We start from the raw sequence: 144,179 nt of genomic DNA on the forward strand, positions 1-144,179 counted from the left end.
GTGTAGCTTGCTTACCTCTAGATAGGCTGATTACATGTAAAGTACACTCACTCACACAAGAAAAAGATGAACAAATGAAAAGCCTAAGGTCTCTCAAGGATAATCTAAGGTAAAGGCACATGAGAGAGAGGGAGAGTGAAAATCTTAAGGAGAATGAGAATAAATGCCTTTGAAATGCACTTTGAATGTTAGGTGAACTCCCTAAGTTGTTTTCCAAGAGTCTCAAGGTTCATATATATATAGGGGAGTAACAAATATGCCTTTTTTAAGCTCCCCAACGGTCTTTTCGGAGTCCGGGCTCGGAACTCCGAGCGGACCGTAGTCCCTTATTTTTTTGAACCTGGAACGATTCTCGAAGCTCCGAGAATTTTCTCAGAGTTCCGAGCTCGGAGCTCCGAGATAATCTAGGAGTTCCGAGAAGCCTAAAAACAGCATATAAAAAGTGTTTTTGTTGCTGTTTTGGTTTGAGCTTTAGGAACTCAATTCTATCATGTTAAATGGAATGTCATGAGGGTCCAAACATGTCTGGACACCACTATGAACATTCACTATCCATTTAAGATCGATTTAGGTTGATTTTAACTCTCTTTTGTGCCTTTGACCTAGACTATACATGACAAACCAAATACATTCTAAAATTGCTTGGTCTTCAATCTTTTTGGCACTTTGTAGAGGCTTTGACATGTTTTGAATCAACTCCTTTGATGCCTGAGCAAAGCTTGAGCCTTTGAGTTGATTTGCATCCTTGTTGAGCTTGACTTCAACCTTGACTTTGAATGATCTTGACTTGCCTTTGTGTTAGTCTTGTCTTGCTTGATTCGCCATTGTGTTAATGATGCCTTCTCCAAGTATTTGATCTCACTTTGAGCTTGAATGATTGGGCCATTTGTTATGCAATCTTAAAGGTGCTAAAGGTATGAACATAATCACTTAGTCAATGGAAATCATTAGTATATAAAACCTTTTTATGTCAGATTGAGTTTGTTAATCATCAAAACATTTCAATGGGAGTACTTGTTGAACCCTTGGGCTAACAGTGACCTTGGGAGTTATCCATGTTTTCCAATTATACACAATGTAAGCTATTGGAATGTTGAATGTATTATTTCACAGCCATGCAATACATGTAGCCATAACTAAGGTTGAATTGAAGGTCCTATTCTCTCATTCAAGCCTTGAAAAAATCAACAGCAAATACATTTTCTTTTTTAATGTTTTTTTGACAAAAGTTTACACTAATCAATGATTTAGCATGCATTTATGCTGTATTTTAGGATGATGGTGTCTTGTGTGGCCTTATGTAGGCATTGCAACTCTAATCGATTGGAGGGAGATGGATGCTGGCATAGTCCCGAATACAAAATCAAACACTGGCAAAAGCCGCATGTTTGAGCGCATGAGGCAACACATCTGGGAATGTCTAAGAGATCCAAATGTTTCGAGGATGGGTATTGGTAGAGGAGATAGGCTTAGTTGGTTTGACAACGGAGCAAGTCATAAGAAGTGTGATTGAGGAAGTGAATGAATCCCATCACTCTGACTAAACGGTCCCGGTAAATGTTGGTCAAGTATTAGGGAGTGTAAAAAAATTGCAGGCGATAATAGGGGTGTGGTTGGGGATCCATGTGCATGGAGGTTATAGAGAGATGGACGAAAAGAAAAGAATAAGTGAATCCTTGGAGAATCGAAGGATCTAGATGATTTTAGATGAAGTTTTGGAACCCTTCGATCTAAAGGAATTGGGAATAGATGAAGATAGCAATAGCAAGTTTGTGATAGTGACTCCATTGCAACATGTCTGTGATAAAATGGGAACCCAAATAATTATCAAGGAGGAAGCATGGTAGCATTTCTCGGAGGAGGATGCTTGGGATTTATTGTGCCATGAGGCTACTGATGTGGCTGCTAACCTCCTTGGATATGAAAATGTCTTTACTACAGAAATGGTTATGGAATGTTGGGTCTACTGTTTGTTATTCCCACTTCCTGTGTATGATCATGATTTGATCTATTATTGGTTCTCTGAGGGCTTTATGGATGGATTTGAATGGATGGTGGATGCTCATTTTGGGGCTATTAATCTTTTATATGAGCTCAAGCAAAGATTTATGTTAAAAGACGCAGATAGTAATAGTGTAAGAATTCCCAATCGCATCATTTCTAAGTTATTTCCAGCTAATGAGCTAAGTAGAGGAGGAATTTATCATCATAAAATTTTGGTCAAGCATGGTTTGGGACTAAGAAAACCTCCCATGATCAAGGAGTGGACAGGTACGCAGGCGATCCCCTTATCCTCTAACCAAATAAGATCTTATGTTCTCCCATCATCCCCTGGTCCTCGTCCTAGATTCTCCAGTCACAACTTTGCTACTCAATTACAATCCATTGCAGGTGATTCCTGATTCATTTTTTTAGCAGATGAATAGCCTTCGAGTTCTTGACCTCTCAAATACAAATATCTCATCATTGCCTTCCTCTCTATCTTGTTTGCACAACCTTCACCTTCTCTCATTGCAGTATTGTCCTTTGTTGCATGCTCTTCCCATGCCCATAATACAAGCTCTTCCAAAGCTAGAGATTCTCACTCTTGAAGGAACTCCATCCACAAGTTTGGTTCCAAAGGCATCCTTCGAGTTTATGGCTACTCTTTGTTTTCTCAACATTTCAAGAACCACTCGTGATATCACTCAACTCTTGTTAAGGGGTTGTCGGTCCATCGAACGTGTCAATGGATTAATAGAACTTGTAAAACTTGAGGTGCTGGATCTTTCGAGTACCAAAATAAGAGAGTTCCCCATTGAGATTACGTACCTTAATTTCTTAATGCGTCTAGACTTGCTAGACACAAAATACCTCACAACTGTTGATTGGAAATCGATAAGGCGACTCTCGAAAGAGTTGAACTGGGACCAATGCTGTTTTGATTTACCAAAGGAATCTCAGTTTCAAGGTAGCAATGAATATTGCATCTCTGTAACTGATGCAAATATTTCTCGAACATTGGATGCACATTCTCCCTTGTGGGAAAAATACTTCCACAAGTTTCATTTCTATGTGTGTACATGTGAAGAGCTAGGTGAAGGCAAAGATGATCCTTTCGAAGGAAAACAACTTTACTATGGTGATATTTATGCCCAAAGCGAACCTAAACGTTATCATCTTTCTAGAAGTTATAACAAATGTTTGGAAATTCACTCTAGCTAAGGTGTTATCAATGGTATTAAAAGAGTTCTCTACAACACAGAATATTTTTTCCTTCACAATAACCAATCTATAATCACACTATCTGATTTAGGTGTCGAAAATACAGAAAAAATTTTAGAGTGTCGAATTGAGAGATGTCATTAAAATGGGAAGTGTGATTGCAGAAAAAAAATACCATTGTAGATGTGTTCAAATGCCTTGAGAGGCTATGGGTTTCTCATCTTGCGAGCGTAACTACCGTGTTTATGGGATTATTTGGGAGAAAAAGCTTTGCAATGCTAAATCACATCTATTTGGAGGATTGTCCAATACTTGTGAATGTCTTCTCTTCGGGTATATCCTTTGAAAAGCTAAAAATACTCGAAATTAAATACTGTGGAAAATTGAAAACAGTGTTACAAGAAGATCAAGGAGGTATAAATGCATTTCCATCATTGCTACTTTATATCTTTGGGAGCTACCAAAACTAAATACTATTTGCAAATGGTATTTGCTGGCATTAAAAAAGTTAGAAGTCAAAGGATGTCCAAAGCTAATGAAACTCCCACTTCATATTGAAGATTCGGACATAGGACCAAAAATTTCAGGAGAGGCGCTGACTGGTGGAACAATCTTGTATGGGAAGACATGGGCATTAAGAATCGTATCTATTTCGAAAGACGCCCTTTTACTTGAGATCCTCCTTTCACTTCTCATTTTGGGTGCCTGAAGATCTAGATGATGTTTGTGTTATGTTTGTAAAAAAAATTTATTTGGGTTTTTAATTTCAATAAGCTCAGGATTAGTGGTAAAATTGTAATTTTCTTTAGCTTTGTTATATTTCAAGGAGATTAATGGTATTGTAATTTTCTTTAGCTTTGTTATATTTCAAGAAAAAGCATGCTATGGACAAACAGTATTCCTATAAAAATATGTCCTTTCATGGCTGAATTTTAATGAGATAAGTGTAGTGAATTAGGGTATGATGAATGTATCAATGAAATCTTATAAAGGTTTATTGAAAAGATAACCAAGAATAGATTTCCGGAAGAAATTAAGCATAGAATTTGGAAAAGGGAAGTGATATATTCGCCAACTTCTTTTCTTCTGGCCATCCCCCAAGTGTGTTTATGACTACTCTTTTTACACCACAAGAGGGTTGCCCGGGTAAGAAAAGGGGGCGAATATATTATTTCCCTTTGGAAAAATGCAAACTGTCACTAATATAGACAATGACAAGGTGAAAAAACGCATGGATGGCAATTATCAACTTTGATGTCACCAGCATGGTCTTGGTCCCATGCATAAGAAAAATGACTACAGTGATCATTAGTTTCGCTTCATTTTAGCATATTTCAAATAATAATTGTCAAAGGAATACCATAGGACTTCAAGAAATGACATAAAAACAGCAGTCTTGCTCAATCATAAACTCGTAGAAACCAAAAGTTTTGTTTTGTTTCTCTTGTAATAGAGAGCAAATGGTGGTGCCTTCATTCTTGGACCATTTTAATTCAACAGTAGAACGGAAGAAATTGCTGTCACATATTGTAAATGGAGCAAGAAACTTGCCAAAAATTGGAACTGTTCTTTTCATTCAAGGGACAAATCGTTGCTTCGGATGTCGCGTTGCTGATCAGCAATTCCTTTACCTAAACTTTTCTGTGATGAACCCAAATCTGCCTGTTTGCCGCTGAAAGGGGAGGCTAATTTAGGCTGAAACCACCGCTTTAGGGCAAGCCCACTGACTCTGACTTTCCCTATTGATTCTTTACCTTGATAAGATAGTCCTAACCTCCTTAGCAAGGCACTGATTGCTTGGCCAGTCCTGTTTGACAAAGATGTTGTGCATAGTTGATATGTTAAGACCATTCCAAAAAAAAAATTGATATGTTAAGCATGAATGCTTGAAGAATAAGAAAAATTAATGATAAAGATGAATTTTGAACAAGAGAAACTGATCTTATTTCTGTGATTGGTTATTTTTTGTCATTTTTTTTTTGTATCTGTGGGCTCATCATGAACATCAAACATGCATTTGGAGCACCAGGTGATATGGGGATGTCTGGTTCCAACTGATCAAGGGTTCCAATTGCTGATGGTAAAATATTTTTTGGCAAATTCCTGAAATATCCCTTTCTGATTGAAATGCTAGGAACAGTGATTCAGCGAGGAACCAGGCAATCTTGTATTGTGTTTATGATGGCACATTAGATCAATTGCCGTAATCACGAAATGTCCCATGAGCAGTAGATCGACAGAATAACTTTTTTTCTTATTCATTCCATAGCATCCCTCTAATGTCTGAATGAGTGACTTCATCTATATAATGTGCACAGGTGGCTTCTATAGAGAGCAAGGATAAAATAAAAATAAGCAAATAAAAGGGAAATTATCAAGTGGAAAATTTTGAAAACTAATGGGAAGCTTTATAGCATTCATGAAGTTTTTCCCCTAACTAAAATGGTTTCTGATATCCGCACTCTATTTATATGATTTCATCAATGTATGTGAACAGTTAGCTTCTAGAGACAGAGTGGATAAATATATATAAAGGAAAATTATCAAGTATAATTTTCTGAAGACTAATGAGAAGCATTATAGAAATTATGAAATTTCTCCCAACTACAATGGTTTCCAACATCTTCCCTCTATTTAGTTCCTATAGACAAAAGAAACCATTGTGTTGTACTTTGTATCTCAGCGGTTAGTTTCACATCTAGAAGCCAAAGGCGAGAGAAATAGCCCAGAACCACTGTTGCCATCTAAATGAGCATATTGGGAATGTCCATACAAAAATATAAATAATAATAAATATTTTATATATGCTGGGTATAGCGAAATATAAATACACCGGCAATATGTATATGGAAAAATCTTTTGGGATGAGCATCGTCCTTATTAATGGGAATGATGATGCAGTGCAACATCCTACTATTCCTGAAAGACTAGTAGTCACCAACTTTTACAACAGAAGAGGAGTTGGGATAGTTCGCGAGACAAGTTTTGACACAGATGGGGCTCATTCTTAGTGCTAAAGTGACTTTCTCTTTTAGTTATTGGGTTTTAAATGGATTATAAAAGGTATTATGTCATAGGTTCATAATAGGTTTTTTTTTAAAATTTCATCTATTTATATAAATATAATAAAAGCAGCCACTCCACTCTCAGGACTTTTTTCTTCTTTTTTTTGAAAGCAACCGAGTTGGTCAAAGTACAAAGCAAATTACAGAGAGAAGAAAAACAAGAAACATTGAGATGACAGAATACACAACACTATTTACACGGTTTTATAAGTAGTTTTTAAGTGAGGATATTTTTGTTAAATGTGGAGAGAGTTTAAGGTTGTAAATACCCAAAATACCCTTACTTAAAATTTTGTTCCCCTCTACCAAAAGGGGGCGTTTTTGTCCGTTTGAATTTGACTCTAATTAGGGCTTCTTAAGAAAGCTTATAAATTCATCGCTTTGTGGCTAAAACAAACCCTAAACGTTTTGTTCAGCCCTGGAGAGAGAAATCAGAGAAAGAGAAGAAGAAAATCAAGAAGATCGCGATTTCAGAGTCGAAGCCGTGAATCAAGGTGAGATTTATGTTGGTTTTGCGTAAAAATTGTATAAGAATTTAGGGATGAATTTAAAGATCCCTAATAAACTAAGAATTTAATTCTGGAACTTTAAAAATCGAGGGTTGGTTTATGCCCTAAAAGCTTAGATTAATTATGATAAATAAATCTGAGATTTCTGGAGCGTGAAATTTGATTAGATGAATTCCTTTCGTCGATACGAGTCCAACGAATCCAACCACGCGCGAATCGGAGCTAAAACGAAGAAGTTATAGACTTTTGAAGTTTTCGGGACGAATCTGGAATTTTCCCGGAAAAAAAAAACCCAGTCTGAGGCCTTCCGACTTCCGAAGGGAGGCCAGTAGAATCGGTCCGAGGCCTTCGGACTTCCAAACCGTGAAATTTGCAAAACTTTGAAAAATCATAACTTCTTCATCTCTTATTCGTTTTCGATGCTTTTGTACTCTATGGACTCGGCAGAAGACGTACTTTATGATAAAAATAGATTCAGAAATGTTTGAAGACTCCATAATAATGTTAATTCTAAAGACACTATAAAGAACTCTGAAAATTTTGAAAATCTAGGTGAACATTTAAATATTAGATTTTTGGCTTTAAGTTTACCTTCTGGAACCCTTATTTGTTATCTATGCCCTGTTCAGATCGGGACATGGAAACATAAATGGATTTAAGAGAAGGACGAACGACAATGAGGCACGTAATAATGTACTACTTTGGGTATTTCATAAACCCTATGCACTTGAATTGATATTGACTTTGGAACCCTGTGATTGATATCTTTGAACCTCTGAAATAGCCTTAGGTCTAGCATGCCTATTTCTGTTTCACCTATTTAGTATGATACCGTTACTACCCTGAACCTTTGAAATAACTGTTCTGAACCCTGAAGCTTTGAAATAATTGCTCTGAACTCTGAACCTTTGAAACTATCAGTTTGAACTTTGAACATTTAGAATTATTTGAACATGAACTCTGGACACCTTCTGAACACTTCTGTGGAAGCTTGGGTATTTCTGAAACCCTGCCATTTGGGGGTAGTACAATTGGCAAATTCTGAAACCCACCGTGGGGGTAGTACACTGGAATTTCTGGCCCGTCAGTGGGATAAAATGTTGGCCCTGTCAACTTGTATCTGAACTTGAGGAACTAGTTCCAACACCGTGGACTGTCGGTGTATAAGCAATAACATGTCTTCTGGACCATGCCGATGACTCCGAAGTGTATTTGAATTCTGAAAAACCTATTGGCTTTGACCATAATTAGATATTGAATTGCTTTATTGCACCTTTAATTCAGAACGTTATTTGATATGCACTTGTATCTACTTTGTGCCTATTATTTAGTTGAGACTTTAATATTAAGCTTTGATTCTGTTTATCTGACCCTATTGAGCCTTGGCACGCTTAGACTGTACTTAGAGTAGTATTTTATTATGTACTGAGCTATTTAGCTGACTGTGGTTATACAACATTTTTCAGGTCTTGACCCTCGTGAGGTTAATAAGGAACAGGATGCTTAGCTTTGGAATTGGACTTTGGCTCGGAGATTAGATTAGTTATTTTCAGTTCATTAGGAAGTGAGTACTTTGAATAAAGATGTAAAGACTTTATTTTATTATTTTGTTTTGACCCAGGGTAGACCTGAGATTTGACTTGATTGTTATGGGTCCGCAATTAATTGAGACTTTGATATTTTAGTTATGAAGTTATTTCTGTTATTGCTATGTAGCCTTGTACATTTGTGGGACTTGTCTTGCAGGTGTACATCGCTGTCATGTCCTACGCCCAAGGTGGGGTTTGGGGGCGTGACAAAGGTTTTAGAGTTTTCTAGGTTAATTTCTTTTCGGGTGATTGAGTTTAGCTTTTGAGATGAATCTTTTGGAATACGAAATGAGTTAGGATTTTGCTACAAATTTCGTGTTCGTGGGATTTCTTGGAGAAGAAAAATCCAAAATTGCAAATATAAATACACTAGCAATGTGCACAAGGAAAAATCATCGTCACTATTAATGGTAATGATGATGCCGTGGAACAACCTGCTACTCCTGAAAGAATAGTAGTCACCAAGTTTTGTGAAAGAAGATAGGAGTTGGGACTATTCATGAGACAACTTTTGACGTAGATTGGGGCATTGGGCATATCCCTAGTACTAAAAGGACTTTTAATTTTATTTATAGGGTTTTGAATGAGTCTTTGACAAGGGTTTTTAATTCATAGGAGTAATAGTAGGTAATTTCTTTCAGTTTCACGTAGTTACATAAGTGAAAACAGAATAAAAGAGGTCTCCTAATCCCACGATGTTATTCATATCATTGCTCACAACAATATATATATAGGGTTCTGTAGCGAGCTTTTAAGTGGGTATTTTGGTCAAAAGTGAGGAGTTTTTTGCTTCGGGTTTTAGAGCTTTATACGTTCTTTTCTTTTCTCCCATTCTCTCTCTAAATGTGTGTGTGTATTATAGGTCTGCAACAAATGATAACAATTGATTGTGCAAAGAAGATGAATAAGCATACTGTGAGGATTTAGAGTCTCATGAGGTATGTGAATCTTTTCTAATACCATAAACTAATCTAGGAGAAGATTAGTTCAATACCACGCCGGCAGAATTAGTGGTGAGAAAATTTTGTTAGAGGGATCCCCATCAAAAGAAATTGTGGCAAAAATTTAATGTATGATCAAGCAATATTTGAGTGGATCGATCGGCAGATATATGGTTGATCGAAGGAGGTGAAGGTTGATCGATTGGACGAGATGAATATTGAAGATTCATTAGTCGTTCAATAAATACTCCCAAGATTACTACCGGATTATTCCTCGTAAAAATATCTTGTTTGGAAAAGCAACGGAATCCTAAGATTCGTAGATTGGTACTGCAGTATTTTCATTGACAAGCGATTATCTTTAGAAGAGGACAACTAACTCGAGGTCGAGTTATTTACAAGAGAGGGTGACTGATATAGTACAACATCATGTTGTTCCTGAAAGATCGACGGTCACCAAGTTTTATGAAAGAAGATAGGAGCTGAGAGACGTTGAGTGAACATCGAAATAGCATTTAAGGTGTTAGCCCAAGGTTCCCCATAGGTTCAACTAATCACCTTTACCTTGTTGTTTTGATGCTAGCAAACCAAATTAATTAGTTTTTATGGACTAATGTGTTGCTTTGTAGTATTGTGCCTTAGACAGGAAACTCAAATATCAAACCAAAGTTAGCACATCTAGCACAATACAACTCAACACATGGCTTGCGGATCAACATGTACAATGAACCAAACAAGCTTATACATACATTGAAGACATCATCCTTGGAAGATATTCAAGTCAAGAGCTCAAGTCAAAGATCCTACAACCATGCCTTGCAAAGTGCCAAAAGGAGCTTGAAGTTGAACTAGCATTGGTGACCTCCTCATGTACCATTGAAGATGTTCAAAGAAAGGAGGAAGTCACAAGACCAAAGAAAGTTGAAGAGTTTACTCACAAGTTGAAGATGTCCAAGAAAGTGCTAAGGAGCCAAGACAATCCAAGAAGACTCAAGATTCTACCTTTTATAGATTGTATTGGAGTCCTCTTGTCAAATGTATTTGCACTTTCAAAAGGTTTTCAAATGATTTTTATAACAAAATTGACATCTTTGAAAACCATCCACACCCAAAAATGTGTTTGAAAACATTAGACAAAAGACTAAAGCCCAAAGCCCAAAGCCCAAAGCCTTAAAGTTTAAACAGGTAAAAACAAGTTTTCAAAACAGGGACGGTCGACCGAGTCATCCCAGGCAACCGCAGGATGGATGCTGGAACTCTAGCATCTACCCGATAAAGGAGGGCCGATCGACCGAGGCAACCCCGGTTGACCGCGGATATGCACCTAGAAATTTAGGAGCAATTCAGAAAGGTCTCGGAGGTCGACCACCATTGGTTCGGCCAACCGCGGATAGGATTTAGACAAAAAATAAAAAGTCCAGAAAGCCCTTGGCGGGCGACCGCGACGCCCCCAGTCGACCGCGATGATCTTGAAATTCAAAATAAAAAAGGAGCGCCCGATAAGGGCAGGCGACCACGACACTACGGTTGACCGCCCCCCGTCTGGCAAAGCAGCCGTTGGGGCTTGCGCGCTTGATGTTTCTTGGCCAGTTATTTACGGTTTTGCCCCCAAACGGTCATATTACTACTTTGGCTATTTATACCCTATCCATGACCTTCTAAATTACCTTTTGCAAGATTATTTCACATCTTTTTTAGCTTACACTTTCAAATCTAAGGTTTTTTGATTTATCCTCTTCAATGCTTTGATTTGTTTATTTTACATTCAACAAGAGGATCTCCATAGGGCTTTATTGGTGTAATATTTTGGAGAGATTGTCAGCTATTGATTGTTTGTATTAGCCTATCAAGAGGCATTGAGTGAGCTTTCATCTTCTTCCTTTTCATTGTAATTGGGGTCTACGATTCGGCCCAACAACAAAGGTGAATTCGACGCAAAGAGTGATTCACTTGAAGGCGGTATGCGAAGAGGGTTAATCTCCTAGGAGGCGGTTTGCGAAGAGAAGTGATTCCCTTTGAGGCGATGTGCGAAGATGGTTGATCTTCTTGGAGGCGGTTGCGAAGAGGGTTTGTTCCGTTGGAGGCGGTATACTTTGTGAAGCTTGAGACTCGGCATTTGTAGAGGTTCAATATAGAGAAGGAAAATCCCAAGGAAAGACCAAGTACTTTGGTAGTGGAGTAGGTCCGTTTGTGACCGAATCACTATAAATCTTTGTGTGGTCTCCTTGCTCTCCTTCTTGCCTTCTTTGGGTGTTTGGTAACATCTAACCTTTATTTATAATTATGCTTAATTTAACAAGGGTTAGATCTAAACTTGTAATGTTTTCAAAATCCTATTAAATTTGATTGAAAATTTTAATTACCCAATTCACCCCTACTCCTGGGTTGCCGATTGAGATTTCATAAGGTTTGGGGTTTGGGGGTTTAGGGTTTAGGTCATAGGGTCTAGGGTCCAAGGTTTTAAATTTCAGTTTGGGTTTCGGTTTCGATTGTCATGAAAATGGAAATGTTTCGGTTTCAATTGGAAATTTTGATGGAAAACCTAGAAAATCACGGAATTGTATGGAAACATATGCAAATGATAGAATTTTGAGATGAAACTTTAAAAAATGTTAGAATAAGCACAAATACACACTTAGAAACCATCAAATTAGCAAGACAACCATCCATAATAGTTTCATACCATCGAACATCAAGTGACATGCACTGTTGTTCATGTTTGATAATTCTATACATACCACAATTCACATGTAATTCATATAAATCCTTATTTATAATACATACACCACATTTCACATGCAATTAATATAAATATAATTGTGTAATACATACTGATATAATATAGTATACCAGTAATGCCCTTATGATTTTGGTTTTGATATGCGCTTCGGCTTCAATATCGTTTCAATAGGGATGGAAACAAAAACATTTTCATTATTTCGTGTTAAGTTTCAGCGGAGATTTAAAACCATGCTAGGTTCTAGGTTCTAGGGTTTATGATTTAGGGTTTAAGGTTTAGGATATAGTTGCCGGAAACTCCTTGCGTGGGTGGGAAACCCGTTTCCCATAAAATACGTTTCTCGCGTCAGGACCTTTGCTCTGATACCATGTGAAACTACCAATTACTCCAAAAGCTTACGTTGTTGGAGAAAGGCATTTTTAATCTTTTTATACTATAACGGGCATGATATTCCTACAATTGCCTAGGAATAAACATGAGTTCGAATAAAATATCACATAACACATTCCTTAATTACCCAGTAAAATCATGAAGTGCTTAAAATATATAAAATCCATGTATTGATACCGGCTTTTACGACATATACACTATAAGTTAAGTGGAATTTCTAGTGGCCTATTGGTGAGAAAGACTCTAATGAGGGATTGAGTTTCAGGTGCTCCTTGATAGAATTTCTCATTGATCATTCCCAGTTGGATCCAAGAAAACAGGATTCGTACCTAAAGGTGGGGATTCGCGATTCCCCGAATCGCGAATCGGAATCGTGATTAGATTCCCCAGAATCGGGGAATCCCGAATCGATTGCATCGGAATCGCGATCTGTTTCCACCGGAATCGCGATTCTTAAATTTGGGATACGCGTTCTATTATAATAAAATTCGCGGTTTTACGTAATTAGGATTCGGGAATCTCAAAAATTAAAACCGCGATTCCCATTACATAAAATCCGTTCTTTGAGTGATGGGAATCACGAATCCCAACTTTTTGACATTAAATTACTGTTCTGACCATCTTTTTTGTATTAATGGTGGTATTTTCAGTGGGGTTTATTTGTAATTTCATTTTAATACCTTAAATGCTTATAAAACGAGGGTTTTGAGTCAAACCCTAAAAAACCGAAGTCTTTATCTCTTCTCCTCTCTTTCTTTCACCGCCGCCCCTCTCACTCCCCCTTCTCCTCGCCGTCCGACCGTCCACCAGAAAGAAGAAGAAGAAGAAGAAGGAGAAGAAGAAGAAGAAGAAAGAAGGAGAACTTTGCAGGTTTTTTTTTTCATAAAAAAGCTTTATCCCCCCCTCACACGGTTTATGTGGACGGTTTCTGATGGTTTCTCTCAGAAACCATTCTCACACAGAAACCATTCTCAGTTTTTGTGAAAATGACCCCCCCCCCTTAAACGGTTTGGCAGTGGCTTTTGGCTAATGATGTTAGCGCTACCATGTTTTAATTATTGCACAATTTTACTCCATTTAAATTGTCTTTTGACTCTTTTCTAATGTCGTTAAATAATAAAAGCCAAGATGAGTTAGTGCAATTATCAGAACATGGTAGCTCCAATCCAACGTCAGTAGCTTTTGGTTTTTGGGAATTATTAATTTTCTGGAATTTTTATATCAAGCCCAGCATTTTTCAAAAGTACAGTGGAGCCCACTTGATAGGATGATCGAAACCATTCATTTGTCGGGCCAAAACGTGTTGTACCCCGATCATCTCTCGATAGGATGACCTAACCCTCTGATCTATAAACTTTTTTATCTACAAATGGTAGGATCATTCTGTGAAAATGATCAATGGGGTACACATTCAGTTGGCCAACAAATGGTTTGGAACTTTGGATCATCCTAAGAAGTTAGCCCCACTGTCCTTTTTGAAAAAAACTATACTTGACACACACTACATGAGATGTAAATTTTGATTCCAAAAGTGTTTACTGATTCAAAATTACATTTAGGCCCAATTAATTTTAGAATTTGAGAATTGAATTTGAGTTCAAAATTGAATATTATTAGATTGAATGTGCTCATTGTTGTGCAAATAAATTTTTATGAAATATTGTTTATGATTGAATGTGCTGATTTTTTATCAAAAATAATATTTTTATGATTGTGATTGTGCAAATAAAGTATAAACAGTAGATGGGTTTGATATTATCTGGGAATGATAAGTCTTTGTTTACTTTTTAGTATTTAATGGGCTGTGACTGAAAAGGTTCCAACTTCCAACAACCCCTCTCACAAGCCCATTATAAGAAGACAAGCTAGGAGAGCATCAGTGTACAAACTCAATTTGTCTCTGACTTAATGAGATAAAAAAGATTGCAGTGATAATATCACTTCCCTAGATATGTGTTGGAAATTATTAAAGGGAAATGATTTTAGCCTAGCCATATTTTGATATTCAATGCTATCCTAGCTTGTCTTTTGAGCTAATAAGATATTGTTTATCATTTGTCATTCGATATTAGTACGAGACTACATACGAGCCTACGTGGGGCCTTTACGAGTGATGGCGAGCAGAATGGCTGAAGTCTCCAACAATGGTTTACTGGCATGGATCAATGGGTTGCGACAAGTGGAAGGCATTAATCTTGGCACGGTGGGCCTATGCAACTTACGCAATCTTGCCACTGTCTGTGTTGATTGGGGTTTGATTCGTACCGCAATCAGTTGTTGGGATCCAGATTTGCATGTGTTTCGTTTTGGAATGCAAGAGCTTTGTCCAACTCATGAAGATATTTGCATGATGCTCTATATTTCTTCTGATCGTCCCTTGTTCAAGCCTTTCTTTAAGGAGGGCCATGATAAGGCATTGAGCCGTCTGATTGGCGTGCCACAGAAGTCCCTAGCTCACTACTGTCAGGCGAGTAGTATCTTCGTGCACAAGCTAGTACAAGTCTTTTCACCAAGTAGAGAACTGGATAAGGAGTATCGTCGTTGCCATGAAAATGCCTTAGCACTATGTGCTTATCCAATGTTTCTCTTTCCGGGCCGATCAGAGTCATCGGACTTGATCCCGCTATATTTTGTAGACTTGGTTGATCAAGTTCGCAAATGTGCAAATCTAGCTCCTACTGTCTTAGCCGAACTTTTTGATAGCCTAGATAGTGCTCGCCGATCTACTGGATCTGAATTCTCGAGAAGTTCTGTCATTCTTTATGTAAGTATTATTAGATGGTTTATTAAAAATGCTTGAATGATGTGCTTGGTTATGGATGGATAATTATTATTCATAACTTTTTTTTTATTTAGGTTTGGTTAGTGAAGAGATTACGAATTTTGGCTCCACCACCTTTGCCAATACGAGCTTGGACGAGGAGTTTTAATACTCGGGAGGTGTTGGTTTCATTCGATGATCGCGACAGTTGGGCTATATGGCTTGAGGGTTGCGAAAGTAAGGACATTGAGTGGACTCTCCCATGGTTGCCCATTTCCTCTGCAGTCTTTGAAACTTCTGGTCAAAAGTGCGTTCGGATAATGGGTTTCCATACTATGGAGCCCAACATCACATAGCGATGATGGATGTTTCGGTACCGAACTCCTTTCGCCCTCAACCCTTGAAGATGAAGACAGTGAATGCGATTGATAGAGACTGGGATCGGCGAACCATCGTTGTCGTTCAGAACAACCCCACCCCTGCAGAGGTGAACGACTATTTTTGGGAATGGTATGGGATTGGTGAGGCAAGTGGTGCTCCTGAGGCAAGTGCTGCTTCTGGGAGCGGTGCAAGAGGGTGATTTATTCGTATTTTGATGATGTATTTTGTTGGACGGGAATCAGATCTATGTAATAGTTAATTAGTTTATTACTATTTTGTACTCTCAAATAGTGCTTATGTAATGGGTAGTTAACTTTATTGTGCAATTATTGCTTCATGTTATTTCTTATCTTTGTAATGTTTCATGTAGTTTTATATTTTGATGAAAAATGTTATACAATCTCTCAAGTACAACATACCTGCAAAATAGTGAATACCCCCGGGAATTCCCACGTAAGATGGTTTGTTGGATAAATCCAATGGATTCGACACTGCGCCACGGGAAACCCAACCCTGACCCTACCCTCTACCCCTGCAAAATAGTGAATACCCTCGGGAATTCCCACGTAAGACGGTCTGTTGGATAAATCCAATGGATTCGACACTGTGCCACGGGAAACCCAAGCCTGAGCCTACCCCTGCATACCCTTGCATGCATGCATGTAAGACACTTACAGTAGAAAATATCTATCATACTTAGCCAAATATTTTACAATTTGATTTTCTCAGAGGCAATTGAGAGAAGATGGACGAGACTGTCGACTAAGAATTTCAAGGCCAAGGAGGTGTTGGTGATGATGACGTGGTTTTTGCAAGGTTGCCAGAGCGGGAATCGAAAGTGGGAATCGAAGGCTCCCAGGGAAGAATCCTACTAAAGGTTGCTAGAGTGGGAATCGAAAGCGGGAATCGAAACGGGAATCGAAGCGGGAAAATCTAAGGCTCCCAGGGAAGAATCCTGCTTCCTTGGGTTTTTGAAGGGGACCTAGAATACCACTATGATGAAGAATATGTGGAAGAAGATTATGATGAGGACATAGTGATGCAAGCCTCTCCAAGGCTTCTTGGACTAAGGATCGGGAGAGTGACAGACACACACTCAAATGCTCAAGAATTCGGATTCAAGAAAAACAGATTTGCGCAAGTTCGGTAAAATGAGCGTATCTCCCTCGATATAGGTCGGAATGACTTGATTCAAAAGCCAAAATTTTAAGGACTCAAAGATCTACAACTTTGCTGACAAAAGTTTGCTCAGAAAAATACTGAAAAGGGCTTGAAATGGTGATGGAAGTGGATGAATGCGAATGGACAGGTTTCTGGAAATAGAGCGGGGCAAAATAGAGAAAGATAACTTCAATGGCTACTCTTCTAGGTTGCCAAGGAAGATAGGTAACATCAATTCTTCTAGATTGATGGTTGCAACTCTTCAAGGATGCAAACAATAGGGGAAAGCTCCTACTCTTCAAGGAAGGAGTGAAACTCTTCTAGGTTTCAAGGAAGAACTCTTCAAGGTTCAAGGGAAAATGCACTAAGCAAATTTTCATTCAAATATTCAACTAACTCCATTACATATGTTTGATACTCTTTAAATAGAGAAATACATGAGAAAATTCGTTCAAACTAGTCCACTAACTAGTTTAGGGACTCACATACCTCAATAATAGTTTAGGAACTCTAAACACATTAACTAGTCAAAGTTAGCAAACACAGTTTACCAAAATAGCCGTAACTCTTCAACCACTGAGCCAAATTAGGACCATGAATATCTGTTGGAAAGATAATTCAAAGACCTACAACTTCCTAGTTAAGCATTTTCTCTGATTCGTCCATCTAGAGGTCCAAAAACGGACTCCAAAAAGTGGTCAGACTCATTAATGCGGGAGTCCAGCTCGATCAGCGTGTCCATGGTGGTCTTTATGCTTAATGGATTCAAGTTGGACATGGGCCTTGTGTTGGGCTTGGATGCGGGCTGACCTTCTCACTTGCTTAGGATGGTTCATCTGGGCTTCAAACTTGTCAACCTCATGGGTGTGGGCTGCATCATTCCCCCATTGTTTGAAAGAATTCGTCTCTGAATTCGAGGTATCATCATCAGTGGAATCTCCCGTATAAGGTGTCAAATGGCGGACGTTAAACTCATCATGTATCTTCATATGGGAAGGAAGCTTGAGACGATACGCATTAGGATTGATGCGTTCAAGTACTTCAAGTGGACCAAGCTTTCTATCACTAAGCTTGTTGTAGCTTCCAACGGGGTGACGTTCTGGTGGCAAGTAAGCCCAAACAAAATCTCCGGGTTCAAATATGACTTCACGACGCCTCTTATCAACAGCCTTCTTTTAGGTCTCAGATTTACTTTCTAGCTTATGATGAACATCTTCATGTATAAGCTTCATTTGAGATACAAAATCTTCAACTTGGGCAATGGGCTTTTCAGGAAATGGAATAGGTGCAAGATCTAGTGCTGACTTGGGGTTGTCGCCCATAGATAACCAAGAAAGGGCTGCAACCTGTAGAACGGTTCACCGAACTGTTGTAAGCAAATTCTCCAAGTGATAGGCGGTCTTCCCCAGAGCGGGGATTGTCATCAATCAAGGTTCTCAACAAATTTCCCAATGATCGGTTTACAACTTCGGTTTGCCCATCAGTTTGAGGGTGGAACACAGTGCTATACTGCAGTGTGGTCCCAATACTCTTCCATAATTGACGCCAAAAGTGACTAAGGAACTTCGTGTCTCGGTCTGAAGAGATGGTATTTGGTACTCCATGCATTCTGAAGATTTCTTTGAAAAATAAGCTAGCAATGCGTGAGGCATCCATAGTCTTTCAGCAAGGTATGAAATGTGCCATTTTGGAAAATCTATCAACGACCACAAATATGGAATCCATTCCTCGATGTGTCCGTGGCAATCCAAGGACAAAATCCATGGATATATCCTCCCATGGTGCATGTGGTATAGGCAAAGGCAAATAGAGACCGGCATTTGTAGTTTGTCCCTTACCAATTTGGCAATTTCAGCATCTCATAACATAACGAAGTACATCCCGTTTCTGATGTGGCCAAAAGTACTTTGCTGAAACAAGCTGGAGAGTTTTCTCACGACCGAAATGACCTTCATTATGTATCTCACCAATCACCTTTTGCCGAAGAGAGCAATCCGGTACACATAAGCGATTTCCTTTGAAGAGAAAACCATCACATAAGGTGAAATCAGCAAGCTTCTCATCTTGAGCATATGATATGAGTTTGGAGAAGTATTCATCCTCCATGTATAGCTGTTGGAATGAGTCAAAGCCGAGCACACTAGTGCGCATGGTATTGAGCAAGCTTTTCTTTCGGCTGAGAGCATCGGCAACCTGATTTTGTACACCTGCCTTGTGCTTGATGTTGAAGGTGAAATCTTGAAGATATTCCGCCCCTTTTGCACGCCGAGAATTTAGCTTTTGTTGACCTGAAATATACTTCAATGCTTCACGGTCAGTGTACAAAATAAATTCTCTATGGATTAGGTATTGCCTCCAATGCTCAAGTGTGCGAAACAAGGCATGAAACTCCAAATCATAGGTACTATATTTGAGTTTGGCACCATTCAACTTCTCACTGAAGAATGCAATGGGACGTCCTCCTTGACTTAGAACTCCTTCTATGCCGGTTCCGGATGCATCACAATGAACCTCAAAAATGAGATCAAAGTTGGGAAGCGCAAGGACCGGGTCTGTACATAACTTTTCCTTAAGTTGTTCAAAGCTTCTTTGGGCTTCAATGGTCCACTCAAAAACACCTTTCTTCATACAAGAAGTGAGTGGGGCAGCAATAGAACTGAAGTGTGCAATGAATCGTCGGTAGAAGGAAGCTAGGCCATGGAAACTTCGAACTTCATGCACGTTTATTGGGATTGGCCATTCTTGGATCACCTTGATCTTGGCATCATCAACTGAAATCCCTTCACTTGAAATGTTAAATCCAAGGAATAGGATTTGTGGCACCATGAAGTAACACTTTTCAGGGGCTACAAATAAGCGTGCTTGCCTTAGCAAGCGTAACACATCTTGAAGGTGCTGCAAGTGCTCATTAGTAGTCTTACTAAAAATCAAAATATCATCAAAATAAACAACCACAAAACGTCCAAGATACGGCTTTAGAACCTGTGTCATGAACCTCATGAAGGTGGAAGGTGCATTAGACAATCCAAATGGCATGACTAGCCACTCAAATAGTCCATCTTTGGTCTTGAACGCCGTCTTCCATTCATCTCCGGGCTTGATTCGGATTTGATGATTTCCACTCTTTAAGTCTAACTTTGAGAAGATGGTGGCACCGGAAAGTTGGTCCAAGAGATCATCAAGACGAGGGATCGGAAAGCGGTATTTGATGGTGATTTTGTTGATGGCTCTACTATCAACACACATTTTCCAAGTGCCATTTTTCTTCGGCACCAAAAGGGCTGGAACGACACATGGGCTGAGGCTCTCCCTTATGAAATCTTTTGTTCAATAGTTCCATGACTTGCCGTTGTAGTTCTTCATGCTCCACTGGACTCATTCGATAGTGAGCTAGGTTGGGTAAAGATGCACCAGGCAGCAAGTCAATTTGGTGCTGAATGTCTCTCATGGGGGGAAGGCCAGAGGGAAGGTCTAATGGAAATATATCTTTAAATTCTTCCAAAAGAGGCTTGACTTGGTTCAGAATGATTGGTGCAACCACATCTCCAATATCGGACTTGTTAAGTAAGATGTATATAACACTAACCCCTTCCATAGCACTCTTTACATCTTTCATCACAAGAAAATTAGAGGATGGGGAGTTTTCAACCAAAGGAGTTTGAATTGGTTCTTCACTAGGTGCTAAAGTAATCTTCTTTCCTCCATAGTCAAAAGAGTAAGTGTTGCGATACCCGTCATGGATTGTTTTCTTATCAAATTGCCATGGACGGCCAAGGATGATATGACTACAATCCATAGGTATAACATCACACCATATCTTGTCAAAGTAGATGGAAGCAATAGAAAGATTGACAAGACAACGTTTGGAAACGGTTACCTCCATACCTCGCTTTAACCAAGACATCTTGTAAGGGGTTGGATGTTCTTTCAACTCCAATTTCAGCTTGCTTGCCGCCGTCTTAGAAATTACATTTTCACAACATCCGGAATCAATGATTAATCGACATACCTTTCCAGAAACGGTGCATGCCGAGTGGAAAATGTTGTTTCGCAACCAACGATTTACAGCTTCTTGTTTTGGAGTTAGAAAATTTTTCCGCATCATAAGGAACTCACCGGTATCGGCATTAAGCACTTGCTCATCCTCCAAGTTACTCTCATCATCCTTTGGGTCAATATCAGTTTCTTCCTCATCCGAATCATCAGATTCATTTTCCACAAGTAATGCTTTACCTGCTTGTCGCTTCCAACAATTGCTAGCACGATGTCCTATCTCACCACATGAATAACAACGCATACCGGTTGTAGAGCTTTGACCGGTATGAGGGGGCTGATTAGAACCCTTGGGCGGGGCAGAGGCTTTGTTGATCCTATTGGTGTGTGAACTTGTGTTTCCGGCTTTGGTGGTGCCAACCGAATCTTGAACTGCTCGATTTGTGAAGGATGTGGCTTGTTGCTTTCGAGAGCGCGAATGCTCCACCTTGAGAGCTCTTTGGTGTGCATCTCCCAAATCCCAGATGTCAAGAACATCAAGGGTATCTTGAATATGAAGTTGAAGGCCTCCCAAATACTTGTTCACGAGCATCTCCTCCGGATCTTGAATATTGTTGCGAATTACCAACTCATTGAATTCATTGGTGTATTGTTCCACCGATCGCGTACCTTGCCTCAAATTTTGGTACCGTTGGTACAAATCCCTCTTATAACCTTCGGGAAGGAAGTACTTGCGGATCTTGTCCTCCATCTTTCTCCATCGAGTGATAGGATCCTTACCGGCGGAGTGGCGGGTTTGCTTCTCATGTCTCCACCAAGCTATGGCCTTGCCTCGGAATCGCATGGCAATGATGCCAACACGACGCTCTTCCGGGACATTTCTATGATCAAAAACTTCATTCACAAGTGTTAACCAATCAATGATTTCATCAGGGGAATTAGTTCCTAGAAATTCTGGAATGTCTCTCTTGATTGCCTTTTCCCAATCCGGTTCTCGAACACCTTGTGTGTGGGGTTGAGGGTGCGTACCTTGTCGCAAAGATTGAACACTTTCTGAAGAAGAAGAATCATCATTGGTTCTTCCGGATCTGGAATGGGGTGGAGGATTGTTTGCTTCAGCACGAAGACGTTCAACTTCTTGAGTCAAATCATTGATTTGTTGTTGCATATGCTGCTGCAAGTTTTCAGCAAGTGTGTGTACTTCATCCAAGGGGATTGTTCTACCACCTTGACGTCGGGCTTGTCTTGGAGGCATTGTCCTCTCCTCCAAAGCTCTGATACCAAAATGATGCAAGTTTCTCCAAGGCTTCTTGGACTAAGGATTGGGAGAGTGACAGACACACACTCAAATGCTCAAGAATTCGGATTCAAGAAAAACAGATTTGCGCAAGTTCGGTAAAATGAGCGTATCTCCCTCTATATAGGTCGGAATGACTTGATTCAAAAGCCAAAATTTTAAGGACTCAAAGATCTACAACTTTGCTGACAAAAGTTTGCTCAGAAAAATACTAGAAAGGGCTTGAAATGGTGATGGAAGTGGATGAATGCGAATGGACAGGTTTCTGGAAATAGAGCGGGGCAAAATAGAGAAAGATAACTTCAATGGCTGCTCTTCTAGGTTGCCAAGGAAGATAGGTAACATCAATTCTTCTAGATTGATGGTTGCAACTCTTCGATGATGCAAACAATAGGGGAAAGCTCCTACTCTTCAAGGAAGGAGTGAAACTCTTCTAGGTTTCATGGAAGAACTCTTCAAGGTTCAAAGGAAAATGCACTAAGCAAATTTTCATTCAAATATTCAACTAACTCCGTTACATATGTTTGATACTCTTTAAATAGAGAAATACATGAGAAAATTGGTTCAAACTAATCCACTAACTAGTTTAGGGACTCACATACCTCATTAATAGTTTAGGAATTCTAAACACATTAACTAGTCAAAGCTAGCAAACACAGTCTACCAAAATAGCTATAACTCTTCAACCACTAAGCCAAATTAGGACCATGAATATCTGTTGGAAAGATAATTCAAAGACCTACAACTTCCTAGTTAAGCATTTTCTCTGATTCGTCCATCTAGAGGTCCAAAAACGGACTCCAAAAAGTAGTCAGACTCATTAATGCGGGACTCCAGCTCGATCAGTGTGTCCATGGTGGTCTTTATGCTTAATGGATTCAAGTTGGACATGGGCCTTGTGTTGGGCTTGGATGCGGACTGACCTTCTCACTTGCTTAGGATGGTTCATCTGGGCTTCAAACTTGTCAACCTCATGGGTGTGGGCTGCATCACATAGTGTTGAGACCGAACGCAACGTCAGCGACAGTTTTATGGTCACACGTAGTCAAAGGAACGAAAGCTGGCGAAGGACATGAGGGAACCAAAAAGTGGAAATGTAAGCACTGTAAGAAGGTTTACACTGGGAGTTATACAAGGGTGCACACACACCTTGTAAAAGCACCAAGAGGTCAAGGTCAAGGAATAGCATATTGCAATGTAGTTGCAAAAGACAGAGAATTACAAGAGCATATCAAAAGCCAAGTCCAACGAGCAGAGAATTTACCCGGGAGAGTGCCACTGAAGAAATCACGGTTAGACATGCTTGGCAAGTCTTCCAGCTCTAATGCGACTTCTTCAAGTAAGGTTGTTGAATCACCAATTGGCATGTCTTTTAGAGCAAATGATAGAGACGATGTTGATCATAAAGTGCTGCGATTCTTTGCCGCCAATGGGATTCCCTTTAACGTCCTCCGATCTCCATGTTTTCAAGAGATGATAAATGCTGCCAATTCTGTGCCTGGATACAAGTTGCCTTCTTATGAGAAAGCAAGAACAACTTTATTGGACCATGAGAAAGAGAATGTAACAAGAGATCTAGGTGTTCTAAGAGAAAAATGGGCTGAACATGGGCTTTATATTGTCTCTGATGGATGGACAAACGTGAAGAACAAAGCCCTAATTAATGTACTGACATCGAATATATTTGGTTCGATGTTTCTCTATGCGCACGACTTCTCTGCCGTGGAGAAATCAGGGAAAAACATTGCAAACTTTTTGTTGGATGCCATTCAAGAAGTAGGGCCTTTGAATGTTTTGCAAGTGGTGACAGATAATGCAGCCAATTGCAAGCTTGCTGGGACAGAGGTTAATAAAGTTTATCCCCACATATTTTGGTCTCCTTGTGTGGTTCACACTTTAAATCTGATATTCAAAGACTTGACCAAGCATAAGCACCTAGGTTGGATTGGAGAGACTTACCGTTCCTGCAAGGATGTCGTCAAATATATTACCAATCATTCGCAGGCTCTTGCTATATTTAGAAGCAATTCGAAGTTTGAGTTGCTGAAAGTTGCGAAGACTAGATTTGCAACTCATTATACTACACTTAAGAGACTTCTTGATGTAAGGGAGGCCTTGCAAATGACAGTATTGCCAGATGCTTTGAAAGATTGGTTGAATGCTTGCACCGACAAAGTGATGATAGAGAGGGGCGAGATGACAACTACTTGTATAGTCTCTGATGAATTTTGGACGAACATAAGATTGGCATTATTAATTACGAAGCCCATCTATAAAATGATTAAGTTCACTGATCAGGAAGGCTGTCTAATATCAGAAGTGTACGAAGGCATGGACAATATGTTAGGACAAATAAAAGATAACTTGAAAGATGTGCCTGACATGTACAATCATATTCATGGTATTGTGGTGGAACGATGGGGGAAGATGGATGTTCGAATGCATGCCTTGGCTCATGTACTCACTCCAAAATATTATGACCCTGCATATCTCAATATTCCAGCACCAGGCGATGGTAAACGAGTCACCCCAGGTATGTAATTGTTTCTCGTATTGTGAATTTTCATAATGTAATTGTATTTATCTTCATTTATGTTGCCGACTGATTAATTATTCAATTTTATTTTTAGATAGACCCTGAAATCATGGATGATGTTTATGAGGCAATTAAGGATCTCTCCCCTGATGATGAGATGAGTGGTACGATTAGACCTCAATTATATGATTTCATAGGAAGGGTTGGAAGGTTTTCTAGTAAATTTTCCAGGGAGGATGCGAAAGATCCCATGGTGTCTGTGACCAAATGGTGGAACTTTCATGGAAGTCATGTATCATAGTTATAGTCAGTGGCCATCAAAATTCTCTCACAGCCTATCAGCACATCTTCTGCAGAGAGAGTGTGGAGCATGTATAGCTTCATTCACATCGTGCTGATACCCTTGTGTACATCCACTCAAATCTTCGACTCCTATCTAAGTTTAAGTTCTTTGTTTCGTTTTTGCATGTAATAATTGTTTTTCATTACTTGTCAGATTATTTATTTAATTTGGAATCTATTATTTAGATATAATGCGGCTGCATACAAAGAAGGACCAAATCGGAAATGGGACATCAACCCAGAGCTCCCAGTTATGGATGACTCCTCAATCAGAATGGAGGATATGAGATGGAAGGATCTTCGATGATGATTTCCTTAAACCTTCTACATTTCATGCGTCATCTCAGGCATTACCTTCAAGTCCTTCACTCACTATTCGTAACTTAGACGACAATGACAAAACTGCAGGATCTGGGACTCCAAGAGTGGTCAACAGCTCGGAACATGAAATTAGACGACCATTCAACACTCAAGGTCGTATTACTAGTTTCCTGGGGCGTGGAGAACGTACAGGGGGAGGTACAATTTCATACTTGAAAAGAAATATTTAAAATTTTTAACACTTTCAATTTCCCAGTGAAGATATTAGTCTTATAAATATTAATTCATTTATTTAAACTTTTCCTTTACAGAAAATGTAGAAGGAAGAGGACGAACTGATCTTGTTTATTCGAAGGGAAAGAGAAAAGCCTAACTTTATTTCTTTTTATTTGAAAATACTGGAGAAATTCTGTAATAATTTTGATATTAGGCTTTTTGGAAACCGAATTTTTTGTTTAATGGTGGAGTCCTGGGCCTCCTGGCTCCTGAATGATATAATTTCGGTATTTGGATAATCATGTTTATGTTTAATGGTGTACAGTTGGATGCTTAGATTTTGATTTTCAGGTATTTTTCCTTAAATTTTATAATTTATTAATTTTTTATCGTTCTCCGGCGACTCCCTGGCGAAAAATCAAATCTCACTCCCAACCATCCCCGGAACCTTTAAATCCCGCCCTGGCAACCTTGGTTGGATCACATTATCATTGAGGGCATCTCTCTCAGACTCTCAGTATTGTTAGATCATTAATAACTCAAATATTTTGTCCATTCAGCTGGTTGGGGCACCAGAAGTCCTGTTTGGGATAACCTTGATACAAACAAATTGTTGTTACGGGGGTGGGGCTTTTCTCCAATTACCATCACCATTATCCAATTCCGATAGCAAAACCAGAGATGCATTGGTCTGATACCTAGAAGTTGCAAGAGATGGTGAGTTTTTAGGCGACGTCGATGAAGCATCAGAATGTCGACAAACATCCGACTGAGAAATAAAATGCTTACACATGAAGATTGACATTCGAGAGAGCATCAATAATGAATTTATGTCAGTGATCCACTGGAAAACACGAATAATAAAGGGAGGAAGTCAGAAAGTTTTACTAAAGAGAAACACCAATTGGCTGCCTCCGGTATCGGTTTTGCGTCATTTAAAATGTCCAGATGCAGTGATTTTTATGACGCTCGTTCCCATTGACAGGAATAAGCTCGTCATGATAGTCGGACTCTGAATAAATATGCAATGCTGAAATCATCAGTGTCTCATAAAACCTATGATTTGTGGACACGGGCACAAGTGTCGCGTGTCGACACGGACACGGAGTGTCGGACACGGCAAACCCCCAAACTTTAGAAACAGGGACATGGCTTAAGTAGAAAGTATATGTAATCATGATTTGTGGATATGGATTCGTGTGTCCAGTTTCGACACATATACGAGTTGTCTAAATGAGGTAAACACAATATTCAATAAAAAAACAGAATATCACACTTGACACCGTACAAAAACATGTCCACATACCCACATTAAGTCTAACACTTCCAGCAATACAAGAAAAAGTGTCCAAAGTAGTATCGACGCGTGTGGACACACGTGTCGTGTTGGATACAGCAGGACACGTGAGTTGGCAATAAATTTGAAGTGTCGGCCAAATCATAGCATAAGACATTTCAAGTAATATACTGTTAAAGTATACAAGATAAATAACACCTTTCTCCAACAGCTTAAGCTTTTGGAGAAGTTGGTAAATTAACATGGTATCGGAGCAAAATGGTTCAAGCTAGATTCAGAGTGTGCTTTGATAGTTGGTATGAGATTGGTATCAAGTGGCAGATCAGAGTAGGTTGTGAATGCAAGAACTTGTCAAGAAGCTATGATACAGTTGGTGTCTGTGGCATAGTTGCAGCAAATTGCAGTGTTTGTGGCTATGGTTAGTGCATCTCAAGTGCATTTGGCAGTGCACAAAAGAACGGGAAGCGCTTTCAGTTGTGGTAGAGTTGGAAGGAACGCGAATGTTCGCCAAGTCATGGCACTCTCTGATTGTTTGTAGGTATCGACACAAAACCTTCCGCAGCATTTGTAGGCCCCGTCAGAAAACCATCGCCTAGTTTGGTGGAGTCCGAGAAAACCATCAACGTTCAAGATAACTCCTGGAGATTTATAAAGCAGTGGTTGGCAGAACTTGAGGCAGTGTGGTATGCAGTAGAAGTCAGAATGGACTAATTGTCAAAGTACCAATGGCAGCTGTTTTGAAGATTGTGAAGTCATTGCCATTGTGGAACTGAGCTTCGCAGAGTGCTCAGTGTCGACGAAAACATCGACGTAATCAGGTGGGAGAGTGTCACGGGGAAACAGTTCGGGGACGCAATCGGTATTAAAATCCAAACTCGCCTCTTCTCGTTGGGTCTCGCAAAGTTGTCGCTAAGAGAACGTTTGGTGGGCACTCCTGGTTAAGCTGGTTGGTTGGCTAATCCCTTATAGGGGAGTTGGCCCCGTGACATGCTGACCCCTCTCCCGATAGGCCTAGCAGGTGTAGGCCGGAACCTTGGTGGTTTGCTTGTGAGTTGCAAGAGGACTTGCTTGTGCATGTCAGACACACAGCAGGAAATCATACTACAGCTCATGTGCGTGCCCTAAGGGAGCTTTAGGTGCGGACTGCGAGTTATCCACAGGGATGCTCTAGTTTCTTTGGTCGAGGATGGGGGCTAAAGACAGTGCATGTTGGGTTGGGTTCCCACATGCATTGCACGTACGTACCGGTGCAGGGGGCTCGCTATACTATTTGCCTTCTGCACCGCGGTGTGTCTTGTGGGTAGCCCAATCTTTAGGTCTTCCATGAGTTCATGCTGGGGAGACCTCGGTTGCCCTCCCGAGGTGTACATCTTGAGGATCAATCCACGGGGTATCTTGCTCCTTGGATGACCAAGCCTTTGTGCTTGGCGGATTAGTGTGTTGCATCGTCATGCCTCGTACTCGATGGACTTTGCATTGGGCTCTAAGGCCTGATGTTCGATGTACTCGTGATGTTGGCTGATCACGAGTGGGCTCAGAGTTGGTCTCGGCATGTCTAAGCTCAATAGCTTGATGAAAGGTTTGGTTGCCATGAACAAAATATCTAGAAGTGCATATCAAGATCTTGGCCAAGTAGCCTGTTGAACGGCTCAAAGGCTGTGTGCACATTCGAAACATCAAGGGGTGTTGGGCATGTAGGGCCTTCAGAGCCTTGCACAGTTGAAGGCTTGCCCTAGCATACGCACATGTTTGGGCTATTCCGCTGCTAAAACATTAGGCCCGTGAGCTTTTCGAGAAGTTGGTAAGTTAACATGGTATCAGAGCCAAAGGTCTCGAGTTCAAACCTCCCGGATAGCAAAAAATCTACATGCGATGGTCGGCCCAAAGTGGGACCACATGTGCCACGTGTTTGCCAAGTGGGCCACACCTGCGAGGGAGTGTTAATGTATACAAGATAAATAACGCCTTTCTCCAACAGTTTAAGCTTTTGGAGAAGTTGGTAAGTTAACATAGACCATGAATTTAGTATATGGATCATAAACTCGCTTATGTAAGAACGGTAACAGAATGAAACAGGTTATTATGTTTTGATATTAATTTTATTTTGAATTATTATTTTCAATAGTAACAAATACTGGTTATGTGACAGTTTTTTGTATGCCATAAAATGGTAACCTGATGCCTTTATATAATGCTTGCTCCAATTATTATCCACAACGTTAATATCTGCTTTGACTACAAACCTGATTTGACTCCAAAAGATAAAATATGATTGCACCGTCATTATACAAGAAAAAGATCAGTAAAATAGTTGAGCATAAGCTTCAAAACTCAAAACTATCTCCATTTCAGAAAATAAAATTGTCGAGAATTGTTGATAATTTAAAACATAAATCGCCTGCTCTGATTGATTTTCTATAATAGACATTTATAAATGGGAGAAACCTTTTCTTACCTTCCAGCGAGGTTAACTGTTTTGTCTCCTTTAGGGGACATAACATGGGTCTTTTCTACAGGCAGCAAAATGGTTATATTGGGCAACCTTGCTCCTGTGCAAACATAAGGGAAGGCATCAATGGAGAAAAGTAGTCAACCAAGAAACTATATGCAGTATAATTTATCTCCAAAACAACATTTTTTTCTTATATCCAATCATGGTTTTAAATTTTGGTTTCGGTACCGGTTTCGCCCACCGAAATTGAAATTTTGACAGAAATTTCAAAATTTCGGCCGAAATCCAGCAAAATAATAAAAACATTATTTTATTTGATACCAAATTTCGGCCGAAATTTAGGTAATTTCGGTCGAAATTTCAGTAAAATAGTAAATTAATTTTGAAAAACAGTTTTTTGGGTGAAATTTTGGGGAAAAACGAAATTTCGACTGAAATCCGAAATTTTGGACGAAATAAAATACCATTTCAGGTATTAGTGATTTCGGTGTCAGTCTCCACCGAAATCTGAAATTTTGGTGGTAGAAATTTAAAACCATGTATCCAATTAAGAAAGACTTAATGTTGCTTATTAGCGGAAAGAGAAATAATGAGACTTGAGAGTGAACTGCAAAGGCATACACAAAATCATGGTAGTTAGAACTTAACCAAGTGGATAATTTTGGTAACGAATTGAATATTGGCATTGGTAAAAGATTGTTGAGCCCAACAAGAAAACTACCAATTTAATCATGCACGCAGGTTTTCTGTTAAATTGGCGAAATGATGATCGGCAGGAACCAAAAGTTAATTCCTTGTTTCAATAGATTATGGAATTATTATTATTATTATTGTTAATACTATTGGGTCGAGTGATTTTATTTCTGTAAATTTAGAATAAAGCATAAATTCTCAACTCCAAACTTATAAGGTTACCTTGCATCAAAGTATCTTCATTAATTTTTTGTTTCAATAGTTTATGGAATTATTATTAGTAGTATTAGTATTAATACTATTTGGTTGAGTGATTTTATTTTTCTTTTAATTTAGAATAAAACATTAAGTCTCAACTCCGAACTTTTAAGATTACCTTGTATGAGTATATCTAACTGTCTTCTCTCAACTCTAAAACCATTACCTTTCCGTGTTTCCCAAATCTATCTCATTCATACACACATAATATTTTCCTTTCTTCGAATTTTCATTTATTTTACTTCTATTTTTCCATCACTTTTGATTATTTTCGATTAAATTCTTTGGATGTCCCAAGACAACTGAGTTAGGCTTTCCTGTTTTTTCCATGTTGATGGAGTAGTTTTAAACAGTTAAAGCAAACCATCTTAACACAAAAAAGTGAGGAGGTCATGCATTTCTGGAGGCAGGGTTACCAGCAGCAAGTCGATGTTTGAGACCTTTCAAAACTGTTAGGAGGTACACCTGACAAGTTTTTATATATAGGGTCAGTAACTTGCAATTTCCAAGTAAAGAAAGTAAAATTCCTCTTTAAACACTAAATGTGAATAAATAAGCTTGCAAAATTTTCAAAGTAAAGAAATGGGGAGAAAAATACACTGATTCTTAGTCATGTTTCATGCTAATTGATTGCAGAACTTTATTAGAAGGGGTAGGCGACAGTTTTATAAAATACCTTAAAAATTAACTATATAAATTAGCTATATTGTAATTGCAAATATGTGACAGTGACAAGCACAAAGCATGACAATTAATTCAAATAGAGTAATATTTGTTTGAAACATGATAGTCATTTCGACTAATAGAAGTATCCAGGAAATATACTGTATGAGTTTCAGTATTGTTCATGTCAGATATGAAACACTGAGTTTCCAAAAATATCAGGGTATCAAAGGGGCAGCACTATGGCAAAAAAAATGGTTCAATTATAACAGTATGACACTACATAAATCAATCGCTCCACATCAAGTTGTGAATGGGACATGGAAAACTTTCACAAATGTAAACATGTCAATCCCTACAAAGAGATTTTATATGGAAATGTCAACAAGTATTGTTTCCTTCATATACAACCTTTTCGCTCTTACGAACTGTGTAGTCAACATCAAAATTGTAAGCCCAAGGGTCCACTCTCATATCTTGTTTTGATGATTCTACACATAATTGATTGTGTTTTTGAATACTAATCAATTTGCTTTGAAGTGTTGTGTTTAAGATAGGATTGATCATTGAAGAAACCAACACACAACATGGTCATGCTTGAAGATGTACCCAACAAAAGAGTCAAAGGAGCTAAGTGGAGCTCACATCATCTCTCAAGCAAGCATACAAAGATGGAAGATCAACTTGAAGACCAAAGCTAAAGAGAAATTGAAGGTTGCATAGGTATCATTGTACATCTCCTCTCTGTAGATTTTCAAGTCAAGGCAAAGTATTTTCAAAATGTTTTTCAAAGAACACTTAAAGAACTTTAAAGGTTTAGTGAATGATTATGTGGTGGACCAACATGTTGGGACCCTCATAAACATTCCATAATTATCATAGGAGTTGAGTTCCAAAAGCCAAAAAATCAAATAAGCAAAAAATACAAAAACTGCTGATTTTTTAGGCTTCTCGGAACTCCGAGATTTTTCTCGGCGAGATTTTTCTCGGAGCTCCGAGCTCGGAACTCCGAGAAATGGTCCAGTAGCTTCTGGCCATTTTCTCGGAACTCCGAGAAATGGTCCAGTAGAATATTTTGTTCTTCTGGCCGTTCTCTCGGAATTCCGAGAATATTTCTCGGAACTCCGAGAATGGTCTTCGAAACTCCGAGAACCTCGCGACAGGTGAGAATATAGCCGTTGGGATTTGAATAAATTTGTGATTTTTGTTATTGCCACCCCCAAACGGTCATATTCTATAGAGAGGCTATATATACAACATCTAGAGGATTCATTTCCTCTCTCTTGATGATTTGAAAACCTCCTTGAGCATTAAAGAAAACTTGCAATCCATTTTTGCTTAAGATTTTGTTTTTCTTCCCACACTTGCCTTGCACTTGCATATTTCTTGAGTTGGGATATTTAGAGCTTTCACTTGCAACTACCATCATTGAAGAGCAATCAAGGGTCTACAAAGAGCATCAAGCTTTCAAGAAGAAGCCAAGCTATTCAATCTTCATTTCTTGCAAAGGTGGCTAGGGCATCCTACCTTAATACCCTAGGGAGCACCGCTTAGAACTCGGCGGAGAAGGAGAGTCTTTTGTAAAGGTGTAAGGGCATCCTTATTTAATATCTCTTGGAAGTGTAACCGCCTCGGAGCCGGGCATCGTGGAGGTCTCCAATAGTAGAAATCCTTAAGGACGATCTTAAGAAGAGTGGAGTAGGGCTTTGCCCGAACCACTATATATCGGTGTGTCATCTCTCATTTTTGTATTTTCAATTCTTGTTTTTGGTTTGGTATATCTTTTGTTTTCAATCTTACTTGCACTAACCAAAAACCTAATTTAAAGAAGAAAAATTCTAACTAGGTTCACAAGTAATTTTCAAAAGGGATAATTTAGTGTTAAAATTCAATTCACCCCCCCTCTTGTTTATTTCAAAAATTCTATGAGTAAGGAAGATGGAATCAAAGGAGAGATATAAGCAAATTGATTGCCATATTGTAAGATAACATATCCTGGTTACATAGTGAGATTATTACTAACTTCTTTCATCCATGAAATTTCTACTACAGCTACAGGTTTTTCAATATACCCGTACTTAACATCAACAATACTCCTAGTTACTGTCTTTTGCTTATTTGCTACCTGATTTAACAGGATTCCTTCCAATGAATAGGAAATACCTAGACGAAGATCTCTTTCTAACAGGATTCCCCAACCAAATATTTTCAATTAGCTGATAATGGAAGTCACTGCTCTTTACACATTTCCACCTCTACTATACTGAAGGAATCATTTTCAAAGCTAAAAAAGGACCCCGATTGGGGTTTATGCATCAAGTAACACACTCGATTCACAGGATTAGTGTCGAGACAGGATAAAACTAGGTAATGGAGACCTAAAATAGGACTTCGATAATCAACTAACTCATTATTGATTTTTTAAAGAACTGATATTTTAGTGGAAGTGTGGGATGACGCTTAGCTAAGTTGTCGATTTTGTTTTGTCTGGTGTTAAGTTTTGGTCAGTGAAATGGAACGTTCCGGTGTTTTGGCTATTTCTGCGTTTCCTTTCGGAAAAGACACTATGACCAGAGATATTTTTTTAATAGTTGGAAAGTTCTAAAAAATCTTAAAATCAAAATTGCTAGAACAACAATTATATGAACTAGATGTTAAAAAACACATTTTATGATTTAAAACATTAAATGTATTACAACACATCAAAAAAATTACAAATTACATTTCATTGCTCAAATGCCAAACGTACTTATGTCTCCTAAATCCTTGTAAGGGCTGTCATAAGAAGGATCATCATACTCAATGAAGTGGTACCCCTCGTCATCACCACCAACATCTCTAGAACATTATCAAAATTGACGTCCCCATCTTCGTCGTCCACAGCAACTTCAGTAGGATCTTCAACATTTTGCCAACAAAAATCATCTAATGTGAAAACAACACAGTAGGATCTTCAACATTTTGCCAACAAAAATCATCTAATGTGAAAACAACACTGTCATCCTCTGCGATCCAATCCATCAAAATCAAGGTGACCGAGACTAATTGGGTCGCTAGCGGTTGATGATTTTCTCTGTAAATTCATGAAAACAAATTCACCACCTCAAATGTGTTTAAACTTAAATATAAATTATGAATATTAAGAGGTGAGAACATTAATTAAAAATATTATATCATTCTAGAAACATTTGATTGTAATGGACAAACAATAGGTCTTCCAATCTCTGATGCCCTAACTTGTTGCTCCTTGCAGAGTAGATGTGTTCGAAAGTACTCCAGTTACTTTCACATCCTGTCGCGCCACATGTTTGATTTAAAATTCTGGTGGCAAAGCTCTGTAGTTCCATGAGACATCTTGTTCTTATACCTCCCAGCAAAAAAGGGTGGCTGAAAGAAATCTTCACTTTCTTCTTGATATGGCTCGCTCCCTTATGTTTCATATGAAGGTTCCTAAATTTTATTGAAGTGATATTGTACTCACAGCTTGCTTTGTAAGTAATCGACCACCTTCTTCTGTGCTAGATAATCAAACTCCATTCTCTAGTGCTACATCCTTCTGGAAATCCATTTTGTTTGATCCCACGAATCTTTAGTTGTGTGTGTTGTTCAGAAATTATCCTCTAGCTATAAGTAAGATCCTCGTGCTGAAAAATGCATTTTTCTTAATTACTCGCGTACTCAAAAGGGGTATAAGTGTTACAGTCCCACCTCACGCAGGGTCTTTGTTTCTGCGGGTGTTACCTTCTTTGAGACTTCTTACTTTTCTGACTCGACTCAGAGGCTGACTTCGACACCAGTCTGCCTCTTCGCATAATTTCTTCCTCTTTGGATGTTTCCCCTTTTAAATTGCAGGTTTATACTCGCGGCCCTTGAAGGATTTGGTAGACTCATCAAGTTGCACCTACCTCCGATCATCCTCCACCTGCTCAATCGCCTCCCCAGTCTAACGGTTCTACGTGAGATAATTTGTCATATATTTTTCCTTTTGAATTAGTTGTTGATGATTCTCCCATTACTTCTAGGACTCGTTCCCGCACTGTTGAACATCCTTGTATCATATGATCATATTTCTCCTTCATATCACACTTTTCTATCCACCTTGTATTATGTTGTTGTGCCTAAATCTGTTGCAGAAGCTCTAACACATCTTGGTTGGCGTGCCTCCATGGATGATGAGATGAATGCTCTTCATTCAAATGGCACTTGGCAGTCGGTCTCGCTTCCGTCCGATGCTCAACTGTTGGTTGTCGATGGGTGTTTTCTATTAAGTATTTGCTGGATGGTATAGTTGAGCGTTTGAAAGCCCTCTTGGTTGCAAAGGGTTACACTTATACATTTGATGTGGATTATACTGAGAGGTTTTCTCCTCTTCTTAAAATTCGAATCTGTTCAAGTTCTTATTTCATTGGTTGTAAACTGTGGTTGGCCACTATGTTCGCAACAAATTTCACATGCATGAAAAAGATAATCACACACAAAATAAATTGGGATCAAATTTCACTCTTGTCAAAAGAGGTTTTATTAATTTTGGTAGGGATCATACACTTCCGGCTCTATTGGCCGTTAATTACATTTCTTGAAGAAGAAAACACCTCTGATTATCCATCAAGAGGTTCCCTATCAAAATACAACTTTTGTTAATTATCTGCTAGAAAGTTCTGATTTTTTGTTAACAGCGCCTTTCTGGTGGAATTTCTTTGTTCTGGTAACTTTCTTCAATTCCCCAAACTTTCTTCATCTTTCCTTCGAGGAGCCGTCATCTTTATCATCCTTCTTCTGGAGGAGAAAGGTCTTCTCCCTTTAGGGAGTCTCTGGGAAGAGATCCTAAAGGGACCTTTAGAGAGTCTCTGGAAAGAGATTCTAAAGGGATTTTCTTCTTTCTCCCGAAGGAGAAAGGTCTTCTTTCTTTTGGGGGGACTACCGTCTTTATCTTTTGGAGGGAAACCGCTGTCTTTATCATCTTTCTCTTAGAAAAAAAGGTCTTCTCCCTTTAGGGAGTCTCTAAGAAGAGATCCTAAAGGGACCTTTAGAGAATCTTTGGAAAGAGATTCTAAAGGGATATTCTTCTTTCTCCCGAACAAGAAAGGTCTTCTTTCTTCTGGGGGGGAACCGCCGTCTTTATCTCTTGGAGAAACCGCCGTCTTTATCATCTTTCTCCCGGAGTCTCTAAGAAGATATTCTAAAGGGACCTTTAGAGAGTCTCTGGAAAGAGATTCTAAAAGGATTTTCTTCTTTCTCCCGAAGTAGAAAAAGGTCTTCTTTCTTCTGGGGGAACTGCCGTCTTTATCTTTTGGGGGAAACCACCATCTTTATCATCTTTCTCCCGAAAGAGAAAGGTCTTCTCAGGGAGTCTCTGGAAAGAGATCCTAAAGGGACCTTTAGAGAGAGATTCTCTAAAGAGATTTTCTTTTTTCTCCCGAAGGAGAAAGGTTTTCTTCTTGGTCTCTTTTCTGGAATTTTTTGGGAGAAGCCTGCAAAGAAAGACAGAAAAAAAAAGAAAGAAAATCCCGTTAGACAGTTATCTCTTCTCACATTTCTTTCTTCTCCTTCTCCTTTTCTTCACATTGCTTTTCTTTCGCAAAGATTTGATCCTCTTTGCTTGGCTTTTTCTGGCCAGGATTGGATCCGTCCCCTTTGCATAGTTTTTTTCTCGCCAGGATTGGATCCGTCTCCGGATACTTTCTCAAAGGGACTTTTCTTCTATTTATAGAGATTACTTAGACTAGTTGGTTACTGCCAACTCATCCCTTATCTTTAATTTCACGATTTTCACTTTCTTTCTTTTTAGAGCCATTGTGGGTGCCACCTCATCCCTTATCCGAGATTCCACTATCATTTCCTCTTTTGTGGGGAGTTACGTAACCTTTTTTTTAAAGTGGGTGAGTCTTGCGAAAGTTTAAACTTTAGTAGATTTAAGAATTTTCTCCTTTTCATAGTGTTTTTTTTTTGTATATCCCTTTATTTTAGGGATAGCATAACGTAATGTGTAACCACTCTTTTCTTTTTTATCTTCTTTTTTAATAAGGAATTTTACTATTATGCCCTTTTTGTAAAATTACGGGTCCAACACACTATATCAGTTGGATGTGTGGAATTCTTTTCTGTATGGTGACCTAACCGAACCTCCTGGGTATGCTGCTCAGGGGGGAGATGAGATCGGTATATTGTCTTCGTAAAGCTCTTTATGGTCTGGGTGATTTAGTGAGGCTGTTAAGTGTTTTGGTATGAAGCAATGTATTGTTGATCAGTCAATGTTTAATTCTCACTCGAATGCTGATGGATATATTTTCTTCATATTCTATGTGGATGATAATGTTATTACTGGAAATAACAGGACATGCATACAAGACAAGCATACAAAAGCTAAAATAATTTCTTCAAACAGAGTTCTACACCAAGGATATGGGTCATCTCATGTCTTTTTCGGGAGTTGAGGTGGCCTATTCTTTTCATGGTCTTTCCTTATCTTAGAGTTGGTATGTGATGGATATCTTAGAGGAGATAGGATCCTTGGGACCGAAACTTGCTGAGGTACCAGTGGATCCTAATGTGAAGCTCTATCCAGATTAGGGGAAGTAGTTGGAAGATCCAGGGACCCATTCTAACATCTCCTTTGTGGTAGGTGTGGTTACCAAGTTTATGAGTTCTAAGCGAACCTCTCGCGAACCTCTCACTGGGTGCAGCTCTTCAAATAGCTAAATACTTGAAGAGTGCTCCCACAAAAGGCTTATTCTATAGAAGACATAATCATATGATGTTGGAAGAATACACAAACGCAGACTGGAAAGGATCTACAGTAGATAGAAGGTCAGCTACAGGAAATTGTACCTTTGTTGGAGGGAATTTAGTATTGTGGCAGAGTAAGAAAAAAGAAGTGGTTGCTAGATCTAGTGTGGAGGCAGAATATCGATATACGTCTCACACATATGGGGAGTTGACTTGGTTGAGAACTCTTTTTCTGAGATTGGTGTTTCTTCCTCATCTCCTGCGTCATTGTACTGTGATAATAGGGAAACTATTCATATCGCCTCAAATCCAGCCTTTCATCAAGACTACGCATACTGAAGTGGATTGTCATTTCATTTGTGAGAAACTCCAAAAGGGATAAATATGTACCGTGCTTACCTGATCTCTGGAGATCAATTAACATATATTTTTACCAAACCATTGGTAAAGTCTAAGTTCAGTGATATTTGTAACAAGATCGTGTTGTATGACATATACAGTCCAGCTTGATAAGTGTTAGAAGGGTTAAGTAATACCCATTTAAGGGTATTTTAGTCTTTCTGCTTGTACAACCTAATATATATATATATATATATATATAGAAAATGGTTTCTGCACTCGAGCGCAGATGGGTTATCTACGCTCGAGCACAAAAGTCTCTCCTCATTCGCTGTTTAATGTAGGGCCCATAGCTTTTACAAAGGAGAAATCATATTTTATAACAGACAGTTGAGCCCTCCGTCATATTAATTGAAAAATGACAGTCGAGTCCCTCCTCAAAGAACAAATACGATTCTCTAAAATCTAGGGTTTTTTTGTTCTCTTCTCTTCTCTCTCTCTCTCTCTCTCTCTCTCTCTCTCTCTGGTTTCTCTGGTTCGAGCTCTCTCTGGTTCTCGCAATTCGATCCTCGCTCAATCGACATCGAGATTCGATCTCCGTCGTTGATTTAAGGTTTGTTTTTCTTGCTTTAGGGTTCTCTGCAAATCTCTATGGTATTATCTTTCTATTTCTTTGGTTAGGATTTGTTTTCTTGCTTTAGGGTTCTCTGCAAGTCCCTATGGTATTATCTTTCTATTTCTTTGTCAGTGTTTCTTTTTTTGCTTTAGGGTTAGGGTTAGGGTTAGGGTTAGTTTGTTTGCACTAAAATGGTATAAGCAAGGAGATAAAAGGGCTCGTATAACTTGGGACTCGACAGTCATTTCCTATTTAATACAAAAAAATCTGAGGGTTCGACTGTAATTTCCAAATTTTTTATTCTCTTTTGTAATACTGAGGGGACCCACGTTGTGGACGAATGAAATCTGTTTTCTCGCTCGTGCGCAAATAACCTATCTGCGCTCGAGCGCATAAACCCTTTTCTCATATATATATATATATATATATATATATGTGTGTGTGTGTGTGTGTGTGTGTGTGTGTGTGTGTGTGTGTGTGTGTGTGTGTTATTTTTGTGAGAGGTCAGATCATCGACTCTCTTCTCAGCCGTCATACTCTCTCTTCCGCTCTGTCCATTGTTAATGGGAACATTGCTTGCTGCTACTAGATCACCCTAACTCCTCCTTAACAAAGTATTCAGGGATAATCTGAGTGGATAAGATTTATGAGAAGTATAGGAAAGGTGAAGAACAAAGGGAAAATATACGGATAACTGTACAGAATCTAATAAACAAGACGATTACCCTAAATTACTTATTTAACTCAAGCTCATAAACGAGATGACGCCTCAATTACATATTTACCTGTTATAGTCAAGAAACTCATCAGAATAAAAGTATCGAGTCTAAATAGCTCCACATTCACCAAAAAGTTACCTCGATGCTTCAAAATAGAAGTTCTATAAACAAATTTTAAAAGAGAGCAACAGATAGCAGGGCAAAGTTCATAGAGTCCATGAACAAGAAATACGGAAGATGAATAAATCGAAGGTTTATAAGGTGAAAATTCTATAAAACTTAGAACTAGAACATTAAATATCGACACAGAAGTAATATCTTTGTCATTCAAAAAAAAAAAAACTTTATGCTAGTTTTTTATTTATACAGGCTCACCTCAGCAGTACGAATCTCTAACTTTCTAGAATCAACAATTATAGGACTTCCTTTCAAGGACACGCATGGAACAATTCCGTGTGAAGCAGCAGCCTCCTGAAATTCAGTGACAGTTTTAATTGGCATTTATGGTAATACCATAATGTCGAAAAGAACTAATTAGCTTAAGAAAGTAAAATATATCTTTTCTTAGTTGCTCAGGACCTCGAGTAAATAGAAAGAACGTGGGTCATATTCTCCAAAACCATCCAGTAATGAACACAAGTTGGATCTTCTTGAAGCATCCACACTGACTCCCAGATTCTCAAGAAGTCTATTTCTCAAAGAAGTATCACGTGGGAACTTGAGGCATCCCAAGACTTGCGAAAAAACTTCCACCGATGGTACAAAACCCGCTGCAATTGTTTCGCGATAAACCATTAATGCCCATGATGTCCTGCAGATAAACAGGGTTTGGATGTCACTGAGAACAGAAAGTTTCATCTATGACTTCAGCCAAGCTTCTAATAAGATAGAATGGTAATGGGAATAAGAGATGAATGATTGAACTACAATTAAAAATATCCAAAATGGACTACAGAACAAAAGTTAGCAAGAATTTCAACCTTTGAGAACCAAGTTAAGCAAATTTCCAAAATTTGAAGGACTATCCTTTTCTCCAATGCAAATCAGTCCATTATTGGGTGTATGTTCTTAAGTGCCTTGGAATCGCTTTGGTATTCCCAGACTCATTTACAAAGCTTGACAGCCCAAAGGCCTGTGTGGGGATAAAGAGACAATCCTTCAATGAATAAATCTGGGTTTCGGTTTCGGGCGAAACTGAAACATTTCAGTTTCGAATGAAATTTTGGGACGAAATCTTGTAAAAATTTCACCAAAATTTCCGATATTTCACTGAAATTTCCAAAACTTTTCACCGAAATTTCCTAAATTGTGGGTGAAATTTTGTACTTCACCAAAACGTTTCACCGAAATTTCCGAAACGTTTTGGCCGAAATTTTGTACTTTTCCAAAACTATGTGCATTTCGTTTCATTTTCTGCCGAAACGGAAATATTTCTGCCGAAACGTGACTATGCCATTTTATTGAGTGTATAAAATGAAAACAAAAGGATTTTATGGTACGAGTAAGCTGATCAGTTTTTTGGCTGGGTAGTGTTAACTAATGACTTTTGGGGGAGACTGGAAGACAATGTTTAAGACATGAGGGGGGCTATATGAGTGGCTTGACATGCATTTGGTTATCTAATGCCCCTAGAATGTTCATGTGACTGATGAACCAAATCTTCAGGTTCTTCATTGGGTGTGTACTTCAATGACATACTAATTTACTGTCATTGTACCACCTTATGAATTTACCAAACATCAAGGAAGTCTTGGAGGTAGATTGTGATGCATCTCACGTGGACATTGGAGCAGTATTGAGCCAGGGATTTTCTATAGCTGTCCTCATTGAAAATCTAAATGACACCAGACCTCTATACTCTGCATATAATATTGAATTATATGCCATTATTCAAGCTCTTCCAATAGAAACATTTGTGGCGGGAGGTCCTGTCTTAATTTCTGCCCCTTTGGAGGGTTATCTCATTGTTGAGGCATTCAAAGTATTGTTTAGGGTTTTTCCTTTGTTAAGTAATTTATAAGTGTTGTTTAGGGTTTTTCCATTGTTACGTATTTATTTTCCATGTGCCAGGACGGGGTCTGAGCCATTAGCATGTCCTCCAAAGCACGTACTATCTCTATAAAGAAGGAATTTTACTTTCTAAGGCATGGCACTTTAGAAGGTTACGCTGCTCTCTCTGGAATGAGGGGGTGTACCCTTTTTTTATTTTAAGACTCGCCACCTAGGAATCACGGGTCCTAGCTTTCGAAACTGAAATGTTTCCGTTTCCATGATGACCGAAATTGAAACCGAAAACAAAATTTAAAACCTTGGTTACAAAGCCAAAAATTGTTAGGCATCAGCCCAGCCCGATCAGGGGATCGGTCTTTACTGGAGAAGGGTTCCGCTCACTATTGATTTATATCATGATTCCATGGTTTATTGCAAAGATGGAGTGGAAAGGAGAGAAATTAAATCGAATGTAGTGAGTCCCACATGGACACTTGTGAGTGTCAAACTCTAATGCTAGCGGCCATTTGATATTCAAGATCTGATCGTCCCAGCTTCCGAAGAAGCTGGTCCGAATGGACCAAAGTTCTCTAATCCGAGGGTTGAGCCTCTACCTGCATGCAAGCGGGGGCTCAACTCTCTTCGGGTACTCTTCTAAAGGCCAGTAACCATTTTCCTTACGACGATTGATTCCCTCTTTAAAGTAAAATGACTGATTCGCTATTCAAGTCTAAATAATTGACTATCTTTTCAAGAAAAACTAACAAAAGGAAACTATTATTAAGGACCAAGGTCAGGCATTAGAGGAAGCTCCGCAATAGACTGATATGATTCTTGTAAATGTTCTATAACATGACCGGCTACCGGATATGGAAGTTGTTACGCTATTGAGGTTTCAAGGTCAGGCATCCGTATCTTGTGTCATGCACAAAATGGAGACTCCACAATAGACTGATATGATTCATGATTTCGTATAAACTCACTGGACCAGAACCCTTATAAGGCCAATGCCCGAAGGGAGTAACTCTTTCCAATCCCACTCAAAAGTTGACAAAACGGGAAATCACGGCTACATAACGAATATAAACAAAAGAAAGGTAGATGTTATAGCTGCAGGACGAATACTAGGGGGAGTTGTTTTGTTGGAGTCGCACTCCTCAACAAAGATGATCCGAGCTAGCTAGCTGACCGGGATCCTTGGCTTCTTGCTGTGTTTCTCGTTCTTGTCCTCTTTCCATTGAAGACTTTTTCTTGTTTCTGTACTGTCTTTTTTTTTTTTTTTTTAAATGGTAGCCAAATTTATTGCAGATGAAAAGACCGAGATGGTCGGAGTACAACTTAGAAAGAAAAAAGAATACAAGAAGCTACAAGATATGGCTAAATAATAACGGAGGAATAGAGTCAAAAAGGGCCAAAGACTCCTTATAGACACCTTCCCAAGCTAACCCACCCGGCACCGAATTTGCGGATCGCAACACATGATGGAAGATCATAGAAGACGATCTCACCCAATCAAACATCTCATCAAAAAACCTGTCAAATCTCCACGGATGTTTCTCCATTTTGCTTAACCAACGGATCACATTCATGGAGACCCCTTCTACCACCACATTCTCTATACCATCACTAGACAATATTTTTAATCCTTGGTGAACTGCGCGCACCTCTGCTTCTGAGGCATCCGCCTCACCAATGGGACCGGCGAAAGCCCAAATTACCTCCCCTATTTCATTTCTCAATACTCCTCCAATCCCGGCTGGGCCAGGATTGCCCAAGCTAGATTCATCAAAGTTTAGTTTGAGAAAGCCTCTGGGAGGAGGGGTCCATTATGGAACTATCTTTTCCTTCTTTTCCTTGTTATTGCACAATCCTTTCTAATCTTCCCATAGGGCATAGGCAGAAACAAATTTGAAACTTGGAAGAATTTTAACCCATGTTACATGGATTCTTCTAAATGGGTGAAGAATCCATGTCAGACAAGTCTCGGATTCCAATACTTCAGGATTCTCTAAGACACTTGTAGATCTCCTTTATCTTTATTTTACTAAATGTGACCACAACTTTACAACTACCATATGTTTTGAGTTTTACCCATCCCAATAGCAAGTTTCTTAAATGGAAATAAAATATTATATCTACTTAACCTATTAAAATGTTCAACATATTACTTCTTACATTCATATTATTATCAAAAAGAAAATTTGAAAATCGATTAATAATATTTTGGCAAATCCACAACTAGTCCTTTTTTTGGTTTTCTGAATCTGACACTTGATACCCTTGTCGGATTCCAACACTCGTATCTGTACTGATGCAACATAGATTTTAACCCATGATACCGTCAAGGCAATTACTTTTAAGGAAGAGGAAATCCGAGCTTTTAGAGGATCCATCAGAAACCCTTGTGTTTCTTTCTTTCCAAATAACCCATAATATGGCTAGGAAGAAAATATTCCATAATAGTTTGCCTCTTTTATTCCAAGGAGTTATCGACCAACCTTCTAATAGATCTATGAGCTTTGCAGGAAAGACCCATTGTATAACAAATCTGCAAAGAAGTTTGTTCCATAATATCTCACGACCTTGCAGTGTAAGAAGATATGATCCACGGTTTCCCCAGCTTCTATACAAAATGAAAAATGATCGACAATAAGGATCTTCCTTTTACGCAGAAAATCCACCGTTTGAATCCGTTCAAGAGAAGCTGCCCACGCAAAAGTGCACACTCTTGGAGGAGCAAGGAATGACCACACTCTAGCAACCATTGAGGATACATGGTTAGCCACTAATAGGTGATAAAATGATTTGACTGTGAAATCCTCAGAGGTATTCCAGATCCAAATCTGTTTGTCTTCACCATCCTGTTTTATGTAACCCTCTTCTAAATTCAGGTTTCCATATAGCAGCCGCATTCCTTCTTTCCATGTTGTGTATAACAAACCCATCTTTTAGGCATGGTTTGAAATTTTGGTTTCGGCATATATTTTGGTCCTAGCCGAAACCGAAATTTCAGCTGAAATCCCGAATTTAGGTGAAGACGCTCGAAATGTCGTTTTTTTGGGCCGAGATTTCGGCTAAATTTTGTAACGGAATAAAAAATTAATATTTTTTTATGAAATTTCGCCAAAATTACCGAAATTTCCGAAATTTCGGTCCATTTCGGATTTCGGTCGTTTCGGTGTCGGTGTTAACCGAAATCCGAAATTTCGCCATGCTTTTAGGGCAGCATTAGCGATCAACACCGGGAACATATCTTTTAATCTCCGATCTGAGCACCATTTGTCTAGCCAAAAACGAATCCTATCCCCTGAGTAGACTCTCAATCTGACACCTACATCAAATCTGTGAACAAATCGCATAATATCCCCCGAGTATACTGTATATTTTGTCATTAATTACTTCACCCCAAAGGGCTTTCTTTATTTTTTTTTTGGGACTATGTTGTCTCTCTTTAATGCTTAGAATGTCCTCTCAGAGTGTCTTTTCTTGTCCTCCTTAAATGTTGGAGTTAATGCCCTATTTATATAAATGAGAGGAAAAAGACAAATACTTCCTTTTAGTCGGTCCAATCGGACAAGCCGAAGGCAGATCGAACGCCCACAATTTCAGTTAGCTTTTTGAATGAAGAGAGAGAGTGAAAACGATTTTCCAAGGAGAGGAGTTGCTGACGAATTTTGGAGATGGAATACTTCCAAAATTCGTTCAGCCCTCTCTTTAATAATAAAAGTTTGGTTTGATCTTCCCCTTGTTTATCTCTCCCAATTCCTATCTAATATGAAGACTAGTTGCATTAAGACTCCTTGACGAATTGGGATTCTTCCCAAACGTCCATGGCATTGTGGGGACGCTCAAGAAACCTTGGGCAACGTCTATTGAAGTCTCTCTCCAGCCGTTGTAGCCTTATCTCATAAGACTTGGTGTTGGAAACAAATTGCTTGCTTTGTAGATCCTACATTTTAGCAATTCTCATCCAAAGAGGGGTTTTAGTGCAACTCAAAGTCCTTGAGCAATTGAGAATGTTTTTCCCAGCTCTCCAACTGTTTTAGGCATGTGGTGGGCTCCACCAACCTTATCCAAATGTGTAGTCCTATCTCGATTCCCAATTCCATTCCAATTTTGCAACTTTTGCAAAACCGGTTTGGAATAACTATCCTCATTTGGATTTCATATTATTATACATATTATTAATCATACTAATAATGTATAGTAGAGTATAATAAATGAATAATTAATTAATAATTAATTATCCATTTAATTAATTACTAAATGGCATCCAATGGGAGTTATTTTGGCTCCAATTTGTCTTCGAAAAATTCTCTCATTGTCTTTTGTTAACTATTAACAAAAACATGTGTATATATACATATATCAACATACATATAAATTTATTTAATTAATATCCACATTGATCTAAGGAATCGTATCTGTCCATGCAATTACATAAAATGAGGAACCCTGGTCTGTTTGGATGTTATTGGGTCATTCGAGTTATGAGTGGCATCGTTGCAGGGATCCGATGGTCGATCCTGCAGAACCCTATGGTGGGCCCCACTGCGATCTCGCTCTATAGTTAAACTACACTCGCATTAGGTCAGTAGCCTCCATCGAGACGTAACCCTGAAGATGATCGTCCGATTATCTTACCCCTAATCACATCTTGTGTGCAAGTCCTTTCTTCTTAACTACATCTACTGAGTTGAGTCATACGAGGGGTGGACACCTCTTACCCTCTTGGCCCACTCATGATATACCATTTTGGTCAAGCGGTGTTCGACCTCCAAATGCATTTGTAAGATCCATTGAAAACTTTTCAATATTTCATAAAGCATTCCGAAAAACTTTTTATCAAATCGGCCTTGCCAGGCTATTTAATAGACCTACCGCTCTGACAAAATTATAGATGTCAATCCCTAAATTTTAGGGTGAAGAATCCCTTGCTGAGTATCACTATTGGTCTCGAGGGTTTGCTCTAGGATATAGCTCTATCTGAATGTGACTCTAAACTAGAATCACCATGTGAGATAGACTAAGACCCTAGAATGGCCCGACAGACCAATAAGATCCCTCAGGTCTAAGGACATGTGAAGGGTCATGTCTGAAAGAACAACTTTATACTCTCTTGTCCAAAAGTTGTTCTTTATTTGATCCATTTCGGTTGCGCGATCCAATCGTCGCACCCACTCGGTCCACTACCCAGATGACCGAGATAAGTCACCACACGACACGTGCATGCAGGCAAGACTGGTGCTAGTTGTATACAGAAAGAGATATCCAGTCTCTTTCTCAACTAGGAACTATTAAGGCTTGCATAGAACCGAGATGCCATATCTTCATGCTCCCTTATATCTGTGAATCCTTTGATCATGGCATTTATACCACGCTACCTAAGGACGAACATGTGTCATAAAATAAGCACGACGAACATGTGTCATAAAATAAGCACATCAAACATGTGTCATAAAATAAGCACATCACACACATTCATTAATATAATACCCATTTATGTCATGAAATAAATCTTTATTGATTAATAAATGTCATTCTACTAGCTTTTCAAGGCATATACTCTTAACACTTTTAACGTCCAGCAGCGGTAGTTAGTCAGTTAATTGCCGCCACAATCTAAAAGTAAAGATACTTTGTGGATGTCATCCATGGTCAACAGTATCCGATCGAATACTTTGACCATGGTCAATGATCGATTGAACACCTGGTGGTTGGTATGCCATCTGGTCGGACCCCCAAGGCATTTAAAAAATCAGTCTGTCAGTTGAAATCATTTGAGAGGCACACGTGCGTGGACAGATTTTTGGCTGCGCTGCACATGGTGGGTGGCATCTGATCGGACAAGGGCACGTCCGGTCGGACACATCTGGGGCCTTTTGGTCTTTTTGGAAAGTTGTTTGACTTAGACCTGTTTTGTTCCAGCTTGGAAAACATTCTCTTGGAGGAACTTTTAGCGGACCAGATGTTATCTCCTTTCAAGTCCGAGAAACACAGCTGATCATCGGAGTGCCAGATTGTATTCAATCGCACAGTCGCAGTCCGTACAAAATGAGGTGTCAACAACATTACTTGAGTCAGCCGGATTTCATTCAATTTCAAATCACGAAGCCGACATCAGCTGTATAACATAAGTTAGTGATTGACATGCCAAATGTGTGGCTTACTTGCAAGAGTTTACATTCGTCATAAGGTGGGAAGCAAGAAAAAGCAGGTGATGTGTTGAGGTGAAGAACCATGCTATTGAGCTCTATGTTTGCTAAAGTTTTCAGGTTTGACATGATGACAAAATTATATGCGAAGGATGTGGAATTTTCTACTGTGTGTGTAGTGTCAGCATGGGGTAGTTGACGACTATCTGTTGCATGATGGGTACTTCTTCAAATGAATTAGGTTAACCACTCCGACTAGTTCTTTGGAGATCATTATGTTCGAGTTATGTGGAGAGGGCCTAGTTGGGCACTTTGATAGGGACAAAATGACTGCATTGTTTGAAGAGAGGTATTATTGGATAAAAATGTTCAGGAACATCTGAGTCGTGGAATGGTGTCATATATGCTAAGGGTCAGAGCCATAATACAGGGTTCTACACTCCATTTGTCAGTTCCACAAGCTCCCTGGGAAGACGTTAGCATGGACTTCGTTTTGGTACTGACTCTTTGTTATTGTTGATTGGTTCTCTAAAAGGGCTCATTTTTTATTTTTTTTGCACGTAAGAAGACAATGGATCTTTAACAAGAGGCCAACCTATACTACGTACCAAAAAAACCACTATAGTCAAAGAAGTGGTGAAGTGACTTGGGTTGCATTGGATGATCACGTCAAATATGGACTCAAAATTTCTTAGTTGCCTTTGGAGAATTTTGTACAGAATGGATCGGCAAGTAGTTGTACATAGTAGCATATCACCCTTAGACATATTGAGAGATCAAGGTTGAAAAGCTTCTTTTTTTTTTTTTTTGAAAAATATCAAGGTTGTGAATCGTAGGCTCGGAAATATTCCTAGAAGCATCATTAGCACTCAAAAGACAGTGGGATCTAGCACTAGCTCACAAAGAGTTTGCATATAACATTTCACGCAAAATATCGATGACAAGGAGTCCATTCGAAGTAATCTATGTTTAGAATCCCAACACCCTTCTTGATCTTGAGTCATTGCCTTTAGCAAGGATTGAAATTTTGGATTCGGTTTCAGTTATGTCCTCAGCTGAAAACAAGATTTCGGTAGAAATTTCAACGGCAATTTCAGTCTCAGTTTCGGTGAAAATCTTATAATTTCGGCCGAAATTTTTAAATTTCAATTTCGGTTTTAAATTTTGGTCTCGGCAGAAATCTAAAATTTCGGTATTCTGGCTGAAATTTAAAACCATGGCCTATAGTAGGAAAGATTAGTGATAATGCAAAAGAGATGGTAATGCACATCAGGGAAATACATGAGCAGGGCACAAGGAGCTAGAACTAAGCAATTCAAAGTATAAGAGTCAAGCTGACAAGCACAGGCGGCTAGCATCTGATGTTCCAAATATTCTATTGGGTAGACGGAAAGAGTTTCAAGAAGTTGATCTCTTCCTGGTTTATTTGTTCAAAGAATAATTTCCAGTGACAAGCTCAACAACAATAAAGCTGGAACATTGCCATGTAAAAAACTTTGGGATTAGCAGGCCCCTCTAAATGGGGAGTTGGTGACACAGAGTAGCTAAACTCGAGGTTGAGTTCTTCTCCAACTGATGTAGAATGGTATGTGCTTGAGCTATGGTCAACCAGCCCACATCTGTTTAGAAGGTCGAAGTCAAGACTGATAGCTTTTAGGCTTTTATTGGATTCTATTTGGCTTAGGAGAGAGAGAGAGCTATATTCTGGCTGGACTTTGGAGAGTTTCTTCGGGTAAGTGAGCCTATTATTCTCTCTTCCATGTTTTCTTGATTAGGGATTTGTTTTGCTGTTCATACCAAGGTTGCCAAAGCGGGAATCGAAAGAGGGAATCGAAACGGGAATCGAAGGCTCCCAGGATGGTCGGAAGAGGGAATCGTGAAGTCGCCGGAGAGTCACCGGAGAGTCGTCGGGGAGTCGCCGGGGAATCGCCGGGGAATTGTCAGGGAATCGCTGGAGAGTTGGGCATCGCCAGGAAATCGTGTTTCACATAACATTAAACCGTGGTTCCCAAAAATAGGAATTAGGTTTTCGGGGAATCATAAACCGCGATTCCCAAAAGTGGGAATCGGGTTTCCGACGAATCCGAACTGGGATTTCTAGTTTTTGGGGATTCGAGAAGAAACCTGTTTCGGATTCGAGAACCGGGGAATCGAGGTTCCCCACTCCCAGGGAAGAATCCTGCTTCCTTGGTTCATATAAACTCTTAGTTTCTAGGCTAGATTTGTTTTTTGGAATTTTTGGGAATTGTTTCATGCCCTAATCATCATGTGATAGATTAATTAAATATTTTACGTCTAGAACTGACCTGGAAATCATCTTGGACTGATTTAATGCGTGAAACACCTCATGAAATTGCAACAGCTTCAGAATGTAAAACTTTGTTTCAGGGGCAGAACGAGAAGAGAAATAGGACAAGATAAATCTCCCATATTGAACCTTAAAGACAACTGTTAGGAATTAACAACGCAGTAGAATAACGATGCAAAGATAAAACGAAAGATCACACACAGAACACACAGATTTACGTGGTTCACCCAACCAGTTTGGTATGGGCTACGTCCACAGCAGAGCGACAAGCCAACGATTCCACTATTCTGAAGAAAAGATTACAAACCCTCACACCTCTGTATGGCGTCTCCTGATATCACATCACTTTTATGTGGCGTTCAGAAACGCGTTACACTTTACCGCAGTTAGGGTAAAGTGTACAATACTTACCAAATTAGACTGAGATCAGGCTTCACCAATAACAACAACAATGTTAAGTAGACATGCTCGGTCTCTTTGAATCGAAGTGCTACATGAAAGTAAGTTCTGACTTTCCAGGTGTTCTTTTACCTAATGGCCTCCCAGAGATCAGTTGGATGCCATCCAATTTGCTGACCCTAGATGAATTTATGTGAGGGCAGACAACAAGAATGGCTGCAAAAGAAAGACTTGCCTCTATACCCTAATAAAATTTTAGAAGGGTATTGAATCAACCTATGATTTATTGAGAATTTTTATATACAAGTATGATTTTCCATAATTTGAATATATGGAAAAGTTACTTTTCGGTGCAATAATGTGAACTTTATATCTCTAACAGTCCCATCTAACACATGCGCATTTGACAGAATCCGTGTTGCGCACTTAGGAGATAGATGGTTCTCACCATCATTAAAAATATGATACAGTTAATGGCGTATCTAAGCATACCCGTATTGGCAGTAGTGTTGTTATAATGTTTTATGATATCAACATAGATCCCTAATCTAGTTTATGAGTGGCCATCATATATATTTTAGTCTAATATAAGAATGTGACCATCATAGGAATATAGGATACAATGTGGCGTTTAACATATGCAGAGCCGAATTAGAATGATAAAGACATCTTACGGAACATCTAAGGTCAAACATGGCAATGCTTCTGAAGTCTGAACAATATTATAACCATAATTGTAAAGAGAATTTCAATAAGAAATGCTGGGATTTACATGGGAGAATTCATAGTATATAGAAAATGCCATTTCCTTTCAAAATCTTTGAAGGCTGAAAATTGTGTACAAGTTCAGAAGCAAATGTTCTAACTAAGCTACCATGTACCATTTATTGTCAATCTGTGGTTTTCCTGAATTGAAAGACAATATAGGCTCGCCAAGAGAAGCAGCCTTCTCAAATCTCCACAGACACATACCTTACAAAACACAATCACATCATTACTTATCATGATCCAATAGGAAATGACTAAAAGATAATAAGTGAACATGAACTCTCATGAAACATTTAAAATTTGACATAACATTTAAAATTTGACACAAGCTCCTTTCAACTCCAAGGCAAATAGTTTGAGACAAAGGGACAGAACACATGATTTCATCCATCTATTACTCAAATTCAAGTGAAAGAATACCAGTAATGAATGAAATCAAATGTTAACAAGTAACCAACTAGAGCCATTAAAAAAATAACCAACTAGAACATACAAAAAAAAGATAGACAAATTGAGCTTACCTGTCAGGCATCTGGACATAATGACGTAAGGGACAACACCATCCTTTTTGGCCTGTGAAAGAAGCTTGAAGCCTAGTTCTAGTTCATCCTTCCTTCAAATAGAGAAGATGAGATTCATGGTCCAAGAATTTCAGGAAATAAAATTCATTTATGGCGTTCTTGATTATTAATGATAAAATGTAAAAAGTTCACAGTAATTACTTTTCACATGCTACAAAAAGAATTGAGTATGTGATGGCATTGGGGCACACGCCTGCTTCCTTTATTTCAGCAAGAATTTCAATAGACTTCTGTAGTTGGTCACCATCACCTGTAATAGCGTATATGTGCTGTCATCCTCAATATAAATGCTCTCCATAGCAATCACTTCCTCCTCTCGTAACATAGATTAGAAGCATGGTTTTAAATTTTGGCAGAAGGCCGAAATTTAGGTCAGAAATTTCGGATTTCGGTCACGGATTTCGGTTGGGACCGAAATCTGAAATTTTCGGATTTCGGTTTGAATTTTGGTCATTTTAACCAAAATTATAAAAATTTCGGCCAAAATTACCGAAATTTGAAAAACAAAATGACAGGAACCGAAACCGAAATTTAAAACCATGATTAGAAGCAATAATAGAAGGATTGAGCTATGATCAATTACACCAGGTGGCACAACTAGAGATTAGTAAAGGTATAATTTAATAAAATGAAAACAACACCAAAACAGATCTAAGGCATTTCAGTGTTTGCCAAGCTTGCCTAGGTTTGCGACTGATATCCATCTTTGCAATTCTTAGATAAAACCTTTTACACATATCAAACTGGTTGGTTCCTCCCAAAGTGACTGACACTGTCAATTACACTATCTGAGATGTCTAAACACGCTCCAATAACCTTCCTGCTCTTTCAAGGCACACTTCTTTAAATGCCCATTGAAGGTGGATATTTTCTAAAACCATGAGAATTACTGTCATTAGATTTTAAATATACGGCTACTTGGATTTGTTCTGATAGTCATTTTGGACTGGTTTTAGTGTCTAAAACCCTTCCTGAAATTGCATCAATATGATGGCTGTGAATTGCAAATCTTTTTCTCCGGATTCTTAGCCAAAGTTGTAGCACATCCACTCTGAAAAGAAGAATAGGATGTAGCATCGAAGATTGAATGATCTAGGTATCTTAACTACAATATGAAGTTTCAAGGAAAGTACATTTTTTTGTGCTTTTATTCCTCTGCAATTTTACACTTTTAGTTAATAAATAATCGCACTGATTATAATTTGTATCATATTGTAATGGGGATACGGGCAAGCGGTGATCAACAATTATGGCCCCATCAGCATAGAGAACATTGATCTCACTCGGGGATGATTGCAGAGGATCATGTCTCTCTCAATAGGGATGAGCTTGGTTGGTAATTTATCGAACAACCATGTATAGATGCCACATAAGAGGGAGAGTCTGTAGATATCGATGATCATGCTCAAGAGGGTGTGAAATTTGATCCAGCGGGTAGGGATAATCAAGAAGAAAACTATTATGAGTCACTCTAACTCACCATTTGTGATTCTTACTTGTTAAGACTCATGAGTTGAGACTTGAGATTAGAGAAGGCAGATCATTTAGAAAACAGTGAGGTTTAATGTTTTGTTTTGTATATGGGAAAACTGTTTCTGAGCTCGCAGAGATAAGCTTATCTGAGCTCGAGCTCAAAAACAGTGTGGGCCCACATTTTTGGCGTGATCCAAAGAATTCATTTGAAAGGCCCTTGCATAGATAGGGTGTCCACAAAAAATCAGGTGGTTAGGATCATCCTAACCCTTCCATTTGTGGAGGGAAAAAATGGGCAGATTTGTGGAGGAACAGTATGTCCATTTTTCCCTCCACTTTTGGATGGGTTAGGATGATCCTATGGACCTGATTTTTGGTACACACCCTATCTATGTAAGGGCCTTTCAAATCAATGCATTGGATCACCCCAAAAATGTAAGCCCATTTTTTCCCTCCAAAAATGGAAGGGTTAGGATGATCCTAACCACCTGATTTTTTGTGGACACCCTATCTATGCAAGGGCCTTTCAAATGAATGCTTTGGATCACCCCAAAAATGTGGGCCCACACTTTTTTTGACCTCGAACTCAGATAAGCTTATCTGAGGGAGCTCAAAAACAATTTTCCCTTTGTATAAAGGAAAACTGTTTCTGAGCTCGAGCTCAAACAAAGTGTGGCCCACATTTTTGGGGCGATCCAAAGCATTCATTTGGAAGTCCGTTGCATAGATAGGGTGTCCACAAAAGTTTGTGATATTAAAAACGCCCGTCAAGAGTCAATTTGATGTTAGTTACATTTGATAGATTATTAACTAGTAAGATGTGTGTTTATTTGTTACAATAGATCATTGTAATGTTTTTCTAATTTTTTCTAAGATGTGTGTTTCTAATATTTAACTGGTAAGATGTGTGTTTATTTGTTACAATAACATGATATTGTAATAATTTAATCTATCATCTCCACCCTCTTTATATACACAGATCAGGGTTTGTTTGTATATACCATAGCTCTCAATTCTGTTTCGGAGGCTGCTCCATTTTCTCATAGATTGGAATATTTTAGATATTTGCTCATTCCATGTTTCTGCCCATTTTTCAAGATAAGTTGTCCTTGTAGTTTTCTTTGAAAGACATCAGTAGATCATGCTGTGAGGAATCTTCAATAATTAATGTCTTCAATCTTGGAGGGATTAGGAATTCTTCAAATTAAAAAACAATCATCCACCAACACAAATGTTTAAAGAGAATATGAATAAGATCCCTATGGAATAATAAAAGGACAATAAGGGACAAAAATGCCTAAAATTTATATTTACATTAGTTATTCTATTGCTCTATGGACGAGAAATCCTTATCTCCAATAGACTTCCTACAATGTGCATGAAAGTATTCCCGAATCCAATTAGTAGGAAAGTTTAACCTCAGCTACCCAAGAGAGAGAAAGAGAGAAAAGGCCCAACAAGAAAGATGCCCTCAATGTTGTACCTCCAACAGCCCCTAATGGGGACCATCCACAACCTAACCAGCCGGGAAAGTTTATTGTCAAATGGAACCCACAAGACCCCTCGTGCCCTTATTATATCTCAACTCAACTAAGCCTTTGTCCCAAACAAGTTGGGGCCGTACCCTTATTGTATAATCCACAAAAATAAATAAGGGTGAATTTCTAATTTTAGAAAGTACGACTTTGGTCAAACTACCAAAAGGGACAGATTCCCCTTCTCTTTTTTTTCTTTTTTTTTTTAAAAGATGACAAATTTCATTAATATTCAAATAGCATTCGGGACCAGGAGTCCCATCCTGCAATTACAAAATATTAAGGTGAATTAGCATGGGCATACCCGAAGCCAATTCAAGCAACCAGAATAGATTACAAAAAATCAACTATTCCTTTTCTGTATTATAATGCCCATATTTCTTGAGCTATACATAATTCTAATCTACACATAATCCTTTCCTCTATACGTTTGTCTATTCCTTTCCTCAAACCTTTCGCCTGTACCTTTTTGGACTGCACATAATTCTAGTTTTCCTACGTACTTCTTACGATTATAGGAAGCCGGACTTCATGAAGACTACCAATGCTACAGGATTCTGAACCAGCAGATTCCCTTATTTTTGGGTTTCGTAGAATGAAAGAGGGCCCACTTATTTGATTCTGCAATAATGGATTTGTTTAATTTTGGGTATGGAGTTTTGTTTGAATTGTTTTAAGTGAAGATTCCTTAAGATTTTTTTTTTTTTTTTTAAATTTGAAAATGTTAGAGATATTACTTCCTATTTCAATTGTTTCTAAAACCTTTCTAGTTATGGATGAGCTTACGGAGGGTATCCAGGATGAGGTGCCGTGGTGTATGTTATTTGCAGATGACAAACTATTAATCGACGAAACCAAAGCAGGAGTAAATGCTAAATTAGAGTTATAGAGAACTACTTTGGAATCCAAATGTTTTACACTGAGTAGGACTAAGACAGAATATATGGAATGCAACTTTAGTAATGTAAGGAGGCAGGACGAGGATGTAGTAAATATGACTGGACGAGAGGTACCTAAGAGGGATATCTTTCGCTATCTTAGTTCAATTCTACATAAGGAAAGAATAAGAGCAGGTTGGTTGAAGTGGCAGCTTGCGTCAGGAATTCTGTGCGACCGTAAAATCCCTACCAAGTTGAAGGGAAAGTTTTATAAGACAGTTGTGAGGCCAGCCATGCTGTACGGCTCAGAATGTTGGGCCACTAAGAAGCAACATGTGCATAAGATGAGTGTAGCAGAGACGTGAATGCTTAGATGGATGTGCGGCCACACAAGGTTAGATAGAATTAAAAATGAGGACATTCGTAAAAAGGTGGGGGTGACACCAATTGAGGAGAAGATGAGAGACCACCGCTTAAGATGGTTTGGAGATATCCAACGTAGGCCTTTGGATGCTCCGGTGAGAAGAGGCGACTTGTGCCAAATTGATGGAGTAAAAAGAGGTCGGGGCAGACCGAAAACAACTTGGGTAGAAACAGTGCGGAAAGACATGATAGCTAGGAACATAACAGAGAACATGACCTTGGATAGGATAGAATGAAAGAAAATGATCCACGTAGAAGAACCCAACTAGTACCATGATTAGAGCCGGGTAGATTCCTTTTACCTTCTTCATGAATTTTTTTCTAAAGGATTCATTTAGCCGACCCCAACTAGTTTGGGACAAAGGCTTTGTTGAGTTGAGTTGAGTTGAGTTCAATTGTTTCTAAAAGTAGCTTGAGTTAAAGTCCAAATGCAGTTTTTTTTCTTTCAAAAGATTCTTGGGCTAGTCTCTAAATTCAGTTTATTGCTTTAGGAAAGTGTTTATTTATGTTATTTCTGTTTTTAAAGAACATAAAATAGTATAGGATAACTTTCTATTTCGGTTTTCAGTCTAGGATAGTAATGGAGACAGTGGAGACAGTTAAAGCAGCATGGGATTTTGTTTCCAAGAAAATATGTTGTGCAAGTCTAGAAGTCTCTACATTTTTTTGAGTTATAAATTGCAAGGCTAGTGGCCATGAATTCGGTAGCTATTGAATGATATGAATAAAAATGTTCCAACAGCTAAATTTTGTTGGGTGTGAATACTCCTCGAGGTATGAGATCCTGAATATTCTAAGTTGTGAAGCCTTGGAAACCATTGGAGTGATTCCTTTGGACTGTTGGTGCGAATTTTCTATCATATGCGAATTAGGGATTGTTAAAGCTTTATCACCAGTTCCATTCACTCTATCTTAACCTTAGATCGGTTGGAATTCACTGTTCTCTACACTGGGAACATTATTTCAAATTGTCAATCAAATCTAATGGTTGGATTTGATCCAAATTCTGGGCAGTACCTATTTTTTATATTGGAACCCAGTCAAAATTTCCAGATTGAGTTTCGCTTGATATTTTAAGCCTATTTTCATTCTCAATGAAATAATCTCCTAGAACTAAATTTCAACCTTCTAATTCATTAAACCTCCTCTAGGATTGTCTTACATCAGACCCTCCTAATTTTTAGTAAATAGACAGAATTCTTAGTAAAAAAATCCACAAGAATAATGATTTATTGCACTCATCTTTCCAAGATGAATCCCTCTTTAATGGCTCACAAAACTACTAAAAGTGGCAAAGGTTAGAATATCAGGAAAAAATTTACAGAAAGGAGACGACACAAGTATTAACAACTGAAATATATGTTGACGAAAACGATTCAATCAGAATTTGAAGAAGAAGATATATGGGCATTTTCCATTCAAAAAAAAAAGATATATGGGCATTTCATTTCTTCCTGTAGATACGGAAATTGTATATGTTGAACAAATACACATATATGTGTAAGGGCATATTGGGCAAATAACAAAATATATATATATATATATATATATATATATATATATATATATATATATATATATTAGTCGTGCGTGAGGGAGAGAACTAATTTTTCTCTCCCACACGCACGCCTATTCTCTCTCTCTCTCTCTCTTCCCACCAAAGTTAATATACCATGTAACTTTATATGGTATCAGAGCCATGGGTGAAGAAAGGTAGGTTTTCCTTCTTCTTTCCCTAAACCCTGACCCTAATAGCCTCTTTTTCTTGACTGAAGTTTTTGTTTTTTGTTTTTTTTTTCTACACTCTAACCATCAATCATCTTACCTCACAACCTCCCATTCATACCTCCTATTACCCCTCCCCACCAACCGCCCAAACCAAGGTGGCCAAAACCCTAGTCGCACCTCCCCAAAACCCTAGCCGCACCTCCCCGAAACCCTAGCCGCAACCCCTATTCAAAACCCAAAGCCTAGACGCACCTCCTCTTCACACCCAAAACCCTAACCGCACCCTCTATTCCAACCTATACACTTTCCGGAGCCCGTCACCCAAAACCTAACCCTATCCTCTCGTAATGTGAGTTGTTCCCTTCTCGTAGGTTATGTTAATGTTGATTATGTCGCATATAGATTTTGCTGGTTTGTGTGTTGTTGGTTTCTTTTATGGGTTATTGTCGTTCATTACTTGTGGTTGTTGTTAAAGGGGGGCGTTTGGTGATTCCTAGATGTTTTCTTTGGTGACTTTACATAGTTGATTGTTCGTTGTGGTACTTGTAGTGGTTGTGGAATTTCATTTATTCCTAAGGTGTTGGTTGTTGTTTTTTTGGTGATTGGTAGTGCTTTTGTTATGACTTCTGAGGATCAAACCTCCCACCAAACTGCTGCCCCCCGACTTGATGAGGCCCGTTCTTCGGTTTCTACGGGCCAATCAAGTTATTCGAATGTGGAAACACTCCCCCCCCCCCCCCTCTCCCTCCTTCATATGACGTCCATCAGGTTAGATGGGACGAATTATCCACCGTGGAAGATGGCCATATATACTTATCTCCTCGGACATAGGAAAATCCATTTTCTAGAACGTGTACCGCCAACTACTACTGATCTGTAGTATGATTAGTGGCACGAAGAAGACGCCGTTGTTAGATCATTTCTCTGGGGTTGTATGGAACCCCCTATGGCCGCCTCCTTGATGTATCTTCAGTCTTTGAAGGAGGTTTGGGAGCAAACGGCCACAATGTATTCTGGTTCAGATAATCTTACGCATATTTGCGTATTTGTGATCCTTTATCAGAATGGTTTAGCCTTCATAGGGGAGACAAGTCGGTGAGTGGCCACTACATGGACTATCTCGCACTCTGTCACTCTGTCAGGAACTTGATCTATTGCAGCCGTTTACAACTGATCCAGTCGTTCTCAAGAAACGACAGGAGGAGTTGCGTGTTGTCCGTTTTCTTCACTCGTTAGGGCCTGACTATCTTCAACTCCAACAGCAGATTGTGAGCTCCCCACCCATTCCCACCCTGGCGGATATTTTTTCGAGGGTTCAGCGTATGCGAGTGACTCGGCATCCTGACCTGATAGTTGATGGTTTTGCTCATGTCACATATGTTGGAGGTGACTGTAGCTGTGGGGGTGGCCGTGTTGGGAGAGGTCGCAAGGGTGGTGGTCATGGTCGTGGTCGTGGTCGTGGCCGTGGACGTGAGTCAAGGGGAGGCGGCGATGGTGGAGGAAGGGGCTGTAGGTCCTTGTATTGCACTCATTGGCATATGGACGGCCACAGCATTGACTACTGTTATGATTTGCATCCCGATCTTCATCCGTACAGACCTGTGAAAGCCTCCGCTACTGTTTATGAGACTTCTTCATCCACTCATCCTCCATCTGTGACCTCTGACACTCTAGTGGTCTCTTGTGCAGAATATGATGATCTCGTCGGTCTACGAGACAAAGGTAAACAACCTTCTGCCACGTTTGCCCAACGAGGTAGTCCATCCTGCTTTTTGTCTAGTTCTTCTTCTAGATCATGGCTTATTGATTCTAGAGCACCTCACCATATGGCTGGTAATCCTACCCTACTTCCTTTTTTCCAGTCCTTTTCATCTGGGGGCCCTAGTTCTGTTACTTTAGCTGAGGGGACTACATCCCCTGTCTCTGGGGTTGTAGTCACCACATCGACGGTTCTTCGTTTATCCCTCATTCTTTCTGTCCCATCTTTTCCTGTTAGTTTGTTATTTGTTAGTCGATTAACTAAGTCTCTTAATTGTTCTGTCTCATTTTTTCCAACTTATTGTGTCTTTCAGGATCTGAAGACTAGGACGAGGATTGGCTCAGGCCGTGAGATTGATGACCCCTACTACCTAGATAATGTTGTTGTTGGTGTTGCTCTTCGTACCTCTGTGGATGCCTATCAATGGCACTGTCATCTGGGTCACCCACCTATTGATAAGTTTAGGAAATGTTGTTTTCTGTCTAGTCATATTCCCTCTTTTCATTGTGAGTCTTGTGAGTTGGGGAAACACCATCGTGTGTCTTTCCCACCTCGTGTTAGTAATCATGTCTCAAGGCCTTTTGAGCTTGTTCACTCTGATGTATCGGCCTCTCTAGAACTCCTTCATTACATTGATTTAGATATTTTATCATTTTTGTGGATGATTATTCACGTACTAATTGGTTGTATTTGCTTAAAGATAGATCTGAAGTGTTTAAAGCCTTTCAGAAATTTAATTTTGAGGTGGTTAATAAGTTTCAGTGTTCTGTTAGTTATTTGCATACTGATAATGCTGAGTATTTTTCTGTGGCTAATGGTTTTAATTCTTTCCTTGAATCTCATGGTATAATTCATCAATTGTCTTGTTCCTATACGTAGCAGCAAAATTGAGTTGATGAGAGGAAGCTTCGATACTTGATTGATATGACTCGCACGCTAATGCTTCAAATGGAAGTACCTAAAATATACTGGAGAGATGTCGTACTCACAGCGTGCTTCCTCGGAAATCGTCTCCCATCGTCGGTTATGTCTGGGGAAGCACCGTTTTCTATTCTCTACCCCGTAGGTAATCCATTTCCATTGTTACCTCGTATTTTTGGGTGTATCTGTTTCGTTCAGAAATTGGATCCCGGTCTAGATAAGCTGGATCCTAGATCAGAGAAGTGTATCTTTTGGGATACTCACGTACCCAAAAAGGTTACAAGTGTTATAGTCCGCATCTGCGGAAACTATTTATCTCCACAGATGCCTAATCGAAGCCAAAAATAGGTTAGTCGAAGCCAAAATAGGTAGTCAAAGCCAAAAATGACTTACTCGAAGCCAAAATTGAGATACTCAGAGCCAAAAAAGTTGGTCAAAGCCAAAAATATGTTAGTCGAAAGTCAAAAATGCTTAGTTAAAGCAAAAAATAGTTTACTCGAATCCAAAATAGATTATTCAAAGCTAAAAAAAAGTTAGTCGAAGCCAAAAAAATGCTTAGTCAGAGCCAAAATAGGTTGGTCTAAGCCGAAAATCATTAGTTGAAGCCAAACATATGTTAGTCAAAGTCAAAAATCCTTAGTCGAAGCCAAAAAGAGGTTAGTCCAAGCCAAAAATATGTTAGTGGAAGTCAAAAATGCTTAGTCGAAGCCAAAAATAATTTACTTGAATTCAAAATAGGTTGCTCAAAGCAAAAAAAAAGTAAGTCGAAGCCAAAATTGCTTAGCTGAAGCGAAAAATAGGTTAGTCGAAGCCAAAAATGAGTTACTCGAAGCCAAAAAAAATTACTCGAAGCAAACATAGGTACTACAAGGCAAAACAGGTTACTCGAAGCCAAAAATGAGGTTACTCGAAGCCAAAATTAGTCGAAGCCAAGGGCATTTTCATCCTTGCCCTGTTTTTCTGCAAAAATAACATTTATACGAGTTTTTAAAACAACAGCATTTTTAGGTAAATTTTCAAACTCTTTAGCATCTTACAGTGATTTACCTATATAAGTTGTGCATGAGGGAGAGAACTAATTTTTTTCTCCCACACGCATGCCTATTCTCTCTCTCGATTGGTTCTCTCTCTCACCCTCTATCTCTTTCGTATCTCTCTCTCTCTTCCCACCAAAGTTAATATACCATGTAACTCACAGTATAGTTTGATTACTCGAATGAAAACAAAGTTGAAACCAAAGGAAGAGACGTACACAAAGAGGAAATTAAAGCATTCAATGTTGAAACTGTGGGGAGCAATTTAGCAGACTTAATATCCTCATATAGCTCTAGTGCCTTCTGCCAATTTTTAGCCTGATATAAGAAGTGAGCAACATTAGGAACATTCTAGCAGATCCTCATATCCAATGTATCCAATAAACATTTTGAGCAATAACAATGCTTTTAATGAAAGCTTTATTTATATCTTAAGGTTAATGACATTGGCACTACCATCTTGTAATACTTGCGCAAACTCAGCTTGTCTTTTCTTTTTTAATTGGAAATGGAGAGCTTTTTGGGAACTGTAAAAACCTTTGACAGTTGTTTAAATAATAAAAGACAAGATGAGTAAGTGCAAGTATCAAAGCATGGTAGTGCCAATATCAGTAGCCTATCTTAAATGCCAATCATATAGTAAAAGAGGCAGAACATATCATTTCGAAAAAAAAAAAGACAAAGGAAAGTCAGAACATAAATGTCGAAAGGTTACAGCATCAAAGGAAAACAGGGCTTGTTGATGAAGGGAAAACGGAAACTAAATATGCTACAATTCTGCCAAAAAAACAGATGGCTATAATTTGAAATGAGTTTTCAAACCATAAGAACAGCGATGATTATCAATACTTGAAAATAATATCTATATACTATATAGCAGAAGAGAAAAGAAGAGAATTTTTTGAATTTTTTGAAAATTCTATGAGAATTACACATCACTTTTTTTGACTTTTTTTAACAAATGCTCCCATTCAACCCACATATTTTCAATCCTACCCCCTCCTTTATGCTTTTTAACAAAGGCACCCACTAAAGCCACATAATTTCAATCTTACCCCCCTCCTTTATGGTTTTTTAATAAAAAATCTATAGGGTGGTCTTAACCATCCGATTTAAGAGGAATTATGGAAACCTCTATAGAATGGAGGGCTAGGATCAGCCTATGGAAATGATTTTTGGGGCACAACCTATTTATGTCGTGTTCCATCACATGGACGGTTTGGATCAACCTATGATGTGGTCCGTACAGTTCTTTGTCGGCCAGTGCATCGCACGGGTTTTTTTACTAGTGTGTGTGTGTGTGTGTGTGTGTATCTAATCTAATCTAATCTAATACTATCTAGCAGAAGAGAAAAGGGAGAATTATTGTCCATTTAACACGTCAATGGGGATGATTTTTACTGTTTTTTGCCCTCCCCACATATCAGTACATACTATCTATGTGAAGGTAAAATCGTAATCTACATACGAAAATGCAGTTACTATGCAACCACAGGCTTGAAGTCAAGTAGGAGGGTGAAGATAATGAGGGGTTTGAGGCTTTCTTTTGGTTTGAATATCATTGGCTGGAGTGAAAGTTAGGGAAAGAAAAAAGAGACCATATTTCTTTGTCTCTCTATCTTTGAATATTGAGAAGGACTATGCAACTAGAAATGTCAAGCCAACGGTGACGGTAAGATTCTAGGGTCCCACAAGAGGACATGTTTGTAGTTTGTACAATCAAGATGGTGAAAAATTCAAGGGTCTCATATGGGGACATACTGTGCAATCCTACGGGAATCCGACATCCATTAAGTGGGATGAAAAACAACAAAAATCAACGGTTCAGATTTTGTTTCAAGAACCCTTAAAAAAGGACTTAGAATCCAGAATAAACAGCACAAATTCAACAAGAAGATAAATGGTGTTCACACTGACTGCGACATCAGTATATCAGTATGTCCTCACGCGCGTGCATGTATGTATGCATGTATGTATATCTGTGTGTGCGTGTAAGGAAGAAGGAGAGATACATTGCTACAGGCCCCCATCAATGAGCTATATGATATACTTCCAAGATGTAGTCCTTGAACTTTGGCATCTTGTATAATTTCAAAGGCAAAATCCGCCTTCCCAGCATGCCCTGCAACATCTATTAATGCACTAAGAAACATCTGCACGAACAGAGTGTCAATAACTATAAGGAATAAATACTTTCATTAAAACGGATGGAGCCAGTTTTAAAAATTATGACTAAATGAATTGATACTGTGATACATCAAATGATTGAATATATACTGATAAATTTGTTATAGGAAATGATATCTACACCCTCTATTTATAGTGACACTCCATAATTTATTAACCACTGTGCTGATGGTTGTTGAGAGCATCTAGGAAATAGTAACAGCTTTTAAAATCTAATTAGAGAAATACAGATGATCTGAGTGATATTATTGAAACAATGGAGTGCAGCTATTGATTGCCAATTGTTATTTATGTTTACTAGAATTAGCAAATACATAAAAGACCCAAATTAATGTGATGTAGTATGTTGACAGCCATATTTGAAAAGGTGGCCAGCATATCATAAATAACATGAGTACCTTGTGATGGACAGAACAATTTCTTTTACTTCTTCTAAACAAATGCATTATGTCGAAATGGAAAAAAAGAACAGAAGAGGATACAAGACCCTAAGAAAGGACCAAAAGAGAAAGGACAACAAGAAATGAAACTAGAGAAAACAAAAGCAAAACGACAAACTCAAACGCTAAGGGGCCGTTTGGATATGCGGATTTTAGAATCTTGAATTTCCTCAAAACCATAGTTGGGAGACGAGAGAAGGAGACTGACTGCTTCACTTCTCTTTAGAATCTTGAATTGTAAGTAAGAAATCCAGGTTTTAGTAATCTCTCCCAGATCCTGAGATTTCTAAAACCTGGAAACATAGGATGATCTGCTCTCTTGCTAATGGAAAGAAGGGCAAGAAAACAGAAAATGATGGCTGATCTCCTTCTTCTCTCGTTTCCCAACTACGATTTGGAGGAAATCCAAGATTCTAAAATCTGCGTATCCAAACGGCCCCTAAAGATCTGGCATACTGTGTCAAGACCTTATGTTGAGAATCTCGATTTGAAGAAATCTTAGTGACATCATGCTAGAAAATAAAGCACCAAAAGATCACCCGTCTAGCAATATAGATAACAGGAATTCAAAACACATTCTTCACATGATATTATTAGTGTCATGACCTTACGATGAGAAACTTTGTTTGAACTTTGAAGACTCCTTATTGACATCATACTAGAAAAGAACGCATCAAAGGATCACCCCTCTAGGAAATAGATAAGATGACTTCTGTTAGAAGTGTGTATTGTATGTGTGTAGTATGCCTAAGGGAAATTTAGTCTTTGTATCTCCTCTCTTTATATAAATACATTAGTGAGTGGGAGCTAGTCTCCAACTTACTCCTTTCTTCTAATTCCTCTTTCTCTTCTCTCAACATGGTATCAAAATCCTAGGTTTATGGTGCCCTAGGGACCACCATTCGAGAAGCCCCCTTTCTCCTCCTCCTTCTTCTTCTTCTTCTTCTTCTTCTTCTTTCCCTCCCTCACCTCACCTTACGCCCCACCCCTAACCCTAACCCTACACCTAACCCCCCGTCACCCTTCTCTGTCCCGCGAGCCCGCCCACCCCCACCCCTTCCCATCCCTTCCCCACGCCACGCTCGCCTCCATTGACGTCCACATTTTCCTCACCCATGGACCCTAAAACCCTAATCTAAACTCTAAAACCCACCCCTACCCTTTATTTTCTTCATCTTACCTCCCATCACTACTCTCATGATCTAAATCATCCTTCACCTTCTTCTCCCACTTTCCGCGGATCCGATTTATTTCTTACTTATGCCCTCCTCTTCATGTCTTTAGGGCACCTTCTTGGACTTGTGTCCCGATGACTCTTCAGACTCTGCTTCTCCATCGAGGCCGTTGTATCTTGGTGGAGTCCATTCTATGAATTCTCGCATTGTCTTTCATTCTCTTAGTGTTCCCGGTGTGGTTGTGAGCTTCTCTTATTCCTATGGATCCTACAATCATTCTGGATCCTCCTGCCAGCCCCTCTCCGGCAGACAGAGTCACTGCTCCCCCATCGGTATCATCTTCGAGCTACACTCTGTCTGCCTACTCTCCTTCTGTCGAGCAGTCTTTTCCTCAGATGATTACCGAGCGACTCGACGGATCTAATTATCTCAGCTAGCGTATGGCGGTTAAGACCTACCTCCTTGCTAGAGGTCAAGTGTCTCTTATTGAGCGTGACCCCCCTTCCTCCACCAATCCAACCTATGACAGGTGGTGTCAGGATGATGCGATGATTCGCACTTTATTGTGGCAAAGCATGGTTCCCCATGTAGCTCTTCTGATGATGAGCCTAACGACGGCCAAGGCCATCTGGGATCACATCGCTCTTCTTTATTCTGGGGTTGATAACCTCACTCGTATTTGTAACACCTATTCCGAGTGGATACGACTTGTGCACGGTGATACCTCTCTCTCCACTCATAATAGCAGCTTCACCTCTCAGTGCCAGGAGCTGGACGCCTTCATGCTCCTCACGTCTGATTTGACGGTTCTTGCTCGGCAGCGAGACTAGCTTTGTACTGTTCACTTTATGGAATCTGTGGATCCAGACTTTTTGCCCTTTCACCAGCAACTTATAGGCTTTGGGTCACGTCCATCTCTCAGCGAGATTTATTCTCATGCCCAGCAGTGCCTCCCTGGTGGTTCTTCCAGCACTCTTCTTGTTGAGGGATCTGCCCTCGCTGCTATGATGATGGTGATCGCGTTGACCGAGGCGGTGGCTCCTTTGGCCGTAGCAGAGGTCGTCAGGGGAGTGGCGGTGGCCGTGTTGGTTCTGGTGGTTGTATCCGCCCATTTTGCACTCATTGCCAGCGGGAGGGCCATCATGATGATACTTATTTTGTCCTACATTTAGAGCTTCGTCTCACTCGCTCAACGCATGTCTCTGGTGCTAGTGCTCCGTGCTCCTGATGCTTCCTCCTCCTCGTTTGCTGCACCCGCCCCCTCTGATGATACATGTCAACTCTCCAAAGCCGATTATGAGGAGTTTCAATGCAATTGTTTGACCAGCCGCTCACCCACTACGGGCTTTGTGCAGCCAGGTAGTTCGCCCGCCACCCTTCTCACTCACTCCAGTCCCTGGATTATTAATTCTGAGCCTCCAACCACCTGCCTGGTAACTTTTCGTCCCATAGTTCCTTTCGACCCTTCCATTCTCTATCTCAGTCAGTTACTCTTGCTGCTGGAACTACGGCTCCAATTTCTGGTGTTGGTACTCTCACCCTACATTCAGGATTTACTTTATCTTCTGTACTTTGTGTTCCAAAGTCTGCTTTTAATTTACTTTCTGTTAGTCATATGACCAATGCACTTAACTGCTCTGTCTCATTTTTCCCTTCTGACTATCTCTTCCAGGATTTCTCGACTGAGAGGACGATTGGCTCGGGATATGAGGTGAATGGTCTCTATCACCTTCAGTGTAAACTGTCGCCTACCATTTTGCATAGCACAATAGATGCCTATCAGTGGCATTGTCGCCTTCATCATCCGTCTCTTCAGCGACTTCAGTGGACCTCTATCGTCTGTGCTCCGCTTCAGCCCTTTCAGTGCGAGTCATGAGAACTCAGGAAACACCATTGTGTCCTTCGCCCCTAGGGTTGTTAGTCGGGTCTCGAGACCTTTTGAGTTGGTCCATTCTGATGTATGGGTCCCTCGAGGACCAAGTAGCTTGTTGGATATAGATACTTTATTATTTTGTGGATGATTTTACTATAATGGCATGGTTGTTTTTACTTAAGGATCGCTCTGAGGTCTTTACTGCCTTTCGCAATTTTTATGCTGAAATTACAATTCAATATGATTTTCCCCTTAAATGCTTGCATGCAGATAAGTATAGATAATGCTAGGGAGTATTTTTCTACGTACAGATAATGCTAGGGAGTATTTTTCTACGTCTCATGGTTTTCAGGACTTTTTAGTGTCCCATGGCATCATTCGTCAATCCTCTTGTGCTTACACCTCCAAACAAAATGGTGTAGTTGAGCGGAAGCTGAGGTATCTCCTCGATGTAGCTTGCACCATGCTCTTTCAGATACAGATTCCCAAACTGTATTAGAGTAATGCTACTCTTACGGCTTGTTTCTTAGCAAACTGTCTTCCATCCTCAGTCCTCGGCAATCATTCCCTCTTGTCTATATTACATCCTCATGGAGATCCCTTTCCTCTTACCCCACGGGTCTTTGGTTGTGTTTGCTCCGTTCGCAACCTTGCCCCGGGTCTAGATAAATTCAACCCCAGGGCTGGGCGCTGTGTCTTTCTAGGCTACTCGTAGCCAGAAAGGTTATAAGTGCTACAACCTTAGGCTTTGTCAACTATTTATCTAGGCCGATGTTACCTTCTTTGAGTCTCTTTCCTTCTTTACTACATCTACTGAGCATGGGACTACTCCTGTCGTCCGTGTGCCTCTTCTTCTTCCTCTTCCTCTTCCTCTTCCTCTTCATGCCCTTCCCAACCCGGTTACAACATCTCCTCGTCCTTTAGAGGTGTCCATGGCTCCCTCTCTATCAAATTCCAGGCCCTTACACACTTCAACGGTTCCTCTTCCTCCTACTACTACACAGGTCTATCAGGAGTGCTGGCATGCAGATCCTCCTTCACCTCCTCTCGAGGCATCATCTCCTCAGCCGAAGATACCGGCTTCTGTCTCTTAGGTACCCTCTCCTCCTACCTCTGATGGTCATGTTGTTGTAGATGCTCATATTGCCTCACTCACTCAGTTGTTTCGTAGTTTTATATCCTCCTTGTCTTCTATTTCTTTGCCTATGTCTGTGCAGGAGACTCTTGCTCATCCTGGGTGGCGTGCAACTACGGACAGTGAGATGGCCATTCTTAAGGCCAATCATACTTGGGATATAGTTACTCCTCCTGGTGCTCATCCTGTAGGTTGTCGATGGATCTGTGGCATCAAATATTTTCTGCATGGGACAGTTGACCGCCGTAACGCGCACTTGGTTGCCAAAGGGTACACTCATACTATGGGATTGACTACATTGAGCCCTTCTCTCCCGTTGCCAAAATGCCCTCTGTGTGTGTTCTTATTTTTCTAGCCGTCAATCATGGATGGCCATTGTATCAGCTGGACGTCAAGAATGCCTTCCTTCATGGAGACTTAGTTGAGGAGGTGTACATGGAGCAACCTCCTGAGTATGTTGCTCAGAAGGAGATGTTCTCCTCAGTATGCAGGCTTCGTAAATGTGCAATTGACCACTTAGTGTTTAGTCATCAGTCAAATATTGGCCTTGTCCTTCTCACCGTGTATGTGGATGACACAATTGGCATACAAAAATTGAAGGTCTTTTTGCAAAAAGAATTCTCCACAAAAGACATTGGGCGTCTTCGATCCTTCTTGGGGATTGAGGTAGCTTACTTGGCTACAAGTCTCTCCCTCTCACAGTGGAAATATGTATTAGATCTACTAGATGAGACAGGGTCGCTGGGTATGAAACTAGCTACTACTCCCATGGACCCAAATACAAAGCTTCACCCAGAAGAGGGTGACTTGTTACATGACCCTTGTAGATACAGAAGGCTTGTTGGGAAGCTCATATACCTCGCAGTTACTCACCCAGATATTTCCTACACAATGGGGGTTGTTAGCCAATTCATGAGTGCCCCTCGCACCTCCCACTTGGTAGTTGTGACTCAGATTCTTCGATATTTGAAAAGCGCTATAGGGAAAGGGCTGCTTTTCAAAAGACGTGATCATAGGAGAGTTCTGAATGGGCAGGCTCTCTTGTAGATAGACGCTCCACGACCGACTATTGTACCTTTGTGGGAGGTAACTTAGTGTCCTGGAGAAGTAAGAAGCAAAATGTTGTAGTCAGGTCAAGTGCTGGAGCTGAATATCAAGTCATGTCTCATACTAGCAGTGAGCTTATCTGGCTACGTTCACTTTTATCTGAGATTGGTTTTCATCTTCATCACTAGCTTTGTTGTATTGTGACAACAAGGCTACGTTCACTTTTATCTGAGATTGGTTTCTCATACTAGTAGTTGTACTATTCACATTGCTACCAATCCGGTCTTTCATGAGCGTACTAAGCACATAGAGGTGGACTGCCATTTCATTCAACAGAGAATCCAACAAGGAGAGATATGCACTACTTTCACTCGGTCAGTAGATCAGCTGGGATCAGCTTGCCGATGCTCTCACCAAGCCCCTAAGCAAGGCCAAACTCAGTGATATTTGTAAAAAGCTTGGAATGCACAATATACATTACAGCTTGAGGAGGAGTGTTAGAAGTGTGTATTGTATGTGTGTAGTATGCATAAGGGCAATTTAGTCTTTGTATCTCCTCTCTTTATATAAATACATTAGTGAGAGGGAGTTAGTCTCCAACTGACTCCTTTCTTCTAATTCTTCTCAGTCTCTCTTCTCTCAACAACTTCAAAACACATTCTTTATATTAGATTATTAGTTTGGAGAAACTTTTTTTCAACAAATATAAGTAGATATATTTGTCTAGTTTCAACATGACCAAAATGGTGCACAATGTAAGAACTAAAGGGATGTCCAATTCTTTATATGAGATTATTAGTTTGGAGAAACTTTTTTTCAACAAATTTAAGTAGATATATTTGTCTAGTTTCAACATGACCAAAATGGTGCATAGTGTAATATCTAAAAGGATGTCCAAATGTGAAATGAATCGTACCGAAATTTCAGATTCCGGCCACGACCGAAATTTAAAATCGAAACCGAAATTATAACATTTACACCGAAATTGCCACCGAAATTTCATCTTCGGCTGAGGCCGAAATTTCAAACCTTGATGATAAATCTCTAGATTCTATTGCTGAGAGAAATACCTCATCAGGGGCCACACCATTTTTCTTCATGTCATTGTAGATGCTAAGAGCAAACTCCAAATCACCTGTCTGGCTGCAACTACTAACAGCAATTGTGTAAACATCTGGTGTGCCCTTGATGTTATACAGATGCATCATTTTGTATACTTCGCGTGCTCGATCAACCTATAAGTAAGGAAGCTTATTAATATTTATCTAAAATATGGATACCAGCAAATATACCTTAATAGTCATAAGAGGTATTCTAAACTGAAGGGCACCCCCATTGGGTGCAAGGAGCAGTTTGCATTTATAATGGCTGAAAGTCAAGGTGCATTAAATGCATAACCGCCCCCTGCAGCCAATGGAGGCGCCCTTTCACCCCATTTCTACAAGGGCACCCTTCAGTTTAGAATACCTCTAGTTATAAGTAAAGATGCATAATTAACATTGCCAAAGCTCACTTGACCGGCTTGTGTGCAAGTCTTCATCAGAGCACCAATGGTGACGTGATCAGGGTCGATGGGCTGTGGTTCAGCCCTCATTTCTGTTAAGACATCAAAAGCACGATCAACGGCTCCTGATTGACCGCAAGCAGTGATAAGTGCATTGAATATAACTCGGTCAGGCTTCACTTTCTACTGCGACATAACACTTTGTTAAGTGTGAAGACTTAGTTCAGATACAAATATGAAAATAAAGAGTTATTTATCACGAGTTTGTATGGTGTAAGCTCTTATAGTCACGTATATTTCAAAAAGTACTGCACAGACCACATCATAGGATGATCCAAACCGTCCATGTGATGGAACACAACGTAAATAGGTTGTGCCCCAAAAATCATATCTACAAGATGATCCCAGCCCTCCGATCTATAGAGGAACTGCATATTTCAAAAAGTATTGTACGGACCACATCATAGGATGATCCAAACCGTCCATGTGATGGAACACAACGTAAATAGGTTGTGCCCAAAATTCATATCTACAAGATGATCCCAGCCCTCCGATCTATAGAGGAACTGCATATTATGCAGTTCCTCTATAGATCGGAGGGCTGGGATCATTATACAGTTCCTCTATAGATCGGAGGGCTGGGATCATCTTGTAGAAATGATTTTTTAGGCACAACCTATTTACATTGTGGCGCATCACATGGACGGTTTGGATAGTCCTATAGTGTGGTCTGTACAGTACTTTTTGAAAAATACGGGCATATAAGGCACAAACAAATTTCAAGCACACACTAATTCAAAATAATACCTTGGATCGCAGAATTCCATAGGCACCGAATGCTTTAGCCACTTGTCCAGCTCTAGCACAACCATCAATCAGCGCACCATATGTATGAACATTTGGCTCTACTCCAGAATTAACCATTTCATGGAAGACCTAGGAAGACAACTTGAAACCCATTCAATGAATATTGGAAATTCATAAGACAGAAAAATAATTTAAAAAGAAGTTTCTGTTTTATGAAAAACAAATCCGCATTTCCTAAGTTATGATCGTATGTTCATCGTTGACATTAAGTTTTTTTTACGTATGACGGGAAATATTAAAAACAGAACATACAAATAATTTCATCAACCACATGAAGCTACAAAAGTCTTTTGGTCAGGGTTCGGGAAAACATGCAATTAAAGTTTTCAAAATGTTGGATGTGGCCATTTTAGATGTCGCAAAATCCACGAAAACATTTTTAAATATGAGTGGAATAAAAAAAAACTTTCCAGGTATAATCTTATGCAACAAGAATTTATTATGGAAATCATTGTAGACAACTTACTAAGATAGGCAATCACAAACGGAAACAGCTCTTTCTGAATAAAATAAGAGAACAATAGAAAAAGAATTCTATTCACGATCTTATCGGCAATCTGGTTTGAGCTCATCAGTGATATATACAGCTTGCTTCCTAAATAGAAATTATAATTTTTCCATTTTTGACCCTCAATTAGAATATCTACAACATGATTTTCAAATACAGTATTGTTTGCTTTATTTCCCATAGCAACAATTATGATTGACAGTCAATTCAAAATAAGATTGGTTGTCTTGTTTTACGAATATTATATCGGCTGAGAAACGTTAAGTCATGATTATAGTTAAGAAGAAACTGTTGATTCTATGGAGATTTAGCATGGTTTTCTCCATAAAGAAAGTTTGGAATCCTAGAGGTCGCATACCTCAAAATCAGTTATATGATAGAAAGCATTCATTGTGTGTAAGAGAAATCTAGGGAAGAGTTACCTCAAACAGAATTTAATTAGTTTAACTGAATCTATTATTCAATAATAATATTTGTTATTATAATTATTAAGCAACGGAAAGTTGTAAATATAAGTAAGAGTATTATTTTTATAATATTTCATCAGACATCAATTATTTAGTCATATGTAGTTTAAGCAGTCATCGGAGTTTATGACAGCAACGAATTTATGGCAGTAATAGTGACTTTGTTCATAAATATGCGAGCTTCCTCCCTCTACTGGAACCAATTTAAAATATTTTGTCGATGATATCACTACAAGAAAGCTCCTAGGAAATCAACCTAAACCCTATAGGATCTGAGGGTGTACTTCGACAATTTCCCAAGATGCTGCTATTACAGCCCCGCCATGATTAATCCAGGCTTCTTTATTAACCATGGTCTCTGTGACATCACCAATGTGATTTTGACCCCAATGTTTGAGAACGTTAAGCTTTTTTTTATTTTAAGGTTGCTGCACAACTTGAGTGAATCCTAGATTAGGGATTCACGCAGATCCCAACTTGCAAAGATCTGAAAAGAAAGAAAGGAAGGGGAATAGAAAACAAAAAGAAATGGAGAAACAAAAACAGGTCAGATCAATGGCTCTGATAACATGTATAGATTAGAGAGAGGAAGCAAGGACAGAAAGAGAAGAAAAAGAACAGGAAGGCAGAAAAATTGTTTGTGTTAATTGAAGTAAAACGCCATGACTTCCCTTCCTCTGTTATATATAACACCGAGCTTCAAGAAATGAAAAGTATGTCACTCGTAAGTGATAAAGGATATGGCATATCCTGTTTATGTCAAGGTTTAAAATGTCGGTTTTGGTGTCAGTTTTGCCCACCCCTGAAACTGAAGGTGGAAATTTCAACTGAAATCATGTAAAATTTTGACAAAAAATTAGGTTTTTTTTTTTTTAATTTCCACCAAAACGAATAAAATTTCGGTGGAAATTTCGGTAATTTCGATGGAAATCTTTAACACTTTGGTAGAAATTCAATCGAAATTTCGGATTTCGGCAAAATTTTGGGGAAATCATGTAAAAATCGATTCAATGTACATTTGGTTTCAATCCAAACCGAAACCAAAATATTTCGGCCGAAATTTCGGATTTCGGCCAAAATTTAAATTAGTGGATTATGTAATAGAGGGGTTCAATTTTCCTACACTATCAAATGTGCTTCAATCAATTAGTAAATATCTAAAACAATTCCCCTATCCCCCTATGAAAGTTCTAGTTTCTAAAAGAATTAGACCAAAATCAATGATAAGAAATGCATCCATCCACACAATAGAAATTAATGAAATAGAATATGAGACGTATAGGATAAAGTAAAAAGAAAGTGACCATACTTCAAACATTGCGTCAACCTTTCCACTTTTAGCACAGGTTGATATCAGTGTTGTGTAAAGTTTGCAGTCAGCTTTAAGTCCCGCCTTCTTGACAAGTTGCAGAACCTTGAATGCTCCTAAATGAACAAACCGGAGATTAGTCATTTTGATGCATACTATTAGACTGCAAAATAAATTAAATTAAAATGAAAAATAATCTAGGTTGCATTTCAAATACTTATCAAGATGACATTCAAATGAAATTACCCTCTGTATCATGTGAACTAGCGCACACAGACAAGAGCAAATTGAATGTACTTAATGTTGGCTTCTTAACCAGATTGATAAAACGAAATGCCTCTTTCACAGCCTTCGGATTTTTACAGGTGTTAAGATACCTTGAATGATAAATCTGAAGCCAGAACAAAGTTAAAACAATTCCCAACAAAGATGAGTAAAGTCAAAACACAGTAAAAGACTGAAATTTACCTTATCCATATCTAACAAACCTTTTCTTTCCATGCTTTCCAGCAATTCTATGCAGTCAACTAACCTGATAAACCACAGATAAATATTTTCAATGTTGACACCAAGTTTTTCCAACGTAGACACCAAGATAAGTTGGTTGATGGATTAATGTAGATAACATTATGATAAACAAAATATAAATAGATAATATTATTATTATTGTCAGGAGTTAGAAGTGCTACATTCTTTGATTCTGGGGTAGTATGGATTTCTTTTTATTATTATTTCTCTTCTAAGTGGATTTCACATACTTTGAGTTAGCCAATTAATAATAGCAAAGGGTGGACACTGGAAAGTAGAATTATAATCTCGCAACAATAAAAAAAAAGGAATTATAATCTCACAATGGGTTCTCTTTTTCCTTTCCTTTTTTCTTTGAAAATGTTCAGTGATATCATAAACCACCAACTCTGAATTTTATAACTAATAAACTTTACACTTCAATGTTTATTTCTGATTATCCAAATCCATGAAATGGAAGAACTAAACGTATCACAAGTTTTCAACGTAAGTGAAAGCACAGCAGGATAAATGTTACCTCCCATCTCTCAGCAACCGATTGTAAGTGCTTAAATATTTTGATGGATCACTTTTATCGTTGACATTAATCCCATTTGGCTGAGGGAATCTTGAAAAATCAATATTACCAATCTGATGCCCATGTCTGTTTCTCTCTCTTGAAAAACCACTGACATTGATAGAACCTTTTCTTTTACTTGCAGAGCCTCCATTATAAAATACAACAGGCGATGGTCCTTCTAAAAACTCTGAAAATTTTGCATATATAAATTAAAACACAGCATTACATTCACAAATGCTTAATAACGAGACTAGGGGAAATAATATAAAGACTACAAAAAAAAAATCAGTTAAAAGAGCTCTGCGTACTTTCCAGGCATTACCTGTAGCACTGGAAGTGTCTTTTGCTGGTAGCTCTGCCCCCGTCGGGCTATTAGGCCATAGCTGTGGAGAAATGCTATTGTTATCACGTACAGAGATATGAGGAGATATTCTAGTTATAGCCAAGAAGGGTGTTTTTGACCTCAAACCAGATTGTTTCTCTTCGTAAAATGTGTAAATTTCTCCTCTAACAAACTCACTGAGCCCATTAAAGCTCAAGCCTTTATGGTCACCTTCTTCCGCCATTTCATTACTTAGTTCATTACCTTGATTACCTTCGGCATGTGTATGTTTTACATGAACAGCAGGCCCAACGTCTACCGTAGTCACCTTGTTGGCAAGTACAGCTTGCTCTTCATCTCTGATCAACAATTCTGTCATAGCAATGCTAGAACTTTCTGGTTCTAGTAGACCTATTTCATTGAGCATCACAGGTGGAAGTGTTAAGCTCATACCATCTCTTGTTTCTGCTGATTCGGTGTCCCTGGAACTTGAAGAGATAACTTCAGAACCAGCGTCTTGTGATGTTTTAGCAATAAGAGTTTCTTCACGTTCCAAAGCAGTGGTCTGAAATCTCAACAAGTTGGTTTTTTTTTCATCAGAATCATGGCTTTTAATAAAAAATATCCTCACAGGTTCAAAAAGGCTGTTAAAAACAAACAGAAAGGCAAAAGGCACTCCAACATCAATGAAGCAAGAAAAGGAGTCTAGGTCGACTAATATGGAAAACTGTGAAACAAGCAGTTACTCCAAAAGCTTAAGCTACTGGAGAAGGTGTTTCAAAAAAATCTTTTATACTTTAACACTCCCCTCACGAGTGGCCTCTCTTTTTAGGTTTGGCCTACACGTGGCATATGTGGTCCCTCTTTTGGGTTTGGCCATTGCATGTGAATTTTTTAAATTTCAAGGAGGTTTGAACTCAGGACTTTGGCTCTGATACCATGTGAAACAACCAGTTACTCCAAAAGCTTAAGCCATGATGTTATTAAATCTTTTATACTTTAACAAAACAATAGAACCTTCGGTAAAGAATTATAAATGAGAATTATTCAGAGAGAATCTGGACATTTTACGACACGAAAATCAATCATTTCATTTTCCATAGCATCAAAGTTCTGATAATATACCATAGTTATCATCGTTTACATGGTACTTCCAAATGATGTTTTATGATATACATAAGTAACAAGTTATCACTTCACCATGTTTCGGAAATGAAAATAAGCTTCTATTCACCATCTACATCAGTAAATTTCATTCTACAAATCAAAAATAAAAACCAACTAGAAGTCCAGACAATAAATAAATTAGGGAAATATCCTGACTTGCTTGAGGGTTGGTCCCTAGTACCTTGGAAGAAAAAAGGCAAGATTCTTTGGAATGTTTGTCTCTTGGCTACTTTGTGGGTGCTATGGAAAGAACCCAATAACAGGATCTTTGAAAGTGTGGCAAAAATCCTCATCTTTCTCTTTTGTGAAGAGTAGTAAAAAAGGCACGTGCATTTGCACGTGCGACTAAGAGTCTTAGCAAACAAGATAATACTGCATATGAATTTTAATTCATACTATGCTAACATAACAATCGCTATGGAGCCCACTTGGCAACTTCTGAAAAGCAAGACAGAAAGAAAAGCAAGATGAAGATGCTCCGAGCATGAGGTACAACAAATGCGTAGTTGCATATCAATTGATTGATGAAGTGGTAGAAGAGCAATGACTAATAGCCAGGCTCCCTAAAATGGGCGTAAAAATAAAATGAGCATAAAATTTGTTTTACAAAACTTAAAAATGGGCATAAAATTTGTTTTACGTACAATTTTGCGTGCAAAGAAAAGGTAAAAAGATAAAAGTTTTTTTATGATTAGTTTGGTTAAAAAAAGCACAGTGAATAAGGAAAAGTAATTTGACCTTTTCATGAAAAAAAAGTGTCTTTCGTTGTTTATTTCAACGTATTAACAAGAAGTTTGTACAAAGACTTTGGAATCCATTTTCTATTCGACGAGCACTTTGGCAATTCATTTTTTTTTAATGGTAGCAAACTTTATTGCGAAAAAAAAGGGGACGAGATGGTTCGAATACAGAAAACAAATCACAAGGTGGAGAGCCACATAGTCTTCAAAGCTTTCAACTATAGGGGATTGAATCTACTTGTCTAGAATAGGAGAGATGGTTGTGAATTTTAAGGTAAAACAAGAAGTTTGTACAAAAACTTCGGAATCCATTTTCTATTCGACGGGCACTTTGGCAATTCATTTTTTTGTCCTTCTAACTCCATGAAAAGTAATGGAATAGAGTAGGTCATCCCTTACGAAATGTCAAGTGGTGAATAATAATTATTTTTTGTTGGTATCGTCTGCATGTGGGATTATAAATGGTTTCAGGCATTGCCTAACGTGATTGATCTTCTTAGAGGGAAGATCAATCCTCTTGGTTCCTAAGTGTCTTTCGTTGTTTCGTAAGGGCTGACCTACTCTATTCCATTACTTTTATGACCAGTTTTTTTCGTTGTTTGGAAAAAAAAGATCTTTCGTAATATCAAACTTTTTGTAATTTGACCCTCACATAGTGAATCCTAGTTTTTTCGTCATCGTTAGAGGTGTAACTCGGGTCGGGTTGAAGCCAACCCGACCCAACCCGAGGAACCCATTTTTCCAACCCAACTCGACCCAACCCAATGTCCAACCCGGCTGGGTTCAACCCAACCCAACCCGATTTGCAATTTCCTCAACCCGAACCAACCCGATTTCCAATTCGGGCTGGGTTGGCTCGGGTTGACCTGATTTGATATGGTACCAATTGTTGACAACTCAAGCCGAGTTGTTTTGGATTTTGGGAACCAATAGTGAGTCACCAATAATCAGTTTTTAACTCACAATCGGTTCTCAAAATCCAAAACAAACAGGGACTAATAATTAACAAAGGGAAATGTTATCCGCACTACTATATTTTGATGATCACAGTCCTGACTTGATTAAAGTACGGTATAGCCCAAGGTTGCCAGATCGGGAATCGAAAGCGGGAATCAAAACGGGAATCGAAGGTTCCCAGGAAAAAATCCTACTCAAGGTTGCCGAGCGGGAATCGAAAGCGGGAATCGAAGGCTCCCAGGGAAGAATCCTGCTTCCATGGTATAGCCCGCACCATAGGATTATCCAAACCGTCCATTGTGGACTATGGAGACTATTTCAATGTTGAAAAAGAAAAATATATATACAGAACTTCTTCAGATGGAACCCAAATTCGGGTTTCGGGTCGGGTCGGGTTGCCCGACACCCCAACCCGACCCAACCCGATTTCCAATTTGGGTTGATTTTTCCCAACCCAACCCAACCCGATTTGCGAAAAATCTTAACCCAACCCAACCCAAATTCGGGTTGAACCCGACCCGCGTGGGAACATCCAAGTAACAGCGATGGTTTCGAATTATATATAGTGCTAATGTCCTCACTGCCATATTTTATAATGGCACTACTCACCATATTTTGATGATCACACTCCTCACTTTATTAAAATGTACGGTATGGCCCGTACCATAGGATGATCCAAACCGTCCATTAGATGGGTCACTGCCTAAATAGGTTGTGCCCTAAAAATAATTTTCATAAGTTGATCCTAACCCTCCGATCTATAGAGGGTTATAGGTTGATCCAAATCGTCCATGTGATGGAACACAACATCAATCGGTTGTGCTTGTAAAATCATTTCCATAGGCTGATCGTAGCCCTCCAATCGATAGAGGTTTCCATAATTGTTGTTCCTCTTCAGGTGCTCGGCATCCATCAATATTTTGTAACTTGTCTCGAATGCGTCATATAACGTAGTTTTTTCGTCATTGTCATATGTCTATACCTCTTTTTCGTGGTTTTTTTCCGTAATTGTCATAGACAGGTACCATATGGCGGTACTTTTCGTATGCAATTGACGATTGTACCCTCAAATCATTTCTCATTCAGACAAACTTCTAGCATCAAAATGACGTAAATGCCCCCAGCTAATAGGATACAATAGGAAGTTTTTCTAAAAGAAGGGCATGGAATTATCATATGTACATTATTTTGTGGGAACAATCAATTTATATTGTGGCCCATTAAATGGACGGTTTGGATCATCCTATGATACAGGGCGTACGATTCTTTTGAAAAATACTTGATTGTACGGACTTACACCATAGGTTGTATGCCAAAAATCATTTCCATAGGATGATCCCAACAGTTAGGCGGTTTCCAAAATATGTCATTTATCTATAGATTGTAGGGATGCGATCCTCCTTTGGGAATGATCAAATGGATGGTTTGGATCATCCTATGGTGTAGGTCGTAAAATATTCACTCCAATTTTTTATAGGTAAGTTGAGGTTTTGTGAGGACCCCTACCGGCTTATTAAAAAATAGTTCACTACATGGGCTTACACCATATATATTGTAACAAGTGACAAAGCTTGCAAACCAAAAACATATTTCTTACACTCCCTATTAAAAAAAAGAGCAGTTTAACTTACACCATAGGATGATCCAAACCGTCCAATTGATGGGCCACATCGTAAATAGGATGTTCCAAAAAAACACATTTCCATGCGATGATCCTAGCCCTGCAGTCTATAGAGGAACGACATATTTAGGAAACATTTATTGATTGGAGGGCTGTAATTATCCTATGGAAATGAATTTTGGCACTCAACCTACTTACATTGTGGCCCATCAAATGTACGGTTTGGATCATCCTACAATGTAAGCCATACAGTACTTTTTGAAAAACAATACTCAGTATAAGGACTTACACTATATATAAAAACTCTCATAATCACATCATTTCCCTCTAAAATCATGGGGAAACGGGTCAGGCGGCCAGGGTCAAAGTGACGCAGAAAATTTTGCGGGTCATTGGGCTTGGACTGCACCCGCCCCGTGAGGGCCGGGTCGGCCCGCGGGGGGCCAAATGGATTTTTGACGTATGGCCATACCGTACTTTTAATAAAGTGAGGAGTGCCCTCATCAAAATACAGTAGTGCGGATAACATTTCCCTTTTTTTTATAGGGATTTGCTAGCCACCTTCGCTGAGGGAACTTTTCTGCTTGTCGCCCATCCTTTGCTACAAAGATTGGTAGAAGTACGATTTGTGCAAAGGTGGCTAGCAATACATAATAGCAATAAATAATAATCGTGTGCGGGTACTAAGTTTTAAATGAAAAATTACGGGAACATGGAAGCAAAGCTGAAAAATTACGAAGAAAATACCGAACGAAGGTACTAAAATATGACAATTACGGTCAAAACCGCAAATAAAATTGAAACAATTATGACAATTACGGAACAAAAAAGGCATAAAAGGAGACAGCTGGCTTTTTTTTTAACTCATGTGCAAGGGCATATGAGAAGGGGAAATGACGAAAAAGTAGTGAAAAAGGACATAAGTGGGAGTTTTACGGAAATTAAGGTGGGACACATAAGGCAATAGCAGGAAAGAAGCAGACGATTTTTCAGGGATTTTCCCTTTTAGTAGTAAAGGATTATTGCCCGCACCATTGCTCGGGTGAGATCTCTCAGCCCCTTTAAGTTCATATCGGCCTATGACCTATGACTTGCTCAGGTGATTGTACAAAATTGGGAGCACCTTCCCCATGACTTGCGCAAGCTTAACTTTGATGCATCCAGCTTTGGAAACCCTGGACCCACAGGCAGTGGGGAAGTTCTTAGAGACGATAGGGGAGAGGTGTCATGGGCTTTTGTAGGGCCTATAGGTGTAGCAGATTCTAGTGACACGGAAGTACAAACTTTACATCAAGGGATTACAAATTTGGACAAAGAGTGCATGGATATGGTGGTCGTGGAGGGTGACTCCCTCAATGTCATCCGTTGGCTTAAAGGCTCCAGTGTGCCGCCTTGGAGATTTGCGCAGTTTTTCAACGAAATCATAGATCCTGTGGCCGGATCTTCTATTATCTTCAACCATGTTATAAGATCTGCCAATAGTGCGGTGGATAGCCTGGCAAGAGCGGGGATTGATAAGGAAGGGTTGGAGATGTTTGATTTTATCCCCCCTTGATTTGCTTTTTGCTTCTTGTTGCCCTTGTTTTTGCTTTATCTTGGTTTCTTTTCCATTCCATTTGTACAAGCAAGGTCACATCTTGGTGGAGGGAACTCAAATCCTTAACATCAGCTCCTCAATATTAAAGAATCTACTATGATGTAAACTATAAGAAATTCCCCTAAAGAGAGGAACAGCTCCCGCTCACAAAACCACCAATGACAACGCCTGTTGGCAAGTGTGTAAGGGTCCACTGGATTTTATTTTGATGAGGTGATTGTTTTCTTTCTTTGCAAATCCAAACAACAGCTTGTGGGCTAAAGTGATTTGGAGGTATGTGATGTGTTTTATATCAAAATTCTTGGAAGGGGTGAGATTCAGAGTGTATGTAGGAGACAGAGTGAGATTTTGGTGGGATAAATGGTGCTTTGACATGCCTTTAAAGGAGGTTTTTCCACAACTGTTTGTGCTAGCATCGTGTAAGGATGTAATGGTAAAGAATTGCTTTAGTCGCACAGAAAATGGGATAGTATGGTCCCCGGCTTTTCGTAGAAACTTCTTTGGCAGAGAATTGGAGTTGGTAGCAAGATTAATGCAGACTTTAGAAAAAAAGCTATATGGGGCAGATAAAAGAATTTGGGTCTGAAATTCACATGGGGTATTCTCGGTGAAATCCTAACTTGCCCCGCCTCCTCCAAGGTAGCCAAAGTGTGGAACATCCAAGCACCACTCGGAGTGTGCCTCTTTGGATGGACTGCACTCCTACAAGGGATCGAGACTATTGACTTTCTGAGGCAAAGGGAGATTTAGCTTATTGACTATTGTGCTCTATGTATCGAATCTGGAGAGACAGTGGATCATCTCCTTCTCCAATGCAAACTGGCGAGAGAGGTTTGGAGTAGAGTGTTGAATAGATTCAGGATGGCGTGGGTCCTCCCAGAAAAACTATTCGAGCTCTTTGAAAGTTGGGGGATGGCCCCATGGAAAGGGAAAGGGAAGATTCTCTGGCAAGTGTCCTTTTAGCCACTATATGGTTACTATGGAACGAAAGAAATGTAAGGATTTTCAAAGGTTATACAAAGGGAGGACAGTGTATCTTCAATAAAGCCATTGCCTTGACTATCTCGTCGGTGAAAACACTACCATCCTTTAAATTTGTTTATGCATACGATCTATGGTATGTTTCTACATACGATCTATGGTATGGTTGGAGAGAGATATGTGGGGCGGACAGAAATGAGCCCAAAGCAATCATGACTTGGGCGTCTCCTTCTCATGGCATTCTAAAGTTGAATTTTGATGGATCTAGTATGGGCGATCCAAGACCACCGAGTATTGGTGGACTATTGAGGAATGACGAGGGAATAGTGATTTGGGCTTTTAGAGGTCCATTGGTGAAGGAGATACAAATGAGGCGGAAGTTAGAGCAATCCATCAGGGCATCAAGTCGCTTCAAAACATGGATTTAAACAAACTAATAGTGGAAGGGGATTCACTAAATGTTATTAGATGGCTTCGAGGATCGAATATAGTACCTTGGCGTTTTGCAGCTTATTTTGATGAAATTTAGGATAGGGTTAGGATGGCATCCATCTCTTTTTCACATGTTAGGCACTCTGCCAATGCTGAAGCAGATAGACTAGCAAGAGTTAGGATGTTCAAAGAAAGTTTGGAACTCTTTGATTTTTTTACCCCCTTAGCTTTGTTTTGTCTTTTTTCTTTCTTTTCGGTTTGTTTTCTCTTGTATCCTCAGGGACCCTCTCAGTCTCTGTTTGCTTTAATGGAATCTTTGCCATTCAAAAAAAAAAATCCAAACAATAGCTAAAAGAGTCAGGTTCCAAAGACTCCACCCTCTAGGCTAGGGCGAATCTCCATCCTTCAATTAAAACAGTAAAGTGGTAAAGGAAAACCCAAGATACGTCAAAACGATTTAACATATGATTCAAAATCTTGCTAGATACTCTATAGTGAACAAAAATGAGCTCCACTGTTTAACCCGTCTCAAGACATAAAGCACAAAGATCTATGATGGTGATGATTCGATTCCCCAAGTGATCCACTGTCAAAATTTTCTTAAGATACATCCACCCAAAAGTGCACACTCTAGGTAGAGGAGGGATCCTCCAAATTCTATCGACTAGCAAGCAAGACAAGGCAAATCTTATCCAATACAGCCATCTATTTTGCATAGAGGAATATAAATCACTTCTACCCCAGATGAGGCCAGTTTGAAACCTAATGAGACCATATCTCTGACTTTCTCAAGTAACCTATTAAGGATAACCGCCAACATCGCAAAATGGAACGCTGACAACAGGTCTCCCTTTCGGAAGCCAGAAGAAGATACAAAAAAACAAACTTTGGGGGATCCATTGATAAGAATGAATAACCAAGCACACGTGATACATCTTATCCAAGACGGCCATCTATTTCCAAAACCCATACATCCATAATATAACCTACATATCCCCATTCTACTCTATCAAACGCTTCTCTATGTCAATTTTGCACACAACACCCTGGATCGAATTCCAGCTATAGTATTCCACCAGATCATTCGTACACAACACCCTGGATCGAATTCCGGCTGTAGTATTCCACCAGATCATTCGCAATCAAAACACCATACATGATCTGCCTTGGATAAACTCACTTTGATTGATAGAGATCATTTTTCCCAAAATCCTTTTGATCCATTCAACCAACATTTTAGCCAACAATTTTTAAACACGCCCCACAAAACTGATAGGTAAAAAAATCCGATAACTGATATGGCCCATCTTTCTTAGGAATAAGAGCAACAAAAGTAAGACCCATGCCCGGTATGCTCAAAGGCCTCAAAAAAGGCCAGTAAGTCTTCTTTCACAAAGCCTCGGCCTAGTTGGAAAAATGATACACAAAATCCATCATAGAGAAAGGAGGCCGGGGGCTCGTTCTCCTTTCATAGAGATTAGACCGGTCCTGATTTCTTTGAAGAAGAAATCCTCCTTAAGAATTGCACTGTCTCTAGCATTAAGCATATCAAATTCAATACAGGCTGGTATAAGTAGACTAGCACCCTCTATAGAATACTGACTTTTAGATATTCACAATCTCGTCTACTATTTTTCCCTTCTTCTTAAGCTTGGATTTGTTAATGATGAAAGAGTGAATGTGATTAATCCTGTTAGAAGCTAGTGTATTGCCCTTAAGGGCATAGTAGTCTTTTATGTAATGTTTCTCTTTTATATATGAATATGCATGTGAGGGGGAGCTCCCAATCCAACACACTTTACTATTCTTCTTCTTCTCTCTACTCTCCAAAATGGTATCAGAGCCCACCCTAGGGACCCATTGAGGACCACCACCTCTCTCTCTCACCTCCCACCACCAGCCACCTCCATTAAAACTTTTTTTTTCTCTTTCTTTCTTTTCTTCTAAAACCCTAACTCTTCATCTCTCATCTCTCACCTCCCACACCTCCCACCACCAGCCACCCCCCACGCCCCTCCTCCACCTCCTATCTCCCCTCCTCCACCTACAACAACCCAACACCCTAACCTTCTTCTTCCTCCACCTCAACCCTCAACCCAAAACCCAAAACCCTAACCTTCTTCTTCCTCCACGCCAGCAAACCCCCCACCGTACTCCTCTCCCACCACCAACCTCCACCACCGCCACCTTCAGCCCCCCCATTTCCCCCTCCCATACGCTTCCCCTGCGACCTCCAGCCCCATTCCCCCCTTCGTATCCACCTCCTCCCACCTTCAGACCCCATCCCAACCCCCGTAAACACCTCATGCCACCTCCCTGCTACAAACCCCACCTCCACAGCCCCCTCTCCAGCCACAGTAACTTCCTCTAGGCTCCATCCCACCCCCCGTATCCACTTACCTCCCACCTCTCCTCGCCCCAGCCCCATACACCCTTATTTCAACCCCCCCACGATCATTCTTTCTCTCTTTCTTTGCTATTTCCCACCTACTAATCCTCTCCTTCTTGCACCTGTCATTCCCATAAACCTTTTATTTGTTTAATCCTTTTTGTTTAACCTCTTCTCTCCTTGTTTAACATCCTAACTCCCTTTTTCCCCTTCATTATGGTCTAAAATCCCTTCGTGGGTGTTTATGCTCTTCTTTGCGGCTCCGATTCTCCTTTTCTGACATTCCATGTCTTGGTCTTCTCTTGTTCTTCATCGGAACCGCGTTCTCTCTAGTGGACCCGTCGCGTAGTCTCTGCTTTGTGGGGTTTTCTCTCCGTTTGTATCTATGGATTCTCCCATCATCGAGGATCCCTCTCTTGGGCAGGCTACTTCTAGTCCTACTCCCCCCCCCCCTCCCACTATGGCTTCATCCTCTACTCGTTCTTCCTCGGGGGATGGTTCTTTCCCTCCGATGACTACTGTTCCATTAGAAGGGTCCAATTATGTCAATTGGAAGGTCGCTGTCGAAACTTACCTCATTGCTCGGCACCAGATCTACGTCATCCGTCGGCCTCCTCCTTCTTCCACTGATTCCTCCGATGAGAAGTGGGAGGAGGACGATGCCCTTGTACGCACTCTCTTATGGCAGAGCATGACCTCTCAGATTTCTAGCACCATGATGCATCTTCCGACCGCCAAGCATATTTGGGATGAGACTGCAGTTGTCTTTTCTGGCGTTGGTGATCTTGGTCGCATTTGTTCCACCTATTCCCAGTGGATGCATCTCAGACGTGGTGACGCCCCTCTTTCTGGGTATTACAGCCAGTTTGTCTCTCACTGTCAACAGTTGGATGTGCTCATGCCTCTCACGACAGACTTAGCCGTTGCTGCCCAGCAGCGGGACCAGCTCCGTGTCGTTCACTTTCTTGAGACGTTGGGTCCAGAGTTTCTCCTTCTCCGGCAGCAGATCTTTGGCTCTGGGACAATGCCCTCCCTAAAGGAGGTCTATTTACAAGCTCAGCAGTGTCTCGTTGGTACTTCTCTGCCCCCTCCGTTTTTTTATGGCTCTGCGACGGTGGCTTATAGCACTGGCGATCGTGCTTTCCGAGGCGGTGGCACCTTTGGACGCGGTCGGGGACGTGACCTTGGCCGTGGCTCTGGCCGAGATTTCACTGGTGGACGGGGTACGAGTGGTCGTCCTCATCTTTACTGTTCTCACTGTCGTCGGGAGGGTCACACTCTCGAGACATGCTATGTTCTTCACCCTGAGCGTCGTTCGCCTTCTGCTCCGCACTTTGCCCGATCCTCACATCTCTCTGTCGCCGACCCATCCGACTCAGTGCCTTCTTCCTCTTCAGAGCAGGGCCATGCCGCGCCTCCTGATGGTTTATTTCTTTCCCGCGCTCACTACGATGAGTTCCAACGCCTCCGCCTGACGAGTCACCCTCCGAGTGCCATCTTTGCTCAGCCAGGTAGCTCTCCTGCTTCTCTTCTCACTCGTTTGAGCTCCTGGATTATTGATTCCAGAGCCTCGAATCATACTACAAGTATCTCATCATCCCTTCGCTCGTTTCGTCCTCTCTCCTCTCAATTTATTACCCTTGCTGAGGAAATACTAATCCCATCTCTGGTATTGGTACTACCTCTCCCTGTCCTGATATTACCCTATCCTCTGTTCTATGTGTTCCTAAATCCCCTTTTAGCTTACTTTTAGTTACTCAGATTACTAAATATCTCAATTGCTTATTTCAGGATCTTTCGACTGAAAAGACGATTGGCTCGGGTAGAGTGGTGGATGGACTCTATCATCCAGACTATGGACCTTCTTCCGCCCTTTTGCACAGTTCCGTCAACTCCTATCAGTGGCACTGCCGTCTGGGTCATCCATGTCTTGAGCGTCTACAATGCACTTTTATTATGTCTTCTCCTGTTCAGTCCTTTCAGTGCGAGGCCTGTGAACTTGGAAAACACCACTGTGTATCCTTTCCATCTAGGCTTGTTGGTAGGGCCTCGCACCCTTTTGATGTAGTGCACTCTGATGTGTGGGGTCCCGCGAGGACTACCTCTATTTTTGGCTATAGATATTTTGTTGTCTTTATTGATGATTTTTCTCGCATGACTAGGTTTATTTGTTTCGAGATCGTTCTGAGGTTTTCTCTATTTTTCGCACTTTTCATGCTGAGGTTACAAACCAGTTCAGTTGTACTCTAAAATGTTTGCGCACAGATAACGCTAAGGAATATTTCTCCAAATCCAACGGTTTTCAGTATTTTCTTTCCACTCGTAGCATTGTCCACCAATCTTCCTGTGCTCACACCTCTCAACAGAATGGTGTAGCAGAAAGGAAGATGCGCTCTTTACTTGATGGGACCCGTACCCTTCTTATTCAGATGTGGGTTCCCAAATCTTACTGGGGTGATGCTATCCTCACTGCATCCCACCTTGCCAACAGGCTTCCTTCTTCGGTCCTGGATGGCTCTTCTCCCTTTTCTATATTGCATCCTCATCATGATCCTTTCCCTATCACCCCTCAGGTTTTTAGTTGTGTGTGTTTTGTTCACAACCTTGGTCCAGGCTTAGATAAGCTGGATCCTTGGGCTGAGTGATGCATCTTTCTTGGGTACTCCCGGACTCAGAAAGGATATCGTTGTTACAGTCCTCACTTGTGTCAATCATTTGTCTCTGCTGACGTTACCTTTTTCGAGTCAAAGTCTTACTTTCTCACTCCTCCTGCGGATCTCTCCACGGTTCTCGATTCGGATATCCCTCTTCCTCGAGTCGTCCTTCCAGATAATACTCCTACTCCTCCTACTTCTTTGCAAGTTCCTGAGTTGACCCCTGTGTCTGCTCCTTCCTCCTCCTTACAGCCTCCTAAGGCTACCCATCATGTTACTCACAAGACATACCAATGCCGGCCGACGTCTGGATCCCATCCTCCACAGCCTCGCCATTACCCTCCCGGTCGGAGATTCTGTCATCCTCCACTCAGGTATCTGCTCTTCCCTCTTCTATAGCTACTCCAGATTCTCCCATTGCTTTGCGTACTCGCTCTCATTGTACTGCCCATCCACTTTCTTCTGTTGTTTCCTTTGATACTCTCACCCCTCTATTTCGAGGTTTTGTGTCTTCCTTGTCTTCTTTTTCTTTGCCGCAGTCTTTGCCAGCTGCTCTTGATCATCAGGGTTGGCGTACCGCTATGGATCTTGAGACGGAGGCCCTTCAAGCCAATCATACATTGGATGTGGTTCCCCTTCCTCCTGGGGCTCGGCCAGTGGATTGCCGCTACGTTTATGCAATGAAACACTTACCTGACGTCACCGTTGAGCACCTAACGACACCGTTGATTGCCAAAGGATATACACAGACTTTTGGTGTTGACTACAATGAGACCTTCTCTCCTGATGCCAAGATACCTTCCGTTCGGGTTCTTATCTCTCTTGCCATGAACCACAGTTAGCATCTGCATCAGTTAGACGTCAAGAATGCCTTCTTACATGGTGAGCTCAGTGAAGAGGTGTATATGGAGCAACCTCCTGGGTATGTTGCTCAGGGGGAGATGTCTTCCTTGGTATGTCGCTTGAAGAGATCTATATATGGCCTCAAGCAGTCTCCTAAAGCTTGGTTTGGAAGATTTAGTGATGTTATCATGCGCTTTGGGATGAAGCAATGTGTTGTGGATCACTCCGTCTTCAGTTACCATTCAGCTGCAGGTTGTGTGCTATTGATAGTATATATTGATGACATTATCATTACAAGCAATGATTCAGTGGGGATACAAAAGCTGAAGATCTTCTTGCAGAAAGAATTTTCAACCAAAGACCTGGGTCGTCTTAGGTACTTTCTTGGTATTAAGGTGGCCTATTCTACTAGAGGTATCTCCCTCTCACAGAGTAAATATGTTCTGGACCTTCTTGAAGAGACAGGCCATCTCGGAGTGAAACCTGCTTCTGTTCCCATGGACCCGAATGGGAAACTTCTTCCAGAAGAAGGGGATTTATTAGAGAATCCTGGCAGATACAGGCGGCTGGTTGGGAAGCTCATATATCTTATAGTCACTCGTCCAAATATATCATTTGTTATTGGTGTTGTCAGCCAACATATGAGCTCTCCTCGTACTTCACATTGGGCAGCAGTGATTCAGATTATTCGCTACTTGAAAGGAGCACCAGGTAAAGGTCTCATATTCAAGAAGCAAGGGCATATCAGGGTGGAAGGCTTCTGTGATGCAGATTGGGCTGGATCTCCTGTAGACAGGTGATCCACCACTGGATATAGTACCTTTGTGAGAGGAAATTTAGTATTATGGAGGAGTAAGAAACAAGACATAGTTTCCAAGTCCAGTGCCGAATCAGAGTACCGAGCCATGTCCCATACTAGTGGCGAGCTTATTTGGTTGCGTTCTCTCCTATCAGAGATTGGTTTTCAGTCATCCTCTCCAGCTCAGCCTTATTGTGACAATAAAGCTGCGATTTATATAGCCACCAATCCTGTCTTTCATGAGAGAACCAAGCACATAGAGGTTAACTGTCACTTTATTCGCCAGAGAATACATAGAGGCGAGATTCATGTTTCCTTCACTCGATCTCTGGACCAGCTTGCAGATGTTTCCACTAAGCCCTTAAGTAATGCTAAATTGAATGACAATTGTAACAAGCTTGGAATGTATAATATATTCATTCCAGCTTGAGGGGGAGTGTTAGAAGCTAGTGTATTGCCCTTAAGGGCATAGAAGTCTTTTATGTAATGTTTCTCTTTTATATATGAATATGTGTGTGAGGGGGGGCTCCCAATACAACACACTTTACTATTCTTCTTCTTTTCTCTACTCTCCAACAAATCCTACTAATGGTGATTGCATGGAAGCATGTGGTGCTCTGTCCCCTTCCTTGAACCACTTAGATTTGGTCCTTTTCATCTAAACGATCTCGCCCTGCAAAATCAATTTGTTGTATTCATCCATGCTTTTCTCCCTCTCTTTCTCCTCCTCAAAGATAGGGCACTCGTCCTCTTTGTTGTCAATCTCTTTGACGCACTGAAGATCAGCTTCTCTTTTACTCAACTTGCCTTTTTTGTCACGATGCCATCTTCTAATCTTTTCTTTGACATATCTCAATTTTTGTCCAATCCTCACATCAGCCTAGCTTACAAATCAAGCTTCCCTCGACAATTCTTCTAATTTATCCTTCATTTTTTCTCTTCAACCATGCAAGCTCAAACCGGAATAGGATTGGGCCCCAAGACTCCATTTTCAAATCTAAAAGAATGATTAGAAATAGGTTTGGGTAAAGCAATTTGGCAGGAATTATAGTAAAGAGAGATCCATTGGGGGGTAAAGGAGAAAGCAGTCAAATCTACTTCTGCTTTGATTTCTCTCCGAAGTAAATTGAGCTCCAGTCAGAGGAAGGTCTATTAACTCATTTTTATTGACAAAATCAGAAAAGGAAAGACTGCATGTCGTGTTATTTTAACACCATCGGCTCTCTCATCAATGAATCTAGTGGACATTGAAGTGTCCACCTTTGCATCACGGGTGCTGCCATCAACTTTTGACCAAGTCAAGGTCTTGATAGAATCAATGTACATTATACATCTGATCATTTGCATCTATGATACGGTGATAGGAACATAATTTTAGCTCTTCATCAATCATAATCAAAGATTAAGCAGTCAACTACACATGGAGTGTCGATTCACATTTCTATTAATTGTGTAAGCAGCCATTTTGATGACACGTGTAGGAAGTTATTCACGAGCTATTGTTTTAGTATGATGGAATGCTCTGTTGGTTAATGCCTATGTGAAATCCTCATCAATCCATGTAAGATTAGTGCAGCAAGTTAGATTTTCATCCCTTTTTTCTCTTCGCAAAGTTTTCTGGGGTAGGGGGGATACATTAGTGTGTTGAAGCAGAACAAAACTTAAGAACCAACAGGAGTAGGTACCCTGATGGCCTGCCTCCCAACTGTTTTACCACACTCTCATTTGTATTATACATTGGGAAGGTATCAGAGGATATTGTTTCACACTGCATGAGTTTGAAATCATCATAATTGAGACACATATGACAAGCATTCTCATGAATGTTAGCATTTCATCTAAAATTAAATTTGGGAATTATAGCAACTGTTTTGCAAGTTAATGAAGTAAATAAGTTTATGAATTGTGTTAGAATTATTGCAATTTTGCTTCAATATCTCTCAAGCAAGACCATTGTTCGCAAGTGTAACATAGTAACGTGCAAGACTCGTTCAGGCAACAGCAAACTCTACCCCATTTTAAACCAAGGCCCTCTTTGGATTGCATGAATTTTATGGAAGATTTTGTAAAGGAAAAATATTTCTAAAATTTCCTACCATTTCTTTTTACTCACAAAAAAAGATAACTTGAACCAACCCTATTCAACTTTTATTTAGAGGGACCTTCAATTTATGATGGCATCCATCTGAATTAACCATAATCATATCATTTCCCTCTAAATTGTGGAAAGAAAAAAATTCCCATAAAAATCTTTTCCATTATAAATGTTTTTCTTGCAATTCAAACATGGCCTAAGCAAATCATAATTCAAGCTAGATAGAACATCAAAAACATCGACAAACAGGATGAATTAAAAAAAATCATAGGATATGAAGTTTCAAAAGAGTTAGGTTAAGAGAACTTCCTAAATTACATACCACTAAAGAATCCTTCTTCCTCCTGATATAGCTCAAATAAAACCAGCGAATTGCGGTAAAACTGGCAACGGCAATTGTGACGGCAACGAGGATAGTTCTCCCGTCGAGAGAAGCTTGACAGAAACAGTGGCGGGGTTGAGTTTGAAACCCTAATTTTCTGCATTTTCTCCGAGAACGGAGCTCCGGAGGCCTTGAGCGGATCCCGGAGCCTAGAAATTCGCTTCTGAGAGAAGTAAAGACGAAAAGGTGAGATGAAAATCTTGAAGAGGAAGAAGAAGAGAGAGGGATGCATGAAAGGAGGAGGGTTTGGGGTTTTGCAGAGAGGGAAACATCCATGGAAACTCAGAGACAATGAGAGAGATAATGGTGGGAAATGTGTGTGTGTGCGCGCGCGCGAGAGAGAGAGAGAGAGAGAGAGAGAGAGAGATTGGATAATATTTTATCGTTTTAATGCTGACGAAGAAGAGAGTTTTTTGTGTTGGGAGTTGGACGGCGAAGATTACAAGAGATGTATAAAATGACGCTGGAGAAGTTAGACGCCATGTGCAAATCTAGCTCTTGGTGGGACCGACGCTCCTCGGAGTAGTGTAAATGGGCTGGGATGGGCTCGGCCCGCCCAATCCAAATAATGTGCTTAGGGTTCATGAACTGAAGACATTTTTGGATTGCAGGAATATTCTAAAAAAAGTTTGGAAAGGAAAAACTTTTTTTTAGAATTTTCTGTTTAGGTGTTGGGGTAAAATCGGGCTACCAATAGCATGAAGACATGTGGCAAGAGGCTCATGGAAACCTGTAGCAGCAAGGCCGCATTGCAGCTCCAACCAAGACGAAGGCCCACGGTCGGCCAAGGTCCAAGAACCACCAACCAGTGCGCACGCGGAGCTAAAGATCTAAGGACCTTGGCAAGGAGGGAAAATCCTCAGCCGGCCGACACCCAAGAACTCACAAGTAACGACCAAGTGCCGCCACACGGCAGGACTCAGAGCCAGTGTTGAGTGGGAGTCCTAGCGATTGTACGACATTCCATCACTTATCAACTCGCTAGCTCACCGCTCCATCACTGCCAGAGACCGTACAAGGTCCCATCACCAACCAACTATTGGGCCGTCACCATCGGGACCATACGAGGTCCCATCTCCCACCAACCACTGGCTTGTCTCCATCGAGGACAATAAACATCACATGCCTCGTAATAAGTTTACTTGTGTAAGCCCAAGGGATCAACCATACATATGTTTTGAGGATCCACAAACCCAAATTCTCAACTCAACTCGACAAAGCCTTTGTCCCAAACTAGTTGGGGTCGGGTAAATGAATCCACAAACCCAAATTGGTTAGGTTATCTAGTAATGGCTTTACAAGATGTTTTGCATTAGACAGGTAAAATTGGAAATCACAGCTTGCACAAATGCCATAGTCAAAAGCTTGGAGATGAACCATAAAAGGTGCCTCCTCATGCAACTCAAAGTGAAGAAACTCATCAAGTGGAGGAAATCAAACGAACCATTCAAAGCTACGTGTTCATTGAAGACAACTAAACTCAGAAGACCTTGAAGAAAATGCAATCCGAAGATCAAGAGTCTTTACATTTACTAGATTTTATCAAAGATCAATTAAAGTGGTTTTGGCATTTTCAAAGTGTTTTCAAACCAATTTTCCATACCACCATACAACTTAGTGAATTTCTTGGAAAATCATTTTAAAAGGTGATTTAGGTCTTAAACAAACCCCAAAAGTGGTTGAGAAATTTTGCAAAAGAGTTTGGGCACAAAACACAAATATTGAAAATTTTATCAAAGGTATATGGAAGCCCGGTCGTCTACCCAAACGTCTGCCAGATCATATATGCTCATTTTAAATTTTGGTCCGCGGCAAACATCTGCCCGCACGTGAATATAGTCGTTGGCTATAACGGCTAGTTGGAAATTTTGACCAAATATTACCATAATGCCACCGAACTGTTATATCTTCTTTGTGGATATAAACGCCACATTAAATCATCATTTAATTAGAAATTTAACACATGGAAACCAATTTTGGAGCTAGAAATTTTAAATCTACAAGTGTTTTTTAACATTCTTCAAAAAGCTTTGAACTTGTCATCCATTTTGAAGAAAATCTCCCTAGAAATTCATTGTAACTTGTTTGTACAACGATTGTGAGCTTTCAAATTTGTATAAAGGCTTTAAAGCCTAAGAGTGTTTGTTCATTGTTCTTCAAACAAGATTGTAAATAGGGTATTTGATTCGGCCCACTAAGAGAGGTAAATCAGGCTTGTAATAGGGTTCTTTGATCCTGCCCGTTAAGAAAAGAGGATCACATAGTGGAAGCCTCAAGAAAGTTTTTTGGGAGAGTAGAAGTAGGTCTTGGTGTTGGATCCAAGGACAAAAATACTTTAAAATTTTCTATTTTTCATTGGTTCTTTTTTCTTGCCTCCTTCATGGTTGCATTTGGTAACATCTTTTACTTTGCTTGTTTTTTAATTTAATTTTAGCAGGGGTTAGTTGCACACATTAAACAAGTTTTAAACTTCTATTTAGACCCAATTCAGCCTCCCCCTCTTGGGTTGCCAATTGGGATTCATTTGGCATGAGAGCATTAGGCTCTTATACATATCTTTGATTTTTTAAATTTCTACAAGAGAAAAGATCTAATTGCAACATCCTCCCCATCCTCCTCCCAAAATGTTGGGGGACAATCTACATCTAGGCCTCCTTTCTTTACTGGATCTAATTACGGTTATTAGAAGCCTGGGATGAAGATTTGGCTTAAAGGTCAAAATTTTGGGATTTGGAAGAGTATCCAAAGGGGTATGTTGAACCTACTAAGGATATGGACGAACGGAATGCACAAGAACAAGTGCATCAACAACTAATTACAAGGCTATAAATGCCCTTATTTGTGCCCTCTCACCCGAGGAGTTCAATAGGGTATCAAACCTAAAGACGGCTAAAGAAATATGGGACACCTTTGAGGTAACTCAAGAAGGAAACACTCTAGTTAAGAGGATTAAAATCAATTTGCTGATTAGTGACGTTGAAGCCTTCAAAATGAAGAAGGATGAGTCAATTTCCGACATGTATACAAGATTCACTAACATCATTTATGAGTTGGAAGGACTATGTGAAGCTTGTTCCAATGCCGAGATCGTCAACAAACTACTCCGGTCACTTCCCGTCTCATGAGATGCCAAAGTTACCGCCATTGAAGAATCCAAAGACTTGGACAATATCCAGCTAGAAGAACTATTGGGTTCAGTCATGATGCAGGAGCATCCCCTAGACATTTTATTTCAGGCTTCATGTCTCTTTAGCGTGGGTTTTCTTTGGGTTTCACTAGAATTAGCCATGGGGTATCCTCATAGTATTTTCCTTACTTCCATGTGTCTTTAGGAGTCACTTGCTTACTAGGGGTAGCTGAGTCATTTCATATTGTAATGGGCTAGTATATAAATCCCAGTGGTCTCTCATTCTAAGCACTCCTTCATAATTTGAAATTTAGAGAGAAGCTTTTCTCTTATATTTCTTGTCTTTCTTGTGAAATGGAAATTGCAAGCTTTTTTTATTGTAGCTTTTCTTCTATTTCACTCAACTTTCATCCGTTGTAGCATGTTGTGGACCCCGATCATGAGGAGGTGGCGAGGAACGAGTCCCCCGTCGGCCTCGAAGATCTCCACATGAAGGAGAGCTCTACCAAGGAACTCTCGAAATAAAAATAACAGCCATATGGCGATATAAATGAGATACCTCTTAATTCGGAGACAAAAGGCTCGAAACTAAGACGTACCTAAAATAACTCAGAGTCGCCAGCCTATGGACCCCGATCCTGAGGAGGCGGCGAGAGAACGAGTCCCTCGTCGGTTCTTTGGGATCTCCACATGTGAATGAGAGCTCTACCAAGGAACTCTCAAAACGGTTGCCACTCTCACAGCATAGCACGAGTGACGATAAATGTGAGATACATCTTGATCCAGAGCCAGGGCTCGAAACCAAGATGTACCTAAAATAACTCAGAGTCGCCATCCATGGATAGGCCATGGAACCCCAAAAATAAATCCTCTATGCAATGGATAACCAGAAATATATATAGGTCCGTGCCTGATTACGAATGAGGAAGGTCCGAAGAGCACCTCATCCGTCCGAGTGCGAACACTCGGTCTCTTATACCATTTATTTATTAACTTTGAAGCGTTTTGGGCGAACATCATATGAAATAAGAACACATATCCCCGAGAAAACGTCTACCTAAGATGCATGACCCGGAGATAGAAATAATAAGCATACATAAAATAAATGAAAGAAGTGACACCTAAGCGTAGCTAAGTTATGAGTGTTATGCATAATTGGTGTCTAAGTTCTGATGAGTAAACACATGCATGCTACAACTAAAGGCATAAGGTAAATAAAAGAGCAAGTAAAATGAGATATGTTAAGTAAAGTAAGAAGAACAATAAAACAACTATAACTATGCAGGTGAAATAGCAATAAAGAAGGCAGTAAAGAACTATAGCTAAGCAATATAATCACGAAATAAAATGAGAAGACAATAAATGAAGTAAAGAATGAGCAAGAGATAACAAACAGATAAAGATATAATGAAATATAATTTAAGGCATCACATAGCACCCTAAAGAAATAAAACTTAGGGCATCACATAGCACCCTAATAAAATATAAATTAGGACATCACAAAGCACCCTAATAAAATATAAATTAGGGCATCGCATAGCGCTATAATAAAATATAAATTAGGGCATCGCATAGCGCCATAATTTAAATCAGTTCTTGCATGGGCAGCAATGGAAAATAAATAAATATAATGAGATAAACTAATAAATGAAATAAGGTAAGCAAGTAATGACTGCTGCTAAACATATAATCAAACCAGTAAATAACTACAAATAAAGCTATTGCTAAACATGTGAACAAACAAACATATCAATAAACAATCAAAATATGAAATTAAACACACTATCATATACCTATATCAAAAATCAAATCAAACGATAAACCACAAATCCTAAAACTCTAACAACAAACCCTAAAACTCTAAATGTTGTTTTCTGAATCTTTGAATGATCTGGTGTTCATTCGAAGCCGCCTACGTATCCCCGCCTCCACGAGAATCAAGGCAACGTAGTTCTTCGTGCCTATTCTAAACTATGATGCCTAAGACATCTAAACATCTATCCTAGACTCGACCTAAAAGACCAGACTAATTTTTAAAGCTTCTTGAATATTATTTAGGTTAAAGTGAATTATGGATTCTAGGACTTCCTATATGCCATAACTAAATGCAAGTTAGCCCTAAACTAATGTAGGTGGGCCCTACATCCTATGTGCAACTAGGTTGTACATCCTAAAAAGGTAATAGGCTATCTAACGCATCCTAACCTAGTCATCAGTCGGCGAAGAGTATCGTCGACTGACCGGACAGAGGCATAGCAAACTTCCAGCTAGAACAAACTCCTAACTCTAAAACAAATACAAACATAACAGCATGTCAATGACAAACTGCTAACTCTAAAGGAAGATCTTTTCAAAAATAATATTTTGAAAGATTTTTATGTTTTTAAAAGGTTTGAAAAGTTTTTATTTATAAAGTTTGACTAGACTTGGGATAAAAATCCCAAGCTGCCTACGTACCTCGTGGAAGAGGATCAAGCCAACGTAGTTCGGAAACAAATTTTCCTAGTACGCTCTTAAAACCTTTTGACTTTTTCAGATGTTTCAATGTTTTTGAGTTTTAACTTTCTAATATTTTTGAATTTAAAAAAAAAATTTCTTTCAATCAACCAAAGCAGTACACTACAGCCAAACCCTAAAGCTAAAGGGGAAACCCCAAACAAACAAACTAGTGTCAAAATGAAAAATAATTCCAAAACAAGTAAACTAGTGTCACAAGAACAATGAAAATGATCTAAGATTCTAAATAAGCAAAGCTCTAGCTAGACTAAGCTAGTCTCAAAAGGAGAGTAACAACAACACTAAAGGACCAACTCCTAAGCTAGAAGGCAAACTAATAGTCTATGAGATAGACTCCTAAACAATCAATACTAAAAGGGGTACAAGTAGGTCGAAGTATGACTAACACTCTACAAAACTAATACAAATAAGTCAAAGAATGACTAACAAAAAAAGGACAACTAAAAATAAATGAGACAAAGCATGTCTTCTATAGGGGCTCCAAGTAACCTTATCATTACACATACAATGATAAAAAGGGATATATAGGCAACTAACAGACCAAGTTGGTCTTCTAAAGCGCTTTGCTAACAAACAAGGCTTGTCTCCAAAGGAGAACCGCCTTAATGAGACAGAGTGTGTCTCCTAGTGTAACTCTCTAATGAGACCACAATGATCTCCTAAATGGGGGCTCTAGATGACCCTTTCATTCCCTTGCAATGAGAAGGGTTATAATATCTAAAGGTGTCTAAAAGACTGGGCAAGTCTACTAAATGAAAAGAGAAATAGGGGAATGCTACTAAGACTAAGCAAGTCCTCTAAAGATGGGTTTTTACAGTCTAAGGTACCTAAAAAAGAAGAGGGGAGAGAGCACTACCGTGTCCAAGTAAGTCTCTCTAAATGATGGGCTTGGGCTAACGCCTTCATCGCCCTTAAAAAGGAAGGGCTATGTAAGATTCAAAAGACATCTAATAGAATGAATACTCTCTACCTAAAGAAGAGGGAAGAAGAAGATAGGGGTACTACCGTATCCTAGTAAGTCCCCCTAATGATAGGCTTGGGCTAACGCCTTCATCGCCCTTGACATGATCGATTTCCTCACGGACGGAGAAGACTCAAGAGGACATGATCAAAATAAAGGATAACTATACCCCCTAAGGGTGGAATCAAAGCAAACATGTGAGTACATGTCATATCCCATGAAATGAGAAGAATCACCAAACATGTGAAGCACATGTAGGCTCCCTCACGGAGAAAGGACACACTAAGCAGCTAGAAAAGAATTCTAGGAATTGATGAGATAGAATGAGCCTAAGGCAGAGGGTGTCCCATTAGAGAGGGTGTCCCATTAGATGTAATCAAGAAGTGAGTGAAGGATGCAAGGCAATCAATGGATGATGTGTGCCAAAGATGTAATCAATGGGCAATAATGCAACTGAGAGGCAAGAGATGCAAGCAATGGATCTCAAAGACGGAATGAGACATGACATGTTCTAAGAATGAAACTTGCAAGATTTGAAAGGGTTAAACATGTTTTAGAAGTGATCCGATGAGTTTTAGATGTTACGTTGTTATTTAGTTCAAGAACCAGAAGAATAGAGTAATCTTGTTCGAGGTGTGTCTCTAGCAAGGTCCTAGCATCTTTTAATGCTTAATTTCAGCTTCTTTTAGATATTTTCAGCATGTTTTATTCAGGTTTGATCATGATTAAATCATTTTTTTGCATACATCATTGATTTCAATCACTTAGCATTTAAAAGGTATTGAAAGCATACAACACAACATGCAAATTTTACTAAAAATGCTCAAAATTCAAAATAAATCATAAGAATTACTCCATATATGATTTATAATTTGCTAGCATGCCCAGCATAATAAAAACATCAATTTGAATTAATTTAAGCTCAAAACAACATTAAAAAAAAAGAAAAGATAAAATTTTCACCAAACACGCAATTTTCACCAAAAAGGGTAAAAATCCCAAACAATTCATAAAAATTATTCAATATATGATTTAAAACTTGTTAGCACGCTCATCATATTCAACTATAAGAGCATAACTCGACGCGATAAATTTTTTAAAAATTTAACACATTGAATGGCTGAAACTTAAAAAGAGCATAACTCTTAGGGCCATAATATGCCAATCGAAGATCTCAGAATGCTCTACAACTCCATGTAGTCCATTTGTTTTAGATTTGACAAAAATTATAAAAAATGCTGAAAAATAAATCTGGACAGCATGTATTTTGAGGTTTTTCAACATTTTGCAAGAGCATTTCACATCAAAATCCTAGATCTATCATGTATTTCACTAGATATTTACATTACACACATATTAACACATATTTTTGACTTCCAAATCCTAACACATTAGATCTAAAGATTTTCACAAAAATCATTTAAGAATTCACCATTTAACCCAAATTTTCAGCTGAAATCTTAAAATTGGCATAACTTCTTCGTTTCTTGGCCAATTTTGGACCAAAATATGCCCAATCGAAGATCTCAACGAGATCTACACCTTCATATGAGAAATTTTTACAAATTCTAACCGAAAATTGATGAAAATGGCAAAAAGAGGCTGGACTGCACCTAGTTTTGCTATTTTCACATCGAAATTCAACTAGAACTCAAAATCTGAGGTGAATTATTTTAAATCTTTATATGAGACATACTTTTAAATATATTTTGATAGATTTTAGCCCTAAGTTGCTAGATCTAACCATTTTAGGCATTTTCCACTTAGATTTTTCATTTTAGGCTAGCTTTTCAAAGAAAACTCAAAATCTACTAACCTTGTGCTTTTCTCTTGGATCTCTCATTGAAAGCTTCTTCTCATCCTTCTTTCTCTCTATAGATCTCCTTCTTTCTCTCTCTAAAACTCTTTCTCACTCTAGAATTCTCTCTCTCCCTCTCTAGAATCTTCTCTCTCTCTAGAAAGCTTTATCTCTCTCCCTCTAGAAAACTCTCTCTCTCTTAAGCACAAACCCTAGATTTAGAAGAGAGATCCCAAATGAGGGCCTTTGATCTCCTATTTATAGAAAAAATGTGTTAATTTTTTACCCTCATAAGTTTTCCCAGATAACCCTCTTTTATGTATATTTTGTTCCTTGTTTTTTGCTCTTTTTCCTATTGGGCAACCCCTTAGATGGATAATTCAACCTGTTTCTAACTCAAGTGTAAAAACTGACTAGGCTTCCGGATAATACACTCCCCTTTTATGCTATGTTTTAAACTTAGCTCGTCCTATTAAGCAATTCTTGGCAGATTTTGATGAAATTTTATAGGCACCTACTAGGGATCCTAACCTACCTTAAGGCACAATTTGGGACTCTAAATCAGCTGTTCACTAGGATTTTATTCAAAACAAGATGTAAAGGGGTTCGGTCAAAATGGGGTGTCCACACATGTAACGGCCACTGTCGATTATTCCACGCTTGATCCTATCTCTGGCGTCCCCTCGCTTGAGGACAAGCTTCCTATCTCCTAAAAATTAAAAAATAAATAAATAAATAGTAAGATCTAAAAATTAGCCTTTGAAAATTGATTCGATTGTTGCTTCCGCCAATTGCACCAGATTGTGCTTTGCGCCGATTTGGTATCAGACGCTAGGCGTGCGAAATTTTTTAATTTTGCAGTCCTCAGAGAAGAAAATATCAGATCCATATTCTCTAAAGCATCTCGAGTTTACCGCCACTATTTGTGGATTTCATCATGATCCAGGAAGAGAAAAGAGGAAAATCAGTACTCGGATTTCAAGGAGAACCTCAAAATAGCAGAAAATAGCAGTCCTCAAAGAATATTAGTACTCAGATTTTAATTTCGCAGTCGTCAGAGAAGAAAATAGCAGAAGTGATTGTAAATACAGGTAGTTTTGTGGATCTAGTCTTAATTTCCCCAATTTCGTCCATATTAGTAAGTAATTCCAGATCTATACAATACTCCATTTCCAATCTTGAAGATCCTTCAAAAAAAAAATATCTATCATAGAATGTTGGATTCCCGGCAATGTAGCTAGAAATGGAGGTCCGCATGGTATCTTGACCCCAATTTCTTCCAAAAACCCTAAATTGTGAGCAAAATATATTTTGATCTCTCATTGTCACGCCCCAACCGGGTACCCGTGACAGTGCCGCACAATCCATTCCAAACATCCACAATGAAAGTGCAAAGCCAAATCATCAACAACACGTAAACAAAGATAAACATAGCTACTAGCGGAAATAGAAGTAATTAAACCAAATATTCATAAAGTTTGATCTTCAAATCCTAAGGAAAACATGGCTCACATCCAAACTAAAATAAAATAAAATCTAAACAACCAACTGAAATACATGTATGCTTGTTCAAGGTAAACTCGTACTAACTACTAATCAAAGTCCTGCAACTGAAATCCTCTAGCCCATTGAATCCTTTCCTCACTCATGTTCCCAACGAGCTACTAGCTACTCTTCATTATCTGAAAAATGATAGACAACGTGGAATTAGCTTTTACGCTTAATATATATCAAGGAATCATCATAGGTTGGATCAAGTACACAAAATAATATACGAACGAAAGCATTTGATAAAACAAATGCACAATTTATTAAAAACAGGCTTGTATCATGAGGTAGAAAGTGAAAATAACATAAGTAATAGTTTGGAATAATACAAATAGGTTTCAAGATACAAATAATCCAACTAGTCCACAATTCAACGCTAGACATAGCTATGGCCTCAATCACCTCCCAAAGTGACGAGCTATCACAATTTGCCAGCTTCACATCCCATAATGGCATGGTTGTCGATCTGCCCCATGTAGTCACAACCAAGTTTTACAGCTCCTACCTGGCAGAGGTGACAAATCGGGAACTCTACCACTATCAAGTACTCACTATGTAGGCAAAACACCTATCTTTATGTAACTACGCACCAGTTATCATCCTCCAACTGGTTAAGGCCGAGATACCAATTCATAGTTACGCTAGTCATCGTGCACAAAGCACCAACCGGCCCACTCGAACCTAATCATCAGTCACCGTGCACAAGGTACCAACCCACCCACTCGTAGCCAATCATAAACGTTCTATAGAGTAATAACGATCAAACAACGCAGATCAAATATCTAGAGATTATTTTTACAATGAAATTGTAAATCAACTTACATATTTTTTGAAAATAAAACATATGCATACCACGACGTACTTGATCCAATTTTTGTGAATTTTATCATGCTAAAAACTTGCAATGAATAACAAAATATATCAGTTCCAAAGATATAAATTCAGTTCATAAACATGGCTTGAAAATCTAATTTCATGTAGGAAACTCCTACACAGAGTCACAAGTTACGTACCAACCGTTCGAACAACCAATTCCTTTGCAAACCTCCAAGTTCAATATTCTAAATCACCTATAATACAACTAATATCTAATTTAGAAGGTTTGTAAACTTTTAGAACATAATTTTTGGGTTTAGTCCCGACAAAAAGGTGCTACTGGATTTTCAAACATGTTTTCGGACATACTAGACACTCGGCAGAAAAATATTCATATAAAAACTATGCCATTTGAAAGAAGACTTGAAAATCTATAATTTCATAAAGCACAACAAAACCTACATCAGATAATAAGACCTTTGTTTTAAAGACATATCAGGGCTCGGACCCAGCTTTCATACAAATTAGATGCATTGTACGAGAATGTTCATAAAATAATCATCTAAAATTCAAAAATTATGAAATCAAAGCCATTTGAAAGAAGACTCGACGATCTAAAAGCTCACAAAATAAATAAAAACCTAATTCAGATTGGAAGATATCGGTTTTAGGGCGTAACGTTCCTCAAAAATCAGATTTTTCTATCTTTTAACACATGTTAATTTCATCAAGTTAAAATCCTATTTTCTATTATCTTACACCAAACATGAGATTAATATAAACTAACATTAGGTCTTTCAAATATCCATGATTTCTCTCAATTTAATGACGATCTAAGAATAAATATTGTCTTGCTCTATTTATTTAATCATAACTACAGATTTGAAGTAGATTGTTAAGATTAAAATAAGAAAATTAATTTAATTCACATACCTGTGGACCCCAATCCCGAGGACGAATGGGCGAGGGACACGAGATCCCACGCCGGTCCTCTAAGATCTCCACAATGTGAAGGAGAGCTCTACCAAGGAACTCTCGAAATGGTGCCACTCACAGCATGGGTGGCGATATAAATGAGATACCTCTCGATTCAAGGACTAGCCCGGAACCAAGATGTACCTATAACAAAGAAGAGTCGCCATCCAGGGAAGTAGGCCCTGGATCCCATGAAATACTCTGTTTGCAACGGATAACCAGAGATACAAAAGTCCGTGCCTGATGACGAATGGGGAAGGTGTTAAGCGCCCCCAATTCGCCCAAGTGCAAGCACATGGTCTCTTATGCCATTTTTAATTAATTTTGAAGAGTTTTGGGCTAAAATCATGTGAAATGGGAACGAGTATCCCCGAGAAAATGTCTATCTAAGCATGCATGACCCGGGGATGGGCAAAAGAAAATAAACATCCAAATCCTAACTCACCGCATCTAATCCTAACACATCACATCTAGGAAAACAATAACATCCACACGCATAGCTACAGCTAAGCAGATAATCAAGATAAGATGAATAAATGTTACAACTAAGCAGGTGAGAGGACAAATAAGCACAACAGTAAACTACCAAAGCAATAGAATAAACACACTAGCATGCAAGCCTATGTAAGAGATAATGCTGAGAAAATAATAATCAATCTCCTGCTAGAAAAGTAAGCAAGCTAACAATAGCACATAAGAAGTCAAAGATAAACACACAATGAGCTAAAAGATACAGGGAAAGAAATGAATAGGAAAATCAACAGTACATCAGGACCGAGAATGTCAGGGAAAAGAAAAGGGAGCGTACGATAGGCTCAGGGAGCGATTCTAATGAATCAAGCTCAGCGATCCTGATCTGCTAAAGATCGGATAAGTCTCACGATCATCATAGCCTATCGTTGGGCTCAGCGAGGACAATCCCTGTAAAGGGGCCACGCTACGTCGTCGCCCGTCCCAAAACCCGATAAAATGTCGGAAAATCGATAAAACCGGCAAACCACTATCAAAATCGGAAATGAAGTGAAAGGAAGGCTCTGAGTGACCTGGCAATCACCATCCTTGCCCATTTTGGTTTTTGTATTTTTGAGAAAAGCTCGAAAGATATTTTCAGATGCTGAAATGATTTTTTTGAAGGGTTTAAAGGATTTTATTAAAAAGTTTGACTGAACTTGGGATGAAGATCCCAAGCTGCCTACGTACCCTGTGGAAAGGGATCAAGCCAACGTAGTTCGAAACAGCTTTTCGAAATACGCTTTGAGAGTTTTTTTGTTTATATTTTTTTTTGAAATTTTGTTATTTGATTTTTATGAGTTTTTATCCCTTTTGATTGGAAGGGGGTTTTGGCTCAGGAGGTTGCCGTCCGTCGTCGCCTAAACCCGACAAGGGTGTGTTCCGGTAATCGAGGGAATCCTGAAGCTCGAAAAGGATCCCGAGGAACGTGAGGAGAGTAATTCCGAAAGAAGACAAGGTAGAACCCCTGAACCCTATAAGAAACAAAGGTCCTAAAGAAAGAGAAATCCCTAAACCCCTATGAGAAATCCTAGTATAAGGAGGAGGACAGGGAGGGTAAAGGGGTAAGGATACAAAGATCAAGATTAAGACCCAAAATTGGACTGTAAAAGGAAAATATGCTTGAGTCATAGCGACAAAAGAGAGATGAGCTTTCTACTTTCCAAGAGATAGCAATGTTAGGGAACATAGCTTATGGGGAAGCTAGACAATTTAACGGCACCTTCACATCTCTAATTCGACCCCTACACCATTTTTGCCCAAGTATTTTCAATGTTGAAGATCATCACAGACCTACTAGGGAAAATGAAAGAGCAGCTTGAGCTTGTGCTACCATTAAATATGGTACTATGACTCTCATTAAACATGATGGGACTTGAATTAGAACAACTACATTAGCTCATCCTGTCTTTTATCATGATAACCATTAAAAATTATTACAATTTCCAAAATAAACGAAATGCTAAGAATTGATCAAGACAGAAAAGACAAGATGATCATGTGCAATTATCAAAGATTGGTAATGTTGATATCAAGACAAAAGGAAGTGCTAATACTAGCACTACTGTGTTGTGATAATTGTACCAGACTTATCTTGTCTCCTAACACAAGAAAGAGCACAAGAAACAATCAAAGGCCATTGTAATCCCACAATAATAAAGCATGGCAAGTTGATTGGGTACAATTATCATAACATAATAGTCCAAGAATTTTAAAACAATCCAAAGGGAGCTAGAAAATTACCTGAGATGATGCCCAAGATAAAATTGAAAATGGGTTCAGAAGGAATGCTTTGCCGATGCTATCTCCTCTTCATTATTTTTCTTCTTTCTCAAGATCAAAACCCGTTGATCAATTTTTCTCTTCTTTGCAAACCACACAGACCCTTTCTCTTTCTTCTCCTGAATCCTAAAGGCTTTTACCCTTTCTTCTTTTACCAGACCCTACGACAAAAATCAGAGAGAAATTGGGGTCATGAGAACCGAAGAGAGGTCACGGCTGCTATGGTGGTTCAATGGGAATGAGTTGTACAGGGGTGGTTATGGATAGAAATAGTGAAGGGTCTGGTGAGATGGAGATGGAGATGGGGATTTGTCAATGGAGGTAGATGGGGTAACGATGGTTGAGGTAATGGAAGGAAATGAAGAGGGTTTGATGTGGGTTTTGGATTAGAAAATGGTGGCTGTTGGTGTTTGGGGATTGTAGATGAAACAGGTGGATGGGGTTTGTGAAATGGGGGAAATGAAATGGGTTGATGAATAAAGGAGATGATAAAGGTGGCCGTTGATGGTGGTTCAATGGTGGGTTTGCCGGATTCAATGGTGGTTTTGCCGGATTCCGGCGGGCTTGCCGGAGAAGGATGGATAGCTTGGGTTTGGGTAAGAGAAATGGGTTATATGTGGTAGTGGAGATGGCCGATTGTGATGGTGAGTGGGGGTGTGGGTTTCGGATCTGCAGAGATGATGGAATGGGGAAGGTAGATTTGGGTTTCGGTTTTTGGAGGTACAGACAAAGGGGTTTCGGTTTTGGGGGTTGAGGGTGGTGAAGGTGGAGGATGGAAGGGGATTTTCGAAGGGTGGTGTTAGGGTGGAAATGGGTTTTGGGTTTCGGGTTGGAGGTTGAGGGTGGTGGCTGGTGGTGGCGCGGTGGAGAAGGAGGTTGGAGTGCGGTGGCTGAGGGAAAAGGGTTTGGTGGTGGAAGAGTTGGGTGGTAGGAACCGGTGGTGGTGGTGTTGATGGCCGGAGAAGATGGACGGAGGTGGGAAGATGGCGATGGTGGCGGCAAACCCTCCCTCTTTCCTTCCTTGCTCTCTCGGTTTCTCTCCTCCCCTCTCTCTCTGCTTTTTCCTCTCTCTGTTTTCTTCTTCTTCTTGTTTTTTTTTGTGGTGGTGATGGTGGAGCTGAGGGTGGCGGTGGTGGATGACGGTGGTGGTGGAGGTGACAGAGATGATGGTGGTGGTCAATGGTGGCCGTGGAATGGGTGGAGAAGATGCGATGGAAGGGTTGGAGGTGGAGATGGAAGTCGAGACCAAGCTGTCTTCTTCCCTCCCTCTCCGTGTATTCTCTCCTCCCTCTGCTATCCTCTTTTTTTTTTTTTTTTAGAAAAATCCTCCCTCCCTAATTCACACGAGATTTATCATTTTTATAGCTAGGGTTATCATCCTCCTCTAATCTCAGCCATCCATTTCATCCCTTCTCATCTCAGCCATCCATCTCTCTTCTTTAGCCTTAATGCCCCCTTAGAAACCCTAAAACTTAGAATATTCTAATTGATCTAAGCCCTACACTTCACCTCCTTGATCCAATGGCCCATGCCTGTTGCTTGCAATGGAAGAAAATGTTCATTTTACTAAATACCCCAAGGAGAAGGCAATTTTACCTTCTTGCCACTATACCCTATTTGGCTTTTCTTCTCTTAAAAGGAATGGTATATTATTCCCTCTCTCTTCTCCAAGCAACCCCAAGCTGGCTAATTCACTCCCCTCCTGCTTAACATGGGAAAGTGATTTAACACACGCACGCTTTGATAAATGCACTCCTAGGGATTTTGTACTGCAGTGGGTGGGTACCATTTTGAGTCTTCTCTGCACTTAGGGCCCACCTCCTTTAGGAATTCCGGGATTCAGTTCAGGATTTTATTCGACTTCAGGATTTTTATTCGATTTTGGGAATTTTGGGGTTCGGTCAAAATGGGGTGTCTACAATACCTTTTGGGGAAGAACAATTTTTCTCTCTTCCAAACTCCACGTTCCAACGTTTTCTTCTTTAGGGTAGAGTTTTGCACATTTTGTGTTTAACGTAAGTTTATGGATTTCCTTAAGAGTCCCACAATTCCTAAATTTCATGTATCCTCGTCTTATTAGACTAGGAAGTTTTTACTTGTACCAAGTTTCCTAATAAAGGGACACTTGTCTAATTTCAACTTGGGACAAAAAGCCCCCCCCCCCCCCACCACTTGGACGTATATTACATTTTAAAAGAACAAATTTTTTTTTGGGACGTTTCATTCTCCCCCCACTAAAAAATATTTCGTCCTCAAAATTTAATGGGTTAAGTAACGAACCTGAGAAAAAATGTGGGAACTTCTTTCTCATATCCTCCTCCAACTCCCAAGTGGCTTCTCTTTCGGTTTTGTAGTTACTCGATAGAACCTTGACATAAGAAATTGTATATCGCCGCAAAACTTGATCCTTTCTGTCTATAATACGAACTGGATGTTCTTCATAAGTCAATTTTCTCGTAGTTGTAGTGGGGTTGGTTCAATCATGTGGCCTGGATCGAAAATATATTTTCTCAACATAGATACATGAAAAACATTGTGCACGCCTACTAGCGAAGGTGGGAATGCTAGTCAGTACACAACTGGTCCAATCCTTTCCAGAATCTTAAGGACCTACATAATTGGGGCTTAACTTGTCATGAATTCCAAATCTCATGACTCCCTTTAAAGGAGAAACCTTAAGAAACACACAGTCGCCCACTTCAAATTCTAGTTCTCATCATCTTGTATCCGCATAGCTGTTTTGACGGCTTTGCTCTGCCTTAAGATATTCCTTGATCATTCTAACATTTTCTTCGATTTGTTGAATAAAATCTGGTCCTTCAAATTTTCTTTCTCCCATATCAGCCCAACATATTGGAGATATTCATTTCCTCCCGTACAAAGCCTCATATAGGTCCATTTTGATACTCGCCTGATAACTTTTTATGGTATGCAAATTCGACGAAAGGTAATTGTTCATCCCACGATCCTTTGGAATCGATAGCACAAGCCCTCAACATATCTTCTAGAATTTGTATAGTTCTTTATGATTGTCCATAAGTCTGCGGATTAAAAGCTGTACTAAAACTCAACCTCGTGCCGAAAGCTTTGTGCACTCTATGCTAATGTGAAAATACCCGAATTTAACGCTCCCTTTAAAATTCGTTCCTCTTGTAAATCAAGGGTAATTTTGTCATTAGAGTTGGATTAGAATTAGGGCTTCTTTAGAAAAGCCTACAAATACAACTTTAAAAGAGATTAAGAAATCCTAAATCGTTTTTACATCCCTAAGAGAAGATCTACGTGGAGAAAGAGAGGAAGAGTGTGATTTAGAAGGAGAGAACGCAAATCGAGGTAAGATCTATGTTGTACATATGATTTAACATGTTAAGAACACTAAAACAAGGATTAAAGTATTTAAATGTATGATTTGTGATCGATATAACTTAGAATAAGAACCATTTGACTGATCTTGGATTCCTTGGGTTTGGTATATCCCTTCGATCCCCAATGAACCCAAGATCTGGCCGTTATGTCATAGAATTTTAGTTTTAGGAATCTTAAACTAAAAGATTAGATTATTATACAATAATTATTTATAAAAATTCGGAGCGTGAAATTAGATTAGTTGGATTCCTTTCATCGATACGAGTCCAACGGATCCAACTACGCGCGATTCGGAGCTAAAATGGAAAAGTTATGGTCCGTTGAAGTTTTAGAAAAATCGAGACGAATCTGGAATTTTCACAAAAACCAGTCGGATGAATAGTGTCGGGCGTCCTATGAATAGTGTCGGACTTCCGATGAATAGTGTTGGGCGTCTGAACGAACTTGAACTGAGAACCTGAGAGTGTGTTTTTCCTTTGGAAGTCTCAGAGATGTCCGAATGAATAGTGTTGGGACTCCGATGAATAGTGTCGGACTTCCAAACCCAGTGAAAATTTTGAAGTATTTTTTTTTAATTTTGGGAGGTTTTAATCACTACTTTGGCCACCATCCTAGGCCTATTTATTGATATGTATGCCATTGTTTGGGATAGGTATTGTTCCCTAGAAATTGTTGAAGGGATATATATTCGTCATTCGAGGTACGTAATTTCATACTACTTTAGTGTTGCAATTTACCATTCGATATCATGACTTTTGATCACAGTTGCCTAACTCCTTTGAATATATGAACTTTTGAATAAAATCTCAGATCTATGTTTGGGTCTTGCTTGCTTTAACCCTTTTATTGAATGAACTCCATTGAATTTGGTTATTTGGTGCACCTACGAGGTGTAATATTTTGGACTTGTGAAACCCCTTTCAGTTTTTCTAACTATATAAATCTTTGAACTATCAGACATCCTCTAATATATGAATCCACTTTGGAACTAATGTGAAACACTCACTTTGAACTTTGAACACCTATTGAGAGGCTTAGGTTATGTGAACTCAGAAAAGACCCTGTCAGTGGGGCATGGGCATTAGCCTATATATGAACATAAGAACTGTGATCCCGCCAATGGGGGATAAACATTGGCCCTGTCGACAGGTATGTGAACTTAGGAACTAGTTCTGACACCGTGGGCGGTCGGTGTAAGCAATAACTCGCTTTGTAGACCCGTGGGCTGTCGGGGTGAAAATAACTTACTTCTTGGACTAAGCCGACGATCTCAGGGTGGTATCATACCTATATGAGTTTCCCTTCTGTGATCCTCAGAACCTGTGACTCCCTTCGTTGTGGCATTATGAGATAGCTTTTACAAACTTTACTTCTAAGCTATTGCTCTTGTGATTAGCAATGCTTTGTGTAGCTTCTACCTACTTTATTCATTATTGGCCTTTGATCCTTTGAACATTGTGACTGTTTAGTTGTGACACTTTGACCTATGCCTTTATAAACCTTACTCCTCAACATTGAACTTGTGTTAACTATCTCACTTGTGGCTTATATCCTTCTATGCTGTTAGAACCTCTCTTTTGTAGCATGCATGATCCCACTTTTGTAGTGTGTTATTATGTACTGAGCTTTTCAGCTGACTGTGGTTATATTAATATTTTCAGAGTTTGATCCTCGTGGAGTCGGCGAGGAGGCGCAAAAGTGATCTCTGATTTTTTTATTTTCGTTATCTTTCAGTACTTTACATTCTTTAGACAGTGAGTATTGTTAGGATTATTGAGACTGTGTCATTTGATTATGTTACTTGGATTATTATGGGATTATGGGTTGGATGAGAGAATTTGAGATTTTAATAATGGATTGATGTAAGACTTTTAAATTCAGTTACTTAGATTACTGCAGATGGTTTTGATTATTGCTTCGCTAGCCTTGTATGCTTGTGAAGCTTGCTTTGCAAGTGTACGGCGCTATCGCACCCTTAAGCCTCGTGTTGTGAATATGTATGTATGTATGTATGTGTGTGTGTGGCTTGGAGGCATGACACAATGAGATACAAACCTAGTATCCCGATCCTATACAATGGAAACTGGAACTCCATGTGATCGAACAATTTCCTTCATATATAGTTTGGCCATCTTATCAATAGTATCACGAATTTTGTAAGGTAGGAAGTGTGCTGATTTAGTCAATCTGTCAACAATTACCCACATAACATCAAATTTTCTCGGTGTCTTATGGAACCCAGTAACAAAATTCAGTTATTACTTTCCACTTCCACTGAGGAATAGGCAATGATTCCAAATTTCCTGGTGGTCTTCGATGTCCAATCTTCATTTGTTGAAAAACCAAGCATTTTGCCACATATTCTCCTATATCTCTCTTCATGTTTTCCACCAAAAGTTTTTCTTTAAAACTTTGTACATTTCGTACCTCCTAGGTGTATCAAATAACTAGAACTATGAGCTTCTTATAAAATCATTTCTTTTAGATCTGCATTAGTAGGCACACACAAACGACTTTCAAACCTTAGAGACCCATCTTCGTGAATTTTAAATTGTGAGACCGCTTCCAACTCGACCTTCTTTCCGATTCTCTGCAACTGCTCATCCGAAGCCTGAACTGCTATAATCATCTCTATTAGATTAGGTTGCACTCTCAAATTAACCATCAAGGCTCTTGGCTCATGTTGTATAACTTCGATCTCTAACTTCCTCAAACCCTCAAGAATTGGTTTCTTATCCGTAATTAACACAGATAGATTTCCTTGAGATTTTCTGCTTAATGCATCAACAACTAAGTTAGCTTTGCATGGATGGTAACTGATGATTAGATCGTAGTCCTTCAGCAATTCTAACCATCTCCTTTGTCTCATATTTAACTCCTTCGATGTAAAGATATATGTCAGGATTTTATGGTCAGTAAAGACTTCACATCTTTCTCCATAGAGATAATGTCTTCAAATTTTATGAGCAAAGACAATTGTGGCCAGCTCCAAATCATGTGTAGGATAATTCTGTTCATATGCCCTCAATTGCCTAGAAGCATAAGCTACAACTCTTCCTTGCTACATGAGAACACAACCAAGTCCATTCTTCGACGCATCACTGTAAGTGGTGAAACCACTGTCCCTGATGGTAAGATGAGAACTAGAGCAGTCACCAATCTATTTTTCAGTTCCTGAAAACTTTGTTCGCGCTTTTCAGTCCAAACAAACTTCGTTCCCTTATGAGTCAACTGGGTTAAAGGTATAGCTATACTTGAGAAACCTTCGACAAACTTCCTCTAGTGTAACGACCACTAAATTATCCCTTCTAATTTATGGCACCATAATCTGAAATTGATATTGACACTCCACTCTTATATATGTTTTAAACAAAAAAAGAAAATTTCATTTTTTGTGAACATTTCTTGAAGTTTAGGGGATGAGAATGCAATTTGGTCATCAAGTGGGGGTAATCTTGTGACTTAGTTTATAGGTTGGGAGATTTATTTTTCCAAAATTGATGATCCTTCAAATCTTGCGCTGATGGGGGGCACATTCCAAATTAATGTGTCATGCCACATCACATCCCCTGTGAGGCGCCACCTTGTTAGTAAAATTTTTGAAAGCTAATCTAAAGAAGGAATAAAAGGTTGAATGACATTTTGCAAATAATTAGGGAAGAAATATATTGGAGATTTTGTTACATTCCTTTTTCTTTTTAGCCTAAATTTAAAATGAAGTGTATCTATAATATCCTTGTTTCAAAGCAAGTAGGGTTGACTCCAAATTTGGGTGTACAATGAGTCAGTCAACATTCCTTTTGTTGTCATTATTATTTTTTATATTAGGCAAGCTACGACAAACCACACCCAATTTTGGGCTGAAATATTCGGCTATGCACCCTATTATTGTTGAGTTGGGTCTCACTTTTGGAACTTGCTTACCCAAGGTGGGCTGACTTGGGTTGCTTCCATATATAATGGGCCTTAATTTTCAGTAATTAAAGAACAAATACAGCAGTCAAATAAATTAGTCCAGCTATATTTCCTTATTTAAAAACCCTAACTTAAGGAAAGAGATTAGAAAGGGTTGACAAGTTCTTTCATTCCTATATCAAAGAGGGGATTTGTGCAACTTTACTTATGAATAAAGATTTGGGTGTGGGGGTGTATAAAAACACCCCATTACTGTCGTCCAAACCAAAATTTGGGCGTGGGTTTTGCAAAAAAAATTGGCTGCCGCCCAAACCCTCGTATAGAAGAGAGAGAGAGAGAGAGAGAGAGAGAGAGAGAGAGAGAGAGAGAGAGAGAGAGAGAGAGAGAGAGGAGGAGGAGGAGGAGATTGGGAGCAAGCCAAAGAAGGAGAAGAGGGATTGAGACTCACGTTTAAATTTCAAGTAGGTACCACCAACTGTAATTCTCTTCTTCCTTGTTTTGTTTCAATTGATTTAAACCCAATTCATAACAACTCATTAAAATCCTTTTTCTTTGAAACCATGAAACCCCAATTTAATATCACCTTCAACCCACACAGCCATACCCATGAACAACAAAAAAAAAGTGTGTGTGTGTGTGTGTGTTGGGAGGGGGGGGGGGGATTTATTTCAGCCATCTTAAAAACCAAATCGAGGCAACCCAAATCCAATTTTGAAAACCCAGGCTTTCGACACATCTTACTCGGCAAAGTTTGTTGGGTGCACCATTGAAGCTTTATGATTCCACACCCAAATCTGTTGAGCAGCCAAGACGCCTTCACCCTCGCCCCTCATCCATCTAATCCACGGTCCTATTTGATTCACAATCAGTGCACTCCTCTGTGCCCGTATTTTTATCCATGAAATTCACGCCTTCAAAGGTCCGAACCCTCTTGGATAGGACCTGCAAATAGAGGGGAAGGAGAGATGTGTTAGAGGTGGAAGATAGAAATGGTAATGGGATTTAAAGAATAAACATTAACCCTTTTTCTACCTTAGGCCACCCTTTTTAGTATCATTGTTTCTACTTACAAACACTACAACGGGGTGGTCCAGGTAAGAAAGGATGTGAGTAAAACATAATCGCCAGATGTTGTAACCCGTACTATAGTTCTTAAAATAAATAGACCACATAGTAAAATCACCACCCTATCCTTTAAGCCCTTGACCATGGCCATCAGAGAATCGATCCATCTTAGTTACCCAAACCTGTGCCTCGTTCACTTCCACTTATATACAACCTGCAATAAGAAATAAAGGTTTAGAAGAAAGAAATGTTAATTGAAGGAGAATTTTGACAGAAATGCTACATAATTGTTCAAGGTACTTCTCAAGTTGTTTTCTTGAAATTCTCATCAGCACTATCTCACTCGTTTCCACACAACATCCAGGCAAGTGAATATGGACTCGCATCATAACGGTAACTCAGTATAATTCTATGATTATTTGATATGTCACTGTATTAGAAGGTAAAGACATCACACGCGGTTCAATACCATATTTTTCCTAGACTTTCATTTAAGAAAGTAAATTGTTGTAATTTGTTAAATGTCAGATTAGGAGAAAGTTGTTAAATTAAAAGTAGACCCAGCACGTTCATAAAGATAATTAGTAGAATCTGTATTCCATTCTAGATTTGGAAATGAGGTAGGGAGGACTAAGGCAGACCCTTAAATCTGTCCTTGGGCGAAAGCCTAAAGTCACTCAGGCCGAGAGCGTACGACACCTGGCTGGCAATGCATTTCAGGTGGAACCATATGGTGACCCAAAGGGAACCCTAGAAAGGAGCACGTCCTATTAGGGGACGGAGGACTTCTTGATGGTCAATAGTTGACGGCCAGGCTGGAAGGCCACCGAACAAGATCTAATTGGGAAATGCCATACGACTGTTGAGGATGAGAGTACATATTGCTTGATTTACTTCCACTCATATCTCTTCATTAGTTTTGAATAATTAAAATGGCAATGTAGATATATCTCATTTATGTAGGAATTTAGAAAATTGTATAGTTTAAAATGGATTCTAACACTGTTCATTGATAATTGTTATAGTTGTTGTATCGTGTTGCTTTTATGTCGTTAGGCCTTTTTCCTTGCTCTTACGTTGCTACCTTTCCCCTCCACAGGATTAGTAGAAGAGGGAGCTTTCGCAAATGAAGACATATGAATAAAGCGGGAATGGGGAATAAAGAGAGCTGGTTGGGTGACGGATGGGTCACCTGTCGTTTTGACTTTTTCTTTATAAACTCAGTTTAAGTTATTTAATGTTGGGCTGTAATAAACTTTATTTGGAGTTGTTAGGTTTTAAATTTGGAGCAGAGTTAGTTTTAAATAAATGGATGGATTTTATTATTAGTTAATGCTTCCGCTCGTTTAAGTCGTTCCTTTCAAAAAAAAATAAAAATTAGGTGATTTTATCAAAGTAGTTGTAGCGGCCTGGTTTTAAAAATCCGGGTTGTTACATCTAGTATCCAGCTAATCCAAGGAAACTGTGTACTTCAGACACATTTGTTGGTCTGTACCAATTTACAATTGCTTATATTTTTTAGGGTTAACCGGTACACCATCTTTAGATATAACATGGCCTAAAAAGGATGTACTATTTCACCAGAACTCGCACTTCTTAAGTTTGGCAAATAGTTTATGTTCCCTCAATGCTTGCAAAATTATTCTCAAGTGATTTTCGTGCTTCAAAGAGCCTAAGAGGATTTGTTCATTGTTCTTCAAACAAGATTGTAAAGAAGGTCTTCGATTTGGCCCGCTAAGAGAGGCAAATCAAGCTTGGAAGAGGGTTCTTCGATTTGGCCTGTTAAGAAAGGAGGATCACATAGTGGAAGCCTCAAGAAAGTTTCTTGGGAGAGTGGACGTAGGTCTTTGTGTTGGACCCAAGGACTGGACCACTTTAAAAATCTCTCGTGTTCATTGGCTCTTTCTCTTTTTCTCCTTCAAGATTGCACTTGGTAACATCTTTTACTTTGCTTGTTTTTAATTTAATTTTAACAAGGGTTTGTTGCACTTCAATTTCTAGGAAATCACTTTTAATAAGTTATAAACTTTTATTTAGTTCCAATTCACCTCACTTGGTTTACTTATTGGGATTTCAACTTGACATTCCTGGCCACCCATATCTCACCAGTACTGGTGCCCACACCTGCGATCATACAGTCACCACGCTGCCGTCACATTGCTGGCCCATGCCACGAGGCAGGGAACCTCCATCTATAAATGGGAATCCTCTACTCTATTTCAAAGGTAATTGAAATTTTCACCCAAATATGCACACCTGACACTCTTGGACATTGAGAAGCTAGCTCTCGTCCTTTCGTATTCGGCTCTCATTCTATTGCCTCGTCTGACTTGAGTGTCGAAGGGTTTCCCCGGATTTCCATCTCAGGGCATCCATAACCTTTGTTTGTGAGTGCCGGAAATGAGGACCATCAACCTATTATTCGTCTGGCTATGCTTCTACCCGAAGAGACCGATGGCAGGACACCCTCCGAGTACGAGAGTCTCATTTTATCAGCAACATTAGGTAAGGTGGGATCGAACCTAACCTCAAGGTTGAGATACAAAGCCCCAACTATTGAGCTACGAGGCCAATCCCAATCATTTCACCTTCCTGGCAACAAAAAGGGGTATATTTTTTTCACCCAACTTGTAGTCAAATGCCTTTTCTAATTAAAAGATGCCAGTTGTTTTTGAGTACAGAGGAATTACAATAAAACGAGTGAGGGTTTGATTGCCCTGTGACCAAAGAATTTAATAATTTTTCTAGTGTAAAGAGAAATTTTACCAAAGAATAATGGAAGATGATACCTTCAACATTGCAGTTTTCATTGATGATCACTGAAATACACCATCGAATGAGGTAACAGAGGAAGACTAGGTTACATACTATTCCTTGAAATGAAAAGGTACAGGTAGAATGGTGATGTTGAAATCTCTTTTTCAATTCTCCTCCTCCTATTTGTAAAGGAATTAATCAACGCCTTAGCGGTTGTTGATTAACCATTTGGTTTCTTACAACCCTTTTATCAACCCGTGAGTTATTTTGGTTCAACCACGAGCTAACTATTGTCCATGGCTCCAAGCACACATGATTTAATCCTTTGGTCGTTGGGGTATTCGAATAGTGCACGTGCTTTTATGAAGATTTGAATTCAAATTGTTGACTGTTATGGTGTTCGAATAATACATGTGCGTGCCTTACGAAATATTTTCACTTCAAACTGCTATGCATGTGATGAATCTTAGTGAGTTGGAATATGGCCTCGTGATTCTAGGCGACTAATCATGCATACTTGCCATTTAATCGTTATCCAATAAAACAAAGAGCTTTAAAGTCATGTGTCACCTTATGTTTGCGTCTTAACTCCATCTTATCAAATTTTAAATTTGAGGGTGTAAACAGATGGTAAGAAAATTGGTTGCCTGAAGTGGTACGCGTCAGTTACTTGTTAAGCTGAATAAACTAAGCCCATGTTCGAGAACTATGATTTTTTTCCAATGGAATATTAGGTTGTGTTCTTTAACTCTCTTTTTGAAGCCCTTTTTTATTTGTTTGGTTCCATGGATAAAAAATAATCTAGAAAAATGTTCTTTGACTATTCCCTTAATAAATTGAAAGTTTCATCCTAACTTTTAGGCCGAATTTTATAGAACATACTTTTCTCATTTCAAAAGATTTTCAAATGATTTCATTGAAGGTGGGTTTTCAGGTTCTCCAACTCTTCAACTATCTTCTCTTCCCCCTCTCATGGCCTCACCTTAAATTGGACCCACATGTTGTTTTGTTGAATCCCTTCAAAGAAACTAAATCTGTCTATGAATTTAGCAAATTTGTGTTTAGTACATTGTTGGATTGAGTAACTATTGGTAGGTAAGAATTTTTTGAGTTGGATTGGTTCCTAGAAACTTTGGGAATCAATATCCTGCTTAGAGTTCAAGATCCAATGTCTGGGCTCTAATTCTACTTCATTATTCAGATCCTAGTGGAGAACTGAATTAAAAGACAAATTTAAATTGGTATAATTGGAGACCTCAGTCTCCTAGACATCCTTTAAAATTGGAGGTCTTTGGACATCAGTTGGTTGCCTGGTTTTCACTAAATGAGACCTCTTTCATAGGTTTGTTCATTAGTTGAACTAGTGATCGAAACTAGTCCTTGCATCCTCATTGGAGGATTAATTGTCTAACCATTTGGTTTTGAGGTGGACTTCCGTTGGTGCTTCTCCAGGATATTACTTCCCTGAGGTCCTATTTGGATTGCCAGAAAAATATTTTTGACGGAAAATTTTTTCTTTCCCACAATTTGGAGGGAAATGATATGCTTATGGCTTATTTAGAGGGATATTATCATAAATTGAAGATCTCTCTAAATAAAAATGGAATAGGGTTGGTTCAAGTTATCTTTTTTTTTTTTTTTGTGAAAAAAAATTAGAAAATTTTAGAAATATATTTTCCTTTCCAAATTTTTTCAGAAAATTCCTGGAGTCCAAACATAGCCTTATTGTAGAAGCTACATTTAAAAGGAAATCCCCGTAGTCCACAGTTACAAATGTGCTAGTGTAGAATTCGGACTTTTGTGATATGATTCCATCCATTTCAATATCTGTCACTAAAAAACTTTTTTCTTCAATTTCTCTTGTTCAAGCTGACCAATTCAGTTTTTATTCTCGTATCTCTATTACATCTAGCCTATTTATCTTGCTTGTTAATTCTACAGAACTTGTCACAAGGCATCTGACCACCATCCCACATTTCCACCTACATCAAAAGTGGTATCATATCAAAGCTGCTCACAAATTCTGCAGCTTTGTATCATCAATGGCTCAACCACAAGCAAGTTTCAATGGCTTTGAGGAAAGGGTGACATGGAGCCAACAGTATCTGCATCTGATATGGCTATAGGGACTTTGGATTGTGCTTAGTTATTGGAAGTTTGGAACTTCTAGTACAGGGACAGAAACTGGATGATTTGATTGCCAATATACGAGCACGATTGATTGGCGTATCATCTATGTCTACTAACCAGCCAAATGGAGTACTCCCCAGAAATTCCAATGAGTTTGTAGTACCCGCGGAATTTTGACGCACTGCATTGGGAGTCATATGGAACCTGATCAAAGGCATGATATTTATGTTCTGCGAATGAATGTCATCCTAAGGTTTAAAATAAGCAAAATAACAGCCAAATTTCTTGGGAGGTCTCTATAGAGAGATTAAAATTACTCCCTTTAGATTAGTTTTAATAACTCTGTACAGAATCGTTAATTACTATATATTGATTAAAAGAGGCAAATCTAGGTAAAAAAGAGACAAAAATGGGTTTAACAATGTTGAACGTTTGGCAATTTCCTTTTATAACTCTATTAAAAGAACCATTAGTTGATTTACAAAGATTACATTAGGTTTAAAAAATACCAAATATTATAATAACCAAATATTACTCCGGAAAAGTGGAAACGGTGGAGAGAGGTAGTTTACTCAATGGGTCACAGCTACGATGAGAGTTATAACATCATTTTTATAATCACCTCTTATAATTTAAACATAGCAGTCAATGAGTGTTAATATGAATGAAAACAACACTTTTTGTTTAACAAAATGACACCGTTTATCCAATAATTGTTTTCTTATTTAAAATCTTCAACGTTCAAAAGTTTATACTACAACGTTTCGTTATATGATTTTCCATTTCATTTCTGCCAGGATAAGGTTCAAAAGAGAAGCCCTAATGTCCATGGGTCAAAACATATACATGCATAAACGACAACGTTTTGGACCATTAACGGTAGCATTATTGGAAACTTTCAAAGGAAGCCAAGGTCTCTCAAGGTCACAGCCAGGTTGCCGTTTGCAACCCGCTCCGTCAGCATCTCATGCATTTATGGGGGATGCGATATGTATTAAATGCTAGCCGAAAGAGACCACAAAAACTAGTAAAATATTTAAAAGCAGTTTCCTCAAAGAATGGCTGAGATATACTCACTTGCAAACATGGTTTTAGATTTCAACCGAAATTTCGGGTTTCGGTCAACACCGAAACCGAAACCACCGAAATCTGAAATTACCGAAACTTACCAACTTTCGGTCGAAATTTTTTTAAAAAATTATTAATTTTTTATTCCTTTACAAAATTTCAGCCGAAATTATAGAAATTTCTGTAATTTCGGCCAAAAAACCAACATTTTGCACGTCTTTACCGAATTTCGGAATTTCGGCTGAAATTTCGTTTTCGGCCAGTTCCGAAATATATGCGGAAACTGAAATTTCAAACGATGCTCGCAACAAATCCGAGGCTGTTGATCCGAAAATCGGTAACAGGTACGACAGTGACGTAAGAGCTGTATTGGATGACCAGAGGAACTAAGTCCTGGGGGGACCGGAATGAAGCGGAGTGGAGGGACCGAGTCCTGCTGAGAGAGCTAAGTCCTGCACAAGGCAAGCGAGGTCAGAAGACCGACCCGGGTTTTACTCCGGACAGGCCCTTCGACACTCAAGTCAATATGAGCAGGAGTGCAGGGCTAGTTCTGAGAGTTTAGGGTGGAGAGAAGGTTTTTCATTACCCATTGGTTTGAGATTTGAACCCCCTTTTATAGAGGGAAACTCGATGACGTGTCCAAGATAGGTGGCGGCCTGTTATAGGCTGGAGTTCACCTACTCCAGGACAGGTGTCCAGGACACGTGGCGGCCTGCTATAGGCTGGAGTTCACCTACTCCTGGACAAGTGGCGGCCTGCGATAGGTTGGAGTTCACCTACTCCAGGACAGGTGGCGGCCTGCGATAGGCTGGTGTTTTTATACCCCATCAGTTGCCCCCCAGTTCTCTAAGTCATTGTAGTGGCTTGGGGAAGTGTGATGAATTACATTCCTGAACGGGCGGAACCTGTTTGGAAATTTGCTGGATGTGAGTCCGGAAATGGGTCCAGAAAGTTGGCAGTCCGGTCCGGAGATGAGTCCGGAATTTTGGCAGTCCGGCCTGGAGATGAGTCCAGAATTTTGGCAGTTCGGCCCGGAGATGAGTCCGGAATTTGGGCAGTTCGGCCTGGAGATGAGTCCGGAATTTTGGCAGTCCGGCCTGGAGATGAGTCCGGAATTTTGGCAGTCCGGCTCTAAGTCATCAGTCTGGCTTGGGCCGGACTGATTTTTGAAGCATCGTAGAACGCGTCATATCCGGTCCGGCTTGGGCCGGGCTGATTTTTGTCGTTTTGCGCGAAGCGTCATATCCAGTGCGGCTTGGGCCGGGCTGATTTTATGAGTACGGCTTGGCCGGACCGATGCACGAGCACTTAACGGATGCCCTTAATTCCTTGGAGATACACGCGTCTTCACTCACGCCTTTGCCTCGATGCACGTGTCCATCATAAATGGAAGCACGTGGCACCAGTAAAACGTCCTCGAAATGTGTGCCCTTCATTAAATGCACACCGCCTCAGGTAAAACTTATAAAAGAAGGGTTTTACCTTTCATTTTTCACTCTTTACTCTCCATTTTTTACTTTCTCTTCCTTTCTGGCAGTTCGGCCTGCGTAGTGCGTGGTTGTGAACGGCTGCGGATTCGAGAGCTACTAGTTCAAAACCCGGGGATATCAGTTCTGTCCGGTAATCTTCTTGAGCGCGCCTCTCATTCGTTTCTTTTCTTGCTTTCATGTCAAGTAGTAGCTTTAGTTTTGAGTCCGGTTCGGGGGGGGGGGGGTCGACTTCTAGTAGCTCAGGGTCTAGGTCGTCGATTAGGACCCAAGATAGGCCACTTTGGACACCAACCCCCCAAATGGTGAGTCCTGATGTCAGCGTGGATATCCTAAGTAGTGATGACGAGGTGGTCGGGGACGAAGTGATTTTGGATTTGAACACCATTCCGCTCCCGACGGATAGTTATCTCCAAGTAGGGGGGAGTGTTGGTAGTGACGCCGGCGAGGCGTCCACAACGTTTCTCCCTGGCCGGGCAGTTGAGGTTGTGGCGAGGGTCCGGATGGACACCAATCCTAAATACAACATACAGGCTCTTGATGAGGAGAATTACCTTGATGAGTCAGCAATGGCGGTTATTAGGGATAAATACTGTGTTCCCTCTAGGTTCGGGTTGAGGGAGGCGACGGAGGAAGATATGGCCTGTAACGAAAGCCCCGATATTTGTATATACGATGAGTCGCTGAGGGACGGACTCAGCTTCCCTCTGCATCCTTTCTTCGCCGCAGTGCTTCGACACTACGGGCTAGCCCCGGCTCAGGTGGCGCCTAACTCATGGAGGATGCTGACGGGATTCGTATACCTTGTCAAAGGCCGGCTTCAGAGGAACTTGTCTGTGCCGCTGTTCCGCACGTGTGCACAATTGAAGAGGCACAAGGGTGGGGGTTGGATTTATATTAGCCAGCGCCCGGAGGTGAAAATGATCACTGGCATTCCCTCCTCGATACACCTATGGAGGAACATGTTCTTCTACGTTGATCAGGAATAGTAAACCTGACTTCTTTCCTGTAACAGTCTATGTTGGTATGGTTTAAAGTCAACCAATCCATTCCTAATATAACATCGAATTCTAAAATAGGTAAGGAGATAAGATCTACCGATAAGTTTCTACCACAAATATCAACAGAGCATGCTCGATAAACTCCTGATGTAACTAGAGAATTTCCACCAGGCGTTTTAACAGGAAGTTCAAGATCTAACTTCTGAAGTGGTATGCTCAAATGCTTGGCAAACTTTGGTGAAACGAAAGAATGCGTAGAGCCGGAATCAAATAATATATGTGCATTCTTCGAACTTACAGACAAAGTACCTGTCACGACATCATTCGTTGCCTCCACTTCAGCAGTTGTGATAGCAAAAGTAGAGGTCTGTCCCCTTGGCTGTTGTTGTTGTTGTCGACCTCCTCCTACTGCTCTAGGCTTGGTGCATTGATTTGAATAGTGTCCCATTTCGTTACAATTGAAACACTTGATGTCTGGGTGAGCATTCAGAGTCTGCTTGAGGGTTGGCTGACTGTTCCGAGTCAAAGTTGGATTTTGTTCCCATTTTGGGACCGTCTTGCAGTCCTTTGCCACATGTCCTTCCATTCCGCATTGGAAGCATTTTCGTGTCCCCACGTAACAGACACCTCCATGTCTCTTTCCACATTTTGAGCAATGTTGCTGGTCTCCTGCTTCCTTGACATTAGGTCTCTTTGTTCCAGATCCTCCTGGTTGGCTTTCATTCGTTCTCTTTACGCCGGTCAACTTGTTTTTGGACTGCTGAAAGTCCAAATGTTCAATTTCCACTTTCAAAGCACATCTCGCCACGGCTTCGTAGCTTTGAAAATCTAAAGCTACTAATGCTCGCCTGACACTACTAGGCTTTAATTCGTATTGGAATTTGTCCACCTTACTTTGAACGTCAGTCACTAGGTGGGTTGCATATCGAGCCAGTCTTGTGAATTTTGCTTCATATTGGGAGACTGTCTCTCCCTCTTCTTGCTTTAATGAAATAAATTCTCTCACTAGCTGAGCTTTTAGTGGTTGTGGGAAGTATTTTTCGAGGAAGATTCTTTTGAATTCATTCCAACACATTGCGTTCATTTCTTCTTCGGTTTTTGTATTTCGGACTAAATTCCACCACTGATCCGCGTCACCGTCCAATCCATACGTCGCCAATCCTACACGTTGTTGGCTGGTGCAGTCAATCACTGAAAAGATCTTTTCGATAGAGTGAATCCATCTTTCAGCTTCTAAGGGATCTGTAGTTCCCGAGAAGGCAGCAGGATGTTGCCTTATAAACTGCTCCAGTATAGCTCCTTCGTTTTGAAGTGGAGCAGATGGGGCTCGTTGTTGGTTCATGTTTGCTGTCATTGCTTGGGCTAGCTGTGCCAATGCAGTGGCAATGGCATCATTTCCTGCGTTGTTGTTTCTAGCGTTGGCTGTAGGTTGTTCGTTACTTGCTTGCCTTTCTCTGCGTGGCCTGCCACGTCCCCTCCTTGCCTCAGCCTCGATTGGAAAAATATGTTCCTGATTCTCCGCCATCTTCATATCATAGTATCACATTAGTAATCTAAATTATAACTCATAATTAAAAGCATTTATATACAGAAGTATCACAGAAGTCATAAATAGCACATAAGTTCTATATTAACCAACGACTAGCGGTATAGTTAACATATTCTAACTTAACATTTAGATAGGGTAAATTCTAATCCTATCTTTTTGAATCCTAATTTCCAAAATCGACTAAACTTCACTTTGATACCAAATGTAACGCCCCGGATTTTCGGAAATACCAACTCGGTGCGTAGAAGAATATTACACCATCTTTCTCAAAAACTTTCATTATTCCCAATATCTCAAATACAACAACTATGTTTAAAGGGTTTACAAAAATTAGGTCTAACTTATTACATCTTAATTCAAGACATAGTTGATACATATTTAAAACATATTTGTCCTTTAGAACAGTTCTGGATTCAACTCTAGCATTCCTCATCTTTCATCTATACTTCACCTGGGGGTTGGAACAATAAAACAAGGAAAAAAAAAGGGGTGAGCTCAAATAGCCCAGTAGGGTATAAATAACAAGTGATGTAGAATTGTCAAGCTCATAAGAACATGATATTTTGTATATAGGACATCTCACATTATAAACATGGAAAGAAAGAATAAGCACAACATACTTTCCAAACGTATAGAGAAAACTTATAGAACTTGATATCAAGAATTATATATATATATATAATTCATTAAGCATAGATGCTTTCATTCATAGCCATATCTCGACCCATTCATAGCTATACCTCGACTCATAATCCTCTAGATTTACACTCTATAGAGTCGTCTTTACCCACGTGCAGATGGAGGACTATAACGCGTCCACCCGTCATCATATCATAACTCAGTCCATATTCAGAATTAGGGTATCACAAGATAAACTCTAAACATAAACATATCTCACGGAAACAAGTTTCGAGGATACAAAATAGAATTATAGCTTTATCAGTAAAATCATTTATCTGAAAGGAATGGGGTCTGAAAGAAAGGATCCCCCTTGGATTCTCATCAGTTGTGGATCTTAGAAGGATATAAACTCTTATAGCAATTGCGTATAAAGAGAATCAAAGAATATGAAATATTCACATCAAGTATATCAAAAGAGAATCAATGGAAGAAAACTCTTACATGTAGCAAAAGAGAATCAATGGAAGAAAATCCTTACATATAGCAAAAGAGAATCAATGGAAGAAAACCCTTACATATAGCAAAAGAGAATCAATGGAAGAAAACCCTTACATATAGCAAAAGAGAATCAATGGAAGAAAATCCTTACATATAGCAAAAGAGAATCAATGGAAGAAAACCCTTACATATAGTTTTCTGGTCACAGGTTTGTTTGAGCTTACACCTTGGGGTTGATAACCTGTAAATATATTCTAATTTTATCAAATTCATGTTTTAAGGCAGTGTTCTTTCTGTCCAGGTAATGTCCATCTATGTCCAAAATAATGTTCCCTGTGTTCAGTGTTCTCTCTATTAAATTTTTAAGCTCATGGGGCCCAGCAAGCACTATTCATATGGACCCCACATGTTACTATTCATGTGGACCCCACAGGTTACTATGCTCAGCAGTTCATCATTCTTTGATTTAGTTTATTTCTTGGCTACTATGCTCATCAGTTCGCTTTTCTTTGATTAAAGTTTACTTTACGGTTACTATGCTAGCATTTCACCGTTCAAATAAGATGGGCTACTATGCTCAGCAGTTCGCCTTTATTTAATTAAAGTTTACTTTACGGTTACTATGCTAGCATTTCACCGTTCAAATAAGATGGGCTACTATGCTCAGCAGTTCGCCTTTCTTTGATTAAAGTTTACTTTACGGTTACTATGCTAGCATTTCACCGTTCAAATAAGATGGTAAAACTTGCATAATCTATAGCGAGTTATCGCCTCTTATGCATACTTTATCCTAATATTTACATAGGTGGTAGAACCAACTATATTACCCATAATAAATACTTTAACTATCTATATGAAAGACTTACCTTGGTAGTGATGAAGTGGATTTTCTTTTCCTTCTCCTCTCTCTCTTTTTCCCTCTCTCTCTCTTACTCTTTCTTCTCTCTCGTTCTCTTTTCTCTCTCTCTCTCTTTTTTTTTTCTTGTTCTTCTTCTTCTCTTCCTCTATTTATAGGTATTTTTTTTCAACTACAGTCTTAAATTCACAACTACTCTCTTAAATGCTTTTACAAAAATATAGGAATAGTAAAGGTATAAAAAAATGAATAGTAAATGGTGCTTGAATAGTAACAGGATGATTAATATTATTTAATTATTATTTTCGTCGGTGAAGCGCAACTAGTCATTAATGATAGTGGTTGTGGAGTGACCCGCTTAACCAATGAGTTAATGAAAGTGGTTGCGGTGTGTCCTTCTGGTAGTGGTTCCCACTAGTGATGGGTCCCGCTGGCGTTGGGTCCCGCTATTTGTGGGTCCTGCTTGTTGTGGGCCCCACTGGTGGTAGGACCCGCTTGTGTGGGGCCCGCTGATGTGGGACCCACTGTTGGTGGGACCCGCTTGTGAATAGTACTCGGTGGGTCCTACTGTGAATAGTAATTTTGAATAGTTTATCTCAATAGTGAACCTGCATAGTATTTCTGCATAGTAATCTTACGTAGTATTTCTGCATAGTAATCTTGCATAGTGACTATTGTGAATAGTAATTATGAATAGTGACTATTGGTAATTTTTAATATGTGTAAGTATCTACTCATTTTTAGTTGACATCTGGGGCGGTGGTTTAGTGGTAGGAAGCCGTTCAATCCTCGCTCAGCGTTGGGTTCGAATCGCGTACGCCCCATTATGCCAGATGTCCTCATGCCCGATTAACTCGGGGAAAAATGAGTAATGGCCGATGATTACCCACCTATGAGGCCATATATATATTTTACCGGTTATTACATTTAATGAACTGGGTTTCCAGATAGAAGTACCCAAGTTTTAATGAACTAGATTTCCAGATATAAGTACCCAAGTTTTAATGAACTGGGTTTCCAGATATAAGTACCTAAGTTTTAGTGAACTGGGTTTCCAGATATAAGTACCCAAGTTTTAATGAACTGGGTTTCCAGATATAAGTACCCAAGTTTTAATGAACTGGGTTTCCAGATATTAGTACCCAAGTTTTAGCGAACTGGGTCTCTGTATGGTGCGCGGAGATTTACAGAAGAGCTACAAAAGAGTAATTATCATTCATATTCAATATGTACATATTTACAAGTTACTTACATTGGGCGTTCTATTGGTAATATCGGCGGAGGTTCTTTGAGTTCCAGGCGTGGGGTAGCAGATGCTCCCCCAGTGTCTCCAGCTTATAACTTCCCGGGCGAATAACTTCTTTTACTCGGTACGGCCCCTCCCAAGTCGGGGAGAGTTTTCCGACTTTCGTTGGTTGGGAGACGGCAGCTTTCCTCAGGACTAGATCTCCTGTCCGGAAGTTTCTGGGGCGTATCTTCGAATCGTGGTAGTTGGACATTTTTTGTTTGTAGGCGGCGACTCTGATTCAGGATTCTTCCCTAGCCTCTTCCAGTAAGTCGAGATTTGCACGGAGCCTGTCACCATTGAGCTGTTCATTGAAGTTGGTGACTCTGGGAGACGGGAGGCCCACATCGACGGGTATCACCGCCTCCGTTCCAAAGGACAAGTTGAATGGTGACTCTCCGGTCGATGCGCGCAGAGTGGTGCGATATGCCCATAGAACGTGATAAAGCTCATTTGCCTATCGGCCAGCCTTATCATCCAGCCTCTTTTTAATACCTTGGAGCAGGATTCTGTTCGTCACCTCTGTCTGCCCATTCGTCTGGGGGTGCGCTACTGAGGTAAATCTCTGCTCAATCTTCAGGTTAAGGCAGAATTTCCAAATTTTTTTGCAGTCGAACTGTCTTCTGTTGTCTGTTATGAGAACACGGGGGATCCCGAATCTGCAAACTACTGATTTCTAGAAGTAGTTCTGCACGTTTTGCTCTGTGATTTGGGCTAGAGGTTCAGCCTCCACCCACTTGGTGAAATAGTCAATAGCCACGACTACAAACGCGCGCTTGCCGGAGGCCGGTGGAAATGGGCCCAGGATGTCCATTCCCCATACTGCGAAGGGGAGCAGGCTAATGATCGGGGCCATTGATACAGCGGTCTGGTGGATGGTGGGCGAGAATTTCTGACACCACTCGCACCTTTTCACCAGGCTCAGTGCGTCTCGCCTCAAGGTTGGCCAGTACAGCCCTCTCAATAGCACCTTGATTGCCAAAGCCTTGCTCCCAGGTGCTCCCCACAAATTCCTTCGTGCGTCTCTTGCAGGGCGTAGGCGGTGTTGCTTGGCCGGAGGCACTTTAAGTACGGGAGGGTGTAGGACCTTTTGAACAGGTTCTCACCATCTAGGGAAAACCGGGCTCCTCTCTGCACTATTTTGCGGGCGTCCTTCTTTGTTTCGGGAAGTTTCCCGCTGCGCAGATATTCGATAATTTCGTCCATCCAGCAGGATTCGTGCTCCACCTGCATTGCTTCAGTGGCTTCTCTTTCGATACTGGATTTTTGGAGAAACTCCATGCAAATGCTTCCGAGAGCAGTGTATCCAGATGCGGCAAGTTTAGACAGCACATCTGCCTTTGCATTCTCTGTTCGGGGAATTCTGATGACCTCAAAACTTTGGAACTTGCTGGTTAGCCGGCGGACCTTGGAGAGATACTTGACCATGCGTTCGTCACAGGCCTCATAGACCCCTTGGATCTGGTTTGCAACCAACTAGGAGTCGCAGTATGCTCTCAGCCTTTGGGCCTTGACTTGAACGGCGAGATTCATCCCGGCGAGGAGGGCTTCATATTCTGCCTCATTATTGGATGCGCAGAATCCGAACCTTAGGGAATAATCTGCGGTGAAGCTGTCGGGTCCGGTGAGAATCAAACCGGCACCACAGCCACCCTTGTTCGAAGACCCGTCAACGTACACTTCCCAGATAGGTTCAGCGGCTGATGGATCCTGCTCCGCTGGCGCGGGGACGATTTCTGCTTCAGTCCCATCTGCTGCTCGCTCCTCACTAGTGATTGATTTTTCCACAACTGGAGTTTGAACAACTTCTGATTCGGTGATTTGTTGAGGGATGGTGCACTAAGTTACGAAGTCCGCCAGCACTTGAGCCTTTATCGCTGGCCTTGGTAGGTACTGGATGTTGAACTCGCTCAGTTCCACGGCCCATTTTACGAGTCGTCTTGAGATGTCTGGTCGATGGAGAACTTGCCTGAGCGGCTGATCGGTCAGGACTTTTATAGTGTGAGCTTGAAAATACGGCCTCAACTTCCTGGCCGCCATTACCAGCGCGTAAGCCAATTTCTCGACCCGCTAATATCTGATTTCTGCATCATGGAGAACTTTGCTAACATAGTAGATAGGTCTTTGCTGGCGGTGCTCTTCACGAACTAGGACAGCTGCCAGAGCCGTGGGGCTAACGGAGAGATACAGGAGTAGCTCCTCACCTGGTTCCGGCTTTGTCAATAGTGGCGGGGAGGACAAATATTGCTTCAACTCTTCGAACGCGGTCTGGCATTCCTCTGTCCAGGGCGCTGTCTTGAGTCCTTTGACTGCGTTGAAGAAGGGTAGGCACCTCTCTACGGATTTCGAGATGAAGCGCCCCAGCGCGACTATCATTCCTGTGAGCCGCTGTACCTTGCTGATAGTTTTTGGTGGAGTGAGCTCCACCACGGCCTTGATCTTCTCTGGATTGGCCTCTATCCCTCGCTGACTTACCATAAACCCCAAGAACTTTCTTGAGCTGACGCCGAAGGTGCATTTGGTGGGGTTTAGCTTCATGCTGTGCCTTTTCAAGACCTCAAATGTTTATCTCAGATCAGACACGTGATCCTGTGCACTTCGGCTTTTGACCAGCATATCGTCGACATAGACTTCCATGTTTCGGCCGATCTGATTATGAAAAAGTCTATTCACGAGCCTCTGATAAGTGGCTCTGGCATTTTTGAGGCCGAAGGGCATGACACGGTAGCAGTAGGTCCCTTGATCTGTCACAAACGAAGTCTTTGGTATGTCTGATTCATACATCTTGATCTGGTTATATCCGGAGAAAGCGTCCATGAAGCTCAGTAACTCGTGGTCTGCAGTTGCGTCAATGAGCTGATCAATTTTTGGGAGCTGATAGCTGTCCTTGGGACAGGCCTTATTCAGATTAGTGAAGTCAACGCAGGTTCTCCATTTTTCGTTTCTCTTCTTGACAAGGACTACGTTTGCCAACCAGTCTGGATATTGAATCTCCCGAATGAAGTCAGCTTTTAAAAGCCTCTCCACTTCTTGTTTTATCGCCTGCCGTCTTTCGAAAGCGAAATGCCTTCTTTTCTGTTTCACCGGTTTGCAGGTTGTGTCAACACCGAGTCTGTGTATACTGACCTCCGGGTCGATGCCAGGCATATCAATGGGAGCCCACGTAAATACATCTGCATTGTCTTGAAGAAACTCGGTGAGGTGGCATTGGATGTTGCTGCTTAGAGAGGAGCCGATCAGAGCGAATTTATCATTATCTTCTGGGCACAACGGGATGGAGATGAGGTCTTCGACGGGCTGAGTCCCCCGCAGTCCGTCCCTCAAATCGAGTAGCTCAATTGGCAGCGATTCCACTGCATTTTTGCCTTTCAGTGCCATTGCATAGCACTCCCTGGACTGGGGTTGGTCTCCCCGAACTTCACCCACACCGTTTGGCATTATGAATTTCATTTTCTGGTGATAAGCTGAAGCCACCGTACGAATCAGGTTCTGGCCAGGCCGTCCTAAGATAGCATTATATACCGAAGTGGCCCTCACTACTAGGAAATTGACCATGGTGAACGCTTGACAGGGCGGTTCTCCGACAAGGACTGGGAGTTCAATCTGCCCCTCCACTTTCACAACCTCTCCTAAGAAACTAAATAAGTCTGAGTTCGCCGGCTTCAAGCGGTCGTTGCCTATCATCATTTTCTGAAAGGCATGATAGTACAAGATGTCCGTCGAACTCCCGTTGTCTATAAGGATTTTCTTCACTTCCCAGTTAGCGACGAGCATGGTTAAGACCGGTGGATCGTCGTGAGGTAGTATCAGGTTGTCCAGGTCTGCGTCTGAAAAGGAGATTTCATTCTCCGTCTTGGTCTTCTTACTGCTTGTGTGCACGGCGTTAACTCGTCGTGCATAAGCTTTGCAAGCAGCGGAGGATGTGCCCCCGGCGGCAGGTCCACCCATGATCGTACCGATGACCCCCCTTGGTTGGGATCGTGGTGCCTCTTGCTGCGAACTGGATGGCAGCGGGGACTTGTTCCGGGTAGGTGGCGGCTGTGATCGTCGAGGGCTGCGGCCCTGAGGACTCTTTTCTCTGCGCTCCATTTTGCGGCCGTCACTTCGAACGTATTTTTTCAAATAGCCCCGGCCAATCAACTGCTCGATTTCCTCCTTGAGCTGCTAGCATTCGTCGCATTCGTCCGTGTCGTGGCCGTGGTCCCTGTGGAACCGACAGTACTTTGATGGTCCCTCCTATTTCCTTTGGAGATCATTCTAGCCGGCCATCTCACGAATTCTTCTCCCCTGATGGCGGCCAGTATGTGTTTCCGGGAGGTGTTGAGAGGCGTGAAGTTCTCTTCTCTTCTCTGTGGAGACTTCTCTCTTCTGGGGGCTTTATCCTCCCTACGCTGCTTGGTAGGGTTTTTGTCTTCGGAGGTTCTCCTCCGATTTGAGTCGAGGGCTGCCGTGTCTCTTCCTCCGTTATGTACTCCTCAGCACCGGCCATCAGATCTGCCAGAGAGTGCGGATTTTGGCGGGCTACGGAACGGCGGAAATTATTGGATCTGGCACCCACGAGGAGCGCGTTCATAGCTGCTGAGGGATCCAGATTTGGCACTTGAAGTGCCTCCCTGTTGAAGCGGCGGATGAATCTCTTGAGAGGTTCGTGATCCTCCTGTTGCAGAGCCATCAGGGATGCTGTAGTTTTCCTTGGCCTGCGGCTGCTCATGAAATGACGGACCAGATCGTCCCCAAAATCTTCAAAGTTGCTGATAGAGTTTGGTTTGATCCTCGAATACCAGTCCCTTGCGGCACCAGTTAGTGTCGTCGGGAATGCTCTACAAAGGAAGCCGTCTGATGCGCTGTGGAGAAGCATCATTGTTCTGAACGTCTCCAAGTGGTCCACTGGGTCAGTAGTCCCGTCGTACTGCGGGACGGTTGGCATTTTGAATCCCCTGGTGCTGGGGCACCCATGACGTCGTCGGTGAACGGCGTTCTACTTGAGAACGCCCGCACAGTAGGCCGACTCTGGTCCTTTGCCAGCTCTTCTATCCTGTGATCCATTTCTTCCATCCTCCGTAGCATCGGGTCAGCTCTGCGGTCCGGCTGGTCCGGTGATCTGTTTCTCTCCACTGACGGGCTCGCTGCAGAGCCGGACTGGCTTTCTGGACTCTTTTGACGAGGCCGGAGCTTCTCTTGCTGTGCACGGCCTTCATGAGCTCGGTGCCTTTGTGCAGAGCGGGACTGCGGCCTGTGGCGGCGGTGTGGCTCTGTATGAGCATGCCTGGCCCTGGGGGGATGGACTTGCCTTGAGTGGTGAGTCCGGTCTTCTCCTTGGCGAGCTGACTCTCTCCCGTGAACATTCGACCTTTCCTGTATGGGTCGAGAAGCTTCAAGAGGAGGTTGGGGAGGCGCTTGGAGTAACTGCTGATATTGACCAACCAGAGCCGTCATTTGCTAGAAAAGGGCATGAACTTGGTCTAGAGTAGGTGCAGGATTGAGGTGTTCTGAGCGAGCAGGGCTCTGTTCAGCTGTAGCGGAGGCTGCCACCACCAGTGAGGCAATTCGCTCACTTCGAGTCCAGCGAGGCAGCACGGCTTGATCAGTCCGTGCAGCTGGTATCCGCGCATTCTTGCGCCCTGCCATTTTTGTGAGAGATCTGAACAGCTTTTAGTTCTGGTCGTCCCACGAATGGTGCCAATCTGTTGGACCGAAAATCGGTAACAGGTACGACAATGACGTAAGAGTTGTGTTGGATGACCAGAGGAACTGAGTCCTGGGGGGACCGGAATGAAGCGGAGTGGAGGGACTGAGTCCTGCTGAGAGAGCTAAGCCCCGCACAAGGCAAGCGAGGTCAGAAGACCGACCCGGGTTTTACTCCGGACAGGCCCTTCGACACTCAAGTCAGTATGAGCAGGAGTGCAGGGCTAGTTCTGAGAGTTTAGGGTGGAGAGAAGGTTTTTCATTTCCCATTGGTTTGAGCTTTGAACCCCTTTTATAGAGGGAAACTCGATGACATGTCCAGGACAGGTGGCGGCCTGCTATAGGCTGGAGTTCACCGACTCCAGGACAGGTGGCGGCCTGCGATAGGCTGGAGTTCACCTACTCCAGGACAGGTGGCGGCCTGCGATAGGCTGGAGTTCACCTACTCCAGGACAGGTGTCCAGGACAGGTGGCGGCCTGCGATAGGCTGGAGTTTACCTACTCCAGGACAGGTGGCGGCCTGCGATAGGCTGGTGTTTTTATACCCCATCTGAGGCTATCTTCATACTAAAGTTGTTAAGAAGGGTAGAAGGGTCCTTTTCCCTATACTTTTACAAGTTTCGTGCGTGTTTGGAAGTTTTTTTAGAAAGGTATGCCTGAATTGTGGTTGTCTGAAAATTTAACCCCCAGTCCATACTTTTCTCCAGTAGTCTTTCTATTTTATATTTTTCTCTCCCGTAATAAATGCCTTTAGTAAGATGGTCCAATGGGGGCGCCCTTCTAGCTGGTCTTTGCTAGGTTGCCTTCACTTAGCATTATTGAAATAATAAAGTCAAATAAATAAGTATCCTGATTCAAAGGAACCGTGCTGGATGTTAATAAAAGTTCATTAGTTCGGTGGCCCGCACTTGTATCATCAGATATTCACGAAGAGAAATTAAAAAAAAGGAATATTTTCGGAATCTGACCCAAAATGCCCTTTATATAGCATAAATATTTGAAGAAAGTAAAATAAAACTATCAGAAGCCCCCTTTGAAACGAAGAGAAGTGTCACGAGTAGGCCACAAAATCTTCATCGCCATTAGGTCCCAATTAAATGATCAAAACAATCGGAGCCCTTGACATTGATGCCATAGAATTAAAATGATAGTCATTTGATTATCGTAACAATCCAATTAGAGGGCTTGGATTCTGGACCAATAGATCCATTGTAGGCCTCAGATGAAAACATTAGATCTTAACTATCCAACGTAGAATGATTTTTTGGGTATTCTCAAGGCCCAGTGGATGAACAACTGGGATCATCCTCATGTAATGCATGTGGGCCCCATTGCAATAATTCTTTCTGATAAATATCTATTATCTTCTATTAGTATTATATCTGTGATTCATGCACGTACTATACTCATCGAGAAAATGTTTCCAAATTATTTTGGGAGATGATATTTTCACTCCTATACATTACATGTGCGCTCTCCTTATAACCTGATTTGACGTGAAAAAGTGGGCAGCTTATGTCAAATCACGTTATAAGGGGAGCCTGCAAGTAATGCAAAGGTGAAAAATATCATCACCCCTTGTTTTATGTCAGACAACTTGCTTCCTAGAGAGCAATAATGAAGTATTTTTGGGCAGTTTTATAATGGGAGTAGCTTCCAATGAAAAAGGAGAAGGTTGTATTTATCAATAGAAAGGAAGAAGTGGAAATATCAGTTCACCTAACAAGACTCGTGGACATAAATTCCATAAAACTCGGGAAGAGGGAGGCTTGAAAGGTGTGCCGGGCATTAGAGTCACAACATATCATTATCGGATTGTGAGATAAATGAGGGACCAAGTCGTCTTATTACTCACCTCAAATATTATTTTATTTTTGGATTTGCTAGGGACCATCGCAGTCACACCATATATGAGTTTTTACATGGTACGGTGTAAGCCGGTATAGTAGTCCAATATTTTTTGAAAAAAGTGTTGTACGGCCCGCACCAGCACCAGAGGAGATTAAACTGTCCATTTAATGGGTCACAACGTAAATAGGTTGAGCCCCAAAAATCATTTCCATAGGATCATCCTACGAAAATTAGGGCTGCAACTCGAGCCGGGTTTTACCCGACCCGCATCGACCCAACCCGAAAATAGCCTGGGTTGGGTTCAAGTTTCATGGGTTTCGGGTCGAGCCGGGTTGAGCATTCAAAAGTCCGCATGAATCTCGGGTCGAGCCGGGTTTGAAGGGGCCCGACCCGACCCAACCCAACCCGAGTTACATAAGTTATAGTATGCACATTTTTTTCTATTGTTAGTTAAAAGTGAAAACCCACGTACCCATTGTTATTGTATGTGAGTGTAATTTCTGCTTCTATGAGTTGAGTTGATTCAGCATTGTTTGATTGTAATTACAACATTGTTTGATTCAAGTGTAATGTGAGTGTAATTACATCATTGTTTGATTCAAGTGTAATGTGAGTGTAATTTCTGCTTCTATGAGTTGAGTTGCCTTGCCAAACAAGAATTTTCCTTAAAAAATTGCGTCAACGTGAAAAAACCCGACCCGAGATTTATCATGGGTAGGGCCAGGTTTGGGAATCGTTGGTTTTCCAAAAAAAAAAACCCGACCCGACCCGACTCGAGATATTTCTCGGGTAGGGTTGGGTTCTCCAAAACCCGACCCGCCCGACCTGAGTTGCAGCCCTAATCACAATGGTTTGTTAGGCACAACATGTAGCAAATAAGGATCAATGTAACAAACACTTTGATGCCACATGTTCACACAAGGAACACAGCATGAAGCAACACCCACGAACAAATCACGCAAAAAGACAGAGGATCAAAGTAACGTAGACTTTGATGCCCCATGTTCACACAAGGAACACAACATGAAGCAACACCCACAAACAAATCACGCAAAAAGACAAAGGAGAGAGAGAGAGAGAGAGAGAGAGAGAGAGAGAGAGAGAGATCTTCAATATTTTATTAAAAAATAGCAATCCGATACACTCTTCTCTGTCTCGTCAAAACGTTTTTATCAGAAACCCTTCTACTCTTTCAGGTTAGGACTCTCTGCTACAATACACGTTTTGGCCCATGCGCCTATTTATAACCAAATTAAAACTAAAGTCCTATTAGAAGTTAAACTTCATACACCTAACTCCTTCTCCGACCATAACTAGACTTCCATAAATCTAAAACAGCTACTAACCAACCTTCAATTCCCAATGCTGCTAGGACTCCTGGATTAAGTAGAATTCATTGAACCACAACAACCGACCTTAACTCCTATTCGAATTGGATTATAACACCCAACGTAGAGTGGGATCCATTTACATTGGCCCACACCACATCGGCCCACACTGCGTCGGTCTGCACACTTCCGCACCGTATCGCGCCAGCGCCGGCCCGTCCCCTCCAGCACGTGTGTAGAATCGGCAATGACTCAACACAACCTATTTACGTATTGGCCAATCAAATGGACACTTTGGATCATCCTACGGTGCAGGTCGTGCTATACTTTTTGAAAAATACTGGACTATATGGGCTTACATCATTTAAAATCTCTACATATACAAATACTACTATTCCCGACCCATGCCATGCATGGGAGTAAAATGGTGGGCCCCACCCTATGGAGAGGTTTGGGCAGAGATGTTAGGTCCCACTCTATGCATTGAGATGGCGGCCCCATCCTCATTAAAAACATGATATGTAAAATGGTGGCCCCCGATCCCATCCTAGTTTGCTCCTTATCTAAGTTCCTAGTTCATGCTCTCACATTCTTAGATCAAAATTATGTATGACCTAAAGCCCTGGCTATGATATCAATTTTCTGTCACTCCCCGAACAGGATTCCTGCTCGGCACATAGCTCTAAACTACACTATGAATTTGGTCGTTACAAACAAGATCGAAAACCCAACAAAGACGAGTAGAAAATTCTATTTCCACACACCGTTCAATCTAATCAATCATAGATTGATACAATAGCCATCTAAATTTTTGGAATGTTTAGATAATAAATACCTTGATGTAGAACTCCACCTTGAATGGGAATCCCTTGAACAATCTTTTTGCCTCCAATGTTTCCTTTGATTATCACTCTAACTGCGATCCAACCATGGCACCCACGATCTCTCGTATCGTTGATACTACTTGTAAATCCAACCAAAAAAAAAAAATGATCCAATCATATGCAAAGAAAAGAAATAGTAGAAAGAACCAAACCACAATATGCACACAAAGTTTTACGTGATTCGGCCAATTTGCCTATATGGACAGGTAAGGTCACATTCTTCCACTATGGTTTTATATTTTTCTTATCACTGCCCTAAGAAAAATATAAAAGTTCCAAACGAGATTACGGGCCTGTAGCCCACAAAACACAACCCTTTTACTTTTCTGTTCTCAATTTAGACAGCACACAAAATAAAGAGAACAAAAATCCTTTTTAAAGTTCTCACCATATGAGAAAATTCAAGAAACTCTCTTTTTCTCTCACCACCTGCCACTTACCTACTAGTTAGATACTTAGATGAATGATCCCTGTCTTTTCATCTCTACAGATCTACCTTCTATACACTTACATTAAAACCTAAGTCTAGTTAGATGAATGATCCCTGTCTTTTCATCTCTACAGATCTACCTTTCATAAACTTACATTAAAACCTAAGTCTCTCTCCTAGTCCTATATAGGATACACAAAAACAAAAACTCCAAGTCCTACTCTAGGCAAACTAGGACAAGCACACTCTATTGAGCCAAAAAATTAAGACACCTATCCAAACAAGAAAAAGGGTCACCGCCCTACGAGGTATGGAATACTGGAAAGCCAGTTTTAGAATATTGGATTGTCTAGCTCACGTCAAGTTACCGGAGAAGGCCTCTGCCTGGAAGAAAACAGTGATTGTGGAGAGAATTAGAGATATAATTGGAAGTCTCCATTCTTGGAAAATTAATCATATTTGGAGAGAAGCCAACCAAGCAGGCAGATTTCCTCTCAAAAGAAGGATGCCCTTGCCAAGGAGATCAAATTGACATTCGATCTATCCCTTATTGTACAAGACTCCAATGGAGTTCTTTATCACCGCTTGTAAATCTGTTTTTTTTGTTTAATTTAATTCTGGTAGGGGTCCGCCAAACCCCGAATTACAGATAAAAAAAAAGTTACCGGACTCAAAAGGTTGGATACAGAGGTATGGGCTCTATTTGTTGTTTGGATACTTAAAAAGTAACAATGGGTGCAATAGTGAAGTCAACCACATTGATGATCTTACTGTTTTAAATAGAGAACATTCTCTCATATGGTTTACCTTGAATTGGTGAATTCAAATCAAATATCGTTTTCCTCAAAAAGATTTGATTAGGATATATCATTTTGGATTTAGGACGTGTGGTTGAGGGCTCTCCTTACAGTGTACGACACCCAAATTAGGAGGGGCCTTCCTACAAATATGGGTAGAAGTGTTGGACAAGAAATTGGTTGAAGTGTCAACTTCTTTAACTTTTCAAAGCAGACTGAATTCACTGTATGCATGATTGGAATTTAGACAATCAATTCGATACCATTTTCATGTGACCTGGACTACTATTATCTATACTATATATTAATAGGAAAGCTTGGGTGGCCACAATTGTTATCTAAAACGTTATAAATTTAAACTTACCTCTGTCTATCATAGTTAAAGTCACATGTAAACTTTTTATAGCTATTAGTTTTCTTATAACTATAATTTTCACTATAGCTGCACATAATCAGAGCACCGCCCTTGATGTTTGATCAAAGGACAGCCTCTTAAAACTATAATTATTTTATTAGTTAACAGATGTCGTACCCCCATTACGCGCAGCAATATGCGGACACCATGTAATTTCACTATCTTATAAATGTAAATTTCTATATATTCATACATTATGAGGAAGTCTAGACTCACAGGTACCCCTCTAAAAGAAGGGAGCAAAGGGCACCCCTATTGGTCAAATCTCATTTAAGATGGCATAGATATCATTAGTCCTTTCAAAAAAATTATTTGTTATGTGATGTTTTGAGTCTAGACTCACAAGCGCCCTTGCAAAAAAGGGAGTAAAGGACGACCCTATTGGTCAAACTCATAAATCACGTAACAAATAATTATTTTTAAGGGATTAATGGCATCTGTGCCATCTTAATCAACCAATAGGGGCACCCTTTGCTCCCTTTCTTGCAACTGTGAGTCTAGACTCATATATTACATAACAAATAATTATTTTGAAGGGATTAATGATATATCATACATAATATTACCGCACATCTTAAATATATATTAAAAATCTGCTAAAATAAAAAACAACAAAAAGAAAAATACTTAACTATGTGAAAAAAAGGAAAAAATTAAAGTGACTCTAGGCCCCATGCACGTCACATGTGCATAAATAGATACCTTGAATTGGTTTCCAACCACAAGTCTTTCCCATTGCAACTGTTCATACCATAATTAGACATTGTTTCGAAAACCATAATCAGTGCATCTTTGGCACTTAGCCTAAAAAAGCTAAACCATTTTTTTTTGCTTTTCAGAAAATCAGTAGCCTTCATCACATATCTACTTGACGTTGGAGGAGAGTTGGATCAATAATCATATCCTAACAATGATATACTAGAAAGAGAACCCATAAATTTAAGTTCTCTAATTTTACCTCACAAAATGCTATCTATGAAGGAGTATTTTATATGTTGTTCCTGTGTTTATGTGCGTATTGGGCCGCCCTTGATATTTGATCCAATGGCAGCTCACTTTTTCAAATGCTGCCCATGTACTTGCACACATCATATAATTTCAATTCATAATTAAAGTACTTATTTTCTCTTAACATTATTAATTTAGATTCAATTAGGGTCATATTTAGAGTTGTAGAGGGTATAAATGATTTTGTATTTCATGGTAGGGACACAAAGTGGTCCCTCTATAAAATATAATTGAAGGTACGGATTTATCGCATTCTACTTTTAGTAAGTCTACCTTATCCATAAATGGTGGGACTTAAGAGAGGTTACCTCAATCACGTCCTCTTGTACTTTGTGCAATATGTAGCTATGTTGAAAGACCTAGTTAGCTTCTTGGCCTAAGGGGGCCTAGGGATACCTCTAAAAACTATCCGTGTTTAGTCTTACATTCACTGTTCATTATTGTCATTTGTCAAGATGGCAACACATGGTACTCCTAAAGGGAACCACCATGGCCCAAGATACTGAGGAGTTGATCGAGGAAGTAGAGAAGGCATTTATGGCCTCTAGGTGGCATTTATGCCACCTTCATGTTGCAAGATAGCGCACTCGATCCGTAGCGGGGTGTGCAGTGCACCTAGGGCTGCAACTCGAGCCGGGTTTTACCCGACCCGCATCGACCCGACCCGAAAATAGCTTGGGTCGGGTTTAGATTTCTTGGGTTTCGGGCCGGGCCGGGCCGGGCCGGGTTTAAGGTCCAAAAACCCGGATGAATCTCGGGTCGAGCCGGTTTTGAAGGGGCCCGGCCCGACCCGAGTTACTTTGGGTTTTTTTCATCATATGTAATTCTGTATACAGTACATACTATATATGAGAAAACTTAAAAGTTAAAACTCAAAAGGCAAAAACCCAGATGAATCTCACGCACGCACGCACGCGTCTCTCCCCTCTTCTGTTCGTTCAAAAACACGGATGAATCTCACGCCTAGGGTTTCATAAATATTCCTCTCTTCTTTGATCTATTCTCAAATCTCAATCTCTCTCTTCCCTTCTTCATACGGTCACTCACAGAAGAGGTAAATCTATCTTCCTCTCACTCCATTTCTTTAGGGTTCTATTCCCACATAAATAGATTCAATACAAGAAATCTGTGTTATGGTTTGATTGGTTTCCCCTTCCTTATCTCTTTGATGAATAGTATTTGAATATCTCTATTTTCTGGTTTGTGGATTGAGATGTGAGAGGAAAAACCCCAATTTTTGCATGGAATCAGGGGATTTTTGCTATCAAAGAGGCTGGAACCCATAACCTTTTGCTCTGATTCCATGTAAAACTGCCAATAACTAGGGCTGCAACTCGAGCCGGATAAAACCCCTAATTTTCTCACTCTCTCTACAAACCCCAATTTTTTAGATCCATTTAGGTTATCAAAAAGTGGGTAAAAGACGAGGGAGGAGAATGAATTGCTTTTTTATTTTTTATTTTTTTTATTATGTATGAAGAGATTATGAGTGTCTTGTCTTTATGGGATGCAGAGATGAAGATTAGCTACGGTGCAAGAAACTACAGCCTCTGCCATGGTATATATGCCTGTGACAATTAAGCCAGCCTTACAGAAGGGTAGGGTCTTTTTCTTTTCTGAAAGAAGACATGTTTTATTAATTTAAAATATCTTTAGGACATGGGGACACACGTTCCTTGCAATTTCTTGAGGGGAAAGTAAGTAAAATTGCTCATATTCCCATTTAAAATATCTTTCATTTTCACAAAGGTAGAGGGCATGTAAAATAATTGACCCCAGTTCATGAAAAGCCTTGAATTCTACCATTTGGGAGCTGATTTTACGTTGGACTACAGAGGGTTATTTTTACTCAATAGTCGAAACCTGGTCTATAAATAACCCTTGTATCCCCTTTCCTCTCTCACATTCAAAGAAGAAGATAGAGAAAGCAATACCATTTATTATCTATTCATCCATCTATCCTCATGCTATCAAAGAGTCATTCGATCCGTTGCTAACTATTTTGACTGTCTTTGATTTTTTTATACAAATGTTTTCTATTTCTTGTTCTCGATCTATATTAGTCTGCATAGTTTCTAGTTTCTACCACATGCTCATTTTTTTGTCTGTCTCTACACCTCATTTCTCATTGCTTTTTTTCTAATTCTCCACTGCAGGTTTGTTCAAAAGCCTCAAAAACTCTCATTGGATTAGTGATTACACCTCTTTTGAAGTGAGTCCCCTTATTGAACGATGATGGAGGATGATATTAATGAGAACTACGATATTCCGGTGAGAATTGCTTCTTATTTATTTATTATAACGATGCATTTATTTCATTCCTGTAAGATTTACTTTTTATTTTATTTCCACCAAACTTAAGAAATGGTAATTTGTGGATATTTGTTTAGGTCTTGGATTCTTCTGAAAATGCTACTAATACTGTTAGCACTCCTGAGGACTCCTCGACACAAACATCTAAAAAAAGAGCATATCCAACTAAATCTGTTGTATGGAATCATTTTACCAAAGAGAAAGGACCTGATGGGATAGATGAGAGGGCTAAGTGTAATTATTGCAAGAAATTATTTGCATGCCCAAGTAGCAGTGGCACTAGTAGTCTTAAACGACATTTGGATAAGACATGCATCCCTTATACCTCACGAGATAAGAGCCAGAAGTTATTGTCTTTTAAATCCGTTAGAGATGGCGATGATGTGGAGGAAGGGGCGGGTGTTATGCCTTGGGTGTTTGACCAAGATCGAGCTCGAAGAGAGTTGGCTATTTTTATAATTAAGCTCGAACTTCCATTTAACATAGTTGACAAGGATGCCTTTAGAGATTTTATTATGGTTATCCAACCTCGACTCAAAGTTATATCACGCACAACTATAAGGAAAGAGTTGTTGAATATATATGGAGAGGAGAAACTTAAACTGAAAAGATTGATTGGTGTATGTCATCGGGTTTCTTTAACTGCCGACATGTGGACATCTAATCAGACTTTAGGTTATTTATGTCTTACAACACATTTCATTGATGATAATTGGAAGTTACATAAGAAGATTCTGAATTTTTGTATGGTTCCAGCTCCACATGGGGGAGATGTTATTGCGAATGCAATTGAATTGTGCTTGATTGATTGGAATATAAGCAAGTTAAGTACCATTACCCTAGATAATGCCTCAAATAACACCGTTGCTGTTAGGACACTTGTTCCGGTTCTTTCAAGGAAAGGCATGTTACTATAAGAAGGCCGATTTTTTCACGTTCGTTGTGCTGCACATGTCATCAATCTCATAGTGCAAGATGGGCTAAATGAGATTAAAGAATCGGTTGATGTTATTCGAGAAAGTGTTAAATATGTTCGGGGTTCACAAGCAAGAAAACAGTTGTTTGAAGAATGCATTTTGCAAGAGAGGCTTTCAAGTAAGAGAGGCTTATGTATAGATGTGGCTACAAGATGGAACTCCACCTTTCTTATGCTAGAGTCTGCATTACAGTTTGAGAGTGCCTTCACTCGCTTACAGACACGAGATGCCATCTTTGCAAGAGAAGCCCCTAGTGTTGTTGATTGGAAGAATGCTAAAGTTATTTGCCGATTATTAAAAGTCTTTTATGATGCTACAAAGCTTTTCTCTGGGCATAAATATACAACTGCAAATTTGTATTTTCATGAGGTTTTTGCAATTCAAGAACACTTGCTTGGAATGGCTATACACGAAGATGTATCTATTAACCAAATGACTACTAAGATGCAAAGTAAGTTTGATAAATATTGGAGGGAGTGCAATGTGATGCTTGCTATTGCAGTTGTCCTTGATCCTAGGTATAAGCTTAAATATTTGAGTTTTATGTACCATCTTATCTATGCTACGGATGAAGCTGAATCACAGGTTTCACTTGTTAAGTATGAGGCCTTTAAGATTTATGATGAGTATGTATCTGCCCATAGTTCAAGGCGAAGGCGAGTTTTACAGTCGGTGGAAAGATTTTCAGAGGTTGACAGTAGAACTTCTCCTCTTGGTGAGAGGAGGATTTCTAGTTTACAAAAACAATTTTTCAAGATGAGTGCTGAAAAGAATGATGTTGGGCCGGCATCAGAACTGGAACGATATTTGCAAGAAGAGAATCATGTAGATGATCCTAAATTCGACATTTTGAGCTGGTGGAAAATTAACAGCTCAAAGTATCCTATACTTTCTCAAATGGCTCGTGATATCTTGTCCATTCCGGTATCTACAGTTGCTTCAGAGTCGGCTTTCAATACCGGTGGTAGAGTTCTTGACAAATACAGAAGTTCAATGAGTCCTGGGGTTGTGCAAGCATTGGTTTGCACTCAAGATTGGCTACGAGCTGTTAGATGTGATGGTAATAATGATGAAGAAATCGAAGTTTATCAACATGATAATGATATTGAAATCATTGAATC

General features: G+C 39.9%; 4 protein-coding genes and 1 long non-coding RNA gene across 5 annotated transcripts in view; 2 read left to right on the plus strand and 3 right to left on the minus strand.

The window, feature by feature from the left end:
* Nucleotides 1–4,438: 4,438 nt before the first annotated feature.
* MRL1 (Pentatricopeptide repeat (PPR) superfamily protein) lies at nucleotides 4,439–92,109 on the minus strand. The gene is made up of 19 exons (XM_077390402.1): nucleotides 91,679–92,109; nucleotides 75,082–75,646; nucleotides 74,718–74,946; nucleotides 74,141–74,204; nucleotides 73,919–74,063; nucleotides 73,673–73,788; nucleotides 71,329–71,457; nucleotides 70,531–70,704; nucleotides 70,088–70,252; nucleotides 63,173–63,313; nucleotides 61,379–61,478; nucleotides 51,551–51,659; nucleotides 51,350–51,441; nucleotides 50,942–51,032; nucleotides 39,789–40,020; nucleotides 39,585–39,680; nucleotides 30,563–30,611; nucleotides 29,199–29,292; nucleotides 4,439–5,011 (listed from the first exon to the last, which is right to left on the minus strand). The coding sequence occupies exons 1-19, from the start codon at nucleotides 92,012–92,014 to the stop codon at nucleotides 4,777–4,779; spliced, it is 3,162 nt and encodes a 1,053-aa protein (XP_077246517.1). The 5' UTR covers nucleotides 92,015–92,109; the 3' UTR covers nucleotides 4,439–4,776.
* A 21,111-nt stretch (nucleotides 92,110–113,220) lies between these two features.
* On the plus strand, nucleotides 113,221–115,446 carry LOC143886351 (uncharacterized). The gene is made up of 2 exons (XR_013253748.1): nucleotides 113,221–113,514; nucleotides 115,218–115,446. It is a non-coding gene; the product is annotated as an uncharacterized LOC143886351 (long non-coding RNA).
* Nucleotides 115,447–122,484: 7,038 nt separating this feature from the next.
* LOC143885876 (uncharacterized) lies at nucleotides 122,485–124,086 on the minus strand. The gene has a single exon (XM_077389922.1). The coding sequence runs from the start codon at nucleotides 124,084–124,086 to the stop codon at nucleotides 122,485–122,487; it is 1,602 nt and encodes a 533-aa protein (XP_077246037.1).
* Nucleotides 124,087–128,330: 4,244 nt separating this feature from the next.
* On the minus strand, nucleotides 128,331–128,798 carry LOC143885877 (uncharacterized). The gene has a single exon (XM_077389923.1). It carries the CDS (start codon nucleotides 128,796–128,798, stop codon nucleotides 128,331–128,333), a length of 468 nt encoding a protein of 155 aa, XP_077246038.1.
* A 13,205-nt stretch (nucleotides 128,799–142,003) lies between these two features.
* LOC143885878 (zinc finger BED domain-containing protein RICESLEEPER 2-like) overlaps nucleotides 142,004–144,179 on the plus strand; it is a 2,285-nt gene continuing 109 nt past the window's right edge. Inside the window, exons 1-3 of the mRNA XM_077389924.1 lie at nucleotides 142,004–142,039; nucleotides 142,159–142,984; nucleotides 143,051–144,179. The exon at nucleotides 143,051–144,179 is cut by the window's right edge and continues 2 nt beyond it. Of these exons, the coding sequence (XP_077246039.1) occupies nucleotides 142,004–142,039; nucleotides 142,159–142,984; nucleotides 143,051–144,179 (1,991 nt within the window). The remainder of the gene's footprint in view (nucleotides 142,040–142,158; nucleotides 142,985–143,050) is intronic.

Source organism: Tasmannia lanceolata, unplaced genomic scaffold, assembly GCF_043159265.1.
Source record: "Tasmannia lanceolata isolate RefF3 unplaced genomic scaffold, GAP_Taslan_0.1 ptg000011l, whole genome shotgun sequence".
Taxonomy (NCBI): Eukaryota; Viridiplantae; Streptophyta; class Magnoliopsida; order Canellales; family Winteraceae; genus Tasmannia; species Tasmannia lanceolata.

Bases quoted from the DNA above. Each gene is read 5' to 3' on its own strand.
- MRL1 (XM_077390402.1), bottom strand. From the start codon at position 92,014: ATGGATGTTTCCCTCTCTGCAAAACCCCAAACCCTCCTCCTTTCATGC. The intron at 63,314-70,087 runs GTATTTCTCTCA...CTGTTCGTGCAG, and splicing joins ATGGTGTGGCCCCTGATGAG to ATGTTTCTTAGTGCATTAAT. The intron at 51,660-61,378 runs GTACGTCTCTTC...ACGCTATTACAG, and splicing joins TGCTTTAATTTCCTCTTTGT to GTGATGGTGACCAACTACAG.
- LOC143885876 (XM_077389922.1), bottom strand. From the start codon at position 124,086: ATGGCGGAGAATCAGGAACATATTTTTCCAATCGAGGCTGAGGCAAGG.
- LOC143885877 (XM_077389923.1), bottom strand. From the start codon at position 128,798: ATGGTCAAGTATCTCTCCAAGGTCCGCCGGCTAACCAGCAAGTTCCAA.